Genomic DNA, 144,179 nt, shown 5'->3' with positions numbered 1-144,179 from the left:
TGGCTCGGAGCCTGGAGCCTGTTTCCGATTCTGTGTCTCCCTCTCTCTCTGCCCCTCCCCCGTTCATGCTCTGTCTTTCTCTGTCCCAAAAAATAAATAAAAAAAAAAAAACGTTGAAAAAAAAAATTAAAAAAAAATTGTTAATCCTTTTGTGTCATTTCTTTTTGGGACCCTCATTTGCACATATGATAGTATGCTTGATGATCTTCTCTAAGCCTCTGTTTGTTCATTTTTTTTCCCATTCTTAATATTGCACAATTATTAACTGTTTCGGCTCGATGATGCTTTTGCCACTCCGAGCATGCTGTTGATGCCTTGTGAATTTATTTCAGTGACTATACACATGTTTCAGATGATCTGGGATAAGAGGAAGCTAGAAGTATATGTAAATGCTTCCTACCAGCTACGTTTCTTGGTGTTCTTGGGCTGTGGAATCTCCAGGGCCAAGGAAGCTGAGAGGCCTTGCCCTCCAAGGGGCCTCTGTCTGTTACTGAGTGGAGAGGTCTGTGACTGTCAAGTACTTGGCCATCCGACTGCCAGACCTTGCAGAAATGAGGTGATATCTGCTGCGCTTGCCAGCGTGTCAGTAAAGAGCAGATGGGGTTCTCTGTGGTTCCTTAGGTCTTATAGAAATCTTAGAGTGCATCCTACTCCAGATATTCCAAGTGTCTGGCTATTTGGAAGCAGAAGATGATCGGATAAACGATCGAAGAAAAACAATCATTCATACCACAGTTGAGAACCTTACGTGTTCCAGGCATGATTTAAACACCGGCGATACAGAAGTATAAAAATGGACAAAAACTCACTCTATGAAGTTCGTTTGCAAACAGGAATCCACAGGTGATAAAGAAATGAAGGGTCTGTCGTTGTGACCCATGAGGTGGTGATTGCTGGGGAGAACAGTAAGGCATGGAGTGATAAGAAACCATCATAGAGGGTGACCTAGGAGTACCTGAACTGGGAAGAGAAAGTTACCCTTGTGGCTACCCATGCTGGTGGGACAGCAAATACAGAGGTTCTGCAGCTTGTACCTGGTAGGTTCTAGAAAAAGCAAGGAGGCCAGTGGACGAGAGCAGAGTAAACAAAGGGGCTAATAGTAAAGTACAAGGTCCAGAAAGTATAGGGTCTTTGGGGTCAGTAGAGGGATGTCTTGGACAAACGATAATTGAGGAGCATTACTTGGGTTACTGTACTGAGCATCTACTCTAGAGAGCAAGGCTGAATACTGAGTTAGAACACTATTGGAAGAATGCAGGCCAAGTATAATAGCAGACACAAATAGGATAACAGTGAAGGTTATGGGAAGTGCTTAGATTCAGGGTATATTGTGAAAGTAGAGGCAATAGTAGTTGTGATTGGACATGATCTGAGGCAAAGGAGAAAATAATAGTATCAATATTTTTAGTTTGTGTTACAAGAGATGCAGAGTTACCTGTTTTGATAGACGAAAAAATCTGAAGTGGGGGGATTTGGTGGATTAACAGGCGTTAGTTTGGGGTGCATGAAGTTGAAGATGCCCACGAATTATCCATACAGAGACTGGCCATGACTGCCGCGTACAAATCTGAAGTTCAGGGAAGAGAATTGTACGAGGGATATAAACTTTGGAGTTGTTGATGGATATAAAAGTCACACCTAGGAGACTGGGTGCATTTACCAAGGAAATGGGTCAAGTGAGAAAAATCCCTAGGAAATACAGAGGAATCTCCAAATGAGACTGAGAGTGAGCCACGCCTAAGAGAAAAGGAAAACCAGGAGGGTCCATGAAGTGAAGAAAGAGTATTCATGTGATGACTGCTGTCAAATGGAGTCATAAGGTCAAGAGTGTTAGATAGGTGGTGAAGATTAGTAACTGACTTCTGGACTGAGAAAGATGGATGTTGCTGATGATTTTGACAAGGGTTGTTTCAGTAGAGCTGGTGGAAGGGTCAGAGCTATGACTGGAAGAGATTTAAAGTAGCGGCATGGGAGAGGTACTGGACAGCAAACGTAGACTGCTTTTGAGAAGATTGCTATAAAGGGGACAGAAGGGGAAGCAGAGAGCAGTAGCTAGAAGACGGGGGGGGGGGACCCAAGAGAAGATCACTTACTGAACTCTTCTGTTTTGAAAAGGTAGATGCACAGGGAATTGCAAACAAAATGTACAGGGAAGTCTTGTACAGGTGGAGATGTATCCTTAACTCAGTTTCCCTCCAAAACAACTTACAGCACTATAGTACCATATTAAAACCAAGAAATGGACGGTCATATATCAGAGGTGAAGATTCCATCATGTGAAATCACACGGTACGTGTGTGTGTGTGTGTGTGTGTGTTCTACATGGTTTTATCAGATGTGTACATTTCTATAACCATTAGCACAATAAAGATCCAGAAATGACCATGATAACGTGGTTCCCTCGTGCTACACCACTTTGAAGCCACATGTCTTGCATTCCTGACCCCTTGGCAACCGCTAATCTGTTCTCCACCTCTATAATTGCGTTTTTTTCAAGCATGTTACGTAAATAGAATCATCGAGTATATAACCTTTGGGGATGGACTTTTTTCAAATGTTTATTTATTTTAAGAGAGAAAGAGAGCATAAGCAAGGAAGCGTGGGGAGATCGTGACCTGAGCTGAAATTAAGAGTCGGACACTTGGGGCACCTGGGTGGCTCGGTCGGTTAAGCGTCCAACTCTTGATTGCGGCCCCGGGTCATGGTCTCATGGTTTGTGAGTTGGAGCCCCGCGACAGCCGCGCTGTCAGTACAGAGCCTGCTTGGGACTCTGTCTGTCTGTCTGTCTGTCTGTCTCTCTTTCTCTCTGCCCCTCCCTGCCAATCTCTGTCTCAAAAAATAAACTTAAAAAAAACAGACACTTAAGGAAAAAAAAGACACGTAACTGACTGCGCCATTCAGGTGTCCTGGGGACTGACTTTTTATACTCAGCATAATTCTCTTGAGACTCATCCAAGCTGTTGTGCCTAACAAGAGTTAGTTCCTTTTTATTGCTGCATGGCGTTCCATGGTCTTTTATACCCATTGAGGGACATTTAGGCTGTTTGCTGTTCTGAGCTGTTACAAACAAAGTAACTATGAACCATTGTATACAGGTTTTTAGGTGAACTAACTTTTCATTTCTCTGGGACAAATGCCCAAGAGTGCAAATGCTGGATTGTATGGTAAGTGCATGTCGAGTGTGTGTGGGTATATGTGTAGTTATGTGTGCGTTGTGGCACGTTTTCATTTAATTGCTAGGTAACATACAGTGTAATACTAGTTTCAGGAGTAGAATATAGTGATTCATCACTTACATAAACACCCAGTGCTCCTCAAAGAATCCCCTCCTCAATACCGAACACGCACGTTGAGTTTTTGTTTTGTTTTGTTTTTTTTTTCTTTTGATTTTGAGAGAGGGGGAGAGAGAGCACGAGCAGGGGAGGGGCAGAGAGAGAAAAGGAGAGAGAATCCCAAGCAGGTTCTGCACTGTCAGCACGGAGCCCAGATGCAGGGCTCGAACTCATAAACTGAGAGATTGTGACCTGACCCCAAACCAAGAGTCAGATGCTTAACTGACTGAGCCACCCAGGTACCCTACCCACGTTGAGTTTTATAAGATCCTGCCAGACCGTTTTCCAGAGTGGTTCTGTAATTTCGTGCTCCCACCAGTGATGTATGAATGACCCAGGTTCTCCACACCCTGGCCGGCATTTTGTGTTGTCAATCTTCTTAGCCATTCTGATGTGTGCATAGGGACAGATTGCTTTTTAGGAAGGGTAATTGCAGAAACATTGGGAGCCTACCTGTACCTCCAGCCTCTTCTTAGAGAACTTGAATACTGAGTCCCAGCCGATACTGTAAAACTTGGAGCAGCTGCTGTAGCTGCTGTGTCACGTATCCATATAGACGTAATGTCGGTTTAAAAGAAGGCTGTGCTTAGTAGATGAGGTTTGGAGATCATCTTGCTCTGTGGCATGAAGGGCCGTGAGCTCGGTACAGAGCCCCTAAACTTGTCACCAGTGGGAGCGATGATCAGTGAAGGTTTCCTTCCATTTCACAGCATGAAAGCTGAATGCAATGGAGTAGTGCGTATCTGGGCACTAAGATTGCCCAGATGAAATGGAAAATGCATAGTACTTAGTGGCAACGTAGGAATGATGAATTTGAGTTCGTGGATGTTTTAAATCTATAGATCTGTTGATCAGAGATGAGAATATGTAACTTCAAGGTACCTATCACTTGAGATAAGTTCATTAAACACTGGTGAGCCTCACACTAAACTACATGACCAAAAGAACGCTGGAAAGGCATTGTAGGGAAAAGAGATTTAAATGCATAAGCTGTATTAATAAATAAAACACTTGAATATACATTTGAAATAAGAAGTTTGAAGATTTCCACATTCTAGGATATAGAATGTTTTCATTCTTAGACTGAAAACAGTTTTCTCTAAGCCAACTTGGTTCATCGTTAAAAAAAAAAAAAAAGCCAAAAAGCAAAAAGCTGTAGAGAGCCTTTCATAATGAAGAAGGAATTACCTTGTCATGGAGAAAGGGGAAACCTGAAAAGTGCCACTTGCAGGGGACAGAAGCCCCTTGGGAACCCGAAGGAGTCTGTGCTGTGGTTGTTTTGCTGGGTGTGGGGCTCCCTCTTGATGCTGCTTGTAATAACTTGACTGAACAGATGTAGCCACTTAAGGTCATTGGAAACATGTCAGCTCAGGAAAGTTGATCAAGGAGGCATTGTGACTTGCTGCCCCATGCTCAGGGGGAAGCCTTTATTGAGCCAACGGGTCTCCTGGGACCTAGAGACAGAAGACAAAACAAAGCAAAACAAAACAGGAGACGAGCGGCCAAGTGTTCAGAAGGCAGAGAGCAAAGAGTTGAAACCCAGAAGGCTTTGGTGTGTGTGTGATTTGTATTTTAAATGTTATGAACTCCTGATTTATGAAAGATCATTTAAAACATGATTTTCTGAGAGCTAGAATTGTTGCTCAAATGCTTGCTTTCCTGCATTTATTAATCTTGTACTTGATGTATAGCGTGTTGATGATACAGTTGCAAAAGACTTAACAGGGATGAGTAAAGGAGCATCTATAATTTCAGGTTGACAATCGTCATAATCACAGAGGACATAAGGGTTTAATTGTGCTGAGGACTAAAAAAGTCACAAGCGACCCCTCTTGTCTATGAATGTACAACCATCTATACAAAAGTAATTGAGAGTCATATACAGAGGATTATTGATAAGGAAACGTGAAGTCAAACAAGAACATAGGCTTAGACATTTCCATGAAATACTGGTCATGAGTGTGTTTTAAGGGCAAAGGCAAGACTATGTAGAGAATTCTGGGTGGCGATTGTTGGGGAAAGGAAATACTGGTTCCTCTTAATTCAAATGGAAACCTTAAGGAAAAGACATCATGTGTAGGTAAGTGGATGTGATTGTTGAACTGCTAGGAGACTTTTCAGGCATCAGGGGCTACTTCATAAAACCAGAATCACAGAACCTTTATCTGCCTGTGGAAGCTAGCTTGTGGTCTGTGTACGTGTGTGTTTCTCACAGCCATTAGAGCAGTGACTTTGACTTAGCAGGTACTAAGTCAATGGCGTTGGCTTGATCAGTAGGACGTGAAAAGGCAGAAGGGATAGCTTTCCAAGCTATGGTGATGGAAAAAAGTATTGGTGAGAGGCTAACTTTGCACAAACATGATGGGTAAGGTGCTGAGGAAGTGGAGAGGTTTGGGAGCATTTTACTCTGAAGGCCATGACATCTGGCATGCATAATGAAATGGGCCTGTCATAGTGCAGAGTCTAGAAGCATAAGCTTCACCTTTTAGGTTGCATGAGAGAACAGCCAAAGTCAGGTAAGAAAGAAATCTGGCAAGAGACAAGGAGGTATGTGTCTTCATTCTGCTGACGTTGGCACATGCCTCTGAGTGAGTAAATACAGGGTTTGGCATTATTGAAAAAGTTGATCAAGCTTTTCTAGAATATTTTTCTTGACTGATCTTACCGTGTGGCACATCTCAGGACCTCATAGTTTTATTTCAGATTTTTTAATTAAGTGCAGCGATTTGTGATGTAGGACCCTTCCATTGATACTTAACAATAGAAAAAAATCACATTTGAATATTTCAAATATGCTGAAACAAACTAAAGGATCATTAGTTGTAAATCTTAGCATAGTTCAAAGGAAATACATAATGTAAAATTTGAACCTAGGGTAATAGGTTGTAATTGTACATGAAATCAAGGTTCTTCATAATGAAACTCATATTTTGATAAGTGATTAACTCTTCAAATTTGTCTTCATCTTAAAAGAATCAGAATAAACTGTTTCTAAGAGACAATTAGCTAGATTTTGAGTGAGAATGACCTAAGATTTTAGCATGTGCAATAAAATTAAATTGATCTCAGGGCTACTAACAACTTACAAATGTGACCGTGGTATAAATAAGTAGGGCTATTTTTATAAATTCTTACAAACCAGAAAACTCCTCCCCCAAGTATGTCAAGCTTAATTTTCTGCTCTGTGGAGCACAGCTAGTAGGGTAGCGAAGCCCAGTGACATTTTCCACAGTGTGAGTTGCCAACCACTAGAAGCCTGTGGCAGCGTTTAAATCTACAGCAAACAAACTAACCACTGGTTGAAGAACAGATTATGTAATTCTTCTTCGATATTTCTTTGCGTGGTGTTAACATCACTGTCAGAATCCTAAAGGCAGAACTTGGGAGCGTCTGCTAGGGCAGGATTTTAGTGGAGCCAGGAGCCAGTGTAACCTGTGCTGTGGTGCAGGTTACTTTGGTTAACTTGTCCATCTTGTGTTAAACTCCTAAAGAAATGGCTCCTATTTGAGTGGGCTCACTTAAGTGTGTGTTAAAGCTGTGAATTCAGTGGTCGTTACTTCTAAATTTTTTTTTTTTAACGTTTATTTATTTTTGGGACAGAGAGAGACAGAGCATGAACGGGGGAGGGGCAGAGAGAGAGGGAGACTCAGAATCGGAAACAGGCTCCAGGCTCTGAGCCATCAGCCCAGAGCCCGACGCGGGGCTCGAACTCCCGGACCGCGAGATCGTGACCTGGCTGAAGTCGGACGCTTAACCGACTGCGCCACCCAGGCGCCCCCAGTGGTCGTTACTTCTACAGCATAGCCTATATTCATGTCTAAGTCTCCTGGAGAGCATTGATCAATAAGATAATAAGCCTCTATTTGGGTTCTAATAAGGCTTCAGTAATTAGATGAAACCCACAAATTGAAACATTAGTAATCGCAGTGGGAAGAGTTAAATTCAGAGGTACTAAAAATACTGTATGAACAGAGTAAAACGTCAACAGAGGACCTCTCCAGTATAATGGACAAAAATACTTGTTTGTCATGAAACTCTAAGGTTCTAGAGGAAATAGGATTATAAATGGTCCTATTGTAGTTCCTCATTTTTTTCCCTGGGTCTGTAAATGACATTGTATGTATGCACAGTAATATCTCATTTACTTGGAAATGGTGTTGAACAGAAAGGTGATGAACAAGGACATTTTCTAGATAATTGGAACATCTCCCAGTTGCCAGATTTAATTTATTGTGCTTTTTAAAATTGAATGTAGATGTATTTCCCAGCCTTACCTTAACAGAAGATGTTGATCATAATTGAACTTATTTTTGCCATAAGGGTGTTTCCTTATAGAATTTAGAAAAACAATATATTGTGAACTGGCCATATTCACGACACTTAGTATAGACCCTGTGGGTAGTATAGAGGCTGATAGAGATCGTGAACATCTCACATTCTATTGGTCTAAATGAGTAATTGTATGACTAGTACTCCTATCTCATGTGATTATAATTTAGTTACAATTCTGCTTTACATGACAGAATATCATATCCTTAAGAGACTGTACGTTCATTTTTTTTAATGGGACTTTCAGAGAAAATCATGGATGACTGCAGTTGAGATTTCAAACTCACTATTGTTAGTTGATGGATTGGAGTTGATAGATACGGAAAACTGGAAATCCTATCGTTGGAGGAAAATGTGATTGTAGTTTAATGTTGAGGGAAATTGAAATACCCTATTTTGTGTTAGCACCTTAATATAGCTTGACATCTATTGTTTAAAACAACATAATTCCTCATTAAAATGTTTGTAAAACTGTCAGTTTGGTACACATAAATTAAAAATATTTTTCTAAGATAGCTCAGAGTGGTAACTCGGCAATATTCACCAATAACCGATAGCTCCTTGCATTTTTTGAGAAGAAATAAACACTGTGACAGATGGAGCAATCAGCATTTATAGTAAAAGCCAGGATCTTACCTTTTCTTGCTCTACAAAGCAGTAAACAGATAACTAAGGAATCCATTCTCACCAAAGGGATTGAAAGATAAAAAAAAAATGATTTTCCTTTCTTCTGGTATTTTAGGGAAGAATATATTCTCAGAAATTAACACTTGGGTTTAAGTGCATCCTTCGGAAAGCTCTGAGATTATGGCGTGTTTCAACAATGAAAAAAAACAAAAGGATACATTCAGGAAAAAAAATTTGACTGAATCATAACCTACACAAAGTAAATCGCATGAATCTTAAGTGTGCACTCTGAACGTGAGATGTGCTGGGTTATACTTGCGTGAGCCCACTAGCATAAATGCACAGAAGATTAGCACCAGTCCAAAGTACTCCCTTGTCATACTTGCTAATTAATACCTCCCGAGGTATTAATCGCTATGATGCATTTTTCCACTATAAATTCATGGTAATAATCTTTTTCAATTTTATATAAATGCAATACCCTGTGCTTGATTTTTGTTTCCATTTCTCCATGTTATCTCTGTAGGATTGATGGGGTTGCAGGCAACAATATTTTAATATCCTTGGTGGCTGGAGAGCTGTTGAACAAATACAGCATAATTTATTAATGAGTTCTATTATTGATGAGCATTTTCTTTGTTGGCGGTTTGTGGTTTTCATGAGTAAAAAAGCTATGAAGAGGGGCGCCTGGGTGGCGCAGTCGGTTAAGCGTCCGACTTCAGCCAGGTCACGATCTCACGGTCTGTGAGTTCGAGCCCCGCGTCGGGCTCTGGGCTGATGGCTCAGAGCCTGGAGCCTGTTTCCCATTCTGTGTCTCCCTCTCTCTCTGCCCCTCCCCCGTTCATGCTCTGTCTCTCTCTGTCCCAAAAATAAATAAAAATGTTGAAAAAAAAATTAAAAAAAAAAAAAAAAAGCTATGAAGATTCTGGTTCACATCTTGTGGTGCACGAACATGGTCATTCCCTAGGATACACCTAGGGGCCATTGCTGATCAAAGGCTCTGCATTTATTTGTTCAACTTCAGCTATACAATCTTTTAAAGTAATTGCACCAATTTACACGGGACCAGTCACGTGTAAATTTCACTTCTATCTGCTAACACCAGGTTTTTGTAATTGGAGCCATTTTTCTAGAAGCAATCTCACTTTACCTTTCATATTAGTGTACGATCCATCTGGCATTATTTTTATGTTTTGGGCAAAGTGTGAGGGAAGTAGTCAAGCCTCATTTCTTGTTGCACATGCATTTGCAATTTATCAAGCACCATTTACTGAAAAGATGCAATTCATTGTTTTCCCCATTCATTGCGATGGCATCTTGGTCATCAGTTGGGTAGCTATATATGTGTGGCTGCGTTTCTTGACTCTGTCCTATATTGTAAGTTATTGGCATAAAGTTTTTTTCTGACATTTACTGCAGAGATATCCTTATTTTCTTTTAAAAATATTTTTTAATGTTTATTTTTGAGAGAGAGAGACAGAGCCTGCGTGGGGGAGGAGCAGAGATAGAAGGAGATGCAGAATCTGAAGCAGGATCCAGGCTCTGAGCTGTCAGCACAGAGCCCTACATGGGACTCGAACCCAAAAACCGTGAGATCATGACCTGAGTCAGTCAGACACTTAACTGACTGAGCCCCAAGATGTCCTTATTTTCATGTGATCCTGCTAAATTTCACTTTTGTCTTCTTAACATATTAAGAGTTTCTAGAAACAGCTTTTGGGTTTTTCCATTATATACCTGGTTTCAACTCAATTGATTTCTGTATTTGTTCCTTTCATCTATTTTTGAGTTGTGCTAGTCTTCTCCACAAGTGTTGTAAAATGTTTTTAACCTTTTATTTTGAAGCAAGTTGAATTTCAAAACATGTGGCAAAGTATTACTAAGAGTTCCAAAAACCCATCACCCAGCTTCACTAAATAGCAACATCTTATGTAATAACTGGTGTAATTATGAAATGATGAAATTAATATTGATACAATTCATAAGCCTTCTTTAAATTTTGCTGATTGTGCCACAAATGTCCTTTTTGTACTTCAGGATCCATTCCAAGATCATGCATTGCATTTAGCTGTCAACTCTCTTTATCCTCCCTTGATGTGGGGAACTTAAACTTCATGTATCTTCATGACCTTGATGTTTTTGAAGAGTGCTGGCTGCTCAATTTGGGGAATCGCCCTCAATTTGTGTATGTCTGACATTTCCTCGTGATTAAGTTCAGGTTCTTCATTTTGGCAAGAACACCTCAGAAGTGATAAAGCGATCTCAGTGCCTCATGTCAGGAGTTATGTAATGTTGACATGTTTCATTCCTGGTGATAGTGAATTTGATTGCTTGATTGAGGTGGAATCTGTCAATTTTCCCCACTACAAATGATACGTGTGTGTGTGTGTGTGTGTGTATTATTTATATATATATATGTATAATTTTTGTATATATATATAATATATATAAATTTGTACTTTATAAGTATCTTATGGGGAAACAGTTTTAGACTATTCAAATATCCTGTGTTCCCATATACTCCTCCCTGGTAACATCAGCCTCTATCAGTGGTGCTTGCTTCTGCAGTAATTATTACTCTGATGTTTGTGAGACACCAAATCTTTTTTTAAATGTCTATTTATTTTGAGAGAGAGAGAGAGAGAGAGAGAGAGAGAGAGAGAGAGAGAGAACAGACAAGCAGGGTAAGAGGGAGAGAGAATCCCAAGCAAGCTTTGTGCTGTCAGCAAGGAGCCCAATGTGAGGCTCAATCCCATGAATGGTGAGATCATGACCTGAGTGGAGATGAAGAGTCAGATGCCTAACTGAATGAGCCATCCAGGTGCCCCCCAAAAATAATACTATATTTGCATCATTCCTTGTATATTGCTTTGAATTCTACTTCAAGAATAAGCTATCTCCTCTTTATTCATGCAATTGCTTATTTGTAGTATAGACTCAAGGATATTTATTTATTCCAAGAGATACAATTCATTGTTACTCACTTTATTCTAGTTTTGGCCACTGGGAGCTCTTTCAGAAAGCTGGCTCCTCTAGTCCTTGGGCTTGCCACCAAATTTGGAGCATTGGCTTCCCTACTGTCATGACAAGATCTTGCTGGCTTTTCTTGCCCCATTCCCTTCATCTCCTCTCTGCCTCATTCCTGAAATCAACAGTTTGTCCAAGGATTGTTGGTTCATTTTATTGAAGAAGGGTACTTGGAAACCAAGATCAGTGAGCACACCTAGGACCTAGATCTTTGCTGTTGTTTCTAGGTCCTCTCTCACCTGACGGAGATAGGACTTAAGCGTGTGTATATACAAACAAGCATGTACACACATCTATCTTATATCTAGTAGTGTGTATATGCACATACGTCATTGTGATTTCATTGATATATCTGACTCTAGTCCAACATAACAGGGTTCATTCTGGCAAACTTCCCTCCATCACTAGTGATTTTTAACAACGAGAAACCTCATTCTCATTATCATCAATAGGTTTAATTATTATAAACACACATGAAGTACTTTAAAACACAATTTGATAGCACTGTGAAAAATAAATCTTTAGCTACAGTACAATATGTGTGTAGCCTTAAGGTAAGCAAGCAAAACACTGTTTCAAAAGTCACTTAGATGAGTTCTCTTCATTCCTCTCCCTTTCAGTATGGCTATATTAATTTATAATGCGATAACCATGAAGAATATTTCTGAGTATTAATGTCATAATTCTGTTATTTGTAACACTAACTTATTTGATGTACTATTCCTGATTCTATAGCATTTTCCAAGTGTCAAATCATTCATAAGTAGAAAGTTTCACCCTGCCTTCTCAGATCTCCTACCTTTAATTGATTGATTTTTTTTTTCTTTGTCTCATTCCTTTTGCTAATACTTTCAGGACAATAGTGAATAATAATGGAGAGAATGTGCATCTTCCCCCTATTTCGCGTCTGAATAGAAATGCTTCTAAAGTCTTCCCATTGAGTAAGATACTGGTTTTAGAACTGAGGAGTATAAATAGTTTTCATCTCCGTGCCCTCTCCTATTTTCTTGAGTAGTTATTATAATGAGGGAATGTTGAAATTTCATTAGAGCATGTATGGACATAACTATGGCATAGCATGTTAGTAGATTTCCTAATATGAACCAACCTTGCATTTCTGGAATAAAACACACTTGGTTGTATGCATTAGTTTCTTAATGTGCTGTTATTTTCTGTTGGGTAAAGTTGTATTTAGTACCTTTGTGTTGATATTCATAGACAATATTGGTCTATGAATTTCATAAAATGTCTTTTTTTGAACACAGTTCTTAGTTGAGGTACCAACATTTTACTGACTGAAACAGAAGTGTTCTTTCACTTCCAATTTATAGTGTGTTGGAACAATTGGAACAATTTATAGAGCGTTGGGACTATTTGGTCTTTGAATATTTTTTGGAATTCACCTGTGACACTGTCCGGCTCGGTTGTTTTTATGAGACTGATCATTAATAACTTTCTCTGTTTCTTCTATGGAAAATGATCTCTTGAAACTTTGCCTCTCTGGGGTCAATTTTGGTAGTATGTGTTTCCCTGGAAAGTTGTGCACTTTATCTAGATTTTAAAACTGAAAGCAAAGATGTCTTTTATAAGCTTAGATGTTTGTAGAATAGACCCTTATGATTTTCTTTTATTTTACCTTTTTTAAAAGTTAATTCATCGTCACTTCTTAATTTGCATAGTTGTTTGCCTTTCCTCTTTGTTTTTCTGGTCAAAATAGCCACGTATATTTTGTTACAGTTTAAAAAAAAAAGTCTTAATTCCTTCATTAGGCTACTGTTTTCAGATTCTCTGATCAGTTTCGGCTTCTGCTCTTAGTTCTTCCCATATCTATTGTCCATTGACTTTTGAGGTAGAAATTTAATTTGTTAAAATTTTTTCATTGCTCCTAATGAAAATACTTGACTATAAGAAAAAAAAATGTGATAACATTATATCATGAAAGACTTCTTTTTTGGAAAATAACCAACTGGTTGTAAATTTTTCGTGGAAAAGAGATAACAATAACCAATGTGATCTAAAAACAAAATCAGAAGATGCAAATAACCAGATATCAAGACTATAATGTTCGAGTTACTACAACAGGGTGGTATTGTCACAAAGGTGGACAAATGGATCATTGTTTGGATCTAGAAAAAGGTGACACAAACATGGACTCAATATTTATGACAAAAATGAAATTGCAGTTTATTAGGGAAAACATGGTATGGGTCAGTGGTGTATACATATGGGGAAAAAAATGATTCTGCACCTCCTACCTTAAATCATACACAAAGGCCAATTTCAGATGGAGTGTAAATCTATATGTAAAAGATAAACAATAAAACACTGTAAGAAAACAGAATATTTCCATGACCTTGGACTGGGCGAATCTTCCCAAAATAAGAGCTAAGAAAAACGTGAACCTTTAAAAGACAAATTATCAATGGAAAACTAAAAGATTGTTACTAAACCAAAATTCATTGAGAGTGAAATACCCCACAGCCTAAGAAAATACTGACAGTAAATATTACGAATGATGCTAATTAGAGTAAAACCTTGGTTTGTGAGCATAATTCACTCCAGGTTTGTAATCCAAAGCACTCATATATCAAATCAAATTTCAAGAACCATTGGCTCAGTTGTGATCATGTGACATTTAGCATCATGTACTACTCGTATTGCAAGACCTCATTATCAACCTAAAATTTATAAGAAATGTTTCCTCGTCTCATGGAACAGTTTCAGGAGAGGTTACAGTCCAAGGTTATACCATACATAGATACACATACATACACATATATGTGCATATATATACACACATATACCTATGTGTATGTATGTATATGTACACACACACACACACACAGTAGATTCTTAACCAGAATATATAAAGAAAGCCCACAACTAAAATAACAAAGTGGACAATGTATTAGATTGAAACTTTGAACTGAAACTTCACAGTAGGTAATATCCAGAGTCAAACATTTTTAAAACCTTCACTTTTCATGGGGGAAAGGCAAATTGAAACCACAGTGTAATGCCACGATATGCCCACTAAGATAACTAAATGAAAAAGACTGAAAATCCCAAATATTAATGATGACATAAAACAAAGGGTGGTTTTACATACCGCTAGAATAATAAATGTCTCGCTCATGCATATGCGCGCGCGCGCGCGCGCACACACACACACACACACACACACACACGCATGTAGGACTGGCTGAAAAATAGTTGCATTAGTCTCCTCTCCAGCTTATGTTGCTAGAAATTTGATAGGTTTTTGAAAAGAATTTACAGGAGACATTGCTCTGCCTTCTCATTCTCTCTAAAGCCCAACGTTGGCAGAGGTGATGAGCTAATACCAGAAGATGGGAATATTGGATGAGTTCTTCATGGAACAATCAAAATTTATTCCCTAAGCAAACAATGAAGAATGCCGATGATGGTGGTAGGTGATAAAAATGGGCAAAACAGTATAGAGCTGGAAGGCGTGAACTTCAGACTGGAGTTGTTGAAAGGCACCAAGCAGTGTTACAGATGTGGGATGTTTCTGACTCAGGAGAAGCTGCAGCCAAAGAAGAGTCCTCCTGGGAGGACATGGCAAGGGATTCCAAGTCATTCATCCCAGCAGTTGTCATGTGAATGGAGGAGATTGGGGAAGAAAGGAGGGATGAAAGAGAGGGGTGGGAAGCAGGTAGGGTAGGAAGTCAGGCCCCTCTGGGTTGATTGGGTTTTTCCAGATGCACATGCCTCGGAGCTACAAAGTCTCTCCCGCAGGTGTGAAATAGTGCCAGCAGACAACATAGTGACAATCTTGGAGGAGGCCATCAGGTGCGCCCAAGGAACTGAAATATACCAGTAGACAGTTGTAACTCTAGGCAACGGGTGTGCAATCATAATTGAAAGGAGGAAAACCAAACGGGATAACAAATATGGGCAAACATTTTCATCTTTACCATCACAAAAAAGCAAGTTAAAATCAAAGCCAACCAGGAAGTTCATTTTCTTTGCCTGCCAAATACCAAAAATGTAAAAGTTAGATCCAGTGACAGCAATGAAATCAAACTGCTTGTCGTTCTGTGTCACGACAAGCACAAATACCACGTTCTAAGAAGACGGCCTGTGAATATACATTGAAATCTTGCACATGCTGGTCGATCTAGTGACTCTACCTCTGCAAGCGAAGCCAGTGGTTAGGAACGTTGATTTAGAATTTGGATGCTGGAGTTAGACTTTATGGATTAAGGCTGTGGTTCTGTCATTCCTATTGATGTAAAATCAAGCAAGTTACTGAGGCTCCTTGTGCCTCAGTGTGCCCATCTGTAAGATGAGATTAATTACAGTACCTACCTTGTCAGGGTATTAGGAGGATTTTTATACGTAAAGCAATTAAAACAATATGCCTGGCAAATGCTAAGCCCCACGTAAGACCTTGTTACTATTTTAGGTCTGCAACTGCTCATCAAAAATTCTAAAGTTTTCAGAAATCAGACTTTGTTAGATTTTAGAAAAGTAATACGAAATATATAGAGGCCATATGATATAATGCCCCCCCCAGGGTGTTCTGGGGAAGGGCCCATAGTTAAACCCATTAATACTTTCTTTGTAAATTATAAGAATATTCATATTGAGCATTGTAAATAGTGACTTCATGTCAGTTAAGGTCAGATGTGATTTTCCTACCAAATAAAAATTAAGAAAATCCTTAAGAGAATTGTTGGAGTCTGGTATTGTCATAAGGGAATACGCATCTGTGTTCCATAATATAAAAAAAGTGAAACTTTATGTAAAGTGTATAATACATTATTTAATAAAATATTTATGAACTATTAAAACCTTGAACTGCTTGTTCATATTGAGTTAATACGAACTGCTTGTTCATATTAAGTAAGTAAACAATACAGTATTGTTATATGTGTAGGAAAAAAGCTCACCTTAGAAAAATAGTCCGGAAAATAATATACCCTGTTATTAGCAAGGGCTATAATGAGGTGGTGGAAATAGGTTAAATGTTTTCATTTTCTATTGGATTCAGATTTCTAGTAAAGATACTACTATTATAATGAAAAAAAATTATCAAATTGACTTAGTGTATAGCCTTAATTGTTCTGTAAATTTGATAAGTAATTTGAAAATGTTGTCTTTTGTCCGTTATCTTTCCGTGGTAGTAAATGTTAGTATAAATCACTCCTTCATGATAATTAAGTAGAAAAATTTCTTTGAATGTTCTAATGTGTTTCACATGCTGAGTTTCATTGGCTAATTTCAGTTGCACTGTATCTCGTAAAACTTAGTATAAACTTAAGGCAAGTTTATGAAAAATAGTATTTTTCATGAAACCAATAGTAACAGCTAAATTTGATATATTTGCTCTTTGCTATGGATAGCATCAAAATATTCCAAATCACTCTTCCAACATGGGAGTTCAGAAGCAGCAAAGGCTTTGGAAAATCAGACGGACATGGCTTCAGTCCCAGTTGTACTGCTGTCTTGTTATGTAATTTGGAAAAATTACCAGTTGCCTGACTCTTGGGTTCCTTATTTGCACAAGAGAAGTAATAAGTCAGCTGAACATGAAATAAGAATTTCTAAAAAGTACCACCCACTGCTTTATAGTACATGCTCAATAAACGAGTGTTCTCTTTTTCTTTCGCTGAGAAAAGGAGAAACATGAGGGAAGGGAAATAACTACTCATTACTCAGCCACTGTTGAAAGCACCTTTATTAATTTGTTCCTTTCGTAGTCATCTGCAGAAGGTGTCCACAGCTTGTCCAAGAGGGAGGTGGGTGGCTGAAATGTGACATGAAGTCTGGGCGTTGGACCCAGAGCCGACATTCTTGATGAGTAGGTTAGCCTGCCAATGAATTACGCTGAAAAGATACGATGAGGCTGGTATTCATGTGGTTTGACAAGTATGTGTAATATTGAAAAAGTAACTACACAGCTTTAACAGATATGTGTTCGTTTTCTGTCGCCACCTGTGTTTCAGGACTTTGTGAATGGTGCTTTGGAGCACCTTCAGTGGTCATTGCTCATCCCTCTTCCCGGTACACTTTCTGGAAGGGACCAGCACACATCCAGTTGACTCACGTCAATGGGGTTGTGGAACAGATCACGCTCATCTCACTGAGATCAGGTAAGAGTTTCAAAATATGTTTGCTCTTGGCAGGTAGTATCTGACCTCATGAGCTGCTCTGAAATCTTTCTGCCTTGTTAGAAATGGGAGAGTTACGTTAAATAACCAGACACAATTTGGATGGGAAAAAATAGGCTACCGCAAAAAAACATGGGTATATGGATTGAAATGTTTATTACTAGCTAAGCATATGCTGATGTACTTAAAGTTATTTTTATTACTTACGTAAAGTATAGGGACTTAGCATTTAGTACAAGGGGAGTTTCAACGCAAGCATTCTTGTAAAATATAACAGCAATACAGTTTTATGAAACCTGTAATTGCTATAATCTACATTATTTTTACTGCTGTAAAATGACTGTAAATTGGAGAGGCTATCTCCTTGAAATGGGTTATGATGAAAATGTACCTATTATGATTATCTTTATGCAAATCCTTCCCTAACTGTGAGCTTCCTTTACCTGTACTTCAAATCCATGTGAGTTCACTTCCGTATATCTTGTGCTCAACATCAAAATCTTCTGTTTCAATATACTAAATTGCCAGTCACTCCAGTTGGGCTTAATCAGCAAAACAGACCTGGAATTGAAAAAAGAACGGTAAAGTTGAATCAGAGTGGAGTAGTTACTGCAGGCAGTCCTGGAGGGTGATGAATTAAATGACCAAAGGTGACAGGCCGTCTCTTAGAAGGACACTCTAGTGGGTACCATGAGGACACAAGCTACGTGATGAAAATGGTGCTTTGGCCATAACACGAATTTGTCTTGGGTGGGTAGATGTTGAGAATTACAAGTTGTCCAAAGGTTTTGCTTCTCAGGCATACAGGTTATTCTGTATCTCAGATACCTGAGATTCCAGGTAAGTCAGTACTCCTAGATGTAAAAGGAAAGACACTGAATATTCAGGTAGAAGATTCGGGACCAGACCTCTTGGAATGCATATTCACCTGCAATGTGTAACAACTTTTCAAGTGTCTTATATACAATGTGGGGAAGGGATGTCCCGAAAGTTACCTAGTGAACAAAACCTGATAAATGGAAACTGGCAAGATTGAAGGTATGTAAAGGCCCTTGATCATAGCACGGTGGCTGAGAACATGGGCTTTGGAACCAAACGAGCATCTGTGGTTCGAACTCTGACTATGCCACCTTTTGGCCATGACGTCTTCTGGAGTAGTTGTGAAAATTATAAGTGCTAATTTACGAAGAGTGCTTAGTACTGGACATACACATTGAGCGTTTAATAAATGACTATACTACATGGTTGTGCGAACATGTGTCAGGGCTTTTGTAGGTTTACTCATCCCTGATCTTAATACTGTTTTCTTGGAGTGCTTAAATTTCTCATTTGTAAATTCTCCTACCACAAACATTCCTTCATCTTCCCTAGTCAACCATAGGAGGACATTATTATATTTTTCAAGAGTAGAAGTTTTTAAAAATCTGGCATGTATTAAATTTCTGAAGGTCACTGATCATTTAAGCTTGATGATTTCAAATCTGCCGCTTTGTCGTGGGTCTTGATATCAGGTCAATTACCTTACTTCCGAATAGTTTCATGTTTGAAAGGAGAACGACAGAATATCTACCCATAAGATGTTCTGTGAATATTAAATGAGACCTAGTGTATGACACAGAAACATGCCACGCATGTGAGCTATTACTGATACTGCTATTGGCTGCTATTGTTGTAATTATTCTTCCTAAATACATTCTTACCCACCTCTGGTATGATCACCGATGTTGTCTTTAGTTGCCGGAACTTGAAGCAGAATTTTCTGCGGAATTTTTAACAAAACAGGAATATATGCAAGATCTCAGGTCATGGCTTAAATCTTGAACGTGATTCATTACGTTCGTCACTTTGTGCCCGTAGAATATAATAACTCCAGTTTGAATGCAAATCTCATTTTGCGATGTGACCAAATTACCTCCAAGGACAACTGCTTTTAAAACTCCCCAATTTGATTCTTTCCAGGGGGAACTGTACGACTTCTCTTTTAAACTGCTTCACATTTTAATGATTCTTAATAGCAGATTTGGGCCGTTTTATCCATAACATTTTACTCTTGCACCTGATGACCTAAGCTATTGAATCTGTGAAATGATAAACTACTAGGTAACCAGGACACCTTCACTTTGCACTACCTACTCCAGCTGAAGTTCTGACTTTATATGCAGTACGTATCGCCGTTTCATTTCCCGATAAAATGACGATCAAGGAATTCAGCGACTTGCTCAAGGTCACACCCCCAAGAAATGCGCAGAGGCATAGAGTGTGGGTAGAGTGGCCATAGAGACTAATCTATATCAGTTAATTTCAAAACTACCTTTTATTTTGTCATGTTTTCCACTTTACTCTCCTGTCAAAGGCTCTTCAAGAAAAAAAAGTTGCCTTCAGAGTTAGGACCCAAAATCTGTTTTCGGTCTGACGGAACTAGGCAGTGTTAAGAACATCAGTACCGCTTTGGAAAAGTTTCTAGGTGGTCTGTCCTATTTCTCCTACAGTATCTGCTTTGATTCTTGGGTAGGAGTAGAAATAGGGGTAGATTGAAGGATGGTGAAAGTCTAAGGGAAAACTTCAGGTATCGCATTACATATGTCTAGGATATTCCAGAACAGTTCCTTAGAAGAAAAGTTGTGTTCTCCAGTGTTCTGAAGGAAACTAAACAGTTGGTTGATACTGGTGGTTAATAGAGACTTCAAGCCAACTTCAATTGCTATGACCTTTTATTAAGTCAATACCTAATCATATTTGGTATTGTTTACGGCAGAATCCAAGGATAACACAACTGTCTTGTTGAATTTCAGTTGTTGGGGCAACCGCAGGGACAAAAAGCTTTTAGTACTTAAATCTTTTTGTTTTTTCAAAACGTATGTCATTTGTACTTAGTGTATATTCTTATTCAATCTTATTTCTACTTTATAAGAAAACGGATACTTCTCCTCCTTATTCACGTTTTCCTTATGTTATTACTATCCCCTCATCCTGAAAGTATATGGATAACAGTAATTCATAATTCTTGGTATGAACTGACTGGAAAGAGCATAGAATTCCATACAGGTCTGGAATTAACTAGATGATATTCATGAAACAGTTAGGTACACCTTCGCTGTTAAATAACACTGAAACGTCGACTGTCTTAAATACTCTAGACATTGTTCCAGGAGAGTCGTTGCATACATAACCTTATTTAGGTTCACTTCTATAAAAGGATTCCAAGAAGATTGAGGTCTAGTGAATTGTCCTTTTACATCTTATTTTTTGTAAAAGTCAATTTTGTCTAGGAATAGCAAAATGTTTTGTCTATTTCTTGGAAAATTTACTAAGATCTACTTGGGTGTATTGAAAATCTGACAATACAATTAAAAAGTATGGAGGGTTAGCAGGCCAAGAAGAATAATGTGGGTGCACAAATACCTTCTATTTTGTTACATTTGCCCTAAAAACTAAGTCTGTGGGAAGGAAAGAGCGGACGTGAAGTCGAAGACCAGGTAGCTGTGACTTAAGGCCCCTTACTTTTTTCGCCTCTTGAAATACACTTTGTTTCCTGAAACAACTTTACTGAGTTGTGAGAATTGAGTGAGATAATGTTTCTGGAAGTGTTCTAGAATTTTAAGGCTCTATAAAAATGGTACATGTGAGGGGCGCCTGGGTGGCGCAGTCGGTTAAGCGTCCGACTTCAGCCAGGTCACGATCTCGCAAGTCTGTGAGTTCGAGCCCCGCGTCGGGCTCTGGGCTGATGGCTCGGAGCCTGGAGCCTGTTTCCGATTCTGTGTCTCCCTCTCTCTCTGCCCCTCCCCCGTTCATGCTCTGTCTCTCTCTGTCCCAAAAATAAATAAACGTTGAAAAAAAAAATTAAAAAAAAAAATGGTACATGTGAATGATGCTATTACCACAGGTGTTAACATGGAAACTTTCAATGCGAGAATTTTAAATGTGGAAGTCTTGGGGCGCCTGGGTGGCGCAGTCGGTTAAGCGTCCGACTTCAGCCAGGTCACTATCTCCCAGTCCGTGAGTTCGAGCCCCGCATCAGGCTCTAGGCTGATGGCTCAGAGCCTGGAGCCTGTTTCCCATTCTGTGTCTCCCTCTCTCTCTGCCCCTCCCCCGTTCATGCTCTGTCTCTCTCTGTCCCAAAAATAAATAAAAAACGTTGAAAAAAAAATTAAATGTGAAAGTCTTTCCAATCTTTTAATAAAAAAAATTCCAAAGTTAAGGATTTTTAGTGGGCTTGACATCACACTTAGAAGCCTGAAGTAACTTGTGTTTTTCATGGACAGAACATGTGCATTCACAGTAAATAGTAAATACTGACATTCAGTATTTTATTTTTGTTAAATAATACTCATGTTGGATTATTGAGTCATGAAGATTTGGAAATCCCTGGCACTGGTATCAGAGAAGTTTTAAGCCAGGAAGAATTAAGATTCTATAATTTTAGCAGTTCTAAAGAAGTCAGTTAGAATTATGTATATTCCATAATACAAATTAGAAACTGGAGTGAATTCATTAGCATGTGTGATTAGGAAAGATAATAAGAAGCATCCGTTTGCCTGTAAAAACTGTTTCTCGACTATAGCTGTGGGCTTGTCCATTTCTCTTTGGGTTCTAACACATACCACCCCCTGTGATAAGAGGCGTTGTTAATAGGTGCAGATCCATTAAGGACAGTCAGGTCGTCTTGATGAATTGACTTACCACTGAAATGTCTCTGTTTACCCTTGTTAAATCTCTTGTTCTAAAATCTTGTCCTCCCTGAAGCTATTCCGGCTTTCTTTGTATTAGTGCCTGCACAGTATGTCCAATTTCCATCTTGTTTACTTTTAAAGTTTGACTTAAATGCTTCCACATGATGCTATTTTCTCCATGCCTCCACTCAGGCCCCTTCTATCCCATCCATAGACTCTGTGTGTCAGTGAATGGAACACCACCCACTCAGTTGCTCAGGACAGAAACCAGGGAAATAGCTCGATTCCTCTTCTCATCGGTCAAACATATCCTAGTGATCCTCAAGAAAACGTCACAAATTTATCCACTTTTTTCCGTATCTGTAGCATGAATCTCAAGAGGTCAAAATCTTCCCTACTTTAGAGTGCCTGACTTCTCTCCTAGCTCCCACCCCTGCCTCCCTTCACTCCACTGCTGATACAGCAGCCAAGGGCGATCTTAGCATACGTTCCATCATTACCCTGTTGAATCCCTGCAGCCTCTCCCGTTGCACTCAGAGTAAACTCTGAGCTCTGACCTGGGCCTGGAAGGCCCCGTATGATTGGTGTCCTAACCCCCTCTCGAAACCCATCTCTCCCTGTGGACCACCCAGCTTTGGTTCCACCTGGCCGTTCCATTTCTTGATTCTTAAAAGTTTTGTTTTGTTTTTTTCCTGTCTGGTGCCCCCGCTGTTGCAGCTCACTGGAATAAATTTACCTCAGCACTTGGCATTGTTAGCATTTAAACTGAGACAGCATGCAGGCTAAAGAGATCGCTCTTTATTACTTCATCCTCTCAACAAATATTGGTTCAGTGAATGCTAGATGCCAGACACTGAGCTCCATGCCGAGAATGAATTGCAAAGTCTAAAGATGTTTGGTCTTTGCCTCTCAAGGAGTTTACAAATCCATGAGGAAGACAGACATCATTCAATGCAAGTGCAAATATTCACTGAGGGAAGTCCCATAAAGAAGGTGAGCACAACTCTCTATGAAACCCATAGTAAAACTGAAAGAGACTGAAGCTGTAAATAGTGAAATAGTGAAATAGTTGTAAATAGTGAACCCTGTGAAGGGTTCTTTGACCGTGATCTGAAAGGGGGGTAAGAGTAAAATGATACTCTGATTAATTAACTCCTAGAAATACAGTAGAAATAAAAAGCAAACGAATGGAAACTTTAGCTCCTATATAGGACTGTTAACAAGATACATCATGGCCATTTTGATGAGACCCATCACTATTAGTAACTAGTTACAACAACTATCAATTTTTTACAATCTGACTCTGTATCTAAAAGCAAAATTAGGGGTTTTTTTTTCCAATGGAAAAAAATATTTTGTGCACTGTGAGATAAAAAAAAAAAGTAAGAAAAGTTTAGTGGCAAGTTTCTTTTTTAAATAAACTTCTTACTGCTTTTTGTAAGCTTAGTAGAATGAAAACGGATTTACGTGGCCGTAAAGATTATCTTAATGAAAACAAATGCTTGAATCTCCAAAAACATATTTCTTAGGTCTCATTCCAATATCTCAACCCAGTTCAACTCTTGTTTTGAACCGGTCTTGAACCTAGAGGCATAATGGGCCAAGATAAGGGACAGGACATATTCTGGATCTCTTTCTTGGTCTGTCATCTCAAATGGTCTGGGTTGAACGTAAACCCAGTAATCTAATTAGAGGTATGACATTTCATATATTCCGTCAAATTGACTGAAATGTAAGAACCTGCTCTTAGTCCCATTCTCCTTTTGTCCTTCCAGCTGTGCTGAAATTAATATTCTCATCTACAAAGTTCTTTCCGCCTACCTAAAGCCATATCACGCTCACATCGTGTATCACTCAACCGTTGATGGTTAACAAACCACCCCAAATTTAATGGCTGAATACAACAACCATTTATTTATTTATTTATTTATTTTTATTTTTTTCAACGTTTATTTATTTTGGGGACAGAGAGAGACAGAGCATGAACGGGGGAGGGTCAGAGAGAGAGGGAGACACAGAATCGGAAGCAGGCTCCAGGCTCTGAGCCATCAGCCCAGAGCCCGACGCGGGGCTCGAACTCACAGACTTGCGAGATCGTGACCTGGCTGAAGTCGGACGCTTAACCGACTGCGCCACCCAGGCGCCCCAACAACCATTTATTTAACTCCAGTTTCTGCTGCTCTGGGTGAGGTTCTGCTGATCTTAGGTTAGCCATGGATTTGAGATCAGCTAGAGAGTCAGCTGGGAACTGCTTAGTCCTTAGACTGCATCACTCACAGATCTGGCAGTTGGCTGGTAATTGGGACCATGTACTTGTCAACTCTAGCAGGATGGCCTCAGCCTCTTTTCAGGGACACCGGGTATTGAAAGGATCCAGAGGAAAAGGTCCAGTGCACAGTCACTGTCCAAGACTCTGCTCATACCACTTCTGGTGTTGTTGCACTGGCCAAAGCAACAGACGTTTGGAGGGGAGGATCTGTGACCTCACTATTAATACAGAGAAGGAAAGAATTTGTGGTTATTTTGATAATTTGACCACATCCTCAGATTAAACAGCAAACAAAAAAATTCCTATCCTTTGAGTCTCTAAATCAATGCCACCCATTCATGAAAAACACCATTTCTAACTGAATACATAAGTGAATTTCATGTCTTCATCTGTAACAACTTAAGTATCAATTGACGTTTTTAGTGTCAGCAGATGAATGCCATTTTCATACAAATTGATGGAAAGAAACGGGATAACTCAAGTTCTTGGTGGAGCAACTTGAAACGTGTGGATTTCCTTTGATTTCTGAATTTCCTGATGTTGCTGCTGAAGCATCTCCCTATTACTTTATGTAGCCAACGAGTCCTTCTGCTGTGATGATGGTTGGGAGCTTCTTGACCTCTGTTTGCAAAAGTGGTGGCAAAAAGCCCCTAATCTGCCTTCGGGGAGGTGTCTTCACAGCTTCAAGTCCTACAGGCGAACATCAAATTGCATTTTACAAAGGATCAACTCTGTAGGCATATAAAATGCAAAAGAGTGCAGGGGTTTCCCTGTCTCCTTGGGGCAGGCTGGGCAAGAGGCCTGAAATTACAGCGATTACAATCACTAAAACACCATTTCTCACTTTCACACCTGCCTCTGAGTCAGGAGCTTAAGAATGCTTTCTAAAACATGTTCCTTTGAGTTTTCACTTTCTCTAACTAATGGAAATTTGCAGTAGTACTATTCCAAGTCTTTATTGGTCCTTGGATTTTTTTTCCCCAAAGAAAACCAGGAGGTGGGGCGCCTCGGCAGTTCAGGGGGTTAAATGTCCAACTGCAGCTCAGGTCATGATCTCCCGGGTCGTGAGTTCGAGCCCCACATCAGGCTCTGTGCTGACAGCTCAGAGCCTGGAGTCAATTTTGTAGTCTGTCTCCCTCTCTGCCCCTCCCCTGTTCACATTGTGTTTCTCTCTCTCAAAAATAAACATTAAAAAAAATGTTTTTAAATAAAAAAGCCATGAGGAAATAAATCTGAATACGACTGAGCCACCCTGGCACCCCCAAAGAAAATAGATAACCATTAAAAAGTTAAAAAAAAAAACTATGTTTGAGAGACAGAGCGCAAGGAGGGGGGCAGGGGTAGAAAGAGAGGGAGACCCAGAATCTGAAGCAGGCCCCAGACTCTGAGCTGTCAGCACAGAGCCCGATGCGGGGCTCAAACCCACAAGCTATGAGATAACGATCTGAGCTGAAGTCAGAAGCCCAACCAACTGAGCCACCCAGGTGCCCCAGAAAATAGTACTTTAATAAAAGAGTTCAAAAGCTTACAGTATTTTATTTCAACTGTTACCATATACTACATTGGAAAATTACATACTACATTGATCAAGATAGTGTGGAAGTCAAGTATATTTATATAGGCCAATGAAAAAAAAAATCTGCGAATATGGTGAATTGACTTGTGATGGATGAGCCAAAGCAATTTCATACAGAAATGCTACTGTTTTCAGCAAATGATGCTGGAAGAATTGTATATCCATATGGAAAAAGTAAACCCCAATCATTGCATCACCTATAAAGAAGATCAATTCAATCTGGATAATAGACATACAATCCGTAACATGTGAAAGAAAGCAAAAGATTATTTTTGGACTTTAGCTGAGGCAAAAAGCACTTCTAAGAAGGAAAAAACAAATGATAAATTAGACTTGTAAAAATTAAGATCTATTGTTCTTCATAATACATTGCTTAGGAAATTAAAAGACACGACACAGACTGGGAAAACCTATGTAAAAGAGATACAATGTTGTGCTTAGTATACATATGAACTCGACAACTTAACCTAGTTATTTGAGTAGACATGTCACTCTAGAATATGTAAGAAATGGCAAATGAACTCATGAAGAGATGCTCAACATCTTTAGATACATGTGAATGGAAACCTCAGATGAAATCACACCCAGCGGGATGAGTAAAAGGAAAGCCCGACAATAACACATGCTGGGAAGGAGGCAGAGCAATGTAAATCTCATACCTTCCAAGTGCGAACGTGTGACTGCTTTGTGCAACAATTTATCAAGTAAAGCAAGCACTTTCCTTGTGTCTCAGGACCCCAGCCCTAGGCATCTCTCAAAAGAAATAAAAACACAAGTTTACACAAAGTCTTGGTTTCAGGTGTTCTTGGAAGCTTTATAACAAAAACTGGAAATAGCGCCAGTAAACAAACTGTAGAAGAGGGATAGAATGAGATGCTCTCAGCTTCTGTAAAGGAACAGATTATTAATTCACAGATCTTCGTACATCTCAACTTCATTTTACGAAACGAAAGAAGCCAAGCACAAAGCATCGCATACTGTACGATTCTGCTGCTAGAAAACTCTGGGACAGGCAAACTGGAGGGACAGAAAGCGGAAGGATGATCTACGGTGATGGAGAGTGGGGTGGGAGTATCAGGTACCATGGGCACAAGGGAACTTTCTGAGGTGCAAAGGATATTCTATATCCTGATTGAGTGGTGTCGATACAAAAGCATCTGTTTTCCCAAATACTGAGCTGTACATGATTTTATTGTATGTGGCTTATATTTCATTGAAGCACAGATAGAAATACTTGATTTTCTACAGAGACCAGAAGCATGGTTCATTATATTTACAATCTTGAGTGACATGTATTACTGGATTTCCAGATTGAATCAGAAATTCCAGAATTTAAAAGTTCTTGATTGCTTACAACTTTGAAGAGGGAAAAACATTGGACAAATACAATTGTTGGAAAATACTGGGTTTCCTGCATAAAACATTCATGAAAAAATGTTTCAGAGTGTATATTTCATTCCCAGCTACCTCCTCTCTTTGTTACATAATACCGAGAATCGAGGGATGTCCTAACCGGTAAAATATAGAATGTTCTTGTAACGGGTTTTGAATTCTCATTATTATTTTCAATTATTGAACTGAATTGCTTTAGTATTTTCCTCAGATGACCTATTGTTCCGCTCTGGCCCTTCTTGGAATGCTCAAAAGCTGTGTTCGGTGTCCAGATGGATATTATCAGCTTTGGAAATCATTAGTATCCTCCCTTAGAGTCTGATTTTAAAGTGAGTGTGATCTGTGGGCTGGAGGCTACTTGAAGTCGGAAGTTGCTAGTGATAAACTCTCAAGGAGTTCATCTCCAACTCAAGGAGGAGTCTTGTTTTTCACCATCATTAAAAGGACAGGACCAATTGCTTCCATCCCCAGATTGGGAGCTGCTGGGTATTGTGCCACAGCTGCTTCCCACTTTCAATGATTGAGTGCTTTCAACCATGAACACTAAGCTTAGCAACTGGTAAAATCCTGATGCTACATCATAATACTTATAAATATGTAATATTTCTTATGGCTAACACAGACTGAGCCTGTGTAAATTATTTCCATTAACTTATGTTAATACTCATAGATTTATAAGCTTACAGTGAATACAAACGCTGACAATATGAAGAATTGATTTTCTACATTGAAAATGATTTCTGGGGATGCCTGGGGGCTCAGTTGGTTAAGCCTCCAACTTCGGCTTAGGTCATAATCTCATGGCTCATGAGTTAAAGCCCCGTGTCGTCGGGCTCTGTGCTGACAGCTCAGGGTCTGGAGCCTGCTTTGGATTCTGTGTCTCTCTCTCTTTCTGCCACACCCCCACCCATGCTCTGTTTCTCTCTCTCTGAAAAATGAATAAACATTAAAAAACTGTAAAAAATGATTTCTGTATTCAACTGCGTAATCCTCAAACTGAGATAAGAAAACAGTATTGATACTGGTTTTTAAAATACTTTTCTCTTATGAATGATGACAAAGTTAATAACCATTTTTAAAATTGTATCTAGTGCTGTTTGTTCAAAAATACCCACTTTTCCATCCTAAAGTCCTAGAATTAAAAGTGTTAAAAAGTTTATTTTAGCCTCCAGAAGAGCTTCATTAGATTTCATAATGTGTAATAGATACATTGTAAGAGATACAATGGTTCTGGTAATTACTTTTTTTAAACATCTGAGAATCATCAGTTATTTCCATCATCAGTCTTCTGTTTCATTCTTATGAGGTTGTTTTTTTTGCAGTGGTATTGTTTGTGTGCGTGCGTGCATGTGTGTGTGTAAAATTTAATTAGGGTTTCTACCACAGATTTTTTTTAGAGCTTGGAAAGGGCAACTTTAATGCATTATAAATGAGGGCAAGAATGAATTAAAATCATAGCTGTTGGTTGTGTTTACAGGAGAGAAAATGGAGGAGACTTAGACCCATTGATGATGAAGTCCCACATTTGATAGATCTCCTGCTGGCTTCATGTGTTTGCCTCCTACTCTCTTTAGCTACTACTTTGGCTAAGAAGAGAGTCAGAATGTACTGTGGGGGTGTGTTCAAGAGAACAAGAGGATTGTAAGATTCTCCAGACTGTGACAGGCTATTGCATTTATTGAGCTATAATAAAAGAATAAATATATTTAATTCAAACAAACCTTGAAAAAGTATGTCCGGTATAGCTGTTCATTTTGAATGCATCTAGAAAGAAAAACAGAGCTCATCAAAGAGGCATTTTCTTCCACATTTTGAGTTGTTGGGGTCACTTCCCCTAGCCCACCAGCTAAAATGCCACAAGCAGCTCTAAAATCATGGGAGGGACAAACAATGGAAATAGCAATAATACCTTATCTCGCTCTTTCCCATAACTGCCACCTTCCAAAGCATGCTGTGTTTAGGGGGGAATGCCCTAGGGCTTTTTACAGTGTTGCCATTATTTTTTTTTTGGAAAATGTTCCTTCTGGAATTGAACTAATACTTGATAACGGAATTCTTACCCAGAAATGTTCATGGCAAAGACAAGGCTGAAAGTAGAAGGGAGAAGAGACCAGAGATGGGTCACGTTCCCTCTGGGGATTCCCAGGCTGAGACCACAGAAGGGGTGGATGCATGTGCCTCAGAATTGAAGGGGAAGAAGGCCAAGATGGAGGTGGATTGAGTGGGAGGTGCTGAAAGTTCGTCCAGCTGCTGCGCAGTTCTGTTTCTGAAGTTCAAATGTGATTATCCTACTTGGTCACTTTCAGTGGCTACTGTCTGAAGTATGGAAATCAGATAGGGATGTAAGGACACAAATGGCCAATCTCCTCTTCGTTCTCCTTTTATTCTGTCCCTTGAAATGCTGCACCTTTGATTTAATCGAGCCTTCACAAAATCTCTTTCCCTACCTTGTGTTCCGGTTGGTTTCTATCAAAATCTTCAGACTTTGTGGAAATATGTCCATATTTCCATAACAATCTATAATAGCTACCTATAAGAGGTAAAAGCAATTTCTCCTCCTGGGACCTTCCATGTGATTTATTTATTAACACATTTCACGTGCTAGGTTTATTCGTTTTGGTTTCCAAACTGGACCGTGCACTCGGTCTTTTTAGTCTTTGCATTCTTAGCACTTACAGCAAAGTTACATACTCACTGAATGTTTAAGTTTGATCATACAGAAGAAAATAAGACGATACAGCACCGTGTTTAAAAAAAAAAAAACTCAGAAAAGCATTATAGGTTATCAGTGTTCTTTGCTGTTCCACAGATGATGCATTCATAACTTTAAATTTTTATAACAGCAGTAACTATTAGTGAAGCAATCAGATGTTAGGAATTTTGTTAAAACACAAAAAAGACTCTGAAATATACCTTGATGAAAAATTCAATACTATCTTAATCAGAAGCTCTGTAAAATAGTTTTGATATTAATGATGACTATAAGATACTTTGAGACCTAAACATAAACGTTTAAGATATAATATCTTTACTTAGGCAGGTAAATACACTGAGGTTTTATTATTATTGAAATATAGTGGCTTATATAGATGGCCTTTCTTAATGAACTTGCAAATTGAAAATGACATTTTTGAAAAATAAAGAAAACAGACCTTGCTCTCTTACCAGTTTTCTTGGCCTCAAGATGGAACTTTAGTATCTTCCATGAAAGCCTTTGTGACTATATTCTGTGGATACCCTTGGAACGCAACCACACTCTGCCTACTCATTGTAGTTTCAAGACGCTCATTGAGAATTGGCTTAATGCATTGTTTTAAATTTTGCCCGCACATGAATTGGGCTTGATTTTAGTATGTTACAATTTTCAGATTTCCTCCTGTCTTCCACAGAGTGTAGTTTTATGGCTCAGTTGCTCATAGCTTGGTAATGCTTATGCTCCATAATGATTTGGAAATTGTGCTGTGTGAAGCGGTAGAAATGCCCTGAATTTTCCTTTGAACGAAGGATGGCAAGGCCATCAAAGAAATGTTACCTTAGTGATGTCTGAGATAAAAAGAACTTGGGAAGTATTGGAGCCATTGACCATGTCAGGATGCTATGATAGGTTTTCTTTTTAACCAGGGCTTTCCTTTTTAATACCACTTTCTCATAAGCAGAGAGCTATTCCTTTTTCAAAGACAACTCTTAGTTCTTGTTATATATTTTAGTCACTGTTCTACAGGGTCCCAACTGAAACAACTATCAAAGTTGGTGTTTGATCATCTGTGGGATCAATTTCTAATTACTCTTCAGCTCTTCCCCCTTCGTCCTATCTCTGCACTTGGAGAGAGGGAGGATTGTGAAGTGGGAATAAAATCAGAGGTGAGTAGGGAGTATGCAATTCACTGTAGGGGGAGCTTGTTAACTTGCTGACTTGTTAGTATCAGTAAGTACAGTGAAAGAATTATTCATGAAAAACTGACCTTGGAGACCTGGAAAACAGATTTTCCCTCCAGTCCTTTCTGTCTCAACTTCAGGAGCGTAAAATAGAGCAAGAAATGGACTCCTTTATTTTTTAGATGATATAGGAAACTACATTGAGTACATTTTCAATGGCAATTACGTACCATGATATCTTAACAAATATATATGCTACTACTTTAATATGATGGCCACACCTCTCTTTTCACGTGATGTTATGATTGGGCATGGCCCGTCCAGTGTTGTTAGAGCAAACCATTCCGAGTAAGCAGACTGTATGATTCTGAAAGATGGTACCAGATGACGACGGTTAAGCCCATGAATGTGTCAGTGGCAGAGGTCAAATGGCAAGGGATGAACAGGCATCCTAAGAGGTGATGGAGCAGAGCAGCAAGGAATCTAAGGTCAATAGTGTGACTCTGATCATGTGTACAAAACAGAAAAGTGTAAACATGTGCCTTACTTCCGACGCTCTTTCAAATTTTGTATATAAAGAGTAAAACTGGGGGGCGCCTGGGTGGCGCAGTTGGTTAAGCATCCGACTTCAGCCAGGTCACGATCTCGCGGTCCGTGAGTTCGAGCCCCGCGTCAGGCTCTGGGCTGATGGCTCAGAGCCTGGAGCCTGTTTCCGATTCTGTGTCTCCCTCTCTCTCTGCCCCTCCCCCGTTCATGCTCTGTCTCTCTCTGTCCCAAAAATAAATAAACGTTGAAAAAAAATTAAAAAAAAAAAAAGAGTAAAACTGGGTAAGTGTCATGTCCGCTTACAGTAGCTCATGTCTCGGGTATATCCGTGTAGACCTAGCCAGTAGGCTTGAGTTAGGTCATGCAGTAAGATCAGTGGGGTAGGAGAGGGATTGGTAGTAGAAAATGCACCCCCCCCCCAAGTTTTTTAAACCCACTGAATCCTTAGAAGGGGGGTGCGGGTGGCAATAAACAAGATCCCCATCCTACATAAACTGGAACCTCGGCAGGGATATGGACAAGGGGGAAAAGTAATGAATCTACTGACCAAATTGTGGTACAGGGTAACCAACAGGGCTTAGAAAAGGTTGATCCTGATCATTTAATCATCACTGGGCCACAGGGTAGAGCCAGAACTCGATAAACGTTCAGCTCTAGTGCCTTACCTCCCTCCTGGCGTACCAGGATGTGGCTGCAGCCAGGCACACAGAATGCAGTGGCAGAGGGCTGTGCAGAGGCTGACTCTCTTCAAAACTGAGCCCTGTCAGTGCTGTATTTTGTCCTTGGAGACCTCTCTGCTAATCCATGGTGCTCCAGGGCACAGTCATAACAGGGGAGCGAAGTGCAGTTTCGAGGCTATCTCCAAGGAAGACTTTGCCAGAGTGGAAGTTGAAGCAGGACCGTTACTTACCCCAGTGCCCCCCAGTCTTGCCTGATTGCTGTCTTCCTCATCTACCCTGTAAAAGCACTTGATCACAGGAAGGGAGCTATTAAAGGCCAGAGACACTGCTCTACTGTATTGTATGCCTGTGCCTAGTGACTAAAACTTGTGATATCTTGATATCCAACATAGAATTTGAATACCTTGTTATGTATTATGATACCTACGTGAGATTGTTATTTTTATTGCTTTCACAATGCACAGTGCTACATAATACATAGACAAATAAACATGGGCTGCCCAAACTGATGAGAAATAGAGGAGAATATCAATATGATGGATTCTGTTGGGCACAGAAGATGTGCTGCTTTTGATTTCCCTTTAATCAATCCTATTTTCAACTAGCAGAAACAGAAAGTCCTAGATAGCAATAGAAGATTGAAAAAAAAATTTTTTTTGGCCGTTCTTCCCTGTTTTTCCTTACATGTTTCTACCAAGAGCCTATGATAGAGTTATGAGTACTATGTTCAATAGTGACAGATCTCAATCATTCTAGGAGCTGCTTAGCCCATCACATAAGAATTATCCATTCAGCCATGTATTTATTTGATCAATATTTATTGATCACTTACCTTGTGCCTAATATTGTGCTGATTCACACAGTATTGAATACTGTGAATATGAAGCGTATTTCAAAGGTTTGTGTATTTTCATTTTTCCTTAACATTTGATAACTGGGATGAATTCAGTTTCATTAGTTAAGTTTGAAAATCACTTTATTTTAAAGTCAATTCACTGTCAGATTGATTTAAGAGGTATAATTACAATAAATTCGGTAATTATAAGCATAATAAATAGCATTCAATGCACAATACCTAAGAGATTATGACTTTTCCCTTGTCTGCTTCAACAAAGAATTTGTGGAAATGCACTGTCATAAAGTTCCTGTAAAAAAGGTGAAGCTCGTTACGAGAGGAAAGAAATTACCAGATGCCACAGATGTTTGTTAGGGCAAGTAAGCATTTCACATTTCATTGTTAGATGTCTAGATAGTAGCATGGTAGTCTGTAGAGTCCGTATTATTAACAGTATATAGATAACAGCAAAAATAATAATGATAAATGTATACCTTATGCCAGGTACTACTCTAAGTACATCACGTATGCAATAGAACTCCATTCTTAACTACGATACCCATTTTGCAGATCAGGAAATTGTAATGAAGTAGTTAGTCTAGCTAGTAAGGGATAGAATTGGGAGGCTACCCCAGTGGTTTGATTCCAGGTTTGGCACTCATAAGCCCTCTCTCAAATTATTAAGTTAATGCCTCTATTATGGATAATATGAACATCGTGGAGAATGAATTTTAATTCCCCAAATTTACTTTTCGGGAAAAAATAGAGATATTGCTCTTTAGATAAATGTTTCCTATATTGTCCCTCTGTAAGCTGTGAAGGAATAGCAATGTTTTAAATGATTGAAATTGCTACATTTTATTTCTGTAGACATTGGGTCTTCCATTATCTCTTACCAACCAGCCTTCCATATTTTTTTTCTTTTGACCACACTCCTATGCTATAGCACACTAAGATAATTGGCTACATTTTAGGTCATAATCCCTCTGAGCCTTTGTTTTCTGGAGGTCCTCATTTACTCATTTGAAGAACATTTGTTAGTTGTTTGTTTTATCCAGATACTAGGCTAAGTGCTGGGGAAAGAAGGGGAAGTAAGACCAACAAATCTGGTTCTTGGCCTTAAGAAACTTTTATCTTACAGGGAGATACCTGCTGTAAATCACTGTTACATAATTAATATTTCCATTACAGCTCTAGAAATCCCATGAGATTGTAATGTCAAGCAAGTTTATGTAGTAGGGGATTTAGGAAGCCTTCTTGGAGGAAGTAATAATCTGAGTTGAGAAATAAATGACAATATCACAAATGAGAAATTTGCAATTTGGGGCATTTACAGAGGTTCATGCAATCTTATGAAGTCTTCAAAGCATTACTTGGTTTATAATTGCAGATGGCCCTTTTCAGATGACGGTGCGTTACGACGTAGCATGAGGTGTCTTCCAGGCATAGTTTCTAGACATTGGAAGCTGCTTACCCAACCCTGCATCAATTTCATGTCAACTTGCTCAGAATTCAGTTAAAGCTCAGGGATTTCAAAAATCGGCTTCCAATTTTTTTTAATGGAGGCTTTGCCCCATTTGCATCTGCATGAGGAAGATAGGTCTTTCTCTAGCCTACAAAGAGTCCTTCTCTCTCTGTCTACTCCTGTGAGGACTGTAAATCTAGGAGCTGCTTTCTGAAACTGCTCTCCCCATCTCTGGCCCCATGGTGGGGTTGGTTGGCCGTCTGGGCTGCAGACTGCCTTTCTCTAACAGACCCACTTTGATCCATCACGGAAGTCTTGTTGAGTACTGCTCCCATCAAGTTCTAGCCACTTGGTTTTCACTTTCTTTACTGCAGCATGCTCTCTAACCATTTTTAAGGCCTAACCTTAGGTGAAATTGAACTTGTTACCAGTTCTTTTTCAATTTATAATAATGGTAAATGCCATCAATTCAGGAGCCCACATGCTGGCTGTCTTCTTGCTCTCACAGTTCCCAATTGATTATCTCTTTTGGTTCAGAGGAAAACCTGGCGAATTTCTTAGCTCAGATAGGCTTTTAGCCAGAGCCCATTTGCAGAAGAGAAATGATTACCATCTTGGGCTGATGAATGATCAATCTCGTTGTTTCCAGTTAAGTTTTCTCTGACGAGAATAAGCTTTTACAATCAGTTTTACGTAATTAAAATATTCTTGACTGACCAGGATGCACTTCTCTTCTGCTGCATGGCTGACTCCTTCTGTTCCTTTAAGTCCTCCTTCTCAAAGATACCTGCTCAGGCCGCCATGTTTAATGTTACACCTTACATCAACTCTCATTGCTCAGCACTTTCTACCAGCTAACCCGGCTCTATTTTTTTTTTCTTTATTCCATAGCACACGTCCCTTTCCAACCTACTAGCGAAGTTACTTATTCATTATATCTATCGCTTGCTGTCTGTCTTCTGATACTAGAGCGTAAGCTCCATATGGAACTTGTCTTCTGTTATGTTATCCATGTAGGCCGAGCACCATGAACATTACAATCGACAAATATTTGCTAGATGATTGAATACAACATACAGAAAATAATAGAAGCATCATTCGTCAGCTGAAGAGTAAGTGGGCATTTTTAATAACCTTTGGAACCACAGGAGGGAAGTGAAGTGGCATGTGGAAAAGCAAAGCTTAAATGAGTTTGTGTGTGCATATACTGGCATGCAGGCTTGTCTAGTTAATGCCAACATGTTACTATGGAGATTTCGTTAATATTTTCATTTTTCCTAAATATGTTTTCCAAGGACGTTATTGTACTTTAATAGCATTTACTTATTGTGGCACCCGAGTGGCTCAGTCAGTTCAGTGTCTGACTCTAGATTTCAGCTCAGGTCATGATGGTTCACGGGATCGAGGCCCTTTTGGCTCTGTGCTGACAGTGTGGAGCCTGCTTGGGATTCTCTGTCTCCCTCTCTCTCTCTGCCCCTACCCTGTGTGATGATGTGTGTGTGTGTGCGTGCGTGCTCTCTCAAAATTTTTTAGAAAAGCATTTACCTATTAACAAAAATTCAAAATAATAACAAATTCTGTATGTTGGTATGGAATTTATTATCTTACACAATTAAGCATGAGATTAGTGATTTAAAGTGTTCAAAGAAAACTGACAAATCGAAGACTATAAATGCTACCATGAAGTTTAAGAGTTTTTGTGATTTAATGCTATTGTTGAAAATTAAAGTGCCGGGGTGCCTGGGTGGCTCAGTCGGTTAGGCGGCCGACTCCGGCTCGGGTCACGATCTCGCGGTCCGTGGGTTCGAGCCCCGCGTCGGGCTCTGTGCTGACTGCTGGGAGCCTGGAGCCTGTTTCAGATCCTGTGTCTCCCTCTCCCTCTGCTCCTCCCCCGTTCATGCGCTGTCTCTCTCTGTCTCAAATATAACTAAATGTTAAAAAAAATTAAAAAAAATACATAAATAAAATTAAAGTGCCTGCTCACTTACTGCAGTATGAACCTGCTGTAGGATGTAGTGGTTAAGACCATACAGTCAGCCATCAGTCTGTACTCAAATCCTGGATTTGCATCTTCTTTAGTTGTGAGATACTGAACAAATTTGAAAATACATGTTGTTTTTTTTTGTTTGTTTGGTATGTTAAAGCACCTAAAACAACGCCTGGCAAAGAGGAAAAGCACAAAGAATACTCTTACTGGTGAGCTACCCCTTGGACAAATTTTTATGAAATTGCTGCATTGGATCTAGAGAAAACCATACGCATGATTCAAATGTAGAATTAAGTACCAGCCATGCACTGCTAAAAATGTTTGAGAAGAGAAAATTCTAAATGATACACCAGTGGCCTATAATTTCTCGTGTTGGAATCAATATAGAAATCTCAAGAAGAAAATAAACACGATTTGACTCTAACATAGCCTCTAGACCATTCATGAGGATTTGTTACAAAAAGATATTAAAAACCTAGTATTAATATTTCACAAATGTTGTTCATACATATTGTATTCAGTGCTATAGATAGAAATTGCAAAGACATCCCTGGCCTTTTGGGCTTATTATCTAAATAAAGCAGACAGAAGTGAAACAGCCACTGTAATTATCCCAGTGGGCATTGCAAAAAAGTACGGCTGATGTGTAAATGAGGAGGTTTTATGAATTAGAGGGTAAAAAAGATTTTGCCTTTGTCAAAGTTTAGCTGGATGCAATGAATTGCTGAATAGTTCTGCTCAAGTTAGTACCCAGGAGCACTCAAACAGATGGATTTTGCCAAAAGGGAGAACACTTCCTTATTAAATATGATGCTTGGGCCTAAGGCTCTGGCATCATACTTTGAGTAATGCTGAGGCTTCCTTTGTTTAATGCTGAGAATTTTTTGAGTTGTTTTTCTCTTTAGACTTCAACTTTAAGGGGAGACATAAGTCAGAATTGTTAACATGCAAGCAGAAAGTAAATGTACATTCAGTGGGCTAAGCACAGAACTTGAAAGAACTGAACCCAAGAGAGAATGACTAAGATAGTTTGTGGGGTTTAGGATTGGAGCAAAGCTTCCATGAATAAAGAACTGGGACAGGGAGGCACTCTTACATTGGAGAATAAGTTGGAGAGGCATTGAGGCAAGAATGAATGAAACTTTCGCTTTGATGCATGGAATAATACTTACTATTTGAATGTTAACGCAAAGGGTGACATTTTTGTTGTTTCTAGATAAGTATCTTGCATTCCTATGTACTGAGCCGCCTCATTACATGCCAGACAACTAGACCCAGGATACAAAGAGAAGAATCAGGTCGTTCTTGCCCTCAAAGAACTCACAGCCTAGTGCAGGTGTGAATATAACAACATCTATGCCTTGGGGAGCACAATACTAAAGATGTGTTCAAGGTATTAGGAAATCACATAAAAGGGACATCCCAATCTAATTGGAGGAGTGGAATGAGTTGGGGAAGCTTTGAAGGCACGACTGATGAATTGATGATAATGAAAGGGATGGGAAGTATACTGGGTAAGACTATAGATGAAACTTGATTGCAGATTTTCCACTTGAAAGAAAACACCAAGGTAAGTAAACATACCTGTGTACTCACACACAACAGTGTTAAAAAGAGAATGAACACAAAAAAGGAAGTGTATAATTGAATGAAGTTAAAACGAAACACCAAACTGACAGCCTCAGAAATGAGGAGTATCCTCTGAATCACCCACAGGAATGGTTGACTGTAGGCAGACCAGACCTGGTATAGACTTTTAGCGAAGCATCTCATTAGTAAGAACAGAGGCCCAGGGATTCTAACAGGGATGTCAAAATACCTCATCCTAGGCTTTCCCATTTCTCTTGTCCTTTAATAGATCACAAAAAAATATGAACAGATCACAACATATTTAGCCCTCAAGTGTAGCTGGGAGGGGGGAAACACCTGACAAATATCCAAGAAACCACTCATACTATCTCAGAGCACATACTCATGTCCTCCTTCTCTAGACCTTGCAAAGTGGCATTGAAGAGAAAGAAGCTAAGCATTATTGTAAAAAGTTCATTTTCACAAAGGCTTTGAATGGAGTCTTCTTGCCCCCATCTTGCAGTAAGAAAACTTATCTAGAGGTTTCGAAATAGTAATTAATTTGCCCTAGGTCTTAAAGGTAAGAAAGTTCTGGAATGAGAATTGGCCTTCATTCCTTGTAAGCCAAAGCTGTTGAGTTTTTTGACACATCATGGTGCCTCCTTGGCTTTAGTCATTCTCTTCCCTTCGCCACTAATCTTGAAGATGTTGGGTAAGGAAATAAAAATGAACTAACCCGACATTGTTTAATTTCTCTTTGTGTCTCCATTCTGTGATGCAAGTTGTGGAGAAGTCAGGGGCTAGCTTTTAGAACAAAGTGTTCAGCTTAGTCAAACTTAGCCTTTCAGAGTTGCCCTACTCATCCATGCCTGCTTTTGGATTTTTCCAATCCCATCAGAACTGCAAAACTCAGTGCTAATTCTCTCATCTCCTCTTGGATTTGAAACCTACCTCAGCATTTGAAAACTTGTCTCCTCTGACCCACAAAATTCAGTGCTGGCTTGTATTCCCCCATATATTTAGTATTCTTCCTGTGACACTATTTACATTTCCCTGAGTGGCTTAAAGGCCCAGTGTACATGGGATATGCTGGAATTTTCTCCATTAGAGCCCAAAGCACAGTGCTGAGAAAATTGTGCTTCTTTTTCAATGAATGCTGTTGTCAAAGTGTAGTGCTAACCAAGCCTTGAATTAAAGATGAAATCATATGTGTTGTCGTGTCTTGACTATCTATGCCTAACCTGATCACTTACAAGTTCAGGGTCTAGTTTACGGAATGTGTCTATATGCATGATTTTACGTAGGATCAAATGTATTTATAGGACTCACTTGTAATGATCAGAGGATGTTTATTTTCGATTCACCTGCTGATGAATGAAGCAATTGTACTTGTTTGATCTCTGTATCATTATAAGGCTCGGATTTCACTCTTTCTTACTGTTTAATAACTTATTTTGGCGGAGTCTGAGCCTTTAAAAGGTGAAGTTCATTTTATTTGGCAAAGGATGTGAAAGCAGCTCCTTTGCCTGAGGCTTTGTGTTTGGTTAATTAGGTTTGCTGCTAGCGTTTCACATAGAAATGGAGGTTGTCCCTTAACTGTTGTTTTCCTTTTTCTTCCCTTTTGAGGTTCAGTAACAGATCTATTGCTATTTGTGCAAATTTAAAACTTTGAATGTGTGAATACAGCCTGATCGTACTTTTGCAATTTTTTGGTGAGTGCTCTCCAGGGCAGTCCCTACATTTTTCTTAATCTGATGGAAAGGTTTTAGGATTTCCCTGAACCTGGAGAAGAAGAAAAAAAAAAAAAAAAAAGTAAGGTGTTTAAAGCTATACGTATGGCAGAAAAATAGTGTTCTCTTTTAACTTAAGGTTTTCTGGTTTGATTTATCTTCCGTAAAATTGAAAACATCAGTGGGGGTTAACTATTACAGCTTAGGATATGTGAATTAGTTACCAGAGCAGATACAGTCATTTTGCTCAGTATTTTATCTTTCAGGTGTATTTATTAGCTACTTTTTATGTGGTTTCGAATAAATTTATATTTACTAAGTACTTAGTAGCAACTGGCACCCAGCTATAGGGTACTTGCACGTGGCCGTAGATGTTTAGTCAACGAGCAGTTTAATTTTTTTTTCCAACATTTATTCGTTTTTGAGACAGAGAGAGAGAGAGAGAGCATGAACAGGGGAGGGTCAGAGGAAGAGGGAGACATAGAATCTGAAACAGGCTCCAGGCTCTGAGCTGTCAGCACAGAACCTGACGCGGGGCTCGAACCCACAGACCGCGAGATCATGACCTGAGCCGAGGCCGGACGCTCAACCGACTGAGCCACCCAGGCGCCCCATCAACGAGCAGTTTAAACACGGAACACAGGCAATGTGGCAGTAGAGAGGAACTCTGACTCAGGACAGGGCAGTCCTGAGGGCACAGGCCCCCTTGGCCACTTGCCAGATGGGTGACCTTCTTCGAGTCACTTAGCCTCAGGAAGCCTCGGTTTCCCAGTGGGTGTATATAAGTAATAACAGGGCCTTGGTCACCAATTTGTGTTAAGGTCCAAATAGAATGACAGGTGTTTAACATGTGATACAAGGGCTGGCAGAGAAGAAACCCTCAAGTTCACTAGTGGTGCGCAGAGCAGTGGCGGGCCACAGTGCAAAGAGCACGGACTCCGGAGCCTGGTTCTACCATTCTTGACCTCTGCGACTGGGCACGTGACTCCTCCGAGCCTTAGTTTTCTTCTCTGTTAAGGCAGATATTAATTTACTAGAGGAGTGTTAAATCTAAAGTTAAAAAAATACGTCAACTATCTAGAATATTGTATGGTGTTTAGCAAGACGTCAATGATGGCCCTTTGAATGCATGTGTATATGAAGAAACACTTGCCAAATGAATGCGTCAAGGCATCTCAAAGGTGGAAATCGGAGAGGGCATTGGAGAGGCTGTTGCAGACCAGAAAGTCTGTCCCTGAAGTGACGTGAAACAGGAGGAGGAGTTTGCCACCTGGTGGCAGATTTCCCAGCAGGGGGTGGGAGTGGGGAGTGGAATCTTCTGGAATATTTCAAACCCACGGGACTCTTGGCTCTGCAACGTGGAGACTCAATTCTGTTCGATTGACGTTGTCTCTAGGGACGCATTCTTTCCAGGACAACCCAGACACAGGGAGTGTGTGTCCTACAGCACGTTTAATACACTCTGAAAGCATTTTGGTGCTCCAAGAAAGGCTCACTGCATCAAACCTAAAATTCCTAGTTCATTAATTTGGGTGGTTTTTTTACTTATTAGCACGAAAATGGCTCTGTATTTGCATTTCTTGTGATTCTATTATGAAGTCAGCCAGCATGCCTTTCCAAATTAAAATTACATGTTACTGCAAAGGCAAAACAAACAAAAAGCTCACTCATTCTCCAAAGAATCCCTGTAGCATAAGAGCGTAGATAATCTGCTTATCTAGAATAAAATGTCACAGACTTAATAAATTCTCAGGTAAATTATTGAAATTGCCTTCAGGTAGATAGCTCACATCCTAGGTTTCATAGTAACATGTCAATTGAAACCTCCCAAATCCCCCAAAAGAGGCTGAGAAGAGAATTTCAGTAAATTAAAACACGAGAAATAGTCAAGTTCCTAACTCCTCTATCGTTTGGGAAACTCATTATAAAGGAATTATTAAAATGCAATGTTAGAGTATCCTTTACACTTCATATTTAATTTTTCAAAGCTCTATAAGGAAGTAACTGAAAGCCAAATAGTTATTTTAATGTTTATTTTGGAGAGAGAAAAAGAAAAGACATAAACAGGAAAGGGGGAGGGAGAGGGAGGGAGAGGGAGGGAGGATCTGAGGCAGGGTCTGCTCCATCAGCACAAAGCCCAATGCAGGGCTCAAACTCACAAACCACAAGATCGTGACCTGGGCCGAAGTTGGGCACTTAACTGACTGAGGCACGCAGGTACCCCAAAGCGAAAAAGTTTTATAAAGCTTCTCTTTTTCCCTCCTCCTTGCCTCTCCTCTGTCCCCTCCACCTCACCCCCCTCTCTCTAAATATGCTTCAGGTATTACATCGGAATTTTTGCAGTGCCAGTATCCTCGCTGAAAGAAGAAAACCAACTGTCAGTCTCCCTGCTCCTACATAGGCTTTCTGTTAATCACTCTACTTGTAGCTCAGTCTCCTGAAAGCCTGGGAGGTCTGACATATGAATCAACCTGTCACCAAGCTTTCTTCATGCAGAGTTGAGGCAGTAGCCTTCCTGCAGCCTGATGACGCCATCATCCGTCGTCCGTCAGTTTTCCAGATCCAAAATCTTGTTGCTATTGTCCCCTCTTCTGTAACTCTGTCTCTGTGGTGTTTCGGAAGTGGCCCATGAATGAGTGTGTTACCCTTGTACTCGGTAACTTCCCCCCAAAGCAAACCCTAAAATGCCTCTGACAGATCAACAGCAGTCGTTCCAAGTTTTCCTGGACTCTCCTCCCAGTTTCCACACACTGTCTTCTCTCCATTGTATGTGTTTGGTTTCTTTGAGTATTGGAAATGCTAGGTACTTCTGTGAAGCGATGAAAAACATGGGCTCTGTAGTCAAAAAAGTTGGAGGTGGTTATGTACTTCAGATTACCAACTCTTAGAATATTTTTGGATCTCTGTGAACAAAGCTTGTATCATTGGTCAAGTTGGGACAAACAGCAGTACTTAAAAAATTGCTGTGAACAAAGCTTGTATCATTGGTCAAGTTGGGACAAACAGCAGTACTTAAAAAATTGCTGTGAACAAAGCTTGTATCATTGGTCAAGTTGGGACAAACAGCAGTACTTAAAAAATTGTTGGGAGAATCAGCTGGGATAGCATATTTATGAAGTATGTGTCTTTATGGACTCTGTGACCTGTGGTGTTTCTGGTTGTTGTTTCTTCCGATTAGATGTTTGCCGTCTCCCTTGTGTCTTCCATCTTTGTTCCCCTGCACAGCCGTCCCCCCCCAATCCCAGACATGCACACTCAAATCACGAGCTTCTTGAATTCTGTGTCCCTTCTGTGTCCCCACACCACGGGGCCTGGCACATGATAAACACAGAAGTGTTTATTGGTTTAATGGAAGGCATGAATGCACAGATTCAATAAGGCTGTAAGGAGTGGGTGAGGAGGAAAGTTCGCAACGTGAGGAAGAACTTTGGGTGAGTTATGTTAGCAAATAAACAATGACTTACGGTTTAGCCAGTTCTACTTAAAATAGTAAGGTAGTAATTTTTAGAGTACATTTGCTTAAAGAAGCTTCTGCATTGTTAATGGAAAGAACAAAATACGAATTCTCAGAAATGGAATGGCTGTATCACATGGTAATTCTATGATTGTTTGAGGAACCACCATACCGTCTTCCCCAGCAGCTGTACCTACGTGTTACGTTCCCATCAGCAAGGCGTAAGCGTTTCAAGTGTTCCACGTCCTTGACCACCTTTGTTACTTTGTTTTGATAGTTGCCATCCTCACGGATGTGCAGTGGAATCACGTTGTAATTTTGATTTGCGCTTCTCTAATGATTAGTAATGCTGAGCATCTTTTTATATGCTCTTTGGCTACTTGTCCATCTTCTTTGGAGAAATATCGATTCTTGTCCTTGGCTCTTTTTTTTTTTTATCAGTTTCTTGTATTATAGGAGTTCTTTACATAGGCTGGAAATTGTTTTTTTTTTTTCGATGCATGCTCATTTTATCGGTAATACATTTATGACATGAATGCAATTTTAAAATCCCCCAAAATTAAAATATGTATATATTTGTGAATGTACATACATATGCATACACACATGTATATATGCTTATACATATATGCATACCTTATCTTTTCTGGACAAATTACTAATATATGCTGGATATGGTATGTGTATGTATATGTGTATACACACACACACAAAGTGTATATGAGGAAAGCAGTGTATAAAATTCTACTTAAGATTTTATCTTACATACACTCACACACACACAATATCCAGTATATATCAGCAATTTGTCCAGAAGACTATATATATACATTGTGTGTGTGTGTGTGTGTGTGTGTGTCTGTGTATACACATATGACAGTGGCCAGCATTGCACGCTGATGTTAACGGAGTTGATATTGTCATTAGCAACTAACTAGCCCATTCCTGGCAGACAATTCCAACATAAATTGCAGTTGACATCATCATAACCAGTTTCTCAATTCTGTAGGGTTTTGTGAATTCAAAACTGAGAATAGTAAGGTTAATAACTGCTTACCACAAAGCAGTTATTTGAGGAAAATTTGCATTCTCAACTGGGAAATAGTTAAAAAATTTATAATTTTGCTGAGAAACAGCACATAGGTGTTCCTTTCATCTTGTTATTATCTTAGTGCTCTTGAAGACTTTCAAACCAAATGCTAACATCCCATCACAAATGCCATTAAAAATAAAGTAGAATTATGGGGCGCCTGGGTGGCTGAGTCAGTTGAGCATCCGACTCTTGACTTCGGCTCAGGTCATGATCTCATGGTTCGTGAGATTGAGCTTCCTGTCAGACACTGCTTTCACAGCATGGAAACTGTTGGGATTCTGTCTCCCTCTCTTTTTTTTCCCCCTCTCTGTCCGCCTCTCTCTCTCTCTCTCTCTCTCTGTCTCTCTCAAAAATAAATAAATAAACATTTAAAAATTTTAAAAAACCAGAATTTTCAGGACTAAGGTGGTATCTTTAGCCCATTCTACGTGCTACCTCTCCTCATGTACTTCAGAACAGACACAACTAAAACAGTGAGGAACATTTCTCTAACAGGCATGGAAATGAGAGAGTATTCTGCTTTACAGAATTGAAGTTTTTTTTTTTTTTTTTAACGTTTATTTACTTTTGAGACAGAGAGAGACAGAGGATGAACGGGGGAGGGTCAGAGAGAGAGGGAGACACAGAATCCGAAACAGCCTCCAGGGTCCGAGCTGTCAGCACAGAGCCCGACACGGGGCTCGAACTCACGGACCGCGAGATCATGACCTGAGCCGAAGTCGGCCGCTTAACTGACTGAGCCCCCAGAATTGAAGTTTTATAGAGATGTGGCAGGAAATGAAGGTATGCCACCAGTGTCCTTTTTCTACGTAGATCTAGTTGGCAGAAGTCCTGTCTTTGCTATTAATATTAGCCAGTTTGGAGCAAAAAAAGTGGAGTGCCAGCGGCCTAGGCCCTCACTGTTGTAAGAGAGGCAAACCTGACCAGAGACCAGAAGAGGAAGCTTTCTGCCGAGGCCACTCTCGCCTATGGGTTGGCAACCCGGACGCAGGCAAATATCCTGCCCTGATGAAGGGAGCTCCCTACTTGCAGCTGTGTGACTCTGCTTACAGCTTGGTTCCTTCTCTACATTGACCGAGAAGTTGCTAATGAAAAGAGAGAACAAAACCTTTCTCTTCTTTTGGCTCAGACAAAAAGAAATGAACATGAGCCATTCAGCTGAGCTACCAATTTTGGACTAACTAGACTTCCTTCCTTCCTTCCTTCCTTCCTTCCTTCCTTCCTTCCTTCCTTCCTTCCTTCCCGCCTTCCTTCCCGCCTTCCTACTTTCTTCCTTTCTTCCTCCCTTCCTTCTGTCTTCTTTCCTTCCCTCCCTCCCTTCCTTCCTTCCTTTTCTTTTTTTCTTTGGCCTCTATGGACTAGTCACTATGCTGAGACCTAGCAAACCAGTAAATACAAAAGGCCCCAGCTCTTAAATTCCAGTGGGAGGAAACAAACTGTAAATCATTACATAAATGAGATCATTTCACTCAGTGGTAAGTGCCACAAAGAAAATGAAATAGGATAAAATGATGGAGGCAAATGAGTATCTTTGGATTGGGTGGTCAGTAAAGAAGGTAACCTTTGATCTGCGAATTGAATGACAAAAAAATAAAATAAGGCTAACTTTGGAAGTGGGAGTTGGGGGGGAGGGGGGAGGGGAGTGTAGAGAGTGTGGTGCTTTCTCAAAAGAGAACAGAACAGCTCAGAGACCCTGATGTGCAAGAATATATAAAGAATTGTTACAGATCAAGAATAAACCTATCATTCAAGCCATGACAAAAGAAAACATGTTTTGACATGTCAGGACTCGGAGTGTGTAACATCTACATATAATAGCATGAATAACACACCTGAGGAACTATATTGGACCCCATCTAAATATTCTCTGAAAGGGAAGAAATTTTAGAGCAGAAATAGTAATAATGTTAGGGCTCAGAATCAAGTCTAAGCATTTATTGTTTTTATTTTTTTTTAATTTTTTTTTAACGTTTATTTATTTTTGAGACAGAGAGAGACAGAGCATGAACGGGGGAGGGGCAGAGAGAGAGGGAGACACAGAATCTGAAACAGGCTCCAGGCTCTGAGCGGTCAGCACAGAGCCCGACGCGGGGCTCAAACTCACGGACCGCGAGATCGTGACCTGAGCCGAACTCGGACGCTTAACCGACTGAGCCACCCAGGCGCCCCGCATTTATTGTTTCTAATGTGGGTGTGAAGGTTAATGCAAATCTAAAAAAGGATTTCTGGAGAAGAAACACAAGATTTTTAAAAACTGTACAGTCAGGAGGGGCATAGGACCTGTGTTTCTGGGCGTGTTTGTATGAAAACAGCAGTGTATAAAATTCGACTCGAGATTTTATCTTATAAGCGCGCTATTGGTAGTCAAGTGTTTTTAAATTTATGGATAAACCATTGTAGAATATAACTGGTATGCATAATTTATAAGTAAGGATGTTTTAAAACTTCATTATTTTAGCAAAGTCAGGCAAAAAGTGATGTGATAGTAACATAATCAACAAAGTCATAAATAAGACGAAGACCAAACATTGTCATTTTTGTGGATTAAATCTCCCTCTTAAAAGACAAACCCTCTTAGAATGAATTAAAAAGCAATACTAACATGCTTTGTGTAACAGGCTCATCTGAAACAATGAACGCACTTTTTGTGAATAAACACACAGGTGAGGCTTTATCACACAAATGAAAAAGAAAATTTGCTGTTACTAATGAGATCATTTTTCTTGGAATGGTCTCAGTAGATTTTGGTAGTATATGGGAAAGGTACTGATTATCTGTAAATAAATATTTACTGATCTCTTATTAGTTTTAATAATTGTCCAATTGAATTTATCCTAAGGAATTACTTAGACCACTCTGTAATATATTTTGCAAAAAAAAAAAGCTTTAAAAATGTAAACTTTTATAGTGTACAATAAAGGGTAGATTAGTTATAAACAAATTATAGTTTATAAGAATGTTATATAGCTATTAATTAAAACCTGATAGTTGATATTATCCTAGGATAACCTTTTTTTTGATAAAAACATTCTGGAAGCATACAGAATAGATGTTAATAGCTTTTAATTTTTTCATTCTTTTTTAATATATGCTGAGTATTTTTTATGATCGATCATAATTAAAAAGTTAATATATTTTTTAAAGCAAGACCTTTCAACTTAGAAACAATATGACAAAATGAGATTTTCGTAGATGCTCAACATATATTATTAATTTTGGCTCAACTAAATAATATAATATTTATAATTAAGGAAACTCTTCTGAGTGGTGCTAAATCATGGTCATGAATGTAGAGTTTGTACGTTAGAGGATTTATTAATAAAAACTCAAAACACACAGTGATGTCTTCTAAGAAATCCAAAATATTTTAGAGATAGATCTCTTGGGTGTTCTTTCAAAATGAATTTGTTAGCAGGACACTGTCAAATGGAATGATTATAACTGGAAAGAAAGTATGTTTCAGTGGTTCATAAACTTTATTGTGTGTGAGAATTACTCAAAAGGCTTATTAAAGAATAAATTACTGAGCTCCAGCCCTAGAATTGCTGATGCTGTAGATCTGGGCCGAGACCCAATAAATGTGCTTCTCTAACAAGTTCCCAGGTGACTCTACTGTAACTGGTCGAGGACCCCATTTTGAGAACCTCTGGTTTTCTGATGCTGGGAAGGCTCTCAAATGACCTTACTTACAAGTGAACAAGTTAGCCTGATAGTTTTATGCACGGTGTACTAAAGACCCTAAATCCTAGGTTTAGAGACACGTGGTTTGTGCAAAAGCTGCAGCCAGAAAACTATCTTTGCTCTGGTTCCTGTTTGCCACGCCCGGGCCCCCCAGGAAGAGGCTATATGGCCAGAGGTTTACCTGCCCTTACAGTAGGTTTGCATGACAGGAGAGAAACACTAAGATTAGAAGACTCTAGGAACACCTGGGTGGCTCAGTCCCTTAAGCTTAAGCATTGGACTTGGGCTCAGGTCATGATTTTGCGGTTCATGGGTTTGAACCCCGCATCGGGCTCTGTGCTGACAGCTCAGAGCCTGGAGCCTACTTCAGATTCGGTGTCTCCTCCTCGTCTTCCCCTACCCTGCTCATGATCTGTCTCTCTGTCAGAAATAAACATAAAAAAGAAAAAAAAAGATTAGAAGACTCTAAGCTCTCATTGGCTGTAGGCATATCCGCCTGCCCCCCATTATCCTGGAATGTAAGCAAATCGTAATTTGTAAGCAACTGAGGAAGGAGATGGCTTGATCTCCTCATCTCTCCAGTGCTTTCTATTCCAATGGAGCCACTATCTCTAGTTTCCAAGGCTTCCGTTATGCAAAGACCCTTGTAGCACTCTGCTCAGAAAGCTGGGCATTCTAGGGAAATAGGAAAATAACCAGGGATCATTATTTCTCAATGATGGGTTTAGGGGTTGTGCTCAAATGACAGCTATCTTACATTTCCAACTAAATATCTTTTTCGCTTCTCGTGAATAAATTTAACCAGTAAGAATTTAACTTTTCCACATGTATACTACAATAGCTCTTCGCCCCTGGCACGGAGCTTCCTCAGCACTTACTGGGCACAGATCACAAGGTCTACTTGGTGGAAAGGGCCGGGCTTTTGATAGATTCACCTACATGGACTCCCTTCTTGGCCACTTGTTGACCTCTTACCTTGGTGCTACCCATGCTTAGCCTCTCTGAGCCCGTCTCCTCACTTACAAAGGCGTGCTTTCCTTATTCCATTGTTAGGAGATACAGATAATAGTTAGTGCTTTGTATAGCCCCTCCTGCATAACGAGTGTTCGAGAATTGTCATTTCTATCAGATGTGCCCTAACCACAGCATCCCCTGCTAACCCAAACTAACCCGCAGGACTGTTCCACGCCCAAGTCAGGTGCGGTACCGGGAAAATAACTTCAGATGATGTGCCACTTACGGTGAAGCGCTGTCTGGTGATTAAAGATGTTGGACGTTGAAATCCGCCCTTTGAGCAGGAAGCCGTCGCTTTGCCAAGTATAAGAGAGCTGCTTGGGCAGATGCTACCTGTGCTGCCAGTTCGTCCCCAGGTGACGGGAGAAGATAGGAAAATAGGGTTTCCAGTGGTGACAGCCCGGCCTCAGGAATGCTGTTCCAGGTGGTTCCTGAAGCTCCTGAAGCTGAGGCTGCCAACACGCAGAGGTAAAGAATTACTTGGGAACAAAAACTGTTGCGTCCAGCAGGGAAGGCAGACATTACAGAGCTATTAATTAAGGTACCCAAGCGGAAAGTGGCATTAACTGCAGGATTTAGGAGGGAAGGACACCGGCATGGAGCTATAAAACAATTCAAGGTGGAGGAAAGATGAACTAACTGAATTACAGACTTTAGAAATTCAATAAACGGTAATGAGAGGACATGCAACTCTGAATATAAGCCTGTGTTCCGTTTGGGTGGTCTAGTTGATCTGCTCATGGCCAGGCTATTTCTGAGGCTGGCCCTTCCTTAGCCTGCTGTGCCCTTTCCACATTACATGGAGGTAGTTTGTCCCCTTCCCGACGTTTGTGTGTTCTGAGTGTGTGTGTGTGTGTGCGCGCGTGCGTGTGTGCACTCCACTTTAGGGCTGTGAGAGCTATAAAGGTGACTGACACAACCTCTGTCCTCAGTGAATTCACAATTGACTGGAAAAGTAAAGGAAGGTAACATATAAAATGAAAATAAGGCCAACTCTAGCAAAATCAAGACACGGGAGACCGGGTCATAATGTATGACTATCTTCACAGAAGTTGGCTTGAGTGTTGCCTATTTGGTAAGAGTCTGGATTACAAGGTGAGAATCTCTGTATTGTCGTCTTTCTCCATGTAGTAGTAAGACTATTATCATATTATTTTAACTTACTTTCTCATTGTTAAATTATATATTACAACATAAGTAAGATAACGGATGACTGGTCCATACTAGGCACTCAGTTCGGGCTGAAATGACTCTCTTAGTACTTTAATCATTAGTATCTTTAAGCACAATTAATAAGAGCTTTTCTTAAGGAGTCCAGAAGGAAGACTCGTAGAAAACTATATGATGCAAATAACATTTATCAAACATGAACTTGTGTCTCAGGCACTTGCTAAGCACTTTACCTACCTTTATTTGATTTTATGAATAGTCCTAAGAACTCACTACCTTTTTTATTCCCACTTGACAGATAATGCAATAGAAGATTAGAGAGTCAATGTACTTGGGGGGCACCTGGGTGGCTCAGTTGGTTAAGGTCTGACTCGATCTCAGCTCAGGTCATGATGTCATGCTTTGTGAGTTTGAGTCCTGTGTCAGGCTCTGTGCCGACAGCGCTGAGCCTGCCTGGGAATCTCTGTCACCCTCTCTCTTTGCCCCTCTCTCTCTTTCTTTGTCTCGCTCGAAAATAAATAAACATAAAAAAAGAGTCAATGTACTTTGCCTAGGATTGTACAGCTAATAAGTAATAGAGCCAGATAAGTGGGTACCAGCTCAATTAGGTATTATAGGCCCTTGAGCTCCATTTATTGATTCTTTTTATCATCTATCTATGTATCTATTATCCATTCATTTATCTTATTCTGTCCGCACCCTTGCACACTGTTAAAAAAAAAAAATCAGTCTTCTGGATATCTATCACAATCTACTCCTACTACATGCTAGACATTGTGTGCTGGGGAATAAGAGACAATCTCTGTTCTGGAGACATAATACAAAGCAATGTAACAAATGTTTATTGAGACCCACCTAAGATCAGGCACTTGGGGCCACCATTCGTCTACAGGGGAAGCCAGATAACCACAAAGCTGTGGTGAAGGCTTGTCATTCTAGTGAACATAGATTCCTTTGGAGCCACAGGGGAGAAGAGTAAAGAAATGGAAATGTTTTCATGTCTGCACCATGTTGGACACTACACGTGACTCATCTCGTTGACTGTTTACACCCAGCCCCAAAAGATCACAGAGGACGTGTGTGGTCTTCTCATAAAACCCTGACTCTCATCCTGTGGAAACAGGGCTGCCATCAGGGAGGTTGGGACACTGGAGCCGTGTCTTCCAGACATGGTTTTAGCTGGGAATATAACCGAATAAGCATGGTCCAGCGGAGAAGAATGCAGTGTGGCCTGATTGGAAAAGAGGGTATTTCTCAAAGGGTGTGCAGACAGTGAGGTGAGGAAAGCTGTTTAGAATAAACTGATAAAAGGCTTTGAATGTCATGCCAGAGAGGGCTCTTGATTTGCGAGTGAAAACTAAAGGCACATACCAAAGGATAAAAAAAAATTAGGGATATGAGATACTCCGATGTTTGGCTCAATTTAAACCCTTGGAACATCGAATTCGCTGATTTGCTTGTATTTGGAGATGGGAGAAAACAGGGTGGTGACAAAGAAGTAGAAGATACCAAGTGAAGAAAAAGAAGCTAACAAGACATACATTTTTTGGCATCACAAAAAAATTACTCTGTAGCCTGAGAGAGTGCCCCAGGGCATCTGATTTAGTCTGATTGTAGACAGCTTGTAGAAAAAAGGGCATTTTTTAAGTAAATGGTGATTGTTTTTCCAACAAGCATTCCTGAAGTGGATTAGGCTCCTAATTTGTTTGTATTTGATTTGTCTTTGCAAATGGACTAGAAGTTTTTTAGTTTTACGCACTCTAATAGAAACTTTTTTCGGCGTTAAGTTTTCAGTCTGCTCTTTCCTGGGAATGTGGGAAAGTCCCTTAAACATGGATTAAGTTTAGGAAATGAAGTGGGAATATATTATTTTTAAGCTAGCCATCTTATTCCTAAAACCTTGAATTCTGTCCTTGGTGGGGTGTTGGGGTGTGGAGGTCCAGGGGGCTGTAAAAGGGCTGCAGAAAATCACTGAAATGGTTTGAAATGCAAATAAGAGTTTGTTTCTCCGACCTAAAGTGTTTTTGTCATGATGTCAGTGATTCTGTATTCAGGAAAACATGGAAACGTGGAAACATTACCTCTTTAACAAATGCCAAACGGTCTTGTAAATATCCGAATAAAAATGAGTATTAATAGTGACATGTAGTCTCGAGAATTTGGTATCCTGTGACCCGTTTTGTATTTGCATGCAGAATCCTGCAAGAGGTCACTCTACTTGTAAATGAGTCAGTATTGTTTCGGAGCACAGTTTAATCTGATTTTTGCCAAAAGCAGTATTCTTACTGTAGTCTTTGCGACTTTGGTCTCTTTTAATATAATTGAATTTAACATACAGACTAGATCTTACCTGTTTCTTCGCCTGGAAAGTAGGAGACTTGCTTCTCAGTCAGAGTTGACCCTCCCCTAATTGATTCTATCACTGACATTTTTCAGAGGTATTCTTGCAGGTAATGTTTTCAGTAATCCTGAATGGCATCTGTGTCATAATTGCTTCATAATTGGAGCCAGTCCCTACCTTTGCACATTTGCTCTGACCATCTTGCGCTATGCAGAGAGAAGAAGAAATTTCCGTAGCAGCTTCCAAACATTAGACTCATGGTGAACTTTGTCCTTAAATAGCTAGCACCTAGGCACATCTTGGATTCTGTCTGTTTCCTTTGTTCTTTGGAACAATGCTGTGTGTGTTGTAATCACAGCTTTACCCAGTTGACCACATAGTGATAATGTTTGAATTTTCAAGGGTATCCCACTCACAGGAATCTGCATGGGCTGCAACAGATCTGTTCACTCATGCTGCTGGCTCTCCCTAGGAACATGAGGACAAGGATCTGCTGGTGCTCAAAGTAGCCCTGAGCCCCTTCTGCAAGGTGTTCAGGCCATGTCCTCACCATCTTTCTAGCCTGTTTCTCCCTTCTGTGACTTCTAGTTCCCAGTGGGGGAAAAGGATTGTCCTTCAAATTCTATCTGGCCTAATTTTTACTTGCAAGAAGAGGTAAAGTACGTGTGTGTGTGTGTGTGTGTGTGTGTGTGTGTGTGTGTAACCTCCAAGCCCATTTTTTTTTTTTTTTTGGAAATACATTAAAAGATAGTGGGGAAAATTATCTAAGGATATAACCAAAGAGCAGTATTTATAATGGATATTTTCTTCGAATTTGTTTACATAATAAGAAACTAAAAAGGTGTATTATAGTGTAGACAAAAATCATGAAATGTAATAAGACCCCCATCGGACTACATGCAAAATGATAGGTTGCTACATAAAACACTCACTAGATTTTAAAATAAGTGTACGTGTATTCAAACATTAAAAAGAAAACTTTCATGGCATTGACAATCGCTGGGCATCTTGATAATGGGTGATTATTTTAGGCTTTTTGCTTTTATTTGTTTTCCAAAACTAGCTATGTATTATTTATATAATTAAAAATTTTAAAAATTGGGAAAAATTGATTTCCATAAGCAGGATCAGTTTCTCATTGCTCTGGCCCATTTTTAGGGTTGCTAAATCTGCTTAATTAGGACAATTCCACGTTAGTTAAGCTATTCGGCTTTGAACATTAAGCTCATGAACGGCAGAAAAAACGCTGAAAATAAGGTTCATAATGTTTTAGATGAAAGCCATCGAGCAGTGATTTCTGTACATTCCTGCACATAAAAATATTTACCAATCATCTACTGAATCAGTCTATGTGAGACTCTGACAAATAGCTTTTAAACAGTGCCCCAAGCAATTCTGATGGACAGCCACAATTTGGGAACTACTAGCTGGAGGCAGTTTGACAGAATCAACTTGTCCTTTCTAATCTTATTTTTATGCAATTTAAGTCATTTTGCTTTTGCGATGCTCTCCCTTCAAGATCACTGCTTCCTAGTTTGTCTCACATCTATAATTATCACTATTCATTAAACTTCTGAGTGTTTCTAGGGCTAGTACCTTATTAGGCTTCCTTCCAGGTGAGATTTTAATGATAACCTAGTAATAATAAATTACTAGTGAGACACAGAGTATTCCATAGCACCGTAGATGCGGTTCTCATGGTAGCTCCAACTGTACCTACTTGATTGCAATAACCAAAATCTATTGGTGGCATTAAATATATGTTTGTATCTGTGATATAACGTAAAGGTTATTTTTTAAGGAAAATATTACATATACGTCTAAAATCACACCTTGGAAAAACTGGAATTTGGAAAGCTAGTTTTTAGGTTATCGGGTCATCTGGTTGTGGAAGGTTCTACACGACGTGCTTAAGTAAATGTTTAGTCTATAATAGCGACCACTGCATAATACCAAGCAGAACAACTCCTGGCTGCCCTGGGTCACCCCTCCCCTGGACAAAACCAGAGAAATGGGTCCAACTCACCAGAGTTAGTTGGACAAGGACATTTTCTTCCCTGCTAATGAGCCTTGGCATCTTCGTCTGTATTTCGATTTCCATTTATATTATCTGTCTGAACCGGACTGAGGGCAGGAAGCCCAGATGTCCTCATCACTGCCATTACATGCAATGTAAATACTCGGATTAGATTCCTTGCATTTGTAGAGTCTGACATCTTGGCTTGGGCTCAGAGCAAATATTTGTGTTAAGATGAGACCTGTAGTCCCACATCTTTCCTATTTTCCCATTTACTTTGTTTTGGATCTTTAAAAAAGATGAATAATCCACAACTGTTTTTTAGTTTTTTTCTTTGCAAATGTTCATTTTGTTATGAACAGAAAAAAGAAATAGCAAAACACGTGGACCACTTCGTCTGTGGCTATTTTAGGATGTAAAGAGTGCATGATAGATCAGATAGTTAATAAGGTAGACCATGTATGTGGTTTTCTTTTCATATTTCCTTAGAAGTTTGTCCCTTCCCTTCCGATATTCATTTTTTATGGTAAAAAAAAAATTACAGGATTAGCAATGTTAACCCTAAAAATCTAGGTGATTACTGGTTGACAGCTCAGGTAATGGCCTTCTGTTTGTTTTACTTTTCTTGCATTTTAATTTGCGGTTGACATCTTCACCCTTGGAAAACCTAAATGTATTAGTTAGACTGGCTGTCTTTAGTAAATTCTAGAAGGGCGTTCCGGACGGACAGAACTTCGCTCCTACATGTTCTGTTAGGACGTTCAGAGGAGTTGGCTATTTTGTCAGTTGGTGCCCATGTTTTTGATCCCCATAGATACTGTATTCTGCTAAGAAAGAAGGGCCCTGGTTGGACCCCATAGATGATCTCAACTAAAACTAAAGTTATATATAACATTCCATTCTCTGTCTTATACTTACATTCTATAAATTTCACCTACAGAACACTTTTTCCTTTTAGGTTTTAATAACATGTATTTCTCATTACACGGTGTTTTTTCTTTTCTTTTTTTTTTTTTAAACATTTATTTATTTTTGGGACAGAGAGACAGAGCATGAACGGGGGAGGGGCAGAGAGAGAGGGAGACACAGAATCGGAAACAGGCTCCAGGCTCTGAGCCATCAGCCCAGAGCCCGACGCGGGGCTCGAACTCACGGACCGCGAGATCGTGACCTGAGCTGAAGTCGGACGCTTAACCGACTGCGCCACCCAGGCGCCCCTACACGGGGTTTTTTCATTGATTTTAGAAATTGTGGGCATGAAGTCTATAAATACAACCTGGTATATAGATACTACTAACATGCCAGTACCTACTCCTAAATACATACTAATGAATGGAAATATAGATATATATTTTGCACAATTTGAAATGGTCTCCATCCCTCTTTCTTTGTTCCAACAGAGACTGTCAGTTAAGCCCTTGGATTTGGAAAGCCTGTCTTTGGTAGGATGAAATGTAATAGTTGACCAAGTAGGGTAATAGTTTTGTCCAGTAATGCCTGACTTTATTTCCATCTTACATAAAATGTTACAGGAGAACAATCCAAAGAGAAAAGAATTTATCCTGCTTGTTTTGTCGCCTTCCCAAGAATCTAATTCCTTTAAAAGCAAAGTTTTCTGTAGGTTTTGTTCTTTCCTATATCCTTAACATCACAAACCATGACGCTCACTGACCTCACTAAATATTTCTAAATGAGTGAGGTGTGAATCCCCAAATCCTTTTCTTCTGTCTCATCCCATTCTCAGGATGATCCCAGAGCAATTTTAGTTTCGTGCCACATCAGACTCTGTTCTTCCTGCCCTGAATTCCTGGAGCCCAAGAATCCTGTCCCTGGGGCCGCTTCTTCCTACGCCCCTTAGGTTGAAAGTCATTTCCGGTGCCTGAACTGAGTCATTAGTTAATGATTTTCACTGCCTGTGCCCTGGGGGACCTCAGACACCATCTTCGCCCAGCTTTGCACTGCCCTGGCTTTGGAGAGTAGTCCTTTGTACGGTATTTCTATTTGTAGTGAAGGCTCAGCCTCTGGTGTTCCGTTTGCTTTCAAACAGGCTCACCTGGGCTTTCTCACTTGCTTTCTGGTTGGTTGGTTGGTTTTTATAAACTACTTTATTCTGGCCCATTTCTCCTCTACCATACAACATCGTTTGGCCTCACAAAACAGAATCCTGAATCCTGAAATTGTTGTCAACCTCTTTGTCCAGATTCTGTCCCTTGCAGTGTGCATTAGGAAGAGGTATAAAGGTACTGTGTTCTGAGTTGGCCAAAGCATCATTTTGTTTCTTGCCATCAAAACTGTTCACATCTGTCTCTGAGTAGGGTAGTTTCACCCTCAGTCCAGGATGAGGCCAGCCCAGGAGTCAACAAGATGTGCCTAGTTCCTTTTTCCCTAAAATCTGTCTGAACTGCCCTGTGTGCTCTTAACATTGTTCTAAAGTAGTTTCTCTTCTCCTTCTACCAACATTGTATCTTCTTTTCAATTCACTTCTTTGCCTCTGTACTTGCTTTAGACTTGGGTTTTTAACGAGTCCATTTCTCTCTGAGTTGCTTCCTGGGATTCTAGATGACAAAGATACCTTCAGGGGCATGAGAGCTTTCCATTTCTTTCTAAGCTTCGAATCTGTGATAGCTGCACTGAACATTTCACTGTGTTGACTTACATGGAAAAAAAAAAAACCCAAAAAACAAAAAAACACCGGTATGATGTCCCTCCCCCTACTTTGTTCTTTAGCATTCAGACCTACCACCCGTAGACTGGGTCCCTGGTATCCAAATGATCAGGACCTAGGTGTGAACACCCAGTGTCATTGGAGACCCGTGAGGCCATCACTCCAGAAGCCCCATGGATCTAACGGCCTCCTCTAGGAAGAGCTGGCATTTATACCTCTGACGCTGAAGGGCTCGTCTCCACTTAGATGGCCACCTGGATTCTTTAATTGGACATGACCTGTTGCCAACGGTTTTCAATCTGTCCATATATTCTTTTATGTGTTTGCCTTAGCAAGAGGATCATCTGTGTTTGTTCCCATTGACCTTTATTTAGTTCTTTTGGCCCTTGAACTTTGTTTAGTTCTTTTGGACCCTTAGGACTCTGGGTACCAGGTTTCTTGGATCAGACGAAAGCAGATTGATTCTTTGATTTGGATATGACTCTATTCTGCTTGAAATTAAAGTTTGTTAGAAATAGTACTTTTTATTTACATGTAAACTTCATGGACTAAAACCTTGTGCACGTATGTAGAGGACTTCTTGGGAAAGTCTGTTTACTAATTATGTCTCCATTATCCTGTTCAATACGTTTGAAAAGATTCCTTACTTCAAAACTGTCCCATCTTTGTAAAACTTACTTTACAAATTTAACTGCTGATAAATTTCAGACGCTGCCATTTCAGGTTGCACACAAGTTTTCTTGGGGAAAAAAAAGGATACATAGAGTGAAACATGATGATACTAGTTTTGCCAGAGTTGGCAATCCTCATAAGTTATTATTATTTTCTATTTTTTAATTTACTTTTCAGGGCCATTTACCCATTGGTGGCAGATACCATATTTAGATGTTAGTACTAATTCAGGAAGTGAAAGTAACTCTAACTCTTCTGCTGTCATCTCACCAGTGTTTCCCAAACTATCTCATTTTACATAATAAATGTCCTCATTTTCTTTTTTCTTTTGTGTTTTAGAGTTTAGTTTTATTTATTTTGAGAGAGAGAGTGCGATCAGGGGAGGGGCAAAGAGAAAGGGAGGGAGGGAGAGAGAGAGAGATACAGAGAGAGAGATACAGAGAGAGAGATACAGAGAGAGAGAGAGAGAGATACAGAGAGAGAGAGAGATACAGAGAGAGAGAGAGAGATACAGAGAGAGAGAGAGAGATACAGAGAGATACAGAGAGCAAGAGAGAGAGAGATACAGAGAGAGAGAGAGAGAGAGATAGAGAGAGAGAGAGAGATAGAGAGAGAGAGAGAGATACAGAGAGAGAGAGAGAGAGAGAGATACAGAGAGAGAGAGAGAGAGAGAATATCCCAAGCAGGCTCCACACTCAGCACAGAGCCTGACACAAGGCTTGATCCTATGACTGTCAGATCATGACACGAGCTGAAATTGAAAGTGAAATGCGTAACCAACTGAACTACCCAGGCACCTCATAAACATCCTCATTTTATTTATCACTCATTGCAAAATTACAGAGAGAGAGATACAGAGAGAGAGAGAGATACAGAGAGAGAGATACAGAGAGAGAGAGAGATACAGAGAGAGAGAGAGATACAGAGAGAGAGAGAGAGAGAGAGATAGAGAGAGATACAGAGAGCGAGAGAGAGAGAGATACAGAGAGCGAGAGAGAGAGATACAGAGAGCGAGAGAGAGAGATACAGAGAGCGAGAGAGAGAGAGATACAGAGAGAGAGAGAGAGATACAGAGAGAGAGAGAGAGATACAGAGAGAGAGAGAGAGATACAGAGAGAGAGAGAGAGATACAGAGAGCGAGAGAAAGAGAGAGATACAGAGAGCGAGAGAGAGATACAGAGAGAGAGAGAGAGAGAGAGAGAGAGAATATCCCAAGCAGGCTCCACACTCAGCACAGAGCCTGACACAAGGCTTGATCCTATGACTGTCAGATCATGACACGAGCTGAAATCGAAAGTGAAATGCGTAACCAACTGAACTACCCAGGCACCTCATAAACATCCTCATTTTATTTATCACTCATTGCAAAATTTCAGGATCGTTTATTTTATTCTAAAAGTACATCCACTCATTAATGTTCCTTTTTCAAAGTGACACCTAGGAATAAGCAGTATACCTGAGAGGGGTAGGATTTGTTCAGAGACCAAGATTATAATTTCTTTGTTCTACTTCAGTTCAGCAACCTCGTATTTTATTAGCCTCTTTCGACAGCCATGTACACAGTAGAGCAAAACTGAGCCTGCAGGGGTCCCTTCCTATTCCTTGTCCCATTTGTCTTGTCATCTTTGACATGACCCGGTGTCAGAACAAATTTTCCCCATCCTGTGTGGCTAAGGTTGACACAGCAAACAAACTCATTACTATTTTTGAAACTAAGTATTATGAAATGATGTGACTGAGACAAAACAGTCAAGACAGTTTGCTGTAGTGTCTGCTGATGTATGACATATTTCCCATAATTATTTGCTGTGATCATATCCACAGTCCCTACAATTGAACTTGAGCTTGGGGGCGTGCTGCCGTGGCATAACGGGAAAGCGTGTTCTTTTCTTTCAGTGCTGGCCCGGGTTATACGATCACAAAAAATGTTGCTTCTACTTGTTAAATACATACATTTAACGAGGCTTTCCTTTCTTAGCAAATAGAGTTAGCGATTTGCTAATGCTTTATGGCATTGACACTTTGCATCTAAAACATTTTATTATTTTCTGAAATGTTGGTGATGGTGAACATACATCAGATGTACTTCTTTACTTGGGTTGAAATGTCAGTTGATGAGTTCAGTTAAAATTAATTTATGGCTTTGTATGTATTATTTTCATTTCTACAAGGGACTAATTTATTAGAAAACATGTTACCATCAGGTACCTTACCTGTACCGACTCTATTCACAAATCATATTGTCTCACCACTAGAAAAACCTATTGGATTTATTCTTTTTATCATATGCATTTATAGCAGTTAGGGGTATTAATCATGTGCATTATTATTAAAAAGCTTTGGACATTTCTTAGTGACACAAGTGCTCGTAAAATGTGGAATGATTTTTAGAGTTTATGAAATCACTACCCTTCTAGGAGTTTCACTCAGAGAAAATCTCTGTGAAACATGGAGTCATATGTAAAGGGCATACATATATTTATTTGTACGTATCATGTGTGGGTGAGTAAATCTAAGGAAATCAAGATGCAAGTTCAACTTTGCGCTTACCAGAGAAACCAGGAATATGTACCTTGCAGAAAAAGAGCCACAATTCTCTTCACCTAGCAATATGGAAAACAATAGAAAATGACTAGTGGTATATGGGGGTGCATGAAAGCTAATTATGGTAAATATAACCAGTCTCCATGTAAGCCTTGTGGATGGACCACATATTAAAATACTTGAAAGCAAGCAAACAAAAAATACGTCACTGTAAGACTCTAACATCTCCCTAACGTTCACATAGTTCAAAAGCAGCTGCCCTCAGGTCATGGACCTGAAGTAGGCATGCATTAGCACTCAAAAGCTATTATTACTTTATGGGAATTTCAAATGATGAAACCTCTAAACGAGAATAAATTTAGGCCGATGGTTTATCGCAGATTAGCAAGCATAATTTTTGTGTTTCTTGGAGGATATCTGAAGATCTCACCAAAGATAATTTCAAGGTTAAAGAGAAATATTTCTGCTAAGGCCATAAAAGGAAAATAGGCTCATTCTGGGACAGTGCGAAGGATGGAATTAGTAACAATAGTACAAACGTTTTCTCAGAATTCTTTATCAGAGGTTATCAGTCACTGAGCATGTCATACCAATTCCCTGCCCAGCACAAACAGACTCACAAGTTGTAAGATACGGGGATTGCTTACTTCATAATCAGGAAGATAAGACGCAGGGGGCCCCGTCCATAGAAAGATACCACAAAGCGAAATGTGTCACTGTAGATGCTAGAAATTGTATTGTTTTTATCAGACTATAGAAGGGTCTAATGCCAACATGTGATAAATTACTATTTAAAACTTAGTACACACCAATAAGGAGACGGTGAGGTAGGAAGTGGGGAGGGATGTGGAATTGTGGAAATAGCCCTAGTCCCAATAATGGGCGACCTGGGTTTTCAGCCCACCTCTACAATTAACCATATTACGATGATTTGAAGACAGGAAGTAAATACTTAAAAACTATGCGAGTCATAGGCTCTTGAACAAGTAACTTATTCGTGCTGGACCTCAACTTCCTCATTTGTATCTTATGAGACCTTGAAAGCAGGGACTTGATCTGTTTTGTTTATTGATGTATTCCAAGCACTGAGAACAGTGTCCGGTGAGACTTTTTCCATAAATAAATCTCAATAAATATTTGTCGGGTAGATGAATGAATGAATCATTGCCCGGGCAACTGTGTTGGTTAACATAATACACTGATGAGTTTTCACCTTGAAGGGTTGGCAGGACTTAGACCTGTAAAAGAAACAAACAAACAAATCCTTGGAAGTCACTTGTACAAGTACAGCGATTTCACTGCACGTCAGGAATGTGAAGAACTTGTTGATGCTAAGTAGCCGCCAAAAGCTGGTATGCCATATTTGATAAAATCAATGAAAAAAGAGTGTAAATGTCAGGAAATGATAACAATATTACCAGAAAATAAGCTTAACTTCACCGTTTATTTTTTTTCATTAGAGTTGAAAAGAAATTGGGCAAATAATGACATAACGATTTTTTTATGAATAACTCAAATTTTTGGTTAAAAAGTTGTCATGAGTAGATCTTGATAATTTTCATGAGAGTAACAAGAAATAGCATCAATATAATTACACTGGCATGGTTAATGGAGTGTATAAAATTAATGAGAACCACAGTGTTGAGGTGATAGGCTTAAGTTTTCCCCATCTTCAAACAGTTAAGAAATGGTTTTTAATATTAGTAAATTTGCTTAAAAAAAGGGTTTCTTTGCTATATAGTCAATATTTAATTAAGAAAAAGGATCAAATAATTTAGAATACTTTTTTTTTTTAATTTTTTTTTCAACGTTTATTTATTTTTGGGACAGAGAGAGACAGAGCATGAACGGGGGAGGGGCAGAGAGAGAGGGAGACACAGAATCGGAAACAGGCTCCAGGCTCTGAGCCATCAGCCCAGAGCCCGACGCGGGGCTCGAACTCACGGACCGGGAGATGTGACCTGGCTGAAGTCGGACGCCTAACCGACTGCGCCACCCAGGCGCCCCTAGAATACTTTTAACATTTAGAATGTGAAACACATTTAAATCATTCTTTTCATTAAAATATCAATGTTTGTCAAACTATAAGGAGATCGGATCATTTGTTCGTCTACAGTTACGTCTGAATTCTATCCCTCACACACTTCTACCACTAGGACCAAGATTCAATCCATGTTTTATTTTTATTTAGTCGTTTGAAAAAAAAATTAGTTTATGATTTCGGTGTTCTCTACACCCAACTTGGGGCTTGAACTCACTACCCTAAGATCAAGAGTCATACTCTCTTCCGACTAAGCCATCCAGTTGCTCCATATTTTATTTTTAAACTACATGTAGTCTTTACCAAAGAAGAAGGCTCTTTGACGATTACCTTACATTTACTCTAAATACTCACAGCCTCTTGTTTTAGCTAACATTATTAGGGTGGAAATTTCACAATCTATACTTTGACCAGCTCATGACCTTGCTCACCGTCTCATATGTTACTTAAATTTCAATACATCTGGTAAAGGTTAAATTAATAAATACAGCCTCTTGGAATCACTGTAAAAAACACATTACTTGCTGTGTCTAAAATGCCCCACACAAGTGATCCTGGCCGAGTAAAAACTTCTGTTCTAAATCTAGCGGTAAGAACACGTATGGATGTTTAAAGTTTCCCATTTATACTATATTTTCATGAATGCTATTAAGATTACTCTGTGAAATGTTACTATTTCCATTTCATGCAAGAAGTAGCACAGACAACTTGCGTGACCTGAGCATAGTTACTACACAGCTGTAAGGAACCATTAAGGACTTAAGTCCAGGTCTGCTGTTGGCTACTTCATTGCTTGTCTTTCCTGTCACTGTCGCCCATGTCACCATGACTCACAACAACATTGCCTTCACAAATGACTGCTTCCAGTACGGTTCTGGCTTGTCACCACCAGCAGATAGGGTATACTGGTGCTTACAATGGCATCCACCGTTAAGGAATTATTTTTATTTGTTTGTTTTGGGGGAACAGTGGTAATGGAAGGCTTTTTTGTTGCTTGCTTAAGAGGATTATAGCACTCTTGGAGATTATCATTCTGAGAAGAGAAGTTCTGTATCGACATCAAAATAATCCTCGCGTATACGTACTGAACCTGGATAGCATGCCATATTTTAAAAACCGTCCGTTTGTGATGAGAATATTATTACCAAATACTCAACAACAACAGCAACAAAATAAAGAACGAAAATAGGGCACCTGGATGGCTAAGTCCGTCAGTTGAGCATCTGACTCTTGATTTCAGCTGAGGTCATGATCCCACGGTCATGGGATGGAGCCCACGTGAGGCTCTGTGCTGAGTGAGGAGCCTGCGGCTTGCTTACGATTCTCTCTCTCTCACTGTCCCTCCCCCACTCATGCTTGCTCTCTTATGAAATTAAATTAAATTAAATTAAATTAAATTTTTAATTTAATTTAAAAAGTAAGAGAGATTTTCTCTCCAAAATCAATGTGAATATGTCCAGGAGTCCAAAAAATAAAGAGCTCTCTCCCACAACCAGGTCCTCTAATTAAAGGGCTGTACAACAGCAGGTTTGTAAGATAAAGTAGGTGGAGAAAGGCTTTTAGAGGAGTGGGAGCAGAGGGAGGGCAGAAATTCTATTTCTACCACTGAAACTCCATGAAGAATAGGATCTAATGCCCATGCTGTTGCTATTTGGGCAAATAAAAATTCAGCAGCCCAAATGCATAACGTGAGAATAGACAATAACTTTGTGCTCCCCCCGCTGAGTTCTATCACAGTGGTATCTCGGGAAAATGTCCGCGTTGCGGTAATAAGTGATAACGATCCACAAAAAATAATTAGCACTAAATCAGCCAAAAAAAGATAGTTATAGCAAGTGCAATTACAATTTTTTTTTGATATATGAAGCTAGTTCTGGGCAGTTTCCTCTTAAGAGGCAAAAAGAAGTCTGTGGTTCTTTGACTAATCTACCAGATAACCTTCATGAAATGTGTGACATACACCTTCGCTCACATAAAACCCACACAACCTATTCTTACTTTCTGAATACTAACTCGTCTTGGGTTCAGAGTAACAGGACATCCTAAAATTCTCAGAATTGCAATTACAGCTGAACAGTGCACACTGGCTTATACACACACGCCGACTCACACACGTACACACAAATTCCCCTTTTGTGAAATCGGGTCGCAAATAAGAATCTAAGAATTCTGTAAGCAAGTTTTAAACAGCATTGTGTAATTCTATGTATTTGTTAAAGCCCTTTCTGATGCAAGAACCTCATGGCCTTATTGGATCATGAGTTACCATATGATCCCCAGTTGGAGTGTGTCTATTTTTCACAGACCTCTTTATCACCTACATGCACAGGAAGATGATCAAAAGGCCATTGCATTGGGAAGGGGAAAAGAATCCTCCTGTTCTGATGACAGCATTTTCTTTCAACTCTTTCTCTTTTTAAAAGAATCAGTGTGAACCAAGTTACTAAGAAAATAAATTTATGAGTTAGGATCTGTATTCATTAGAGTCTAAAAAGCAACTGAAATGTGAAATGAATTGGGAACCAATATTCATGCGTATTTAACAAGAAACTTGAGATACACATTCCTCTAATACATATATATTTATTCATACATACATATCGATAGTCAGATACACAGAAACTGTGTTTCTTATTTAAGCCTTAATTTTAGGTTAAAGGTGTCACATAGAGTTTAAGGTGCCAGATAGGCATTACTTGAGCTTCTCTGACTTTATAAAATACGGGGGAAAAAAATTTGAAAATTACCTATAGGTAGAATCATACCAGGAAACATATTGTACTTGTGCCATGAAATGCTCTTAACTAAGGGTAAACACAATTGTTAAATTTACTTTAACTTCCGTCTGCAAACAGAAACTCTGAAACAATCCCAGAAGGTCAAGAGCTCATTATAATTCCTCAGGCTGTAGCCAAAATAATCTCGCCATAGCCTAATTATGATCCTATCTATCATGTCTCCTTACTTCTTTCCTCTCCCCCAAAACCCGATGTCCGTGGTTTCCCATTTGTCCCAAATAGTGAGCAAAGCCATCATCTAGCACCCAAGAGCTTGATGGTCCCAGTTCTTCCTACCCTCCTGCCATTGCGTATACTCCCCTATCTCTGCTCCTGCAGCCTACAGGATATTTACACATGCTCTTTCCTTATAAAAATCTCTTTACTCTCTGCCCGGATAGCTTCTACTTACATTTCATATTTCAGTTCAAGAATAGATCTCTGATATTTGAACAAACCCTTTCCTAATCAATGAACTCTACCTCCAAATATAGAAGTTGTTTGTAATCTTTCCATAGGGCTGTTTATTTCCTTCAGAATATGTATATATCCCAATTTACACTTTGTTAGGGGTGAATGTTAATCAGTAACATTCTCCCCCTCTCAAAGATAAAGGCCATCACAAGAGAGAACACGCTGGTTTTTACATACAATGTTACAATGTAGCTAGTACACTGGTGAGCACATAGTAAGTGCTCAGTAAATGTATCTCCTAAGAATGACCCAAACTCTGTTCTGGCACTTAGGATAGTCAAGAGAATAGGAACGGCTAAAATCCCTGCCTCTTTAGGATTGACATTTACATAGCAAAAGAGAATGAACATAACAAGCAAGTACATGATCGGGTCTGTTAGAAAATAATAGATGTTGTGCAGTATAGAAAATTTATGCAAGTAAGGGAATCAAGAGTGCCAGGGGTAAGGAGACATATGGGTGCAGGTTGAAATTTTAAACAGGAATTTTAATAGGTACACCACTTTGAGCAGGTGACTTTGAGAAAAGGCTGAAGGAGGTGAGGAAATTGACCAGTGATCCCTGAGCATTCCTGGGAGAGGAAACCCCCAATGCAAAAGTGGGCAAGTGCCTGGAGTAGCAATGTGGCAGGTATGGCTGGAGTGGAATGAGCAAGTTGACTGTAGTCAAAAACATTAGAGAAATAGGGGGGCCAGATACGTTAATGGAATTAATGAAGGTATAAGATTTTAAAATGCGTTTTGATTCTGTCTTACTATTATTAACCACAATTTATAATACTGATTATAATTTGCTACCAGGTAGAGATAAGTTTCTTATATTTTTCCAGGTGAGTTCTCCAACTGCCTAAATTAGAAGTCAGTTCTGTTTTAGGCAAATTGCTAGGAAGTATTTTTATCTTAAATTTCAGAGGTATTATTAGTTGCATCATACCAATGTGTTCATCTTGAGTGATCAGTGGGATCTAATTTATCTTAGAATGTTCATGGTTAGGAACTGGCTTTATCATTTCTGCTTGTTAGGCACCAAAGCCTCTGTGTTTAAATACTCAGCTGTAATCAAGGCTTCCCCAACAGTAGCTGCAAAAATTATGATTTTATTGAATTGAAACAATGTCCAGGTTCTCCACTGATGTAAAATAAAGGAAGCCTGTGCAGATGGGCTGTCTACATCTATCTGGACTTACAAAGTTTCCTTTTAATTTAAATAAACACAGTCTCATCTTAATACCAAAGCCTCTATTGGTCACATCCCAGTGCATAATCACTTTTAAATTACTTACGTTTTAATTTACATGAAAAATATTATGTAACTATTGGAATTTCGAAAATTGCAGGGAAATGGAACGTTTTCCAGGATGGACCATAAGCTAGGCGACAACGCAACCCTCAGTAATCTTAAAAGGATACAAGTAATGTAAAATAAGCTCTCCAATCTCAGTGGAGGGAAATTGGAGATCAATAGCAGTTAAAGATTTGTGAAACTCACAAATGTATGGAAATTATGCAACACATTTCTAACTACCAAGGGACCAAAGAAATCAAAAGGAAAATTAGAACTTACTTTGACATAAATGAAATGAAGACACAGCATACTAAAATTAATGGAAGGCAGATATACTGTTATTTAGAGGAAAATGCATACCTGTAAATGATAAGAAGGAAAGAGGAGTTTAAATCAATAGGCTAATTTCCTGCCTTCAGACACTGGGAAAATAAAGAACAAATGAAATCTAAAGCAAGAAGAAGGAATGAAGTAATAAAGATTCAAGTAGAAGGTATTGAAACAATAGAAAACATAAGAAAAAATAAACAAAATCTGGTTGTTTGAAAAGATCAACAGAATTGACAAACCAATAGCTATCCTGACAAAAAATGAAAAAAAAAATCAAAGGCTGAAATTGCTAAAATTAGAAATGACAGTGGGATGTCACCGTTGATTTTACCGAAATAAAAAGCATTATAAAACGATAAACAATTGTACACGGATGAATCGGATGTGGTGGGACCCTTATTTCATATCTTGTATATATATATATGTATGTATATATTTGTACATATATATATGTAACTTAAAACGTATGATAGTTCTAAATGTTAAAAGTTAAAACTATGAAACTCTTAGAAAAAAACAAAAAAACATTGTGTTAAATTGTTATGACCTCAAACTTGGCAAAAAATTCTTAGATACGACACTAAGAGCCTGAAATTTCCAATGTTATGGGGAAAAGTTGCAACAACAACAAAAATAGGTAAGTTGGACTTTATCAAAACTAAAAAAAATTGTATCAAAAGGAAACCAGAAATTAAGTGAAAAGACCGATACAATGGGAAAAAAATACAAATCATGTATTTGATAAAGGACTGGTACCTAGAATATATAAAGAACCCTTACAACTGAAAAATAAAAGCTAAACTAAAATCGGGCAAAGGATGTTTCCAAGGAGGTGGATAAATGAGCACATGAAAACATGCTTCGTATCATTAGTCATCAGGGAAATGCAAATGAAAAGCATGAGATACTATTTCCCATCCACTAGGATGTTGAGTACATAACAAGTCAGATGACAAGTGTTAGCTACGGTCTAGAGAAATCTAAACTCCCAAAAACTGATTGTAGAAACACAAATGTGTATATTTGCTTTGGAAAATAGTCTGACAGTCCCTCAAATGATTAAACATAGTGTTACTGTATGATCCAGCAAGTTCACTTCTGTTTCTATACCTAAGAGAAATGAAAACATATCCATGCAAAAACGTGTGCACTTGATGTTGATGGTGGCCTTATTCCTAAGAGCCAAAAGGTGGGAAAAATGCATGTTTGTCAGCAGAGAGGTGGATACAAAATACGTATTACATCCATAAAATAAAATATTACTTGGCAACGAAAAAGAAACGACCTACGTGCTACAACGTAGGTGAACTTCATAAACGTTACGCTAAATGAAAGAAGCCTGGCCCAAAGGACTACACTTTATACGACTCCTTCATAGGAAATGTCCAGAGTAGAGAAATCCATAGAGATGGCTGCTTAGGGCTGTCAGGAAGAGGGATCAGAGGTGGAGGGGATGGGGAAGGTGTGAGCTAACGCAGTGCAGGGTTTTTAAAGAAATGATGAAAATGCCCTAAAATTGACTGTAGTGACAGTTGCCCGTATCTTTGAATAAACTAAAACCATGTACAACTTAAGTGGATGAATTGCATGATAAATGAATCATTTTTTTTTTAGGAAAGCTGGGTTTTTTCTAAGAAATGGGGAAAAAGGATGAGCATAGATAAATGTAATCAGAATAGCTGCAAATCTTACTTTACCATATAATGTATCTACTCTAATATTATATTGGGAGCTACTGATAAAACTAATGTGTCTGGGTTTCATTCCTTAGAAGAGAATCTAATGAACAAAGTAAAGGAAAAATGATCAATCAGTAGATGGAGAAAGAAAGAGGAAAGAGTCTACCAGTCTCCAAAAGTCTAGTGTAACTGTCAGTTATCTGTATGCAGCTCGTAAAGGCCTGCTGTGCCCAGATCAGTCAGGGCAACTTGGTCTTCAAGAAGACATTCACTACAAGGAATCAGTGCTACCAACTGGGTAATGCCAGGCCAATCTCAATCCAACTGTGCGAGTGTCTTAGCTAAGTCTCTGTTGAATTTTAACTTTTTCCTGGTGGACCATGTTTTTTTTTTTTTTATTACTTTCTTTTGTTATTTTAATATAATTTATGGTCAAGTTGGCAACTATACAGAGTATACAACGTGCTCTTGGTTTGGGGGGTAGTTTTCTGTGATTCATCGCTTACATACAACACCCAGTGCTCATCCCAACAAGCGCCCTCCTCAATGCCCATCACCCATTCCCCCCCTTCATCCACGCTCAATTTGTGCTCTGTGTTTAAGAGTCTCTTAGGGTTTGCCTCCCTCCCTCTCTGTTTGTAACCATTTTTCCCCTTCCTTTCCCCATGGTCTTCTGTTGAGTTTCTCAAGTTCCACATGCAAGTGAAAACGTACGATATCTGTCTTTCTCTGACTTATTTCACCCAGCATAATACCTTCCAATTCTATCCAGGTTGCTGCAAATGGCAGGACTTAATTCTTTCTCGTTGCCAAGTAGTATTCCATTGTATATATAAACCACATCTTTATTCAACAGTTGATGGACATTTAGGCTTTTTCCCATGATTTGGCTATTGTTGAAAGCACTGCTATAAACTTTGGGGTACATGTGCCTCTATGCCTCAGCAGTCCTGTATCCTTTGGATAAATTTCTAATAGTGCTATTGCTGGGTCATAGGGTAGTTCTTTTTTTAATTTTTGGAGGAACCTCCACACTGTTTTGATGGAATATATTCTTAATAGCTCTTCACATAAATGTGGGCATAACCAAAAAGAAATACTGTCTAAGAGATCCATTGTCTTAGAAGAAAGTCTTTCTTTCTATAGGATCAGGTGTGCCTTGGAGGAAAGTTTGGGTTCCATCCCACAATGGTGGTTAACCTTTTCCTGCATAATGACCATTCTAGGAAAACTAAAAATGTTTATTGGTAGAGCTTTTATTTGTATTTATTTAAAATCACAAAATAATCTGTGATCAGACTTACATATGATTTTATTATCACCAAGGCATTTCTTTTTCTGGGAGAAAAGATACTGATAAACTCTAAAAACAGTCTGCAAACATGATTATAATGCTCTGCTTCTGAACATAGGTCACGTAATAACTGCTGGTGTTGGGTAAAGTGTTAGAGGGATTTCCTGGCCAGCCATGGCCAGAAAAAGAAAAGTGAGCCCCAAGAACAGATCTTTGGGTGCTGGGGAGGCAAGAGGGGGAAGGCTGGGGTGGGATGGATGGTTTCAGAGATCATCATTTTCCAACATGATGGGTGGCTAACTGGTGACAGTTTGCCTTCTCTACTCCCAAACTTACGGAGTAGAATGGAACATAATTGTTTTGATGCTGTATTAGTTTTGTAGGACTAGTGTAACAAATGACCACAAGCTAGGGAGCTTAAAACAACAAATTCTTTCACAACTCTGGAGGCTAGAAATCCAAGAGCAAGGTGTTGGCCTCTCTCTCTCTCTCTCTCTCTCTCTCTCTCTCTGAAGACTTCCTTGACTCTTCCTAGCTTCTGGTGTCTCTTGACAATCGCTACTATACCTTGCTTTGTAACTTTAATGTCTGCCTTTGTCTTCACATGACCTTCTTTGTATCTCCGTGTATCCTGTCTTCTTATTATAAGGATACCAGTCATTGGATGTATGGGCTACCCCAATCTAGTACAATCTCCTCCTAACTAATAATATCGATAAGACTCCATCTGCAAATGAGGTCACATTCACAAGTACCAGAGGTGAACATATCCTTTTAGGAGCGTAATTCAAACAACTATAAATGATTTCCCTGGAGAAGGGTTAGGATAAGCAGGGACCCCTTTTACATACATTGAATCTGTGTCCCTCTTACTCCTTACTTCAGTTGGTGTTGCAATGAGTAACATGTCAACAGAGTTATATCCCACCTTGGCCTTCTGATAGCAGAGGTGTAGCCTTGAATTACAAAAACAAAACAAAACAAGACAAAAAAAACAAAAACAAAAACAAACAGCTTGTGGGCTGAGTGATAAGTGGGATTATTTGCTCAACTTAAAGTTTTGTAGCTGAAGTGATGTCACAAGGATATCATGATACTAGATAGACACCTACAGCTCAGGGGTGCCTGGGTGGCTAAGTTGGTTGAATGACCAACTTTTGATTTGGGCTCAGGTCATGTTCCCAGAGTTGGGGAATCGAGCTTCGCATCAGGCTCCATGCTGAGTGTGGAGTCTGCTTGAGATTCTCACTCTCCTTCTGCTCTTCTCCACTGCTTATGCGAGGTCTGTCTTTCTCTCTCACAAAACAAAAGAAAAGAAAGAAAGAAAAAGAAAAAAAAAAACCTACAGCTCATGGGTGGTGTATTTCTCTGTATGTTTCATAGGGAATTTACCTTAGGGATACTATTTTGTGAAGATGTATTGTCATCTTGCTATATATATATATATATATATATATATATACACACACACATATATATATCTCATGTTATATATATATATATCTCATGTTATATATATATATATATATATATCTCATGTTGTATATATATCATGTTGTATATATATCTATATCTCATGTTATATATATATATATATATAATGGATTCTTTTAAAAGGTTACAGGTAAGGAAATCTTATATAAGTTTATAAGTGAGAGCTTTTCAGAAGCAGTTTCAGTGACAGAAGTAGGCAAACAATCAGGCGGTTCTAAGAAATAAGGTAAATATACATTATATAATATTTTAATACTGTGAGTACCACCTAATACTATTAATACCCCTCACCAGCATAAAACTGGAACACGCTCTGCAAAGATCATGAACCCCACATGTTAAAAACCAAGGAACCATGAATTATACGTATTTTCAAGCAATGGGCACGGTTTCTCTTTGCGTGAGGCTGTTTGACTTCTCTTTCGGCACATTCACCTTTCGTTCATTCCAGTGTTTGGGGGATTGAGCTAGACCTAGTTTGTACAATCTATTCTGCCACCTCCAGGTTTTTCCAAACTACAGATTAGGTGCTCTGGTTTGGGGTGAAATTACAATCAGAAATTATAGCAGAGAGAGTATCAGTATAATACTATGTTGAGGTAGTACACGTAGACTATGAATTTGGTAACTACAACTAGTATGACTTTTCTCCCCAATTCTGGAAACTAATTGGAAGAATTGTCGAGTCACTATATTTTATGAAGTGTCATCTCTGGATGTCTTCTCTGTCTTGACATTTCTAGCTATGTCTCTTACTTGGGTCATATTGCAATCATTTGGATCGCAATATATTGTGCAGTCTCCTGGCCCCTTTATTAGGCAGAGTGATTCTTAGGGTCAGTGTGCATTTGGGAAGGATAGTAGGCTTCACCTCATCCCCAGGGACCTCTCCTCACTATTTGAAACTTTCACCCATCTCTCATTCAGATCTGGGCCCTTTTTTTCTAATAATGTACATTTGTGTTATAACCTATTTATCTAACAAAGTTCTGCCAGCTTGGACTGTCCTGAATACAACCATGAAAGGAAGAACACTTTTAGAGAATCGCAAAGGGAAAATTAGTCATAGTGTTCACATGCTTTCCTTCGCAGGAGACCAGGTATCCTGTGTTCTCACAGCAGAACCTACTGACCATGAATTACATGAATCATCGAAGGACTTGATTTAATAAGCATGATTACCTGATCTCTCAGGCTTTGAGTCCTCCTCAAGTTGCATTCAGCCATTTCAACATAATCGGTATTGGCATTATTAGATTAGAAGCAGGAAGGGCAAAAGCAACGGGAAATGCGTGGGTGAGGTCAGCCAGTTAAAAATTCTAAGAACTAATGATTGAGCCTGATGAATGACAAGAATGATTACTACCAAAACTTTGAAAACCGGTACCATTTAGTAGAGGCACCTACATATCACAAAGACAAGATGATGCAACCACAGGTGTCTGTACTGATAACGATCAAGAAAATACTAACACACATTTAGTATATTTTCTCCAGGGTGAGGAATTACAAAGTATTTTTTAAAAAGATTTCCACCAAAAATGTTGAAATATTTACTATCTCAGTATTGATAGACCAGATTTGTTCTCAGGAGAATTCTTTCATTTGTAATAATTGTTCCCAAAGGGTGGCAGATAAGTGATGTGTTTCTTTATGATTGCCTTACTTCCTGTCAACTAATGTATGTGAAATTATATGGTATTTTCAAAGGTAAGGTCACTGTAGTAAAGGCTTGGTAAATCTCATTCTAAATACAGGTTTGCAATGATGTTTACATATTAGAAACACCTCAGGAGTTTTAAAATACTGGCCCCTGATCCTTACTACAGACCAATGAAATCAAGATCTCTATGCATTAGGTCTGGGCTTGATTTCTTCATAAACATTTCCCAAGTGATTCTAACATGTAACCAGTTTGGAGAAGTTCTGTTCTAAATGAATAAAAATCTTACTGTACCCCAAGAATCTTGGACCACCTTCTAAATACAGAAGATGCCCAGTTTATAGATGGGCTTTTAAGACAGCTAGCCTTTGTACCTTCTGGAATGAGTCAGGAGGAGAGCTGCTTCTGAAATCCTTTGTCTATGCTTGAGAAAATAATCCACATAAAAGGAAAATTCTCTTATGAAAACTGCTACTTCACAAATGTTACAGTGATCAGATCAAACAGTAAAAAGACAGCGTGAATAAGGAGTATTATTCACCATGAAAACTTCATAAGTCAACATCTGAGAACAGCATCTGAGACATGCCCACACAAAAGACATGACTGCAGTTCTACAGAAAACTGTTCTCAAAACTTTACTTTTGGGAAGTAAGCTTACAAACAAAGCATCTGATTACTGAGTAAAAACCCCAAACTTACTAGGGATAGCCATGGAATTCTTGTCAGAAGTATTGGAAACTCAATTTGGAGGAGGTAGGGAGGGTTCAGAATTTCTGTTTTCTAAATGTAACAAATAATGAGAAAGATACTTCTTTTATTAGAAGGAAAAATACTGATTCCCTTTCTGTGCTGTAATTTACGTGTCCTTCATTTTCAATAAGAGCTCCTCTAAAGAAAAACCTATTCCAGGGGCGCCTGGCTGGTTTAGTTGGTAGAGCGTGCAACTCTTGATCTTGAGTTGTGAGTTTAAGCTTACAACGTTGGGTGTAGAGGTGATGTAAATAAATAAATGAATCTTAAAAAAAAGCAAGAAAGAAAAGAGGGGCATCTGGGTGGCTGAGTCAGTTCAGCATCTGACTTCAGCTCAGGTCATGATCTCATGATGTGTGGGTTCAAGCGCCGCATCAGGCCCTGTGCTGATAGCTTGGAGCCTGGAGCCTGCTTCGGATTCTCTATCTCCCTCTCTCTCTGCCCCTCCCCTGCTCGTAGTCTGTCTGTATGTCTCTCTCTGTCTCAAAACTAAACATTAAAAAAAGAAAGAAAAGAAAAGCCTGTTCCAAATCTTTAAAAAGCATTACTTTCATGTAATAAAACTACCAAAATACTCCATTTTGGTGCAGTATTAATTTATCACAGAATTTTTATGGAAAACACTTCTTGAAGTTTTAAGTTAACAGATTATTTATCCTATATTATATATTTTGCACTGCTTTGAAACAGTGCCATTGGGGATGTTGGGACACACACTGACACAAAGGAGCTGCCGGAAGGAAAGGTGTCCCTGAGAATAGATGTCTCCAGGATGCTAGCATCTTACCTTACCTAGGCTGCAGCCATGAAGAGGACAAAAAGAAATGGCCATTGGACATCGTCTACCTAAGAAGTACCGCGTGTTAAAGAATCGGTCCTGTATTAGTCACTCAGCAGTGCTTGGAACCATACAGCCGTCCCATCAGCAAAACTGATTTTCTCAGAAAGTGGCATCTGATTCCCCTGGTGAGAGAAACTTTGACCTTTTCGTCTGAAACTAAATTTTAATACGGAGTTTCGGAATGGTTAGAATCTCTCACATTGTATAATAATACAATTTTATCATAAATAGCATGTTTGTATTTTACCCATCTTTTGGTCAGTCTTCCTGCTCTCTTGGATCACTCAAGCTAGGGGGAGCAAGCTACCATATGTTGAGCAGCCTTATGGAGAGACCTGCGTGGTGAGGTACTGAAGGCTTCTACCAACAGCCATCGGAGTGAGTTTAGAAGTAGAGCCTCCTGCCCCAGTCGAGCCTCCAGATGTCTGCCTTGCCAGTTGATAGCTTGACTGGCACGTCCTGAGAGATCCTGAGCCATCCTGAGCCAGATGGCTGCCAGATTCCCAAACCTCAAACTATGTGAGATAACAAATGTTTGTTGCTTAAGGCTGTCAAGTTTTGAAGCAATTTGTTGATTAGCTGTAGGTACATAGGAAGAGAAGTTGACCATAAGGGTTGTCCAACTAATTCAGATCTCAGTGAGTGAGCTGAGGGGTGATACTAACGGCGTAGTTTGACTCAGTATAATTTGTTCTGGAAAACCAGATTGATAAATGGCTCCCTGGTCAAAGTGATATCTCATGGATTCTGTACATTTCAGATTCCATTAAATCTTGGAGATCAGTGCTGACATTTTAAGAAGCAAAATGTCGCAGAAGAGTTCTATATACCAAATAATTTAGTGTTAATTGTAGTAAGTGGATTAAAACTTACTAGGAATCTTTATTCTTTGAGGGAAAGAGTTTTAACTGGGGCACAGAAAAGAGGAAGATGAATCTGAGAATTTATAGGTAGGTATTTATTACATACCCAGAGGAGTTTTGGAAAGCAAGTGAAAAGCACAAAGGGAAATTCAAAGGTGAAACTGAAAGATTCCATAGATAAATTCTGCCTTCTTCATGGTGTTTTTTGTTTGTTCGTTCGTTTGTTTTTTGCATAGGGCCCTGGTAGCAGCCAGTGCACCTAGAGAAAACCCTGCCATCTGCTGCCTTCCCGTAGCTTCCAGCTTGCCTCTGCTGGAGGTGAGCTTCCAGAACCAGTTGGGAAGTCTAGGAACCTCAGGTTCCATTAATTGAGCCCAAGGTCCCCAAGGACTAGCATCGTTAATCTAGATTTAGCAGATTAGCCTACATTTCCCTGTATATTCCTACCCTTCACTGCTAAAAGTTGTTAAAGAAAAAAGAGCGAACGAAAGTAATGAGTCATACCGGGGTTTGGCTCAAGGCAGGGATTCTGAGAAGCCAGGTGGCAGACAACCTGGGCAGAGGTCCAGACTGAAGGGAGGCAGGGGCAAGGTGGAGGTAGACGCCGAGGTGAAATGTACATGCAGGTAGGAAATGAGTCTTAGGAACCAGTTACGGATGCAAAAGCAGAAATCCAACCGCTGAGAGGGAGATAGTCAAGGACAAGAGCAATGCTTACACAGTACTGCCCAGAGAACTTGGAAACTGAACTTCCACTTGCTTGGACATGATCTCAAGATATGAGCTCATTGCGGAGCTGAGCGAAGCACAGACATGTGATGGCTTAGAGGGGATGCGAGCATGAGGATGAGGAAACAAATGATTTCCCTGGAATGATCACAGCATGTGGATACACATCCCACCTCTCCTCCTTTCCTCTTTATTTTTAGTTCAGTTTACTAGGCTTTCCCGGTCTCCAGGGAATCTGAGCTTCTCGCCCTAAAAAACCCAGGAATCTGCTGGACAGGCTTTGTGGGTTACCCATGGCATAAGTGATTTTTCCTACCATAACCGTGGCCCTCCAGAAAGTAATTCAACAAAGCACATACAACTGATGTGTAAGAAGTTATAGAAGGGAAAGTATCTTCATGTGTGCCGCTAAAGAAACTCTGATTAGAAAACGTGTTTGCTTTCATTATGATGTCAGAGGCCTTTGGCAGTTCTGCAGCAGCAGTCGCATAGACAGGGTGGCTTATAAACAACGCAAACTTGTTTCTTGCAGTTTTGGACATTCGGAAATCCAAGAGCAAGGTGCTGGCCGATGGCGTGTCTGGTGAGGACCTGCCTTCTAGTTCATAGGTGACCGTCCTTTCACTGTGTCCTCTCGTGGAAGAAGGGGAAAGAGAGTCCTGTGAGGCCTCTTTTTAAAAGGGCACTTATTTCATTCACATCGGGGATAGGGTTTCAATATAGGAAACTGGGGCAGATGCAAACATGTAGTCTGTAGACTAATAATTGATTCAGTGTTAACCACACTGTGTTTAATAAGTAGGGAGTTGTTTGTAAATCATTTCCTGTTCATGTGGTTTAGTATTCTGAAGTGGCTTTACTCTCTTTGAAGAAAAGCATTTAAAAAAAAAGGCAAACGGCAGTGTACAAAGAATACGTTTCAAATCTGATAGGGACTCCTCATGACAGAATATGTTGAGGTAAAGCATGATTGATTGGTTTACGAATGAGTCGTCGGCACCAGGTACGAGATCAAATGAGCAAGATCAGCATAGATCCTGCATTTCGCGAACTTGGAATTCCCATGAAAGTGAAAGTATTTTTCATCTAAAATTTTCTTGGTCTTTAGCCACGCATTTTGCAGTGGGTCAGGTTTTAGAACCATTTACAAAATCTTTGTTTTTCTTAAATTTTGCATTCTGTTTAATATTGAAAATGTAATACCTAAAGCAATTTTAATAAGAATTCATTAAAACTAATAGAAGAATGTATTAAATCTCAAGTGAGGCGTAATTGCATCTCCGATCATCACAAGCAGCATAGAAAGGTGTCTAGTCTGGGGCGCCTGGGTGGCTCATTTGGTTGAGCGTCCGACTTCCGCTCAGGTCATGATCTCGCAGTCCGTGAGTTCGAGCCCCGCGTCGGGCTCTGTGCTGACAGCTCAGAGCCTGGAGCCTGTTTCGGAGTCTGTGTCTCCCTCTCTCTCTGACCCTCCCCCGTTCATGCTCTGTCTCTCTCTGTCTCAAAAATAAATAAATGTTAAAAAAAATTTATTTTAAAAAAGGAAGATGTCTACTCTGTTCTTTTTCTATTGCTACCGTAATAAGTTACCGCAAACGTAGTGGCTTAAGACAACACAAAATACCATGCAGTGTGGGAGGCCAGAAGTCTGGCCTGAATCTCTTCGAGCTAAAATAAAACTGTCAGCAGGGCTTGATACCCTTCTGGAAGCTCTAAGGCAGAATCCATTTCTATACCTTTCCCAAGGCCGCTCTCGTTGCTTTGCCGGTGGCCCCTTCTTCCATCTTTGAAGCCTTCAGTGACCGGCCGAGCTGTCGCGTTGCCATCTCTCTGGTGCTCTTCTGCGGCTCTCTTCCACTTTTCAGGACCCTCATGATTCCGCAGGTGGATAATCGAGGATAATCTCCCTATGCTAATATCAGCTAATTAATAGGCTTCATTCAATATGCAGCATTAACTTCCTTTGGCTGTGTAACCTAGCAAACTCACAGCTTCTGAGCCTTAGGACATGAGCACCTTTGGAGCTTTGATCCCGCCTACCGAAGCTACTAAATTTTTCTGTCCCTGTAAGAAGTGACCATCGGGTCAGCTCTCTTCAGGAGGAGTTCTACCGTCTCTTTAAACGACCTGCTTCTATGTTTATTAACTTCTTCTTTTTTTTTTTTTTTTTTTTTAGTTTCCAGCACTTAATCTGAAGTCCGCCTTTTGGACTCTTTGAACCCTTCACTTTTCCCTGCAGCTCTGGGACTTGCCAGGCATTATTCTTCTCCATTTGGAAGCAGGTCACATTGGCAGCCTAAGTGTCCATCAGTAGATGATAAAGAAGATGTGGTTTATACATGCAGTGGGATATGACGCAGCCATAAAAAAGGATGAGGTCCTGCCATTTGTGACAGCACGGCTGGATCTCGAAGATACCGTGCGCTCAGCATGAATAAGTCAGACTGAGAAAGACAGATACCATATGATTTCACTTATATGCGGAATCTAAAAAAAAAAAAAAAAATGAATACACAAAAAGCAGAATCCAACCTGTAACTACAGAGTACACACGGATGGTGGCCAGAGGGAAGGAAGGCAGGGGGGATGGGCAAAATAGATGAGGGGGGAGTGGGAGACACAGGCCTCTAGCGATGGAATGGATGAGGCACAGGAATAAAAGACACCGCATAGGGAATATAGTCAGTGGTATTGTAACAATGATGTGCGGTGACTGATGTAGCCACACTTGTGAGGAGCACAGCGTCATGCGTGGAGAAGTTGAATCACTGTTGTATACGCCTAAAACGAGTGCAACAGTGTTGCCATACCCAAATGAAAACAATTGTAAAAGAACCGAAACTGACTGCTGCTTCAAAATTAAAAAAATAAACGATCTTGGGGCGCCTGGGTGGCTCAGTCGGTTGAGCGTCCGACTTTGGCTCAGGTCACGATCTCGCGGTCCGTGTGTTCAAGCCCCGCGTCGGGCTCTGGGCTGATAGCTCAGAGCCTGGAGCCTGCTTCCAATTCTGTGTCTCCCTCTCTCTCTGCCCCTCCCCCGTTCATGCTCTGTCTCTGTCTCAAAAATAAATAAAAAACATTAAAAAAAATCAAAAAAAAAATAAACGACCTTTCACAATGAAAAAAGAAGAAAACAATTCATCCTCAGGAGCCATCAGTGCACTCAAGCTTAGCTACTGACAGACGTAGCCGATGAACTCTATTCACAAAATGACATGGGTTTCTCTTATGTGTTTGGTAAGTGGCAGTAATTATAACGGTAGCAGCTAAACTCTCTGCTCAACAATGCTGTGAGGTCGGTACTTGCCCAGGGAATAAAAAGCTTGGTGGGAAGGGACGTAATTTGCTGTATTTTTCCCCATCGTGATTCTGTAGCCTTAATATCGAGGCTTACGAACCCAAATGAGTAAATAATGACATTTTACCTTGTACGGACAACCGTGGAACCAGTTGGTATGAAATTGCGTCGCAGCGCATTTATGACACCTAATGTTTGTGCCTGCCTCCCGTGTTCTAACATTGTTCTTGGCGCTTCTGAGGGCATATCTCATTCAGTGAGATACCTCACGAATTTGTCAGGTAGGTGACATTGTCTTCCTATTTGCAGTTATGGGGACTGAGGCGCGCTGAAGTTAAGTAAGTTGCCCAGGGACACCCAGCCATAGATTACTAGTCCTAGCCCCAGGAGGCTGGGGACAGAGTGCTTGCTTATCAATACTCTGCTGTGCTGCCCACGCACGGCTTTCAGATTGCCGTGTCTGTGAGGCTTTTAAAATCTATTTCCTTTCTTGTCTGCACCCTGAATCTGTAGTCCTTTTGAATAGTTTTATTCTTGTTTCCTTGCATGTCATTAAAGGCTAACAATTACTCAATTTAGTTTCACTTGGTACAAAATGCGTTCATTTCCTTCGTTCATTCTTAGGGTGACCACTGTTTCGTAATAATGCAAGACTACGTTGTTAAGTATGATTTTCTCTTCATTACTTTCTGATCGTAGAGCCACTTAGACAAATCTACACCCTGCATGTTTGTGCACAGGCACACGTGCGCACGCACATACACAGATTGCACAGGAAATACTTTTACTTCATTAGTTAAGGAAATTAGAAGTGCTAAGTACTAGCTCACATTTTTGCAATTTTTCTTGCTGTATCCTGCTACTCCAGAGGAAAAGCTTTCTTTGAATTGCTTGAATTTTAACTAAAGGTAGAATTACATAGCTAGTGATCTGTTACTCAAATATACAAATGAATAGGTTTTTCTCACCTATGACAAGGAAAAGAGATATAAGAAGAGAAAATAGAATCTTAATGTTGCAAGACATCTTAGACAGTACCTAATGATCTAATACAACCTCCTGTTCATGAAATAATTTTTAGTTAGCGTTCTTGGCATTTTTAATGATGATGGACAAACTTTTTTATTCATTCCATTCTAATTTTAAGCAGATCTAGTTACTAGAAAGTTGGTCCATGATTGAGACAAGTTTGTTTTTTAAATTTATTTATTTATTTTTGGGGGAAGGGGCAGAGAGAGAAAGGGAGAAAGAGAGAATCCCAAGCAGGCTCTGCGCTGGCACTCCAGAACCGGAGGCGGGACTCAGTCTCACCAACCGTGAGATCATGACCTGAGCCGAAATCAAGACCCAGGTGTTCAACCAACTGAGCCACCCAGGATCTCCGAGACTAGTTTCTGCTCACTTTTTATTTCTTTTTAGTATTAGATAACTTCGCTCACTGCTTCACTGCTTGGCCCTCAATAGGAGTCCAGTATATATTGGTTAGATGTATACTTGTTCATTTACCTTTTTTTTTTTAATTTTTTTTAACGTTTTTATTTATTTTTGAGACAGAGAGAGACAGAGCATGAAGGGGGGAGGGGCAGAGAGAGAAGGAGACACAGAATCAGAAGCAGGCTCCGGGCCCTGAGCCATCAGCCCAGAGCCCGACGCGGGGCTCGAACTCACGGACCGCGAGATCGTGACCTGAGCCGAAGTCGGACGCTCAACTGACTGAGCCACCCAGGCGCCCCCATAGCCTATTTTTTAACAGACTTTTTTTTAAAAAAATTTTTTTTTTCAACGTTTATTTATTTTTGGGACAGAGACAGAGCATGAACGGGGGAGGGGCAGAGAGAGAGGGAGACACAGAATCGGAAACAGGCTCCAGGCTCTGAGCCATCAGTCCAGAGCCCGACGCGGGGCTCGAACTCACGGACCGCGAGATCGTGACCTGAGCCGAAGTCGGACGCCCAACCGACTGCGCCACCCAGGCGCCCCGTTGTTCATTTACCTTTTAACACAATGGACATTCAGGTCAATATAGCAGGTGTCTGTTCACAGCCACTGGCAGTTAGATAGACTCTCTTCTTAGTAGTTCACCTGCTATAAGAGACGGAGTCATACGTGGATCGCTTTAATTATACATACTTGACAACACAGGCAAAGGATGCTGTAAGATAACAGAAAAGGGATTTGGGATGGGCCAGGGAGGTGGAAAAGAGAGGACGGGTCGCAATATGTTTCCTGGAGTAAGTAAGTTTGAGCTGAGCCTTGTTGACGAGGAGGAGGAACCCCTGAAGAAGGAAACCAGAGGTGACACGACGCTTTAAGAAGAGAAATAGTAGCAAAAGAACAAGGAGACATCATGGGGTCAGAAGCTCCATTGTGTAGGAGCGTAGGTTAAAGCGGAGAGCACACTGAAGGCTGGAGGGGTGGGCGAAGCCAGGCCACGGAAGGCCATGAGTAGTGCGTATGGTCCTTTTCTATTTGTGGGAGGTGGCTATCAAGGGAGGCACAGGGTCACACGTGAACAGCTGTTCTCTTGTCCTTAACTTGACTCCTTTTCAAGCAAAGCAGTAAAGGTACTCCTCATGCTCTGTGACATCTTTTCAGTCCTGTTCCCATCGTGGGCTTTCTCTGAATATCTTCTAGATGCCAATGACACTTGAAATGGGGACCCAGCAACTGAATATTTTGGTTGTTTCCTGACAAAATCAGGGTAGGAAGAAATTCAGGTTTTTCTTTTGCACGCTCTCCTCTCATTAACACTATCTAAGCCATGTCACTGTGTTGATACATTTGAGTGTGTATGTAGCCCATTAAAATGCTGGGTCTTTTCCAGATGGCCTACTTTGTAGGCAGGATTTTCTAATCCTTTCTTGATGCCTTTTTTATTTTATTTAACCTCTGTGCATTTCTTTGCATTATTAAATTTCATCCAGCTCACTATGCCTTATCTTTCCTGATGAGATCATTGGAATCCGGACTATGCCTCCTGTATAATCACAGATTTAGCTTTTTGCCATTTACCTATCTGATAAGCATGCCTTTACATCTCGGGGCAAAGCAGCATAGATGCATTTGTTCCTAAGAATTGGATGCTTTGTAAAAGGCGTAAGAAAGATTCTCACTCATTTCCCCCCTCATAAAAAATATATGTAACATTTATCTGGAAATATGGGTACTAAGTAACAAGTGATTTAACCGTAGGAGATATTCATTTATACCTACTATAGCCGCGCATAACAAAATAAACTGAACGCATGCCTCTGTAGAAGACAATGCTCATTTGCTATCCTTCGTGTTTCAGACAAAGATAGAGAGATGATTAAATATTTAACCACAAAATAAATGATCCTTGTCTTCAACTTAGATGACCCTGACGTTATTTGTACACGTTCCTTGATTTTCAAGATCCGTATCCGCTTTTTATAGACTGGAATATTATTTTTGTTCTTTGTTATTCCTATCGTTTATATTACAGATCATGCTGCATAACTTTGCTGCTAAATATTAGGCATTACACTGTGTGATGACACAGAAGTCAGTACCCAACCCAGTAAATCTCAAGGTATGGTTTTAGTTTTCTTTGGCATTCAGTGGACCTCTAGAAATCACATTACTTCTCCTCCAGCGTGATGTAGACCCAGAAACTGAGCTTCTCCATTACCACCACCGCTATCAGGAAAAATTTTCCAAACAAAATCTCTCTGCCGTTTGGTAGGGAAAAAGTTGATGGGCTTAATTAATGGATACATTACCTTTCTCTTTGTCCTGTACCCCAAGGTGTCCAGTTTGTGTATGACTTAGGCATATATCAAATTTACTGTTTTCTAAATGACTTTTTAAACAGAGATCCCGTATGAAAACAGTGACAGGGAATCACTTTGGGTTTATTCCACATTCCAGATCCATATCCGCTCGTCTCCTCTTGCTAACATCTCTGACACTTCCCTGGTCTCCCCTCCATCTTTCCTCTGCCTTTTCCAGTTCCCGTCAAGCCCCAGCCCCACCCCTGCACCCCCACTGCAATTGTATCTGCATACCCTCTGTCATGCATCCTTGAATTCATCTGCCTGCCGGGCATTGTCTGAAACAAAAATCACCGATGCCTTGCACAGATGTATGACGAATGTGTTCAGATGTAGGTAGTTGCTTTAGTGACTGATAACACACAAAGTCAAGTGCAGGCCATGCTCAGTTTGCTTGGCTGTATTCCTAACTTGCCAAACAGTTGTCAGATCAGTGTTTCATTAAATTTGTATGAGCAGTGTAGGAAGGTAGAGGGTTAAAAGTCTCTGCTTGGTGCCCGCTGTTCCCAACAAATACCACAAGGTTCAAGACCTCAGAGGGTGCCAAAGACAAGGAAAAAGCAAATGTCCAGGAAGGTAGTGCAGCCTCCACACTTGGATTCTCTTTCTCTCGTGAACATTTTCATTTTGGTATTTGCGCTAGACTAAGGGCAGGTATTGCTATTATGACTTAGCAGCTGGGAAAATATTGAAATGAAGTCAAAGAAATTTTACTAATTTTTCCAAGTCACATTACAATTTGGTTGCAGTATATACTATTTTAATATTACATCTGTTTTCACTTTTCCCACCTAACTTTGGTATTGACGTTATTCTTCCATTCGGAGAGGAAAAACAAAAAAGTAATGCTTCATGAGCCTTTCTGGCTGGGGCGGGGGAAATCAACTCTAATACAGAATGTGACTCCAAATCAAACTATCTTGTCCTTCAAAACTGGAAACTTTAGATTAATTTATCAACAGATGGTCTTGACAGTTATATTGAAAACAGGGGTCCTTATTTTGTCAAAATACATATTTGACTCTTCTGGGGAACATTCTGAAGACTAATCCTAGCCTTGAATTTGGGGTGATAACATGGGTCGGATGAGTCCCCTGCCTCTCAATGGATGGATGGATGGATGGATGGATCCCTCACTTTTGGCAGATTTTTAAAAATATACGTATAGCTGCTGTCATACTCCATAATAAGTGCTTAATAAGGAAATAGAAAGTGTAGTGGCCAATTTATAACTTGCTATAATTCCCTTTCATGTTGACTTCCTAAGGGTTTACCTGTCGCTGGACTAGTTTATTTTTTGGAAGGTAGGAAGCCGTCATGTATCTCAGTAACACAAAATCCTGAAAGTAAATCAATCAGGGGAGAGTAACAGAGCTTTGGGTCTTTAAACTAGAGTGTGTAAATATTCTGGGAGACAGTTCATTGAGAGAAGTAAATGATTTGACTGTCACATTTCTTTGATGAATATGGTTTTAGAGCAAGTTCTCGTTAACAATCGTAAAATACAACAATTTGTGTAATAAACCCTTCCTGTTTAGCCAGATGTTGCCAAAGAAGGTGATATATGCATTCATGTATATTACAAACCCCGAATTACAGGTTTACCAGCCCAACAAGCTGGCATCAGGCTCCATTGTCCCAGCTGAAGAGACTTGAAATGAATGCCCTCCTCCAGCCCGTAAATCAGATTATGGTCCCTCTTGCCACGTTGATGCTTTTGGCATCCCACATACCATTTTGACATTTTGCTCAATATTTCTCTCATTTTCTTATTATGGATCATGACACCTCTCTGCTTGCCCTGGCAGTTCACTATCCTGTGCTTTCAAGGTTTTCAAAGCGTAAACATGACTAACCCCTTTACTCTGCCTTTCGCGGACTTCTCTCCTTGAAGTGAGAATAAATACGTACACCATTAGAGTCCTTCGCAACGTGTCATTTCTGCTCTTTCAGTCGGAATCAATGCCAGCATCACATTGTGGGGGCTCGAACTGTGCTCTTCACATTGGCTCCGTGCTGGGAAAAGGACCCAGACATCCCATCCCTGCTCCTCCTCTCTGGCCATCTTCCTCCTTCCTTTTGGACAAGACACATGTCCTTGTGTCGTTGGGCTGTCAAGGAAGCCTTGCCTGATAGAGCAAGAATAGTCCAACTGTCTGTGTAGTACATTCTACTGTTCGAGGAGGATACATTTTAATGATTTGTACAAGTTCGGTACTTAAAGTTCTCTCAGGAGATAGTAAAAGCCAAAATAATCTTAATATTTTGAATATTATAATCCGCAATATTTTTCAAGGCTTTTACCGTAAAGATATTCATATAATAATAAAATAAAAACCTTAGTTCATCATGATGAGTGTGCGTGCACACAAACACACACAGATGCACACACACACACACACACACACACGCCCAAGAGTCCGATTTTCCCCCCTAAGGATTCTAGGTTGAGTACGTCAGAGTAAATGTTATACAACACATAGGAGTAAAAGGAATTTTTTTGAAGTAGCAAAGCTTGTGTACAGAAGTATGATTTTGATTGCTACTCTTGCTTTTGACTACGCATTGCCACAGGCCCTGGCCAGAAGGGCAGTGTGTCAAATGATTGGCTTGCGGTATCGGGGGGAGTCAGTGGTTCAATTTGGGTTAGCATCTATATTCTTGCTTGTTGCCTTGTCAGAGCAGTCCAGTCCAGTCCTTGCTCTTAAACATGAATGTTAAAGAAATTATTGGGTGGGGCATTAACGGCTGATCTTTCCTAATTCTTGTGCTATGAAACTAAATAAAAATTATTGACCGTGAATCACCATGGGCTCAGTTGAAGTTTTCTAGATCGGAAGTCTATAGTATTTTATATTAAACACGGTCGCCTTTGTATCTTTTATTTTTGCTTTTGCAAAACTCAAAAAAATTCATATTTAGCTTATTTGGGCAAGAGTTAAATTTGTGTTGCTTCAGTAGAGGTTGAAGTAGGAATGCCTCTCAGCCTTAGTTTTAAGTTTGCTTGGTTTTTTTTGTTTTTGTTTTTTAATGTTTATTTTTTTTGAGAAGGACAGAGACAGGATGCGAGTAGGTTAGGAGCAGAGAGAGGGAGACACGGAATCCAAAGCAGGCTCCAGGCTCCGAGCTGTCAGCGCAGAGCCTGACGCAGGGCTCTGACTCATGAGCCGTGAGATCATGACCTGAGCCAAAATCAGATGCTCAACCGACTGAGCCACCCAGGTGCCCCTCTTGTTTGTTTTTTTTAATTTGAAAGAGAGTGAGAGTACGTGCAAGTGGGGGAAGGGCAGAAAGAGAGGGAGGGAGAGAATCCCAAGCAGGCTCCGTGCTACCGCCAGCACAGAGCCCAATGAGGGGCTCAGGACTTGATCTTATGAACCATGAGATCATGACCTGAACCAAAACCAAGAGCCGGACACTCAACTAACTGAGCCACTCAGGTGCCCCTCAGCATTAGTTTTAGAACTGGGACCTGTAGGAATAATTTACAAGAAATGGCCCAGACTTCAGGATAGATCAAACTGTGGCAGAAGGATGTTGAGTTTCACTGGGGGAGGGGGAGGGCTCTTTTTCCATGCTCAGAGTTGGCACTTTGCTGAATATGGGAAACTGTGGTCACTAATGGGCAGAGTTAAATACACACACACACACACACACACACACACACACACACACACACATGAGTAAAGTCAGGATGAAGGAACACAGAGCAAACGGTGAGGAGGAACAATTTCCTTGGCAAGATGGTAGAGAGGCAAGAGTCTGTTGAATAAAGACCTGAGTTCAGAGCTCAGAAATCTGCAGTTTGGGACTCATGAAGACACATTTTTATATTCATTTGCCAACTCTCTTGTTTCCACCTCCGCTTGCCAAACAGGTTGCAGTAAATTGTGGCAAAAGGCAATCGAAAGGATCAATGAACTTGAATGTGTATTCCGTTCCATAATGCATGGAGTCTAAATCTCTGCAGGGGTTTGAATCCGTCATGTCTGCAACTAATTCCGGCAGTATTTTCCACTAGGCCCTAGCACCTTTTCTCTGCTTTGACCAGGTTGGTTTGATTTCTTCACTGGTCCATCAAGTGAATTCTGTGCCTTTGTTTATGCTTTCTCCCTCTCTGCCGTTTAGAGGTCCCTCCTTGTCTTCCGAGATGGTGTTCCATTGAACTCCATGTAGCACTTGACCGTAGGCGGTCTTGATGCCTTCTTTTGTATGTTAACATTTCCTCTTCAAGTAAGCTACTTCAGGTCCTGTCTTACTCGTTTGTGTCTCTACGCCTATCAGAGAACCAAGGGTCACTGCAAAAACATTCCTTGATTCATTCAAAACATTCCTTAGTGAGAACTAAGAAGTAGGGTCAGTGTTTTTACTTCAACCTTTCTCCGATTTTCCTAAACGGGGACAGGCCAACGTGTGCATGTTTATGTAAAAAAGATGCTAAGATTTTTGTGCTTTCTTAGTGACTTCAGACTGTGGGCTCATGGTAGGTCTTGAGGAGAATATAAACAGTGTGACTGAAACATTATTTTCGATTCAGGATGTGCTTTCATACGCAGGACGACTTGACGAGAGGGAAGAGTGATGTCTTAGATGAGTCACGACAGAGTCTAATAAAGCCTGGCTATTAGACCTGACTCAATTACCAGTGGGTAGGCACTTCAGAATGAAGATCTGGAGCTATCAGTTTTCTTTCAACAAGCTGGGTGACCATGGCCATGGCATTTACCTTCTCTGGGTATGAATGTCCTTATTAAGCTTCAAGGCAGTTTGGCCCAGTTGGTCTCTCTAATTGAATCTTGCCAGTGCCTAAGTTTGTTTCCATTTCATCTTGGACAGTTGAGGTTAATCAACAGAAGCACTTCTTAATGCAAAATAGGTTACCTATGGCTCATGGCACTTAGGACAATCATTTCTAGGAACTAGGATCCTGAATTCCAGGTCTTGAGAAGAAGGGACCTCCCAGGAAACATTTGCCAGGAGTAAACCTTTTCTCTCTCCTACAGCAGCACCTGCCTTACACAGCACACTGTGGGCCCAATAAAGATGTGCTGATCTTCAAAGTTATTGTGCATCATGGGGTGAGGAAAGGATGAAGCATATTTTTGTCTTCTCGGAAGCATAAAAATTTTAGAAAGGGAATGACAGGGGAGCTGGCACAGAGGTGGTGGACAGAGAGCGGAACCTGAGAGCAAAGCGAGGTGGAAACGACGTACCAGTTCAGATGTAAACAGAGGATTTGCTGAAATTTAATTGAATTCCAAAGGGATTGAGTCTTGTCTTGGGCAAAAGCTATCAGAGATTGGTTAGCTACTTATACGTATTCTGGTCCAAAGCTATTAGTATCTCAACTAGCCTAAATTGGGACCACCTCAGAGGTAGGAATAATGTCTTTTGATAATGATAGTTCTAAGAAATAGCTCTGTCTTGTTTGCTCTATTCAGATATCTCAGAATACTATTTTCTTTCTCTCACTGAAACTCCTCTTTTGGGTAAATGATAATCCTGCTTATTCTTCGGTACCTTCTTAGCATCCCACAGAAGGTTAGTTAGGGCGGACTGAATGGACTTGATTGGCCATAAAAATGCTAGTGCATGCGTGCATTTCTTCGGGTTTTTCCTTCGCGTGACTTTGCTGAGTTAGCGAATGATACTTTGCTACCTGCCCAGAAGCGGACCAAGTCGGCGAATAGCTGATCTATCACTGCCTACACTGCAAACGGTGGCAGCTGGCTACATTCATTCTCTTCCAAGGATTTCAAACGCCAGCCACCACCACAAGGCCCATTGCTAACAATCTTTAACTGCTTAATCCTAAAATCAATCTCCAAATATCTTAAAAGCATCCAGCTTCAAAAATTCTTGAAAGTAAGAAAGATGCGACTTTGGCGAAGAAAGAAAGGCGGCGCAGGGTTACGGGCACAGCCACTGTGACATGTGAATTGGTTTTTGATGTTCAGTTTTGTGGCGATAAACAACTCTGGCATCTGGGGCAATGTTCTCTTGTCTCATCATGAGCACATACTTTATCTTCACTGGCTGCCTTTGAATTCTGCAAAACATGTTATTTTTGGATTTGAAGGTAAACCTAACTGCTTTGTTTTGTTTTGAATATTCAGATTCCCCTTTCTTAGCTATTAGATTAAAAGGGAAAGCGCAAATGTTTTAAAAGCCTGTTGCTGGAAGAGAGTTATGAGTGCTCTTTTGTGCAAAACAAAGGAGTCTACAATTCAGTGTTTCATGGGCATGTTGCCAATTTTTCTTTCTTCTTTTCTTAACTCCTCAATATAAGTGAGCACGGTTTATTTTCAGCGGGTACCGTGAAGCCATTGCCAACCCCAACCTTAAATTTTCTCCCATATCCCCGTATCGATACTGAATACTGTCAATATTTTAGAAGAATATACTCCCTCCACATCACTCCTGTGTCAGGCTCCATTTACAGGGGCCCAAATGAATAGACATCATTTGCATATTCCCAATAACAGAATGACAAAAATGAGGCCCAAGAGAAATGAGACCCACTCAGAATTCCGCCGAATATCGTCTTCTCTGTTCTGCACGAAGGCATTGTTGCTCCAGTGACACAGAACCGGTAGACTCCCTGAACATTCTTTGTGCCTGAAGACAGCTCAGTGTAACGCCATGTGGGAACACACACTTCCATTCTAGGTGACTGGCCGCTTGTTAAACTCTTGAATCCAGAGCGCATGGAGACCTAGGGTAGCGCCTGGGACAGCGAACGCTGTCGACGCACCTGTGCTACCATCCCCTGTGGCGACACTGCCAAAATGAATGTGGGGCTTGGAAAGAGGAACCATAGAAATGACGGATGCTTTGGAAACAGGAGGAGGCTTAAGTTATTGCTTCTAGAGCCAGATGTGCTGAAAAGTTAAATCACCATTTTTTTCTCCAGCGGTAGCTTTAAGCGTATGTCCAGGATGCTCTGCTGACGCTCAATCCGGAACGGGGTCATGAGGTCCTCACTCCAGTTTTCTTTAGAGAAGCTCAGCTTTAATATTATCTTCTGTGTATGGTTTCGTTTGAATCGGGAGCTGTGAGGCTACCAAATATTTTTAAATCCTGTCTTGTTTTATAAAGGAAAATAGAACGCGGCCAACAAATATTATACTCGGTTTTCACTGGGTTTTAAATGATGCAAAGCACTCGTGGACATCTGCTGACTCATCTGCCACATGAGACATTCAATGGTTAGTCTTCTTCAACTTTATGCAAATTTTGTAATTCTCCAAAGACACCGTAGGATGGGGGGTGGTCGCCAACTTGGTTATGAAGAAAAACGCTAGGGGCAGAATAAGGACTCCCTTGGTCCATCCCTGCCTGACCGTGACTTACTCTGCCCACTCTAAGAGCTCAGAGCCGCCATCTGTAAGGTCACGTTCTCAAACTAAATGAACTTGACAGATTGCCAGCTTTAAAAGTTAAACAATCCCATGTCTGGAAGACTTTCTTTTCTTTATTTTTTTCTTTTAGGTTTGTTTATTTTTTGTGAAAGAAAGAGAGTGAACAGCAGGGAAAGGACAGAGAGAGAGAGAGAGAGAGAGAGAGAGAGAGAGAAGGAGACACAGAATCGGAAGCAGTCTCCAGGCTCTGAGCTGTCAGCACAGGGTCCTATGCGGGGTAAAAACCCACGGACCTCGAGATCATGACCTGAACCAAAGTTGGACACTTAACCGTCTGAGCCACCCAGGCGCCCCTGGAGGACTTGTTTAAAAGAAAAATAACTGATAGGATTTCTGTCAATGAGGTTTTTAAAAAGGAACACAAACACCCATCCCTCTCTGTCTCTCTCAGTGCATCTAAGTGTGTTTTCCTTGGAGGCTGGGGCCCCCTTACAGTCCCTTTCATGTCTGTGTTTCTAGAACACATTTAATACCGTCACATTCCAGTTGAACTTAGTTTCCTGGTGCATTACAGATTTCACTTGTATAAATTCTACACAAATGATTTTGTGATCTCTTTCAACTAGATGAAGTCGGGGGGGTGTATTTTCATTCTTGAGTGTAGGTGGTTTTTTTTTTTTTTTTTTAAGTATTGAACACACTGGATGTGATAGCCGCCTCCACTTGTATGGTTATATTCTTCCTAAATCCATACTTTAGGCTTTTGTTGTACTTTTTCCTTATCACATGAATCTGCTTTTAAATACATTATTTAAGCAATCAGATGTTTTAAAATGTCGTTTTATAGTTCAGCTCTACCTGGAGAGTCTGTATGACGGAAGTGACCTAGTGTGGCTCCCTTTCATACTGAGAAGTTACTCGGAACCAAGTACGAAGACTCAGCTTTTCTCCTTATTTTAAATGAAGCTTCTCAGTAGAAGTCCTGCTTACATAGGATGATGCCAGGCATGACAAAGTGCAATGCCACTAAATGTGAACATAAAGTTACAAGAATAAGTGTTCCTGGGCTGAAAAAAATAATCAGCCCCTCAGCAATTTAATTAAACACGAAATATGAAAGAGCAAACTATTCTTTCGTGGTGATCCTCAAAATTGTTGGCATCAGGACTTTCTCAGGTACAGAGAAGCGGTATGACACTGCCACTTACGAGTTTATTTTTTGCCCCTGTGAACTGCTCAGGGAGGCGACAGCCATGAGTGTTGGACCCAATAGCAGGGAGCGAGCTCACCACAAATTATAAATCCTGAGGTTAACGTAGTGAGAACTTCTCCCACCTGAATATTTTGCCTTCTTAAATAACAAAACCTTCTGTTTCTTCTAAGCCATAACTTTTCTTTTGAAACTGCTGTGTGGGCCAAGGGCGAGTAGAAGGGAAAAGAGTGATTTCCCCCAAGACACCTGCACATATGTCCTCTGCCTACGATGGCGTTCCAGAGGCATGTCTGCTAGATTGGGAGGTGCAGTTTCCTTGGTGGAACTTAAGCCCTTTGCTCTACAAAGAAGCCCAGGCAGGTGGCTGCAGGATATCAGCTTAGAGACTTGAGATGCAACTCTGGACAATAGAAGAAAAGGATGAGATAAGGAACGTTTGCAAATGGCCTATGGATATGAGGAGATGGAAAGTTGAAAATCAAGTACTAAAATCCCTCATTACTGCATGGCTACTGTACTTACACAGGATCACCGTGTTGCCCAACTCCTTGGGGCGGGTACATCTAGAACCAATATTCACTGTTATTTATCTTGGCCGGAACATCCAACCACATCAGGCCGTTAACCTGATAGGCTTCTTTTTTATTTATTTTTTTATTTTTTAGTGTTTATTTATTATTGACAGAAAGAGAGAGAGAGAGAGAGAGACAGAGCATGAGTAGGGGAGGGGCAGAGAGAGAGGGAGACACAGAATCTGAAACAGGCTCCAGGCTCTGAGCTGTCAGCACAGAGCCCGACGCGGGGCTCGAACTCACGGACGGTGAGATCATGACCTGAGCCGAAGTCGGACGCTCAACCGACTGAGCCACCCAGGCGCCCCAGACCTGATAGGCTTCTTAATGCTCCCAGGTGGCCAGGACACATAGAGCCTGTGTTCCTTATTTTACAAAATTTCCACTCATACTTCATTCATTCACTCCTTTATTCCTCAATTCAAGACCTATCCATGGAGCATTAACTATGTGCCAGATTATTCTATGCATCAAAAATAGAGTGTGGACAAAACGGACCCACATGTCTCCTCATGCCGTCGGCGTTATACAGGGAGCGTACAACAATGAACGGAGTAAGTTCTGATGGCACGGGCCGTGTCTGATACGGTGATAGGTGCCCTGGAGAGAAATAATGCAGGAAGGGACAGAGTAGCAATTTACAGTAAGGGAGTGAATGCAAGAAAGCCTCACAGAGCAGGTCATATTTGTGCAAAGATGGGAAGTAGACAGGTGCTATGTGGACACCTCGATGTTCCAGACAGAGACGGCGCCCAGGGCCCTAAGTGGGAGGGTCTCTGGTGAATCTGCACACGCTGATGCAGCAGGGAAGCTGCAAATATCACGCAGTACAAATATCACGCAGACTCGGAACCCATTGTGAGGATGTGGGCTTTCCTCTAAGGGGGAAAGGAAGCCACTTGGCAGGTTTTGAGAAAGGAGTAACGTGATTTGACTGACTTTTTCTCTTGAGGTGGAATTGACATAGAAAATTATATCAGCTTCAGGTGCAATTGACTGACTCTGTAAGAGTCTCACTCTGGCTGCTATGTTGAGAAAAGACTGAAAGGGAGAGACTGTGCGGGGAGGGGGGTGTCATTTGTAAGCATGAGAAGGATAATAGGCATCCAGGTGGAGTCGAGGAAGGACAGCTTGATACATGAGTCTGAAGTGCAGGGGAGCTCTCCGTTGATATTTCTAGCTCTCCTTTGGCTACATTCATGGTGATGTGTCTAAATGTCTCCCCTCTTCCCCTTTGAATAATTACACAGATTCAGCAGCTTCTGTAAGAAAATAATATAAAAGGCATTTAATTAAAGTAGAGAGCCATTGGCGAGCCTGATTTGCTAGAAAGTGATAGAGAAGAAGCAAGTTTTACTTCAGGATGAAATAAATCCTTACACAGGGAGATATTCACAAATATTGCAGACTCCAAGGAGTAAATATCCTTAAGGAATTGAAACTATGGTTAGGGCTCCTGCGTTGTGTTCTTCAATTCACTGTGAAGGTCATTGTTAATTGTTTCCTTTGAGTTTTAAAGCCAGTGTCAATGCTGTTTCTGCAGTTTTTTTTTTTTTTTTCCTCCCGCTAGGCTAATTAATACAGTTATATAGGAATCCAGGATAGGCTTGCAGAGAGGCAGTATGAGTCTGCACCCGGACCTCTGTGTGAGTGGGATGGGAGCCAAGAGCGCCCCAACTCTGACATTTGAGGGTGACTTTGATCAAAATCACCACAGTTTTGTTCATCTCTCTTTCCCTGGTGCCATGTTGATACTCAAGGAGTTGAAATAGTTTCATTTTGTTTGTCACTGGAATATTGAGATCTCAGTACAGACGAAATTCTTGGATAATAAGGATTTAATTATATAGTAGAAACAAGAGTGAAAACTTAGTTTACACTCCCATACGTGTCATTTAGTGACTTTGGAAAAGGCATTTAGACTCTTGACTGCAGTATCTTTATCTTTCGAAACTTTGTTAGAAAAAATACAGGATAGCATTCTTTTTACAGTAATAGGGCATAGAAATGAGGCAGCATATCATAGCCCTTAAAACCATGAAGGGTGAGTCTGGACTACCTGGTTCCAGTTTGGGCTCTATTCCTTACCAGCTAGCTACACTTGGCCAAGTATCTTAACTTCTGTGTGCTTCAGTTTCCTCAGTTGAAAAATGGGATGATAGTGTTATGCCCCATGTAACAGGGGATTCTCGTGATTTAATGCCTTCATCCATGAAAAATGCCTACAACAGTGCCCAACACACAAGTGTGCTCAGAAGTGATTTGCAATAAATATTACTAGTATGACTACCCCAGTACTTTGGCTACTGCTATGTTCCTCTTCCTCTCCCCACCCCCGGTACTACTGTAGGCAAAATTCTAAATGTAGCCAAACTTCTTAGAGCCTACTGGAATCCCAACACGTCATTTTGGAACAAGAGACTTTATCCCATTGGGCTTCCCAGCTTTAAAATAAGACACCTGGGGCGCCTGGGTGGCTCAGTCGGTTGAGCGTCCGACTCCGGCTCAGGTCATGATCATCTCACGGTTCATGAGTTTGAGCCCTGCGTCGGGCTCTGTGCTGACAGCTCAGAGCCTGGAGCCCGTTTCAGATTCTGTGTCTCCCTCTCTCTCTGCCCCTCCCCTGTTCATGCTCTGTCTCTCTGTCTCAAAAATAAATGTTAAAAAATTTTAAAAAAATAAAAAATAAAAAATAAAATAAAATAAGACACCTAACGAGAGAGACAATGGTTGTCTGTTGGTCTATCTCTCTCTCTCTCTCTCTCTCTCTCTCTCTCTCTCTCTTGCTCTTCCCGCCCCCCTTCCCCGAATGGAGAAATAAATTAATACAAGTTAACACATGCCATGGGGAGTTGAAAAGAAACCTAACTAACCTTGGAGCCTTCTCATTCCGTATCAGTGAAGATACTTAACTATCTATGGTACAGGCCCATGACAACTTTTAGACAATCTGTGTTGTCTGTTACTCTTTTTCATCCTGGGATGAACTAGAAGAGTCTTGCTTTCTCTTCTAAGTAATTACTGTTGACTGAAGTCATGGTTAACAAGGAGATGTGGTACAGGTAGACGGTGGGGGTGCGAGACGTGCCCTGTGGACCGTGGGACTCACACCGGCCAGGAGAGCATGGCCATCTCCTCACTGGAGCAAGCAGTTGTGGCCTGGTTTGTTGTCCGCCGGGCCCACAGCACCCCAGGAGTGCGTAGCACATAGCAGGCTCCCAATGGGGGAAAGTGGGACTTAGAGGTATGGTGATATCCTAGATACTGCTTTAACATCTCACCGATAGAAATGCTCTCAAGTTCTCTGTGCTTATTAGCAAACAGCCCCCTTTAAAACAAGTCTTTAAAAAGCAAAAAGCACCCCCAAGCAGAACTCAGATAATAGAGACATTGTAAGTCAGTGAATAACATAAAACTAGGGTAGGAAATTTGAGATAATAGATAGATAATACTCACTTAAAATGAAATATATAGGGGGTGCCTGGGTGGCTCAGTCGATGGGGCATCCGACTCTTGGTTTCGGCTGAGGTCATGGTCTCATGGCTCATGGGTTCGAGCCCCGTCTACCAGTGCAGAGCCCCTCTGGGGTCCTCCTTGTCCCTCCCTCCCTGTCTCTTCCCTACTCATGTTTGCGCTCTCTCTCTCTCTCTCTCTCTGTGTCTCAAAATTAATAATTAATTAAAAATTTTAAAATAGAATTAAGTATTTTATGGAGGTAGGTGTATATGTACAAATGCTAACAATACAATAGTGTGTGCTTTTCTGTTACTACCAAATCATCCAATTTTGTGGCTTATGCTTTGTCCTCTAAATTCTGATTAAAATGAAATAATACCTGCCATGGCTTTTTTCTCTCTCTTTTTAAATAAATGAAGTGGAAAAAAAATCATTTACAACATTTTCTTCCTATTAAAAAAAACAAAAACAAAATTCAATTGAGTAAATTTCATTTTTTTAAAAATTTTTTCATGTTTATTTTGAGAGAGAGAGGGAGAGAGACAGAGTGCATGGGGGAGGGGCAGAGAGAGGGAGAAAAAGAGAATCGCTGGCAGGCTCTGTGCCGTGAGCACAGAGCCCCACGAGTGGTTCCATCCACCTGTGGTTTGTAAACCACAAGATCACGTCCGAGCCGAAATCAAGAGTCGGACACTCACCCAACTGAGCCCCCCAGGTGCCCTTCAAATGAGTAAATTTTAAGTATCTTATTGGCTTTATTCTATTTATATATTGTATGTTATGTAGATGAGGCTCGTGCTCCTCCTGGGGTGGAGATTTTAGTATTCTACCCAGGGAAGGATCACTCCAAGGTCATTTGCAAAGGTCTGGGTGGTCTGGGCAGCAGGGAGGTCTTACCTGGACAATCTCTATCACCTAAGGTATGGTTTCGGGTTTCATTTGCCTGGGTTAAGAGGCAAGCCTGAGAGAAGAGCCTAAGGTGAGCGAATACGAGCAGGTGGGCAGTAAAGGTGAGGTCTTGGAGTCAATGGGAGCAGGAACAAGGAAGTTATACTGGTAAAAAGCATATTGGTTGTGGCAAGGTCACTTTCCTTTTAAGCAAGTTATCTCACTAGTGCTAACGAGGTGATCCCTGATTGATTGGTTTAAGATTGCATTTGGGGGGGGGGGGTGCCTGAGTGGTTCAGTTGGTTAAGCATCCCACTCTTGATTTCAGCTCAGGTCATGATCTCCCTCCTGGTTTGTGAGACCAAGCCCCTCACTGGGCTCCATGCTAACAGCAGGGAGCCTGCTTGAGATTCTTTCTCTGCCCCTCCCTCTCTCTCCCTTTCAAAATAAACAAATAAATTTAAAAAAAAAAAAGGTTCCATTTTAGAGAGTGTTGAAATTAAGTCTAGCTTCAGTTACATGGGGCTTAGCACAAGTGACTCCATTTTGAATTGTTTGTCCTCTCTTTAACAAATACCTATGTAAAGAATGTCATAAAACCTAATTATGCTTTATTACATTTTATAATTTATCATGATCGGCTCCTTCTGGGGAATATCCGATAATTATCCCCTAGACACACACAAACACGCCCACTCTCTCTGTCTCTACTAAATAATAACAAAGCTCTAAACTCATCGATAATAATAACTAAGACAGGGGCGCCTGGGTGGCGCAGTCGGTTAAGCGTCCGACTTCAGCCAGGTCACGATCTCGCGGTCCGTGAGTTCGAGCCCCGCGTCAGGCTCTGGGCTGATGGCTCGGAGCCTGGAGCCTGTTTCCGATTCTGTGTCTCCCTCTCTCTCTGCCCCTCCCCCGTTCATGCTCTGTCTCTCTCTGTCCCAAAAATAAAAATAAAAAAAAAAAAAAAAAAAAAAAATAACTAAGACAAAAAAGTATGTGGGGCGGGGGGGGGGGGGATTCTTCCTCATCAGCAAATACTGCTAAAATTGCAGGTTGTCAGTGGTAATGTTTGCATATGTATTTAATGCATTGGATTTGTATGAAAAAGTTCTCCAGTTTCATGAGGATGACTTAAAGTGGATCTTTGCACATGAAAAACTGATGAATCTGAACCCTGCCCCCAATCTTGCTTTCTTTTCAATAGGTAGGTGTGATCATGTTAGGTGAATAAAAGAGCATGTTTGCATTTCATTGATATAAATGCTCTCAGGCTCTCTAGAAATAGCAGCAAAATCCAATCTTACTTAAAAAGGAAGCCTAATGCTTCTTGGCAAAGTGATACCGCCCAAGCGGATTCTGATGATGCATCATTATTTCCTGCTGTAAGGTCAAGGAATTGCTCTGGGACTCTGTTATCTCTGTGCTGCTGTTGTCTGGAACTTGCTCTCATTTTAAAATCTAGGCCTATTGCTTGTAAAGAAAAATAGCTTTGCTAGGAATAAGAGTTTGAAGACATTGGAATGTTTGTTTTATTGCATTAAAAAAAAAAACAACAAAGCAATAAAGCTGCTAAACCAGCAAGCTTTGCTTTTTTTTTTGTTTGCTTTTTTTTCCCCCTAAAATCCCTTACTTTACTAAAGAAATGGAGAAATGTGCTGGAAAACCTCTTCATAGTATTAGCTCCTGAGTGAGAACGCGTGTCTTGTGTGGGTTTCAGATCACATTTGTAACTCTTCACAATATATGTCTTCGTAATACTGATGGAAGAAAGGGCATGCATAAGATGTTGGAGCACCAATAGCAATTAATATGGAAATACTTGGACTTCAAGAAATTAATCGCCCTCGTGAATGCCTTGTGCCCAACAGTCTCTGAAGCACACGTAGGAGGAGCTTACACAATTTGAATAGTGGGGTAACGTTTGAAGGGATAACAGCAGTTGGTAAAACAGTAGTAGTCTGCAACTATCACCACTGCAAGGTTGAGCCATAGGAAATTGCTAATACTCGATCACTTTTAACCTATAAAGTGGTAATTGCATGTAATTTAACATGACTCTTCTTAGATTAATGAAGAACTGAACGCTGATTGAATTTTACAAACTGTTGGGAAAATGTATTACTAGGCATTGGCGGCATCCTAACAAAAGTTCTAGCAATCTGTAAGGTTTGTCACAGCGCACTTGACTGAGACCCATTCCATTTTACTAGATGACAGCAGGTATTGAGATGCTAATAGCCGGGATCTACTCTAGGCCTTTGTCCCATGAACTAAAAGCAATTACATCCCATATTCTTTATCCTTTTAATACCCTTGTGACGTTGATAGTGATAGGATCTTTCCTATTTTATGGTTGGAGAAAATGGTGCAGAATCAAATGGCTTACCTACAATCACTTAAATATTTTGGTTTGAGAGAGGGACAACGTTTGATACAGAATCCACAAAGAATGACCAACAATATTTGCTTTACTGTCCTTGCCATTTCTCTTATCACTAACATGGTGACTTGTATCAATATGATTATTCTGTAATGCTTCAAGCAATATTTACTCCAAAATAGGTACCACCTGATTTTCTGTTAGGTATATTATGCAACCTAGGTAGTTTTTATTTTCAAGAGATTGGATTTAATGTTACGATGATGTTGGAAGTCCCAAAGAAATCTGAAAATCTAGGAAAAAGGGTGTTACCCGATGTGCATTTTTTTTTTTAGTCAGAAAACTAAAGTTATGTGTTGACTTCTGAAGAAGTGGCACATTAATCTGATGACGGCATGGTCATCCTAAGTATATTCTTCTACAGAAGATTTTCAGGAAGAAGCAGGACCTCGTTTGCCAAACTTCTGGTATTCTTAGCTTTGAAAATATGTTTCAAATTATGGTCCTAATAGAATTACTGCATGTTAGGTAACATTGTATCGTAATGGCATTTTTGATGTACTTCACATAATATGATTATGTAGGAGAATGTCTTAGTTCTTAAGATATGCTACTGACGTATTTAGGTCTAAAACATCATGATGTCTGCGACTTCAAATGATACAGCAAAAAAGAAACCAAAAGATAAGCAAGAATGAGCAAAACAAATAACAAATGGTGAAATTCGATAATGGGTGCACAGGTTTTTCTTACATTGCTACTAACTGTTCTGAAGGTACGAACAACTTGAAAATAGCAATATAGAGAGAAAACACTCCAAAATACAAGTGGCCTCATTTTTAAAGTAATTGACGTGTTTGCTTACCTTTTAGCCACAGTGAAGAAGAGCCTATCTAGGAAAAAACAAAAAACAAAAAAGGTAACTGGGTTTCCTTTTTCCAAAAATGAAAACTATATACCTGAATCAGATATTCCAATTTGCTTATTTTCAAAAGAGTGAGCATCTCTGATGCCAAGGGGGAAATCCCCAAGTGATCATATTTATCATCCAAATTAATGGACTTAGAGATAAAGATTGTGGGACATGGAATATCATGGGATGGCACATTGCTGTGGCATTGTGTTTGGTATCTAAATTTGTGTTATTGGGGGTTTGATAGTGAAATATAAAACATATAATCACGCACTGTAAAGTGACCTTGAATTACCTCTTGATCTGACGAGAGCGGTGATGAAAAATATCTCCTCTCACGGGGACGGATTCTCTTCTCATGATGCCCCAGGAATGCTCAGGCTTGGGAGGACCTGGCAGTAAGTTTACTGAAGCAAAACTGGGGACAGGACTGTCCTAGTTCTCGGTGCCCATCAGTTACCAATGGCCTCCACATACCTGAGAGATGATCACAATAATGCTACTTATTGCCCCTGTCACTTTTATTTAGGGAATACTTACTATGTGCCAGGCACTTCCTACCAGGAAGAAACTATGATTGTATCCATTTTACAGATGGTGAAATTGACACTGAGAAAAATTTTAAGCATCCTATGAGTCCAGAGCTCCCCACTTAGCCATGACACTGCATTGTGTGAGCTTCACAAAATGCAGATTCATTGACTCAGTTAGTTTGGGGGCGGCTGGGAGGGCAGGTGTGTTGGCAGGTGTGTGCATATTCTCCCTTTTCTCTCTGATGTATTGTCACCGTGCTCCTGTGCTCTGCAGCAGCTGAGCAGCTCACGGGCACATTGGATCAATGCGTCTCTAACCTCATCGTGTGTACGACATGCATGATTGCAGGCAGCTACCTAATTCCTAACGTTCCTGCCTACCCTTCCCCCTTTGTTTTCTGCCCTGGTATCTTAATGTTTCTGAAAAGATTTTTTTTTTCGAGTTGATTTATTTTTGAAAGAAAGAGAGAGGGGCGCCTGGGTGGCGCAGTCGGTTGGGCGTCCGACTTCAGCCAGGTCACGATCTCGCGGTCCGGGAGTTCGAGCCCCGCGTCGGGCTCTGGGCTGATGGCTCGGAGCCTGGAGCCTGTTTCCGATTCTGTGTCTCCCTCTCTCTCTGCCCCTCCCCCGTTCATGCTCTGTCTCTCTCTGTCCCAAAAATAAATAAACGTTGAAAAAAAAATTAAAAAAAAAAAAGAAAGAGAGAGCGCGCCAGCGTGAGTAGGGGATGGGCAGAGAGAGAGGAGAGAGAGAATCCCAAAGAGGCTCCATGCTGTCAGCGCAGAGCCGGATGCGGGGCTCAAGCTCATGAACCGGGAGATCATGACCTATGCCAAAGTCAAGAGCTGAATGCTTCGCTGACTGAGCCCCCCAGGCGCCCTGAAAAGAATTTTTGAAGGAGCGTAATAGGGAGCTGTCTTTGCTCTGCTGCTTCTCAAAGGAAATGATGGCTCATCTCTGAAGTAGGAATGGTTTCCAAGGTTGTACTTCTAAGACCAGATCTGCTCCAGGTCCCCTGAATGCCTAGCCCCTGTCACTCTCTTTCATTTTAAGTCTGTCTCCCAGAATGCTGGGCATGCTTGCCAATACATGCTGGAGCTATCAGCTGTGACAGTGGATAGCGTCCTTGAAAAGGTGATCCATGAACAAAGTTAATTTCTGTGGATAAAAAAATAGAATGCATAAAATATTTCAAGATGAATCTTGATAAAGTTGCCAGGCAGAGAATATTCCTTTGGCCTCTAAAAAGAGTGGGGAGGAAGCTGTAATCTTCCACGATGAAGTGGAGCGCGCTTTATTGTTACGGAAAGACGCATTCTACAAAAATGAGAATCCTCCATTAACAGGCCGAAGGCTGTGATGAAGGAGAAGCACTTTTGAATAGCACACATGTCCGGTGCCTGGTGGTTTTTATGGCGAAACCAAGATAATGCATCATTTTTCTACATGATGGCAGATGACCATGCCGCGGAAATAACTACAAGGGAGAAAATCTCAAGATAGTATCACGGGCCATTCAATATACAAATACAATCATGGATGGGCTTCTTCCTGGAATACTGAGGAGCACACCAACGTATGGCAATATAATGGCAGTCTTCAAACCCATGGTTTTCAAAAACAGAATGAAGGGGAGAATGGGGCTTTATACTTTGTTTTTTAAAATGTTGATTCATTTTAGAGAGACCGAGTTGGGGAGGGGCAGAGAGAGAGGGAGGCACAGAACTCAAAGCAGGCTCCAGACTCCATGCTGTCAGCACAGAGCCCGAAGCGGGGCTCGAACACATGCACTGTGAGCTCATGACCAGAGCCCAAGTCTGATGCTTAGCTGACTGAGCCACCCAGGCGTCCTGGGGCTTTCTGCTTTCTGCTGCAAGCATCCCATGTCTAACAGCCAGTGCTTTGGGATTTTGAATTTCTATTTGTTTAAGACGGGTGGCAAATTATTTCCTTTTCCTTTGTCATCCGTTCAGCAAAGATTTACCTCTTTGTAGGTGCTGTGTAATTTCTATCATATATTCGTATTTCATATGAAACCATTCATCTGAAGAGTTGTTTTCTAAGCCGATACAGTATATTTTTGTCTAATTTTCTTTCATTTTGGTGAAATTTCATCATGACAACATAATGGGAGTGAAAGATAGTCTATGAAAGCTCACAGAACGCTTCACTCATTAATGCTAGCCACAGTGTGGTTCCCAGGCATCACTTGGAAACCTGTTAGAAATGCAGACTTGGGGGCCTAAGCCTGGACCCACAGAACTGGGCATCAGCAACCAGTATGTGAAGAAACACCACGCATCAGAATCCCCCAGAGGTTTTGCTCCATCACGAAATACGCAGCCCCATCCCCACAAATCCTAACAGAAAAAGCCAGTAACAAAGGAAGTTTTGAACAGTGATGAAAGACATGACCCAAAGTCTGGTAACTTACTGCTTTGGTTATTAATAGACCAAAACTGAATTTCTCAACTTAACCAAGAGAAGAGATGAAAGGCCATTGTTTTTGTCTGCTTTACTTCTCAGCATCTCCATTAATATGAAGGACAAAGTCATAGTGAATGATGGGCCCACGAACAGTGAGATCAAAGGGCATGTGTATCTTCTTTATGTTCAGTATCCATCATCATTGAGCCAAACTGAAATTGTGTAAGTTTGTATGATTGCATGGAAACCACATGGTACTTCTAAGAAGGCTATCAATTGCTGATCTTTTCAATGGGAACACAGGATACCATAAAAAGATCTGAAAATTTTGCCAATTTCTAATAAAATACTTTTTAAAATGTTTTTTAATAAATGTTTTTATTTATTTTTGAGATAGAGAGAGACAGAACATGAGCAGGGGAGGGGCAGAGGGAGAGGGAGACACAGAATCCGAAGCAGGCTCCAGGCTCTGAGCCGTCAGCACAGAGCCCGACGCGGGGCTCGAACTCGCGGACCGTGAGATCGTGACCTGAGCTGAAGTTGGACGCTCAACCGACTGAGCCACCCAGGCGCCCCTCTAATAAAATCCTTTTTACATTTCAGTGCTTTCAGCAAGCCAACTCACATCGTAAAAGATAAAGTTATTTCCATGGATCATAACTGGAATTACCCAGAAGGCTCTTCATATTATGTGAGTCATGCTAGGACACTTAACAATTCTAGTCTATTGGTATCATTTTCATACTTATCCATATATAGGAAGAGAGGATTATTGCACCGCTTAATCTTTTTTTTTTTTTCTTTAGGTTTTCAGTCTGGTTTCATAGAAGTTCTACTTTTATCAGAAAATTTGATTTCAAGATTACTGTTAGTCAGATATCGATTTTCTGGGAACTTCCTATCCTCAAAAAGAGTTATTTTCTGAGGATCCTACATCCTTTTTCTCTCAACTTGCATTTTTTAAAGATCATATGTTCATCTTTTCTGCAATAGTGTGTATTCAAATATAACTTTGAAATTTAGTAACATTTAAATAACAGTAGAATGTTTGTAATAGCGTATAATGAAGTGAGCTCATCATGGTGCTCATTCTCAAGGATAAAACCTACCAACTAGATTTTGATATGTAACTACATGCAATAACATACCTAGCCAAGGCTATAAGGAAAAGGAAGTACACATTTTTCCCTAAAAAAAAAACAGACGAAAATACTGTGGAAATCAAGTAACCAGTAATCATTCACTGGGATTGCCTTGCCTCTTAAAGGCAACTTGTATCCAATAACTCGTACTGCATTTCATTAAAGGACTATTGGGCTAACTGAGAATTTCTCAGATAAGTAACTTACAAACTACAGGAAATATCTCTTTGGAGGGCAAACTTGACTTGCTTGAAGGAATGAGAAGATCAAAGAAGATATTTAAATAAACAGAGCATGGGAGGGGGATAAAAGATGTGGGTGAGGGAAATGATTTGCAGGTGGTCTTAATGGATTCAGTGTTGATTTGGGGGAACCACATCCAGATTGAAAAGTATGCTCTTGCGATCATATCAACTTGCTGAGGAAGGTGATAATTTCACCTTTTAATCTCTAAAACAGTATTATTTTAGACTCTGTTACTGAAAATAGCCACGAACATGTGGATAACTAAGGAAAGGCTTGTATAGTTTAAGTTAAAGATATTTTGATTCACTTTTTTATTATTTTTTTAATGTGTATTTATTTTTGAGAGACAGAGCATGAGCAGGGGAGGGGAAGAGAGAGAGGGAGACACAGAATCTGAAGCAGGCTCCAGGCTCTGAGCTGGCAGCACAGAACCCGATGTGGGGCTCGATCCCATGACCACTGTGAGATCATGACCTGAGCCAAAGTTGGACGCTCAACCGACTGAACCACCCAGGAGCCCCCTTTAAAAAAATTTTTTTTTAATGTTTATTTACTTTTGAGACAGAGAGCGCAAGTGAGGGAGGGTTGATTTACTTTAGATTTGAGAGAATTGTTGTTGACAAGCTAGAGTTGTGATTGTGTCTCTTAGAACCCTTCACTCCGTTGGCAAATACTTTTAAACATTTTTTTAAGTTTATTTTTATTTATTCTGAGAGATAGGGATAGAGCGAAACCAGCGGAGGGGCAGAGAGAGAGGGAGACAGAATCCCAAGCAGGCTTTGTGCTGTCAGCCCAGAGCCCAATGCAGGGCTGAAACCCATGAACGATGAGATCAGGAGCTGAGCCAAAATCAAGAGTTGGATGCTTACCCGACTGAGCCACCCAGGTGCCCCACCTTTGGCCAATTTTTATGTGAGACTATCGTTTAAAGAAACAAAACAGGTTTTGATACTGTTCCCACAGGAAAAAAATTGATCTTTTTAAAGAGATTTTTTTCTCTGTAGGGATGTTGTAAGTATACACTAAGAAACTACAGATGAAAGACCGATAATTCTCATTAGGATTTTTTTTCTCTAGTTCCTTCTTTTAAAAACATAGACTCCACCAAATAAATGATGGAACGAATTGAATTTTCCAAATGATGTCAATAATTGATTTATTATGTAGGGGGTAGGTCAAAATACAACCCTTTGTACATTTCACACTTAAGGACATTGATAACTGAGGCTTTAAAAAACACAAATAGAATGGATTCTCTTAGTTGCTCATATGGTAACTAGTCCTTGGCAGTTGGAAGATAAGAATCAAGTCTTCAAATCAGAACTGCTACATGATAACTGAGAGCTGCTAACACAGTTGATAACAGAGCTGCTAACTTTGACATCACCAGCACCCTCCACAACTGTCCAGTGTAAATACAACTCCAACGTCACATAGTTGCCCTAATTTTCCTTGTCTACTCAGTGATCAAGTCTATCATAGATGACCTGAGCTATAGTTCTCGAATTTTGATGTTCATGAAAAATACATGAGACATGGATTATCAATTTTCATTTCTGTTTTCTACTCCTTAGGGAATTGTAATTCTGTAAGTTGGAGGATTGGGGGACATTTCACATATCTGCTCTATAAAAAAAGTTATTCCAAGTAGTGGTGTGGAAATGTTGGGGTTCAGAGCAAACAGCCAAAGAATTCTTGAGATGTCTTTGGTGGAAAAAGGTGCTTTTATTAAAGCACAGGGACAGGCCCTGTGGGCAGAAAGAGCTGCACTGAGGTTGTGAGGGGTAGCGATTATATACTTTCAAGTTGGGGAGAGGTTAGGGATAGATTAGTAAGTCTCTAAGGAATTGTAGAAGCAAGGTTTCCAGGACCATGAGGAGCTAGCTGTTGTTAAGAAAAGGTACTTGCACTGTCTAGTAAAATCTTAGTCATGGGACCCTTCAGATACTTATCAGTGGGCCATATACTTGGAGGATGATGGCCAACCTATATCCTTGGCGGGGGTTGGGGGGGGTGGGGTAGAGATAAAGGAAGTTTCTGAAGGAACTCTGTATGTTAAAGGAGACTTCTAGGATCCTGCAGGCCAGGCTAATGTTAAGCTAGATTGCCTTTTGCCCTTAGCAAAGTATCAACATGAAGACAGTTGAGGTCCTAGAGGAAGGTCACTCTGCCTGTCTCAAGGACTTGTCAATGGGCTGTAAATTGTAAGGACACTTAATTTTTTCTCTTGCCTTTGTCCCTCACATCAAGTAGTAATTTGGATGTAGGTGTTCCACAGATTACTTTGGGAGAGATCTTTGCCTAAAGCTACCCATTTCTAACAATCTGAAATCATGAAGCAGCTCTCATTGCCCAGCTCATTTGCTTTCAGCAGCGTGAAAGGACAGTTACGTATTGTGATTAGAATTAATGATGCCACTATAAATGTATAATCCCTCATTATCTTGTATCATCATGTTCCTTTTTACTGAATAAAACTGCTCAGTAGTTACTGAATACATTTTTTGAAGGAAGGATACTCAAAATGAAGAGTGACAAGGGGTATAATTTTTCAAACTTCTGTATATTTACATAGTTGAAAAAAATTCTTGCCCAACATTGAGAATGCTTTTCTGCTTCTATTTAATTAAAAGGAAACAGTTTAGCAAAATGTTGTCAAGAATTTGTGAAATTGACTTAGATTAAAAAGCTAGATTTATTCCTTTATGTGACTTAAATGACTTCAGATTTCAGCCGCTTTGTTCTACTTAACAAGGGCGTAAACTTGACCTTTGGTTGTTATTAGAACATAGTTTGGAATTGCCATTTAGATTTAGGTCATAACTGATGGAAGATCTGAGAACTTTCATAGGTATAATCTCATTTCACTCATGATACTTTAAGGAAGATGGTATTCTCTTTCACAAACGATGAAACAGACTGAGAGGAAATCTACCTTCTGCAAATAACGGCACACCATACCTGAAATACTTTACATGGTATGTGCTATCTATAGATTGTTTTTGCGGGTAGGGAACCCTAGTGAGTTTGAGATTTTGCATCTATAATAGTATTGCATCATAGTATTTTTATTCCAGCTTTACAACTCATACTAATTCATTTGACACTAGTTATGATCAGTGATACGAAGTAATTACACAATGAGTCATGTTAACACAACTTAGTTTAAGTTTAATAATTCATGTGTTACTGGAGCCATTTGTACATAATGAGTTTCATCTACTCATAACTCAAGCAACAATTGCTTCCTTTTTTTTCCCCCTTCCTAAATGGTATCTGCTAGGGTCTCCTGCTGCAAACAGAAGCGAACTCTATATAACATAGGCATATCAAGAATTTATTAGAAGAATCTTGGGGAAACTAATAAATTTGAAAGGAAGGCACAAAGCCAGTCTTATAAAAGGAAGGCGCTCAGACAATCCAGAGCTCTTGGTGGTAGGAACAGTCGCTGAAGCATCCAAGTGCCTAATTCCCCCAGAACCAAGACATTAACTCTAACCGTGACTTCTGCCTCTGGTTTCTTCACTCAGTTCAAATTCCTAACAGAAGGAGGCTCCAGGGACCCTTCTAGCTTCTAGCACTATCTCCCCCAAGAGTATACCTGTTGGAGGAAAGGGATTTCTACAAAATGGACGAGGCATAGTTTTGGCAAGGGAGATAAATACTAGCTGACAAACACCACCACCAAGCAAGTCTCTGTCAATTCTGAGGAAACAGTAATAACCTCCCTGCTTTGCTGAATTCAGCGTGTGTGCATGCATGCACACGTACACACGCTCACACATAGAAACAGAGAAGGAGATCAGAGGTGACCGTGGCACCTCTTTAAGTCACAAGCTGACTAGGGAATGAGGTGTTAGAATTGTATGCCATTGGGCTTGTCAGACTTGACCTCTTCGTGAGACAGACTCGCACACATAGGCACTGGTACAACTGGGCGATCCATCTCTTTTGGGTGAGGCCGCTGACCAAATGGCAGCCTGCAGCTCAGCATGTGGCCTTTTCCCTGAAAAATAGGCCGATCTGAGCATGCTCCATTCCTTCCATCCTATCACCCAGTAACTTGCCATGGGGAGAAGTGAATAAAAAGCCCAGAGATGGTATACTGGCTGATGTCTCTTCATAAAAACACGAGGTAGGGGGATTCAGGGCCACCCACCTAACAGTGTCTATTATAGCTTTAATTTTTGTATCATCAAGGCAGTTCTCGTACACTGTAAAAATCCAGTTAGAAAGGAAGGTATAAGTAACAAAATTAAACTTCCTCATAATCCTACCACCCCCCCCAAAGCCACTGTTAACATTTTGATGCTCATGGTTCTTTTATTCTAGGCATTTATGCACATATGCAAGTCTACATACCCTTACTTATATTTTAACACCTAAATCTTAACTCCCATGTCTTAACACACACACACACACACACACACACACACACACACACACACACTTGAAAATGAATTCTTAACTACGCTCTGTGCATAGCTTTTTGAAGAGCATTTAATGACCATATTTTACCCTTTGTTGAAGATGCTGGTGGTTCAGTTATACATAGAGAGAAGCTCAGAGGGTTTCTGAAGGTGACTGCTGAGATGTTTTAAGAGACAATGCTTTAGTCCTATAAAAGACTGAGAAAGGGACTCTGCAAATGCACGTAGCTACTAGTTACCTTGGCTGTGCGTTATTCTGACTCCATAACATAAGCATAATAACAATATTAGCTATTTGCTTGATGTGGAGATAAAAGGCAGAAGAAATGTAGACAAAATTAAATCTCCTACAACTTGGAGCCCATTAGCAAATTCTTGAGGCAGGCAGAGTGATTTTCCTCCAGGAACTCAATTGCCTTAATGGGAATACTTTGCTAGAGGCAAAAACAACCTTAGCCTGACCTTAGCTTGACCTCCAGGATCTTTTAAGTCTGCTTTAACATATAAAAATCCTTTTGGAGGGGCACCTGGGTGGCTTAGTTGATGAAGTGTCTGACTCTTGATTTTGGCTCAGGTCACGATGTCACAGTTGTGAGACTGAGCCCCGCATCGGGCTCTACATTGGGTGTGGAACCTGCTTGAGGTTCTCTGTCTGTCTCGTCCTCCCCAGTGTGCTCTCACTTTCTCTCACTTCAGAGACTTCCTTTATCTCTAGCCCCCCGTCCATATATATGTTGGCAGTCATATCTGAAGGGTCTCATGACTAATGTTTCACTAGATGGTAGCACGTAACTTTCTCTTAACAACCACTAGCCCATCAAGGTCCTGGAAGCCTTGCTTCCAAATTCCTTAGGGACCTATGCTATCCCTAACCCCCTATCACTTTAGATCATCAGTTGCTCCTCAAAATCCCAGTGCAGATCTTTCTGCCCATGGGTCCTGTCACCATGCTTTAATAAAACCACCTTTCTTTGCACCACAAACAAATGGTCTTTCTTGACCATTTGCTCCTGGGCCTCCCATCATTTCACATCATACTTATCTAGAGACCATCTTATCCAATCCCTCAACTTGACAGATGAGGGAACTAAGGATGAAAAAATGTAAGGTACATTGACAACAGGTTCTGTACGTTCCACCTTACCACATGGTATGACTGACAAAAGTCAAGTAAAAAAACAAAAAACGAAAAACAAAAAAACCTTGACATTGTGGCGGAATGATAATTTAATAGTACATACTATATGCTAGACATTCTTCCACTTATACAACTTAATCCTTACAACAATTCTTGCGATGACAATTATCATTTTCGTTCTTCAGATAATGAACTGAGAGTCAGAGTTCCTGTAGTCTGGCTCCAAGCTCTTTTTTTTTAAAAAAAACAAGACATTATATTGGAAGGCATCACCACACATTTCTGAATGTGGAAAAATAAAGGAGAGAAACCCTGATTCCCCACTCCTATCTGGAAGAGATATCTAGTTGCTAGCAATAAGTCAAGAAATGCTGGTCATTACTAGGCTTTACATTTATGATATTATTTATATGTATTACAAACAAGGTAGAACATAAAATCATCTGAAGCAAAGATTAAGCAATTCCTAGGGACACACAGCTAGAGAATTCAAGAGCCGTGCTAGTCTCGCCGCTCTGCCTCTCAGCTATCCTGGTAAAATAACGTTTCAAGGGAGATGCTGCAGGCAATTATTAATTATAACAGAAATTGAAAGACTTTCTAGTGCAGGGGCTGTAAGTCTATCTTGTCTTGAAGTTGACAAACTGGTGAGGATCATAGCCTTATCTGGCAGTTGATGGGTGCACTCAGGAGTAGTAACAAAGTCACCCCCAGCATGCCCCTTACTAAGGCTTCCTCTTACCACCATGCCACTCGGTTGACCATGTCTTCTGGGAAATGAAATGGAGTTAGCATAGTCTTGAACTGTTCTATGTAGGGTAAATATGTCTGGAACAGGAGGAGCAGTGGACATGATTGCGTTTTCTAAGGATAGGAAATCTGCTTATATATTGGTCTCCCATGCTGAATTGTACCACCAATTACATCTTTGGAACTTACTGGGAAATGTTTGCTAAATAAAAATGAGGGGGAAATAATAAAGGACTTCTAGGCAAAGAGTTAGCTATTCGGTATTCTAGAGATTGGTAGGAACATAAATCTTCCAGGTTTGTAAATCATCTAAAACAGAAAATTGTCTAGATAGTGTTATTTTCTTTGATGTAGTAAAAACCATTTCCTCAAAGATAAATATCTATGAAAATAGCTCAACATGGGAAATGAACAGTATTGCTTTAAAGTGTTAAGATAATTCATTTTAGGGTGTGAGTAGGGGGGGAGGGGGCTATAATTTGTTTATAAAATATAGAGGGTCTGATCTATAGAGTGCAGCCTGAGAATCACAGAGTCATTTTTTTTTTACTGGTTTTTGAAAATATTTGCTATGGACTGCTGTGACATGAGACAATAAACTCCTGGGCATCACTAGGAAGATACATAAAAACACAAGCGAAAATACTACAACACTCTTATATCATTCCACATTTTACCATACTATGTGCAGTTGGCACACTATCCCTCCAGGAGACCTCATGGACGTGAGGATCAGGGAAAGGAAAGTTCAACGACTAAAGGGACTATGGCATTTTTACTAAAATAATTATATTAATTATACCCAACAATGCCTTAGTTCTTACTTGTATGCCAGTCCAAGTGAGGGCTCCTTTACACGTATTTGTGGATTGTATCCTCATAAAATCTTACAGAGTACTTTACAGATAGTTTTTAACGATCACGGAATGTAAGTGACTCACCCAAATCATCCAAGTAGTAGTAAGTGGCTGAGGGAAGATTTGAACCCAGGCACCCTGGTCCTAGAATCCATGCTCATAACCATGACATTGAACAGGGAAGGTCATGGATTCATTTATGGGGAAAGGAAGGCAGAGAAAAAACAATATGGACATTTATAAAACAGTAAACCATGCCAGTAGACTTGGATGTGTCCTTTATTTATCAAAACATTGAAAATCAGTTATATTTTCAGACAAGTAAGAGTTTCTTTAGCCAGTACAAACAAAAACTTTAACACGTTACTCCATATAACGCTAGGAATAAAATACCAGCAGATTCAAAAAAAAAAAAAAGGCTTAGATAATTTCAGGGATTATACCTCCATAGCCAGAGTAACTGCTGTTTCGCCAACAAACATGAAAAATTTTCATGTAGTTCACGTGATTAATGTCATACTGTTACGCTTTGCCCGCTATTTCAGGGAGGGGAAATGTGCCATGTTTTTAGAGCCTTGTGTTACTCCCCTCTCTTAGTAGGTGACTGTCATGGGTGATAATGTCGCTTACTTTCCCTTCACTCCCACGTCATTTTAACAATTTCCTCACACTGGTGTACCTTGAACCTTGCCATTATTCAAACAACTCCATGTGTGAAATTGCTAATTGACAGTAAACCATTCTTCTATTATTCTTCTCCTTTATTCTTATTATCCCTCTTCTTTTGAAAATCTGAGTTCCACATCCCAATCCCTCAAATTCTTTTTTTAACTTTTCTGGACTCTCAGTTCTCCTAGATAATTTGATTCCCTGCCTGACTGGTCAGTCATTTCGTTATGATTTGCATCAACACTTTCAATTCCTTTACCCCATAATCCCTCATTATGCCCTGATCCCAACCTTAACGCCGACCCAACGTTTCTCTTCTACCTCTGCTTTGAGCCAGCTAGAGAGTGTCTAACAAATACAGTTCCTAATATTTGACAGGGACATATTAAGTAGATGATAAATGAGCTAATCTATGCATTAATTAAATATATGATATATGATAAATATATGATAAATGAGTTAATAAATGCATGAGAAATAGAACATCTCTTCTAATTGGCTATCATGCACTTGTAATTTCCAACCTCGGATGGTTCGTTAATCCCCACTGGCAAGTAGCACTTACAGCCCTTTACAGCGTCATGTGCTGGTTCAGAAACGGACACTGGAGCTACATTCTTGGGTGGCTTAATATCTCTAAACCTCAGTTTCTACACCTGTAAATGGGGATAACAGTAGTGCCTGCCTTAAAAGTCAATTACTTTTTTTTTTTTTTTTTTACTGTGCTTCCTCAGTTTTCTATATTAAATACAGGCGATTTGGAATTTTTTAAAGAAAATGTTTTTAAAATTTAACAAATATTTAACGGGTGTCCACTGTGTTTGGGATACCACGAGGGTGCAAGATGAATGTGCTGTGCCTTCTGATTTCAAGGGCAACTTGATCAGGTGGCAGAAGAAAATAGCTTTTAGTGAGCTAGAAAATAGTCTTGAGTAGGGTAAGTGCTACAAGAGAGGGACAAAAAATGTTCTGGGTGAAGTCTGTAAAGAGAACAACACTGACCTGGGCAGAAGTCAGGAAGTTGCTCACAAATGAGGTAAAACAGGCTCTAAAATTGTCTTTTTTATCCTTTATGAAGAAAAAAAGTTTAAAAAATAAGGCTTAGGGTCAGCATGGTTTTCTGTTACTTCTTCAGTAATCACCTTGACTCTCCTAGATTTATTTTTGTGAATCAGAAAGGAGACAAAGAATATCTAGATCCATCCAAATTGCCATGAGTAGTAAGGGGTATAGTGAGACTAGAGACCAAGACTGTTTCTCCCTGTTGTATAATTACTAGTTCTCAGAACAACACTAAATTTGTTCACCTATCATAATTCTTCTACAGGAATACATATTTACTAAAATATGATTCACAGAAGTGCTATTGTTTTGATAATTTGTAGGAAAGACCTGGATTATATAAAATGTTTTCCATTTGATATATTCTTTCAATCAAGGTTAAAAACCTTAAAGAAACCTTCCAAAGGAAATTATTGTTCTCAGAAGGGAGAGGGGAAGAGTTTATGATTTGGAAATTAAATTGGCTGGGTGAGTAAGAACAACCTGGAAACGTACAGCACTTGAACGGGGTGGTATTGCCATTGTATTGAATCATATGTTTTCCTTGGATACTGTCAAATAGAAATAGAAATTAAAATAAAGCAGAGCTTATCAAGAATTGTTAGTCTGAAGAGCACTTCATCAGTTCTGAAGTATATATGAGTGCTGTGGCTAATTAAAATTGAATTTTAGTGCCACTAAAATAATCTGAAATCTTAAGAATCTGCTATCTGGGAACTTCTCCAGTATTTTGTCAAGATGTTCTTGGTACCATTATTAGTATTCATTGGGGACCTTTATAGTTATGTCTAGTTGACCTTCCGTCCAAGAAGCTGAACAACAGGCAAAGCAAGAAACTTTACATATCGTGTGTATATGGAGAACAGGACTTTTTTTTTTTTTTTGCAATTATTTGTAAATATTTGGAATTCTTTTCAAATTGAATTGAGGTAAAATTAAGATATCTAGGCATGAAACCATGCTCATCAAAACATTTTTTAAAATATTGGTGTATAGTTATGACAAGAGGAATATGTAATTTATGTGGATTATTTTTACTTGTATTAAAATAAGGATAGGGATAAAGAAATAGTGACAGGCTTAAGAGTACTCTGAAGGAGAAATATTTTGAAATAGAAAATACTTTCCCAGATATCCTGTGGCATTATCTATGTCCTATGCAACCCTCTGTTTCCATCAAGAAACTGTCTTCTGTCTTCTATCAGAAACTAACTGATTACTGTGGTGGGTTAATATATATGCATAAATTCTTTGATAATATTCTCTCCAGGTAATCTTAACTCCTCTCACCTTGAGTGTGGGCAGCACTTAATGACTTGCTTCTAACAAATAGATTATGCAAAGGGGAAAAAAAACAGTAGCTATAATAGAGAAAATTGGCATTCATCATCTTAACTAGGTTAAGGTTAACCACACTAGTGATAAGTCACGTTGATATCAGGTCCCTTGATATGATGTGATAAGAAGGTGATAAAAAAAAGGGCATGTCACCTTCTTCTAAATTCATACCTCCAGTCTACATGTGAGAAATACCAGAAAATTCAAAATGGAAAGATATTTCACAAAATATATGACTAGTTCTCTTCAAAATTTCAAGGTCCTGAACGACCAGGAAAAATGCAGAGTGGAAGAGATCAAGGAGACAACAAAATTCAATGTGCTTTTTCTGGCATAGATAAGGACCAGAGATAGAACATGAGTGGAAACACGGAGAAATCTAAAGTCTTTTGTTTAGGTCATAGTATTATGCCAGTGTTTCTTAGTTTGTAACTATGCTGTGATTATGTAGGACAACTTAAGGAAAACTATATGAAGGGTATAGGAAACTCTATTTACTACCTTTTCAACTCTGCTGGAAATCTAAAATTATTTCAATGAGGTACCTGGGTGGCTCAGTTGATTAAGCGTCTGACTCTTGGTTTGGGCTCAGGTCATGATCTCATAGTTGATGAGTTGAAGCCCCATATCCGGCTCTGCACTAACAGCAGGGAGCCTGCTTGGAATCATTCTCTCCCTCTCTCTCTGTCCCTTTCATGTACTTGTTCTCCCTCTCTCTCTCTCAATAAATAAATAAATAAACAAACAAACAAACATAAAATTATTTCAAGATAAAAGTCTTTAAAAATAACTAATTCATGAGATATCATGGTTCTCATACTTAGTTACTCTGGAAGACATACTCCAAGATGTTCCCCTATAATCCTTATTTCTATATTCTCACCCTTGTGTAGGTCCCTTTCATATTGAATCTGGACTGAACTGTGTACCAGAATACTATGAAAGGGATGGTCTGTGATTTCTGAGGCTAGGTCATAAAAGGTGTTGTGGCTTTCACCTTGTTCTCTTAGTTCAATCTGTGGGGCAAGTTAACCTCCATGCTGTGAGAACTCTCTTGAGGACCTATGGAAAATTCCATATAGATAAGTATAATATCTCCTAATAGCTAGCAACAACCTACTGAGCATGTGTGTGAACCACCTAGGAAATGGATTTTCCAGCCCCAGTGAGGCCATCAGATGGCTACAGACCACCCAACATCTGACTTTAATATCATGCACCAAAAATATTCACCTGATGGTCATCGTTATTTTAAACTACTAAGTTTTGGAGTTAAACTTTGATTATACATCAACAGAGGACCCATAAACTCACTTAATTTGTAATATATAACTTCATCAAATGCCATTCTGACCAAAGAGATGATACTACTTATTATAGACAACTATTATATCTATTTACTGCTACTTTAAATGTTTTAGAACTAACATCAGATGATCAGCAATGTAATTAGCTACAGAATTTGAAGTTTAATGATTAATGAAACATGTGCTTATGTTCTAGATAGTAAAAAGAGTAAGCCACTGGATGCCAAAGTTTATCAGACTGAAAGATGATTAAGTTGAATTTTAAATATCCATATTTCTTACATTTGCCTCTACTTGAAACTACTATTTTTCCACATTAGTATGAATGAGATACATTCCCATTTTTGGAAGAGTAAAACTTGGCTAAATCTAAAACTCTAAATCTACTGGATACCCAACTTATAAATAAAACTCAAAATATTTTCACATATTATCAATTATATTTAGTGTCATTTTTTGTGTGGGGAGTGACTGTTCATATATATATATATATATATATATATATATATATATATATGTGTGTGTGTGTGTGTGTGTGTTCATATGTATGTGTTCATATATATGTTCATGTGAACATATATATGAATATATGTGTATATATTTCCAGTGAACTATATCAGAAATTTATCTTTGACCTTTTCCTTGCTTTTAGTTACTCAATCAAAAGCCAACTAGTTGGACAATATGTCCTAGAGACCAGCCACAAAGACCTCCAGAACAGGGCAGAGGAGTGTGAGAAGGGATCTTGGAAAGGCAATAATACAGAAAAATCAACATACCTTCGTAAGAAAATGCTTTGTTAGTGGCAGGCATCCTGATCTTCTTAAGTCCCACTTTAAATGTACTTACATGTAAGGAAAAGATTTGTACTTATTTGAGATTTTATTCAAATATTAATGTAAATTGAAATAATTACAGTATTCCTGGATATGACATGATGATGCTAATATAATATGTCTGACAATAATAAATAACAAAAACTACCTGGTAGGTAATCTTGAAATTAATTTATATAAGTACTGACCATTGAATGAAACAGACAACATTGGATGGCTTCTTCAGGACCATGGACAGACACCCCACCCACCGCTGCTTTGTAGCTTTCAATGGTATATTATGCTTTTCCTATTTCTCTAGATAAACTTCCCCAGGTTGTACTGAAATCTATTGAAGCTATTATCTTACTGATTCTATAAATATTATGTGAGATTACATCTAAAAAACTTAGTTAAAATTATTAGGCTCTTTGGCATAGACATTTTCAGTCATGTGGAAGCTCATATGAGCATCTGCCACAATGATGCTCTTAAAACTAATTCTCTGTCCTCTGGACACGCTTGGGAAGGGTGATGTTTTATGTTACAGAACCAGATGCTGGAAAAAGTGAGTTTGTCAGTACTGTCGCTTTAAGAAAATTTGCATTTCTGGCACAGAAAAGAATGATTTGGAGTAGTCTTTGGAATTAGAGTAATGCCTTTACATATCTATTGACCTTCAACTGTTGTTACATAATCTTGAAATTTATTAAGATAATTATAGATAATGAAATTCCAGACGACCTCGCAAATCACATTTTTCCAGCTATGTCAACTAGATCATTTCCTTTAAAACAGAAACCATAGTACTGTGGTTTTTTCTTCTTTTTTTCTGGGGGCGGAGGGAGTTCTTTGTTGTGGTTTTTGTCATCTTTTTGGACTTAGCACATTTTTTTCAGATGTCAGAAGTACCCAGTAATACCTCAGACTGCTCCATAAAAGGCTGCAACTATTTTGGTGCAAAATTACAGAATAAACTGCTAACCTGCAGGATTTCAAACATGGATCAGTTCTTGGAATATTTCTACAATTTAGGAAATATGAGGAACAGTAAACTAGGCAGTCTTACTCTCTAATGAATTATAAATTTCACTTCTTCATAACCATGCTTCATGCTCAGCTGGAGATAAAAAATGTACTTTTGTATTTTATTAAATACTAGTTAAAAGAAAGCAATATTTGTAAAACATTGGCAAAATATAAGGAAAATTAATACACTGAGCACTTAGGTAGCTACACACAGTTTTAAAGGAAAATCTTAACTGTATCCTGAATGTGTATCATTCCCTTGATGTTCTTTTTGTTTCTCTCGAATTATGTCCATTTATTTTCCTTCTACATTTTAACTCCACCAAATAAGACATTCTGGTTATACTCAGTAAATGTTGTATAGATTTACCCATGTATTTGCCCCTTGCCTGTCCCTTATTTTCTTGCATCTCATACTTCCATCTGGTGTCATTTTACTTCTGCCTAAAATCTATCTTTTGGAATTCCCATTAGAGAGGAGCTGCAGCACTGCACACTCATTTTTAATTTGTATGAAAAAGTTATTAATTCTCTTTTGATCTTGAAAGATATGGTCACTGAATGTAGAATTCTAAGTTGGTGGTATTCTCTTACAGCCCCTTAAATGTCTCTTTCCACTAACTTCTGGCTGCCGCTGACAGTTCTGAGAAATCATTTGTAATACTATAGTGAATGCTTTAACCACACACTACCTTTTCTTTCCACTTTGGTAAATCACACCTTTGTCTATAGTTTCACCCTAATGTGTGTAATTGTTATCTATCTACCTACCTACCTAGCATATTTGAAATTTTGGCACCTTCTCAGAAGTACTGTGAGAGTCAAGAACAGGTCTGGGTTATGTCTCACGAAGCTTATAAGGTAGGGGGAGAAAATGAAACAAACACCAGAAATCAAAGCTGGTTTGGAGCAAAGGGTTATGCATTACATTTTGGATATTTTGAATATGATGTGTCTTTAAGGTTTTTAAGGAAAGGTATAAAGTAGACAATTTGATATCGATGTCAGTAACTCAGAGAAATTTGGATTAAAGATACAAGTTTAAACACCATATAAGTAAAGGAAGAAAATAAATCACAGAGTGGCTGAAATTTCCTAAGATTAGAATGCTGAGTGAGAAAGGATGAGATCTTAGGATAGAGTCTTGAGAAAACTCCAGTGTTCAATGGCCAAGGAAATGGGGAATAAGAACTAAGAGGAAGCAACAAAGGATTAGGGGGAAATCGGGAAGTGAGGTTCACAGACTGCAATAGAATCTTTAAAAGAGAATGATCCCAAAGGTAGGGAATGATCAACTATTTGAAATACTGCTTGGAGGGAACTTAGTTAAAGTAGTATCAAAAAATAGCCATTTAACTTACTGACATGCAGAAATGAAGAGGTAGCCCTGAAATCATATTTAAGTGGGTTGAGGAGTAGTGGAGAGGAGTAAAAATGGAGGCAAGAAGTCATGGACAAGTCAATGTAGGTTAGAGTACGAGGTAGTAAAAACAGCCTTAAAAGTTCAGTGGGAACACTATTGCCGAGGTTGATTTTGTGCTCAAATTATTTTCTCTTGTGGATTGACATCCGCTCTCCTGATGCCCTAAATCATTTAGGACCAGATGAAGTGGCAGGACCAGGCAATTACTCTAAAAGTTTCTTCTTGAAAGTACCACTTGTCATTTTAATGTGTATTTCATTAAACAAACAAAGTCACACGGCAAGCCTAATGTGAATGATGCAGCAATGGGGTGGGAATGTTTTAATTAAATATATAATCTGTCATATGTAGAGAGAACATTTTTCATTATTTCCATTGTAAATGAGGAGAATGGGAAATGAGAGAGTGGCCAGATCAGTTGATTTTTTTTTTAAAGGGAGGTAATTGATGATGTTTAATTATGATAGGGAGGACTCACTGTAAAAGAATTACTGAATATATTGGGAATGAAGGGGTGGTTGATATTTTGACGTTTCTAAGAAATAGAATTGAAATCATGAGGAGTGGCTCTAGCCCTAGGCAGGAAGAACTTCTCCCTCACTAATGAAATGAAAGTTAAAAGAAAAGATAAGAGATAATCTAAGTAGACTTATATTTTTATTAGAAGGTACTGGTTGGAATTCCTGTATGTATGAAGGGTTCTTTTGTGAAGTAGAACACAAGAAATCTACTAAGACAAGAAAATGAAGGAATGTTTCAAAGGTCCAGAAAAAAATGAAGTTTTGAAACATTCGGAAGAGAGGGTGGAACAAAACATACAGTCAAATTGCTAGATAGTCCTGAGGGTCAATTTTATTTTGCTGATGATAAAGTTTCAGCATCACCGTCTGCCCTCTTGTGAATTCTCCATCTGTATCTGCTCAGATGTAGGCAAAATAAAGCAGTTGAGTTGCATCCATAGTTGGGGCTTTGCCAGAGGCAATGAAGAAATAAGAAGGACAAAAGATAATAAGTTTTTGGCAAAAGTGTAACCGAAATTGCAAACCATGGAATCCAAGCTGAAAAAAGAATGAAGTGAAGGTAAGGAAGGTGTGTGGTACTGGGACGAAGGTAGATCAGATGAGAGGTTTTGATGAGGGAGAAGGGGAAGTCCTTGAACACAAAAGCTCAGAGGAGAGGAAGTGTAGGTAGTAAGTGCTCTTAGAGGTGGTGTTGAGGAATTTGAAAAGTTTAAAGTGTGACAGTAGAGCTGGAGAAGGTGGCTGAGAGCTTGGAGGGGTTATCCACTTGTATGCTAAAGATATCCATTGTTCTAGAAGGAGAGAGAGACTACCTGCTGGTGCCTACGGCTCTGATGAATAACCACTGATCTGATTACCTGTAGCTTCTGGGAACAAGGAGCAATATATGGAGGCCTACCAAAATATGATTCTCACTGGAGAGCCCTTTTATCTCCAAGAAGGTAGGGATAGTAATGGTATATAGCAGTGGAAAACAAATAAATCTAATTTTCAGAAAAAAACATTTGACAAAACCCAACGCTCATTTGTGGTCAAAACTATCAGCAAACTCGGAATATAGAGAATTTCTTTAATCTGATAAGCAACATCTACAAACAACTCACTACTAACAATAGACTTAATGGTGAAAAAATGAGAAGCTTTCCCCCTAAGATCAGGAACAAGCCAAAGATGGCCCATCTCACCACTTTCACTCAACATTGTACTGCAAGTCCTAGCTGATAGAGTAATGCCAAAAAGGAAAGAAAAAATACGCACATTGAGAAAGAGGAAATAGAGTCATCTGTCCATAGATGGCATTATTGTTTCTATGTAGAAAATCATAAAAGAATTGACAAAAACATCACTGGAGCTCAGAAGCAATTATAGCAAGTTTACGGGTACAAAACCATAGTAGCATCTACATTAGCACGCTAACTGAAGTACTTAGATATAAATCTATACAAATATATACAGGATGCGGCACCTGGATGGCTCAGTCGGTTGAGCGTCTGGCTTCGGCTCAGGTCAGGATGTCGTGGTTTGTGAGTTCAAGCCCCGCATTGGCCTCTGTGCTGACAGCTCAGAGCCCGGAGCCTGCTTTGGATTCGGTGTCTCCCTCTCTCTCTGCTTTTCCCCCACTTGTACTCTGTGTGTGTGTGTGTCTCACTCTCCATCTCAAAAAAAAATAAATACTATAATATATAATATATAAGTAATATATAATATATAATTAATATATAATATATAAGCAGGATCTATATAAGGAAAACCATCAACTCTGATGAAAGAAATCAAAGATCTTAATAGATGGATGTTCCATGTCCATGCTTAGGAAGAGTCGTTATCATTAAGATGCCAATTCTTCCTAATTTGATCAATAGATTTAACACAGTCTCAGTAAAAATCCAGGCAACCTTTCTAGTGACTACCCATGAACTAATTCTAATGTTGATGTGGAATATTAACAAGACTCAGAACAGCCAATACAATAACTGAACAAGAATAACAAATTCAGAGGACTGACTGCTGGTACTACTTGACTTCAAGACCTAATACAAGGCTACGCTAATTAAGATGGCAAGGTATTAGTGAAAGAATAGGGAACAAATAGTTCAGTAGAATGAAACAGATAAATAGACTCATACATTTATAATCACTTGGTCTTTGACAAAGGAGCAAAGGCAATGCGATGAAGAAAAGGTAGACTTGCCAACAAGTGGTGCTTTGGTAATGAGACGTCCTTATACAAAAATAATTTTGGCAGACATTACAGTTTTCCCCAAAAATAAAATGGATCACAGATGAAAGTGTAAATCACAAAACTATAAAATTTCTAGAAAATAACATAGAGGAAAAAAATCTAGGTGACCTTGCTTTTGATGATGAATTTTTGTACATAATACCAAAAACACCACCCATGAAAGAAAACAGTAAGTTGGGTCTTAATAAAATTAAAAACTTCTCTGCTGGGGAAGGCATTGTCAAGAGAAGAAGAAGAGCCACAGACTGGTTGAAAATAGATGCAAAAGACAAATCTGCTAAGGGACTGTTAACTAAAAATACAAACTCCTAAAACTCAATAGTAAAAACAAAACAACAAAAACAGTGTAACTTACAAATGAGCAAAAGAGTAAAACAGATACTTCATGAAAGAAGATAAACGTGGGGTGCCTGAGCGGCTCAGTCAGTTAAGTGTTGGACTCTTGATTTTGGCTCAGGTCATGATTTCATGGTTCGTGAGATCGAGCCTGGCACCGGGCTCCATGCCACAGTGCAGAGCCTCCTTGAGATTTTCCTTCTCTCTCTCTATCCCTCTCCCCTCCTTGTGCGCGCACTGTCTCTCTCTGTCTCTCAAAATAGGTAAACATTTTTTAAAAAGGTATCCATGTGGCAATTATAATATGAAAAGATGATCCACATGAGTGATTATTAAAGAAATGCAAATTAAAACAATGAGATACTATTACAAATCTAGCAGAATGGCCAAACCCAAAACACTGACAGCACCAAATGCTGACGAGGATGTAGGGTGATAGGAAAAACCCTACCTTGCTGATGGGAATGCAAAATGGTATGGCCACTTGGGAAGGCAATTGGGCATTTTTTTTTTTTTTACAAAAATGAACATATTCTTACCATATGGTCCAGCAGCCATGGTTTTTGATTTATCCAAATGAGTGGAAAACTCATGTCTACGCCAAAAGCTGCACAGAGATATGTATAACGTCTTGATTCATAATTGCCAAAACTTGGATGCAACCAAGTTATTCCTTAGTAGGTGAATGGATAAAGAAACTGTGGTACATCCAGATAATAGAATAGTATCTGTACTAAAAATAAATGAGCTATCAAGCTATGCAAAGACATAGAAGAAGCTTAAATGCCATATTACTATGTAAAAGAAGCCAATCCGAAAAGGCTGCCTACTGTATAATTCCAACTATGTGACTTTCTGGAGGAGGTAAAACTATGGAACAGTACAAGACTAGTGTTTTCCAGAGATTTCAAGGGAGAGAGGGAAGGATGAAAAGAGCACAGAGGATATTTAAGATAGTGCAACGAGGGGTGCCTGGATGGCTCAGTGGGTTAAGCGTCCGGCTTCAGCTCAGGTCAAGATCTCACAGTTCATGGTTTCGAGCCCTGCATCGGCCTCCGTGCTGACAGTCCAGCTCTGTGCTGCAGCCTGCTTCAGATTCTGTGTCTCCCTCTCTCTGTGCCCCTCCCCTGCTCACGCTCTGTCTCTGTCTCTGTCTTTCTCTCTCTCTCTCTCTCTCTCAAAAATAAACATTAAAAAAAAAAAGTGAAACTATTCTGTATGATAGTATAATGGTGGACACATGACATTGCATGTTTATCAAAACCCATAGAACCGTACAACACAGAGTGAGCCCTAATGGAAGCTATGGACTTTAGTTAATAATAATGTATCAGTATTGGTTCATCGCTTGTAACAAATGGACCATCCTCAGGCAAGATGTTCATAATAGGGGAAACTGGGTGCTGGACGAGGAGAGAGTTAGGAGGACTTTCTATCTTTTCTGCTCATTTTTTTTCTGCGAATCTAAAACTGCTCTTGAAACAAAGTCTAATACTTTAAAGAAATTTAGTATTAACCCCCTTAACTTAGCTCTATGGAGGAATCAGATAGATGTTTAAGTGTCTTGTGCCTGTCTCAATAATCAAATCTTAAAATGATAGATGTAAGGTAAACGTGCAGACTCTTTCATTGTTATACTAAGCTATCAAACGTTTATTAATGCTTGGCAGAATAGGTGTGAATGTGTGTATATATGTTTGTATGTGGCATACACACACGAAGCATTTGTGTGTTTCTCAGCATTCAAAATACTTTTGGAGGGGCGTCTGGGTGGCTCAGTCGGTTAAGCGTCCGACTTCAGCTCAAGTCACAATCTCGCGGTCCGTGAGTTCGAGCCCCGCATCGGGCTCTGGGCTGATGGCTCAGAGCCTGGAACCTGCTTCGGATTCTGTGTCTCCCTCTCTCTCTGCCCCTCCCCCGTTCATGCTCTGCCTCTCTCTGTCTCAAAAATAAATAAACGTTAAAAAAAATTTTTTAAAAACAAAATACTTTTGGAAAAGTCAGACTATGAACATGGATAAAAGATGATAAGGAAGAAAATTAAAGAGAGTAACTTAAAATCAGGTGGTAAGAAGTGGTAAATTTCAAGGATACAACATGTGTGTGTGTTCTAAAATTGTGTCATGTTCGTTACTCTTTGTCTCTACTTCTTTGGTGCAAACATTGACTTGTTTCCAAAAATTTCCAATGTCCATCTTCCTCCCAAAACCCATTCCTGCTCGCACTTCTGGTGAAGAAAAGGTACACCCAACTTCAGAGAAGCCCCACTGCCAGCAATGTGGTGTTTTACCCTTGCTATGAAAACTGCATTCGTGGTGGTTTTAAAAACCCACCACGCCATTACTTGAGTGTTCAATATCGGCCAATGTCCTTGGCACAGAAAGTATGCTCCCAATTAATGCTGATCCTCCTCAAATGTGGCCAGCAAATGAGCCAATCTGTTTTAATGAAAGGAGGAAGGAAAACTGTCCTTTTTACTTGTCAGCTCGACCCCAAAATACTGAGTGAAGTATCAGAATGGTTGCTGTGCCTCTAAGAGTGTATTTGCTTTTAAGGTTCATTTGGTAAATCAATTCAATGAAAACACAGCAGTGAGGCCTCTGAAAGCAGGGTCATAGGAATGCACTGTTCACAGAATGAGACTCAGTGTGCCCCTTTTGGTATCTGCTACTGTGATCCCTCTTTCTCGTGAAAATCTTGGAAATTGTGCGAGCCTGTCTTGAAGTACAGACGTGTCATTATTTGGTAGCAACATAAATGCTACATAAAATAGCATTTTGTCATACGTGGCATTTAAGATACTTCACTGCAGTATTTCCCAGTTGATGTACCTCTAGATAATTTCATTGTGTTTTTCACACTGAAGAATTTTGTACATGATCAAGGGTGTTATGTAAGCGTATAAAATAAAAATGATGTATGCATATGGAAGAATTTCAGTGTATCTTAGAAGAGTTTATCACATTCTTCTCCATTAGGCATATAGAATATTAATGGCACCAAAGTATATTGCATCTTTATATAAAGGGAGGCTGTTACAAAATAAAATGAAATCAAGTGAAGATAAAAAATACATTTGATATTACAATAAAATAAAGCTCGGCTTCCCTGATGAATTAGACTCAACTTTTCATTTACTGTTACCCTTAACTATTTATAGGTTTAAAGTCCCATCTTAATTTTATTGTACATTTTCTTATCAGAGGAAAGATACACTATATCAAAAATTATATCATAATCCTAATAATTAAAGTAAAAGTTCTGGTGTTTATATGTTTTGTTCTGTTGGGGTTCTTTCCCTAAATGAACCAGATAATTAATCCTGTTCTCCAGAGTGGAAAATTGGCCTAATTAGACCAAGGTCAAAATGCAATTCACTGCTAAGGTTAATTAATTCTGGTCCCCTGGCTAGGATTAATAACTAATCTAGCCATCTAGTGGTCAACATTTATGAGTTTGTATTTTACAATTATATTAGAGTAGGTGGACTATTTTAATATTGGCTTTCATGTTTAAGAGAAAAGGATACCAGATTTTTCTGTGCCCGTTGCAAGCTGTAGATGAATGCTAAGATGATCACAGATTGCCTTGAAATTAGAAATGTTTGTGTGTGCCCTCTGCCTCCACCCCACTCCTAAACCAGTGAGTTTCTTGTGGGCAGGTCCTTGTTGGATTTACCATGATTACCTCTGCGTGCCTAGCACAGTATCTGAACAAGCTAGACTTTCCATAAATCTTAGTAAATGAATAGGAAAAATGGGCCACTCTGGGAATGAAGTCAGAGTCACATATGCAGTTTTATAGTGAATGCTTCCCCAAATAAAACAATGAAATGATGGGCAACTCTACCTTCTTAATCTGTATCCGTATGTTCTGATTTATCTGTGATCCAGTGCCCCAGTTCCCATCTCCATTGGCCCCTTCATTAGTGTTACTCATTTTCCTTTGTATCTCAAAGGCACCCTACCCTTTTGACCCCTTCTCTGTCTTCATGTTTTTTCATAGCCTTTACAGTTGGGCTTCTTGGAGGCATTGTCTTCACTTAATGTCTTCTTTTTCTTATCTTCCATGGCAATGACTCCTCATTCTGGGACCCTCTGGTCTCCACTAAAACTTCTTTGGCCAAGGGTCCCCTGTTTGGTGCCAGATCAAGAGGTCTTCCTACCTGGACTCTGAATCAGCTGATACCATCCGCCATGTTCTCTTTCTTTACCTTTGGTTTCCAAGACATGAATACCACTTACTACTTTGATTTTCCTCTTGCGGGTCTAATTTCCAATCCTGTCAAGATTTTCATTACCTAACTCTTGGGAACCCAAGACTTTTTCTTGCCTTTGTCTTACGACACTCAGAACACATTCCCTGGGATGGAGGAGGAGACCTCCATGGCTTCCTGTAGTTGTTAGATACTGTTGATGCCTATATCTATATAGCTCCCACTTAAAAATCTCCCCTGTATAACTAGGGGTGCCTGGGTGACTCAGTCAGTTAAGCGTCTGACTTCAGCTCAGGTCATGATCTCACGGTTTGCGCGTCCAAGCCCCCGTGTAGGGCTCTGTGCTAACAGCTCAGACCCTGGCGTCTGCTTTGGATTCTGTGTGTCCTCCTCTCTCTGCCCCTCCCATGCTCATGCTGTCTCTCTCTGTCTCTCGATAATAAATAACGTTAAATTTTTTAAATAAATAAATAAATAAACAAACAAACAAACAAACAAACATCTCCCCTGAGCTTCAAGGGGAGCTCTTTTTTTTTTTTTTTTTTTAATTTTTTTTTTCAACGTTTATTTATTTTTGGGACAGAGAGAGACAGAGCATGAACGGGGGAGGGGCAGAGAGAGAGGGAGACACAGAATTGGAAACAGGCTCCAGGCTCTGAGCCATCAGCCCAGAGCCCGACGCGGGGCTCGAACTCACGGACCGCGAGATCGTGACCTGGCTGAAGTCGGACGCTTAACCGACTGCGCCACCCAGGCGCCCCAAGGGGAGCTCTTTCTATTGGAATTTCCAATTGACATTTTCGGTACAAAATGCTCAAAATGAATCTCATTATTTCCCTGCGATTAAACCTGCTATTCTTCCTGAGTGTCACATCTTTGTGAGTGGCCACATCATCTCTCTGGAGACCCAACTTAAAGTTTAGGAATAACCTCCCCCCGTCAGTAGCTCTCAAACTATTGAATTTTATGGTCTTGATACTCTCCAGGGCATTTCCTTCTCTCCATTTTTTCCCATTGACTCTGTATTGGTTCAGGGGCCTACCTGGTATCATTTCTTGCCCGAATTACTTCAGTGGCCATCCAGCTGGTCCCTTCGTATCAATTCCCATACCAGTGTAAATGCAAAGCTCATCGTATCACTTCCCTCCTCCACACCCTTTGATACTTCTGTCGCCCTCGGTGTAAAGATGAAACCCCTAGGACTGGTGTTCATGTTTCAGCCCTACTTACTCTGGAACCTCTTTCAAGGAAGGACAGAGATTATGTCTCATTAATTTTTATACCCTCAAAAATCTAGCTTAGTGTCTTTATACTTAATTAATGCCAAAAACATATTTTCTCAATACATAGGCAAACAGATGAAAATACGCATAAGTGTTATTATGCTTTAATACATGGGAGAGAAAGTACCTTATGAAATAAGATACGTGTAGTTTATTTGTCATTCTATCACCCATAGATTTCTTAGAACGTGGTTTCCCTCATGATAAGTATAGTCCTATTAAGCTGATGATTAGTGGAAAACTTCCTGGAAAACATTTTGAATGGTTAGAAATTGATTACGTTATGTTAATTTCAATGATAGAGTGTTTTTTATCCTCGTTAAAAAGTAATGATTCATGTATGATATTGACACCTTTTTTTTTAAATTTTTTTTAACGTTTATTTATTTTTGAGACAGAGAGAGACAGAGCATGAACGGGGGAGGGGCAGAGAGGGAGACACAGAATCGGAAGCAGGCTCCAGGCTCTGAACCATCAGCCCAGAGCCTGACGCGGGGCCCGAACTCACGGACCGTGAGATCGTGACCTGAGCTGAAGTTGCACGCCCAACCAACTGAGCCACCCAGGCGCCCCTATTGACACCTTATTAACATAAACAGTTGTATCATTAATGATATTATTAAAAGCATATGGCACACCCATTAGGCTACTTACTTTTCATACAGGTCTTGTGATATGGTGTAATTATCCCTACTCTAAAGAACTGAATCACCCTATTCCCTTCTCTTACATTTCCAGATTAAAGCAGAATCAGTCAGTTTGGGAGTTTTGGACCCAGCCAACGTGTTTTAAGGACTCAATGGCTTTGGTAGCACCCTGTGATACAACAAGACCATCTTAAAGTCATCATGTTTGATGACACTTGGAGTTTGGTGTCCCTTTGCCCTTCTGTCAGTACCGTTCATTAGGCACAAGCAGCCTGCCTGCCTGCCTGTCACAGAGTTAAGCAACGTACGATCAGATCTTTGCAGATTCTAATAATTCAGGGAAAATGTATTTCTGCTGGGAATATCTGTCTTGCGAAAAGAAACACAGGAAAGGAGGAGGATACACACAATGTGGTAAATGAGTACATTTATAAAAATGTATACAAAACATGCATATATTTATATTTTCAAAGAGACTTTCTTAGGACTGCGGAAACACGAAAACGTGCTTGCATTCTCTTTTTCTTAAGTGGGTGAATGAGCTGTGAATGATCAAAATAGAAAGGGTAGGAAGTGAAGCTGAAATCAAATTCAGAAAAGCCTCCTTGGTACAAGAAGTTATACTAGCATCACAGAAATAGCATCCTGACACTCACCTGTAGTGATACAGTCATTTTACGTAGTGATTCATTGCTTTCTCCTGTCTGGAGAGATTAAAGGAAGATCTCGACCATTGTTTTTCTGCAGAAGCATATTGAGTGATTGCTGTTATTTCTGGGTAAAATGAAGGGAACAGTGATTTATCGCCAAATGTTTCAAACAGGATCGGTGCCAACCTATGCCAATTCTGTTGGATGCCATCTAGGAAATTTGTCTGAGGAGACACTTCAAAGGGCAGAGGTCTTACTGGGCCCGAATGAGACAGTGATTCTCGTCACTCCTGCCATTTGTAATGAACAGGTCAATGTCTCCCAGATTTAAACTAAAGACCTTCCCAAAAAGGCCCATTAAGCAATCTCTTTGGATAACTCTAACATTTAATAATGAACAGAGTTACGCTTACTTAGGGCAGGTAAGTAACACTGTGATGTTGGTCCACCTTTTTCTTCTGCCCTTAGGAGTTGTGAAGAAAGCTGTTTATCATTCTCTACAAGCTGCTCCTGAATAAAGCCGTTACTAACTCACCCCTCTGTGTAAAACAACCTGCTATCTGCAGACCCACTGTCCTCACAAGTCTAGGAAATCTGTGAGATTTATTGTGATCTTGGATCCCTAAGCAAAGTGGCTGCCTGGACAGTGTGGGTTCTCATTCTTGTAACCCCAAAAATGTATTATTATTATAAGAGGATAAGCTACTTTTGAATTTTATTGTTCCAACTTGGGCCAATTCTTGTGCTTCTATATTCATTCTAAATTAATGCTGTGAGCTCTGGCCTCAAGATCAAGAAACTGGATTTGTGGTCCTAGTTCAGCCAGTAATGGCCTGAGCAACGCCAGCAAGTCTCTTTTGGGGTCAGTTTCCTTATTTATAAATGAAATACGCGAACTAGATCAGAGTTTTTCTTTGCACATCTGGATTGCCCATGAAGCTTTGAATAAGGGTTCGCCCAGACCTAGTGAATTAGAATCTTCGGGGACTGGATTAAGGAACCCTCCAAATTTTCTTAGGTGTTTTTATGCACTGTTTTCTATCTTAGAGCCGCTGATGTACATTTGATGTCCCCGCACCTCCCCGCTCCTCAATTTCATGTCTGTTCTCTGAGGGTCAAGCATTTCCTTTTCATCTGCAAAGGTGACTATTCCTCTGGCCCATTTTCCTGAGTGGTGTCATGTGCATAGGAAATATTGAATGAGTCAAGACAGTAGAAATCATGTTTATAAGCCACTTCGACTTGAATCATCCTTTGCTTTTCTTAAACCAGCACATATGGGCATTAATGATAACTTGCGAGTCAAATGATGCAATCAGTAGTGTCTGAGCTCAACAAAAAGAGAGCCACGTCATGCCATGACCTGACTTGTGCTACCTGTGCACCTGCATCTTGCCTACCCTCTCCGACTTGAACTTGACGCTTCTGGTTATGATCCCAGAGTCATTCTTCCACTCGTTTACTCATTCTTTCTTCTGTAAATATTGACCCAACACCTTTTAATTACCATACACTTGATAGGAGAATGAATTCAGTGGCGAGCCTAACTGAAATGGTGCCAGCTCTTGGGGAGTTAACGGGCCTGTAAAGTGTATGGAGAGATAATGATTTGACAATAAAAAATCAACAACAACAAGGAGTGATAGAAGTCCTAGGGCGTGCCATAGGAACATGGGAGGATTAACTAACCAAGTCTACATAGTTAGGAACTGTTTCCCCAGGAGGTGAATTTTAAGCCCGCACAGAACTACTGAAGAGCATTTAAGCTGAAGGAGGACATGCTCAAGTCCAGTGAGAAGGCTCCGAGTGTTAATGGAGTAGAGTTAGAGTCAGATGGCAAGCACTTAAGGAGTAGGTGGAGGGCTGGGAAGCATAGACATTGAATACCGTGTCCGTTCTCTTCCTGGAAATCTTCCCTCTGCTTGCTCCCTGTGCGTCTGCCTCAGTAATACACGGACGCCATGATACTGGCCAATTGCTGGGTACTGTGGAACTGAGGTCTTTGAAGGCAAAGGCGGTCTTGTTTTTTGTATCTTGAACCTCAGTGCAGCACAGACCGTGAGTATGCCAGATTGCCTCTCGAACGCAGCCTCTCCCCGTCTCTGTCTCCATCTTGGCTTCCCTTCTACCACTGCCCTCATGCATGATTTGTTACCAGAGCGTTCTGATCCCTAATCTTGATCCCGAACAGGTCCTCCTACACTCCATTCTTCATTTGGTATCCAAAACAAGTTGTTTTTCTTGTTTTATCTTTTTTTTTAAAAAAAAAAAAGGTAAATATTTTAATTCTTGTGGAAATGCTTCAGAAGGTTGGAGGATAAAAATTTCCCATGTGCCTTTTCTCCCTTCAGAGTTTCCTTTCTGACCCTGGCTTCGGCATACTTTGTATTTCATCATGTTTTCCACAGCAAGCGAAAGAATACCTTTCCCTCAAACTTTCCTACACGGTGAGAAAAATCAGCATCTCACAAGTCAAAGTGCAGAGGTAGAATGGTTTCTAGGCTCAGTGTCTCAGGGCTTGACTTCCTCCTAATGGGTCTGGCTCAGCCTTTCTCAGTGTAATGCCTCACTCTTAGCCTGGTAGCAAATGGCTACCGCACCAGCTCCAAGTGTCAAGTTACTTGATAATGTCCAGAGGGAAGAGAGGGACTTCAGTTTCTCTTGTGGCTTTCCTAACGAAGTTATTTTTCCAGGGGAAAGCCCAGCTGCTTACTCTAATGCTCATCATTGGAGAATGAGAAAAATGGAAGAGTCACTGTGATTGGTTTGGCCTAATCAGGATGTCCCAGCTGGTCTGGGGCTGGTGTCATCTCCTGAGCCAGGAGGGGTAGATGTCTGAATGGGGTTAGGCTTCTGTGGGCAACTAGCCAGGGGCCCTTATTGGTGGGTAGGCAGGTAGCGGTGAGAACTGCCCTCCATGCTTTCCTGGTCTCCCCCACACCTCTTCCTCTCTCAGGAATAAACCACTCTCAATAACCCAAATATCCTAGCCTATCTGGAAGATTCTTTGCTACTTCCTATATTCCTTCCCTTGACTAATTCCAGGCTCTGCTTTATAGTGTATTTTTATGCAGTGCTTTTTCCAAAAAAAAAACGATTTAGGTTTGATACAATATAACCATCATTAGTACATTTAAATATGAAGCATGCAATCTTTTTTCATTTTACTAAATTAAAACAGAAGAGTATGCATTTCAAATGTTTGATGGCTGTATCAGTATAAATTATTCAAGTTGAAAACTTAATAAAAAGGAGAGTACTTTGAAACATCAATCAAGGTAGATGTGTTTATCAAATATTCAGGATTAAAAAGAAGCCTCCAATTTAAACACACACAACTGGCTACTGTTCCTTAAATGAAAATGTTTTCTTTTGTGACCCTCCTGTTGTCTGGCAAGAACAACATTGGTCTGCCTGTTTTGGCCTCTTTTTATGGCTCCGTTTTTTTCTTCCTGGCACCTCCCAGGTTGCCCCGTGGTAATTAACCACTGTTATGACCCTAATCCTCACCCCTTGGGTACCACAGCCAAAGGACCCTCAGGTCTCCTGCCTTCTATTACTGGTGGATGTGGGTGCGCTCAGCTTACCTCAGTTCAAGTGCATCGATTCTTAACCCTTACTTCCCTTTGATGGAAGCAGCAGCTTCCCCCCCCCCCCCCGCCCCCGCCCCGGGCTCTTTTCCCTTGTTTTTATCCTAAGAACAGTTGTTTACTTTTCTTCCCATTACTTGGCAACTTTATTGCCACTGACAGTTACTGTGGTCATGTGATGTGGGAGCTCTGTTTCCTGTGGGTGATAGATTCCCTGACTGTTATTTATGGCTGCCATTTTGGCTTCCGGGTACAATGGCTACTTGCTCTCATAGCTCTTATTCATTCTCTCTCTCCTTCTCTCTCCCATTATTCCTGGTGAAGGAGGAGTATCTTGATTATTTGGGGTCTAAAAGTTGTGGAAATCAAAGTTTCTTCCCTCATTGCCACATTCCTCCTAGATTCCAGTAACATATTATGTTACCGGCCTAATGAAAATAGACCAGTATGAGCTCCCAACTCCGCCTGTAGCCAAGACTCCAGCGTTAAATTAATCAAGTGAGGAAACACTGGGCTTTGTATTGGTTCAAAAAGTGTTGTAACGTGTATAAAAAGAAAACAAATCATGATTCCATATGCTATTTTCTATTTCATGCATATTTATGATATTTCAAGTGTATTGTGTCTCACATTTGCTTTTGAGCTGGAGTGGAAACCTAATTACAATTTGTAACATTTTTACCATGGACATTAGGATCTATATCCCAAACACACAATTTACAAGTGAACTTCCAATCACAGCCTGCAACTAAGGTGGAGACAGCCTGTACATGAAATCATAATGGCAGAGACGTTATGTCTTGTTTCCTCTTTGATTGTTTCAAGAACAAATAGAGCAATTTCCATTTTAAAATTTAATAGTGTAAAAAATGTCTCTGTGTAGCTGAACTATCACTGAAAATTATGGAAAAATATTTCACAGTTACAGATCCTTAGGGTCTGTTAAAGTTCTAAGTGTTTGAACTAAAATGGATACCTGGTATCATCATTTAGAAGAAATAGTATGATCATTCCTTCCAAAAATGTATATGATTTCTGGTTAAAAACACAATTTGAGGCATCCCTTCTGCTCCACCCTTAGCAGTGATTTAAAACAAATAGTGAAAAAAAGGAAAGTTTAAAAGACAGAGCTAGGATTCAAACCAAGATAAATACAGCCCTGGGGAGAAAATGAAACACAGATCTGGGCTTGGGCCCAAAAAACAGGGAATGGTGGGTGACAGTGTGCTCCTTTGGGGTTACAAAGACTGATAGATCCCATATGGAGGAAGAAGTGGACCAAGGCTCCGTGTTTGGTCTGTCTCAAGGGGCTGGAGAAGCTACTCCCAGGCATTCCCCAAAACCATGACCTCTATGGAGCCACATGAACAGGGAATCAATCTGCAGGAGGGCTTGGTGACTGTCCCTAATGGAAAATTCCTTTGAGGCCTTCAGGATTCAGGTTAGATGTTTTATCGTCCAGGGTCTGTATTCTTGCCTCCTTTTTCCTCTGTGATGACAGAAGCATGGCTCTTCTTTCACTTTAGTGCCAATCTGTCACCTGCACTTGGATCTCGTGCACTCCAGCCTTGTAGGAGACAATATCAGGGAGCTTCTCTCTTCTGTATCTTCGACTCCTTGGTCTTCGCAGTCTTTTGCGTGATTATTTAGACATACTCAGTTGACCCTCTGAAGGTCAACTTCAGAAACTGACCAAAAGAAATTTCTTTAAAGAAATGATTTCCTACCTCCATGTCTTGCTCTGTTGTTCATCAATGCCTTCTGTGATTCTTTCTGTAAGTCAGCAGTTAGGGATGCCTTCCTGTGAATTAAGAAGGGAAGTGATGGAAGAGAATGAAGGTAGGAGTAATGTTGGAGCTGGGATGTTCCCCTCTTTGGCGAAGTAGGTGGCTTATTCAATAGCTAAGAATAAAGAGGATGGGAAAGAGAACTTGGGAGTGGCAGCATGGCATGAAGAAGTAAAGAGTACAATATGGAAGCTTTGAATGGTCGTTCAAAAAGAATTTCCTTATCTGATAGTAGGTAGACCCTTGACTGCTGTTGCGGACCCTGTCCAGACTCCAGATGGATATTAAAGGCTGCTGGCCACAGTTTCTCTTTTATGACCTGAGGAGTCTCTCAGAAATGTGGGCATCACTGATCCTCATACCTTAAATAGGGTGACGTTAGGAAGCAGGAGCCTCATATCCTTTGTGCCACTTATATGCAGCTTTCTTAGTAAAATAACGTGCAAAAACCTTAAAACTAGTCTAAGTCATCATTTTTTTTCCTTGCCAATTTGAGCCTCAAGTATCCTTTCTTGTTTAACCTACGTGAAAAACTTTGAGTCGTGTGAAAGTTGGGAATATTTGTTGCAGACAATTGTGAAAGGAGGTCCATTTAAAGGAAAAACAAGGAGAAATTACTTCTCAGAAACCTATTGACCCAAACCTCCTCTCCAAGTCCCAGGCCCCTGCAGCTCAGCAGGTCAAAATATTAACTAATCTCTGCTCTCTAGACCACTAGCATTTCTTCCAGAATCTTTCCGTTAAGGCATCTTCTTCCTCCCAGGCATCCACACTAGGAGCTTGGCACAGACCTCTTGGTACTGCCCTTCAAACCTACTGAAATAGGCAGCGTCCTCCACTTTCCCGCAGCTACAGTTCTATTTCTGTCTCTAAGAAGTTCCTTCTTATTGGCCCTCTACCTCAAGTCCCATCACCCCTATGCCTGTCCTTCACACTGTATGAGTTACCTGTTTAATCAAGTGCGGGTCTAGTCAGAATTGCTTTAGAATTTGCAATTGGGTGTGGTTTCTCCTTCTTTAAGGCAGGGCTGCCCCATAGTACTTTGAGTGATAAGGAAACATTCTGTATCTATGCCATACAATATCATGGCCATGGGTCCCACATGGCTATTGAGCGTTGAAATGCGGCTGGTGCAACTGGGGGATTGAGGTTTCGCTCATATTTATTTTTAATTTAGACATAAGCAGACACACACGGATAGTGGCTATCATGTTGGACAGTGAACGTCTAAAGGCTGACATGAGAAATTTTCCGCATGGCACGTGAGATCCTCCGTGGACCGATCACAGCTTCTGCGTCTTCCCCCTCCTCTCGCATCTACTTAGCACCTGTGCTGTAGTCTCACACAGCTACTTATCTCTCCAGAACTCCAAAAGGACCTCATGTTCTGGCTTATTCTTTATGAGTGTTGACCTGTGTGTATTTTGATACATTCTTTTATTCTTAGCCTCCTGTGAACACCTACGAATCCTATATGGCTATGCTCAAACGTCCTCAGGCGTAAGTTGACTTCCTTTTCAGAGTTCCCATCCCAACTTGTAGATTCTTTAATAAAGCATTTAACGTACTGCCTGGAACTTACTCATTTCCTTATCTATTATCCTATGTCTTATTTTCCCCTTAAATGCTCAGTTAGAAAGTAAGTTTCAAAATTATTACCTATGATAGATTACTAATACGTGGGGGGGGGGGAGTCAAGCTAAATTTCAAATGAATTATGAAAGGGATGAAAAATAAAGTAAGGAGTAGGATCACTACAATTGCCACCACTATATACTTTAATGCATATAAGTCTTTTGAGGGAATTTAAGGGAAATAGCTGACTTTGACCTTCACAGAACATCTAACATTTTCCTTAACAATTCTAAACTGTATTCTTTAAGCTCTTACTTTGTGCATATTTCTAATGTTTATATTTGATGTCAAATCTCTCAAAACTAAATGATAAATTTTCCATTGAGCACACCGTATATCTTCCAAGGTTACACGAAAGTAAACTGCTTTTCCTGGATTTTCCATCCATTGATTGGAGAGAGGAGGATGATTTTTTAAAATTTTTTTGACATTTATTCATTATTGAGAGACAGAGAGAGAGAGAGCATGAGCATGAGCATAGGAGGGGCAGAAAGAGGAGGAGTCACAGAATCTGAAGCAAGCTCCAGGCTCCGAGCTGTCAGCACAGAGGCCAATGTAAGGCTCGAACTCACAAACTGCGAGATCGTGACCTGAGCCGAAGTCAGATGCTCAACCGACTGAGCCACCCAGGCGCCCCGAAAGGCAGACGATTTTTTAAAGTGATGCACTGTGGCAGGAAAAAAAATTGTCAGTTAAAACTGCTAAATACAGCCAGCCTTTTAAATGTTTTATAATCATTACAAAAAAAATCAAAGTGAATGAATGATATTTTTGAAATTTCCTGGGAAAATAACTTCCTGCTCATTGAAATACCTTGGCACCATTCTCATCTTTTGAGCTCACTGGAGGGTGAAGAGAATAGCATCCTTGTCCTGATTTTGTGGAAAGCAAAGCATTCTGCTATGATTTTGAGGATGATATTACCATTTACCATTTTTTAAAAAGTGATTAGTGAAAAGAGTCTGCTCCTTAGTACCTATTCAAATTATTCTGGTTTCATTGACACGATCATGTGCAGGAAGTTGAAAGGCTTATGGCTATTAAACAGAGTTGAATGTTATAGAAAAGGAATACATAATGACTGGGTTTCTGTTACTTTTTATTTTTACTACGAAGGGTTTTTTAGTAGAGTCAGCCAGCTTTAAAATTATGGACCATGAGTTATTTGACAGGCAAATCTAGAAATGCTGGCAATGGCTTTGGTGGGAATGGTCTCAGGAAATGATTTTGAGAGAGAATCTAAATGTTAACCCAGGTACTCCTCTCTTTATTCCTTTCTGATCTTCGCAGGATGATTGGGAAAATTTTCTATGCTCCAGAGCACCCTGTGTACATGTATGTTTATCACTTAATTTATCAGGTTGCATTGCCGTTAGATGTGTATATTTCTGCGGCCCCACTGGCCTGAGCTCATGAAAGCGAAGTACCATATATTAGTCACCATTGGAGCCCGGCACATTGCCTTAACCTAGGGATGCATTCAGTAAATGTGTCCAGGTGGGAGAAGGATGGGGAGAGGATTATTCTGTGGGCAAAATGAATGATGAGCATATTCTCGTTCAATTTTAAGACACCTAAAAGCTCCCGATTTTAGGAGACCTAAAGACTTTAAAGTAAGAGCCCCGATAAAAACTTAGGGCCAAACTTGTATTTTAAAATATCGAGAACTCCTTCTATATTAAAGATATGAAAAATGGGAAGTCTACCCACTTCGGAAGTATTTCCTCATGACAAATTTGGGACCTTTGAAAATATTTAATGGACATTTCAAGAATGTATTTTTGCAGCTTGGGAGTATTTTACGCCATGTGCTTTTTTTTTAAGTTTATTTATTTATTTTGAGAAAGACAGAGACGGGGTGAGTGGGGGAAGGGCAGTGAGAGAGGGAGGGAGAGAATCCTAAGCAAGTTCAGCACTGCCACCTGTGGGGCTCCAACTCCTAGATCATGACCTGAGCCTAAACCAAGAGTTGGATGCTTAACCGACTGAGTCACCCAGATGCCCTTATGCTATATGCTTTAAAATAATACCCGTTTTAAGAGTTCAATATTTTTTTTAATTTTTTTTTTCTCAACGTTTTTTTTATTTATTTTTGGGACAGAGAGAGACAGAGCATGAACGGGGGAGGGGCAGAGAGAGAGGGAGACACAGAATCGGAAACAGGCTCCAGGCTCCGAGCCATCAGCCCAGAGTCTGACGCGGGGCTCGAACTCACGGTCCGCGAGATCGTGACCTGGCTGAAGTCGGACGCTTAACCGACTGCGCCACCCAGGCGCCCCACGAGTTCAATATTTTAATAAAGTGATTTAAAGACCAGTTAAGAGAGTATCTGCCAATGGCCATTTGTGCCTCCTAGAATGTTACACAATTTCAATTATTGTTTTCAAGTCCAATAATATTCGTTTAGCAGACACTGTTTATGTTGGAATAATAGTTGCCATGTGAATGAGGGAACAGGTGTGGTTCTTCCCTAATTTTGTCGCCATGTCCTTGCTACGTTTTATTTATATATGAATTCCGCATTCCAGGGTTTCCTGAACTAGAGGGTCGTAATGGAATTTACTTGTGTTCTCATCTGCATCACTAATCTACTCAGTGTGACAGCCACGTCTACATCATCCTGATCTACCTCTGACTCTGCTGGTTATATGTTTTAGAGAATTGTCTTCTGACTTGGTGAATTTACAGTTGGCGGTTTGGAGTGGATACCCATGAAGTCACCATTCATTGTTGCATTACTAATTTCAGAGATTAAAAGATGATTTTTGAAAAGGCTTTGCCTCAATTTGCATCTTGGCAACGAAGATGTGGCCAACTCCCTCAAGAAAACTCACCTTCAAAGTGTCATGTGCAGCCCTTGATCATTTAGGGACCTTGGGTGCTGTTTCCTTGACCGGTAGCTACTCACACTCCACTGTGCTATGCTCTCTCCTTTACCTACTATCCCCAATAATTTTTTTTTGTTGTGCATCTCAGAGCCTAATCATCCTAATATCTAACTTCATTTTATAAGTTCTATGCTGAAACCTCTTAGTCTGTTTGGTTCACCAAGTGAAAGGATGGAATGAAACTTGCTGCTCAGAAATGGTAAAATGTTACTGTAAAACCATTGCCATCTTTGTTCGACCGAACAGAAGTGGGTATCTAAAATGTCATGAATTATGCTATGTGATGTGACAATGTTGGGGTTCAGAGCGAATGGTCAAGAAAGAATTCTTGAAGCCTCTTCAGTGCAAAGAGAGTGGTTTTATTAAAGCACAGGGACGGGACCTGTGGGAAGAAAGAGCTGTGCTGGGGCTGTGAGGAGTGACTGATTATATGCTTTCAAGTTGGGAGGGGGTTCGGGATAGTGTAACTCTTTAAGGAATTTGGAAGCAAGGTTTACAGGACCATGAATGGCTAGCTATTGTTAGGGAAAGGTCTTTTACTACTATCTACTAAAACCTTAGTCATGAGTGCCTTCAGATATATGTCAGTAGGCCATATGCTCCGAGGATGATTGCTAACATATATCTGGGGGGTAGAGATAAAGGAAGCTTCCAAAAGATTTTTTTATGTCAAAGGAGACTCCTAGCATGCTGGAGATCAGGATAGTGTTAAGTTAAGGTTGCCCTCTGCCCTTAGCAAAGTATTAGCATCGAGGCAGTTGAGTTCCTAGAGGAAGGTCACTCTGCCCGTCTCAAGGACTTGTCAATGGGCTGTAAATTGTAAGGAAATTTAATTTTTTTTTCTAAATTTCTTTCGCCTTTGTTCTCCACATCATTAAGCATTGGTACAAGCATATAGATTGAAAAAATTATAAGAATGAATGAATATTTACCACCATTAATGTGATGTTGCATTTTCCACTTTCATTAATATCAAGTACAAAATTCGTTCTTGATTTTTTAATCTTCTAGAAGTGTTTTGCGAATTTTTTTCCTGGCTTGCCATAATGTGTTGTTCTGATTTATCAGTGTTGGTTTTAACTGGATTGTGTTTTTCTATTGGATATGCTCTTTCTAATCAAATTTTACGCAAAGTCTAATAGAATTGAGCAGAGCAGATTCTCATTACAAAGTCATGATGGTAATGGGGCACATGGGTGGCTCAGTCAGTTGAGCATCCGACTTCAGCTCAGGTCATGATCTCACAGCTTGTGGGTTCAAGCCCTGCGTCGGGCTCTGTGCGGACAGCTCGGAGCATGGAGCCTGCTTCGGATTCTGTGTCTCCCTCTCTCTCTGCCCCTAACCCACTCTCATTCTGTCTCTGTCTCTCCCAAAAATAAATAAACATTTTAAAAAAACTTAAAAAAAAACAAAGTCATGATGGTAATAATGAAGTGACCTGATTTCCTTGGACCTTCATGTTTCCTGCTTTTCTTACCTACCTAGCATTCCAAAGTAAATCCTTTATGTTGGAGAAATGGAAGTGTAGCTAATAAAATGGAAACACCATTGTGGGAATTGTGACCAATCACTTGCCTTACACGTGGAAATGAAGGCAAGAATTGCCCTTAGTCCAATATACAGCTTCCTCCAACCCGAAAGTAGAGTGTTCCTATGTAAGCTTTCTTAAGCCAACACTTTATAAAGCAAAGAAACAGTTGCCATTAATTTATGTGAAATCTTTTCTAAGAATTCCCAGACCCAAAAAGTAAACTCATTTGGGCTTCTCTGATACCTTCGGGCACATCTTGCTAATAGAGTCACAAAATAAATCAAAGTAAAGCACAAATGATCACAGATACAGTTCAAAGTTGCAGTGGCTTGGCGAGGAGATGCTGAGAGTAGTTTCCAGGCTGGGAGCTTGGCGGGACCACCCTTGCTGCCTGAGGACATGCTACCTCTATACAGCTCGCTGCAAGACAAACACCGATCACTGTTACCACTTTTCATCTATTTTTGTCAGAGCAAAAATCGTCCTCAGATTTCTTTCAGTTGGCAAAAATAGGTAATCATGTAGGTCTTTCATAAAAGCGAAGTGGCCTAATGCAAACTCTCAAAAAGTAGGAGATACCCTGTATACTAAAGTCAATCAATTATAATTTACCTGTGATCTACTGGAGGCATTTGTCTCAAATAGAATAATGGTGTTCAGTATCACCGTAATTAGCTAAAATTGTTTTCAAATTTCTGGCCAATGCAATGCAAAAGTTCTACAAATATTAGAAACAGTTAAATAGTGATTCTTACCCTTTATAAGTCATGTTCTTAAATATATTTTAGAACAAAAGGAATCAAGTGAAAAAAATCATTTAATACGATGTTGGTAACTTGGCAAGATATAAGATAAAGACATTCAGTGATCAAATTTTGTGAACATTTCTTTTAGAAAATAAAGTGGTAATATCTCATTCGTCATAGCAAAATTATATGAAATAACTAGTAATCACCTAAGAATTACATACAGTCCACGTAAATTGAAAAATCATAAAAGAGGGGCGCCTGGGTGGCTCAGTCGGTTAAGCGTCTGACTTCGGCTCAGGTCATGATCTCACGGTCTGTGAGTTCAGGCCCCGCGTCGGGCTCTGTGCTGACAGCTCAGAGCCTGGAGCCTGTTTCCGATTCTGTGTCTCCCTCTCTCTCTGCCCCTCCCCTGTTCATGCTCTGTCTCTCTCGGTCTCAAAAATAAATAAATGTTAAAAAAATCATAAAAGAACTATTTCTGAAAGAGAATAATACATATTGTAGACATTTTAATTCTCTACAGTTTGACAGATTTATTGCAATCCTAACAAAACCTTCAAAAACATCTTTTAAAAAAAAACTTTAAATATTTTGGGGCATGTAAGTGGCTCAGTCAGTTAAGCATCGGGCACTTGATTTTGGCTCGGGTCATGACCTCCTGGTCGTGAGATCCAGCCCTGCATCAGGCTCCATGCTGAGCATGGGGCCTGCTTGGGATTCTCTCTCTGGCTCTCTCTCTCTGCCCCTCCTGGACTTGTGTGCATGCTCCGTGTCTCTGTCTCTCTCTCTCTCAAAATAAACATTTTTTAAAAATTTAAATATTTTTTAAGCTCGCTAGAAATATTGAGGAGGAAATAAAACATAAAAATGAGTAAGGAGGTCACAAGTCAGCCCTGCGTGACGTTTGTTCCACAGTAATGGATATCATGTGTTGTTACCTTGAGAATGGACAGATGAATTAGCCCAGAAATGGATGCTGACATATATAGAAATTCACTATGTTATTAGAATGATCATAAGTCTATGAAGAAGAAAACAATTGTTTAATACATAATGTTAGAATACTTGGCTAACAAAAAAGAATGAAATCAGTGCACACCCTCATATAATGCAGTAAAATAAATCCTTAAGAATTAAAAAGATATTTTTTAATGTGTGTTTATTCTGCGAGAGAGAAAGAGTGTGAGCACTAACAGTGGAAGGGCAGAGAGAGAGAGAGAACCCCAAGCAAGCTCCAGGCTCAGCACAGAGGCTGACACGGTGCCCAATGTTACAACCTTTAGATCCTGACCTGAGCTGAAATTGAGTTGGACACTTAACCACCTGAGCCACCCAGGTGCCCCAGAAACTTATTTTTTAAAAGAGCATTTGAAGAAAGCTTGATTTAGTATTAATCAAATGTGTGAATGGTAAGGAAAAAACTTCATGTGTTTCAAAAATTATAAAAAATAATACAAAAACACTTAATATGAAAGTTCTTCAGCTCCTGGGTATCAAAAATCTCCATATAAAAAAGGCATAACAGAATGTGGCATATTTATTATGCAAAATTATTATAAAAATTAAGTGGAAAAAAACTAAAGTAACTCGATATATAAATAGGCATAGGCATGGACAGTTTACAAAACAGGAACCATGATGATCAAACATGTAGGAAGTTATTCAGCCTTATAATTAATAAAATAAATGCAATTAGGTTTAATTTCTCATCTATTAAAAAAAAAAGCCCACAATAAAAGTAAAGCTACTCATCATCACTCCCTAGAGTACTGTGCAAATAGAATCTATACTATTATATACAATAAACAAATAACTAATATACTTGTTCTACAAAAGCCATAATGAACTGTATACCCACTGATATCCTCAGTCTTATTTCTTACACTCTGTCTAAAGAAATCTTTCAAACACATTAATCTTTTTAAAAAAATTTTTTTAACGTTTATTTATTTTTGAAACAGAGAGAGACAGAGCATGAACGGGGGAGGGGCAGAGAGAGAGGGAGACACAGAATCCGAAGCAGGCTCCAGGCTCCGAGCCATCAGCCCAGAGCCCGACGTGGGGCTCGAACTCACGGACCATGAGATTGTGACCTGAGCTGAAGTCGGACGCTTAACCGACCGAGCCACCCCTCAAATAC

This window comes from Lynx rufus, unplaced genomic scaffold, assembly GCF_022079265.1.
Source record: "Lynx rufus isolate CCGP_SWC_20201006 ecotype Redwood Valley unplaced genomic scaffold, mLynRuf1.p SCAF_22, whole genome shotgun sequence".
Lineage (NCBI taxonomy): Eukaryota > Metazoa > Chordata > Mammalia > Carnivora > Felidae > Lynx > Lynx rufus.
The sequence above is the reverse complement of the archived record's forward strand: the minus strand, read 5'-3'. Positions refer to the sequence as shown.